The following is a 123,032-nucleotide window of genomic DNA, read 5'->3' as shown; positions in this document are numbered from 1 at the left end:
ATGGGTGATTGACAGGTGATTGACAGGTGATCAGTGGGTTATTACAGGGAAGGACAGATGTAAATAATGCCCTGGCGAATTGATAAGGGGGGGTCTGAGGGCAATCTGAGCGTGTAGGCGGGTGATTGGGTGCCCGCAAAGGGGCAGATTAGGGTCTGATCTGATGGGTAACAGTGACAGGTGGTGATAGGGGGTGATTGATGGGTGATTGATGGGTAATTAGTGGGTGTTTAGAGGAGAGAATAGATGTAAATGCTGCGCTTGGGTGGTGATCTGATGTCGGATCTGCGGGCGATCTATTGGTGTGGGTGGGTGATCAGATTGCCCGCAAGGGGCAGGTTAGGGGCTGATTGTTGGGTGGCAGTGACAGGGGGTGACAGGGGGTGATTGATGGGTGATAGGTGATTGGCAGGTGATTGACAGGTGATCAGTGGGTTATTACCGGGAAGAACAGATGTAATTAATGCACTGGTGAATTGATAAGGGGGGGTCAGAGGGCAATCTGAGCGTGTGGGCGGGTGATTGGGTGCTCGCAAGGGGCAGATTAGGGTCTGATCTGATAGGTAAAAGTGACAGGTGGTGATAGGAGGTGATTGATGGGTGATTGATAGGTAATTAGTGGGTGTTTAGAGGAGAGAATAGATGTAAACAATGGATTTGGGAGGTGATCTGATGTCGGATCTGCGGGCGATCTATTGGTGTGGGGGGGGGGTGATCAGATTGCCCGCAAGGGGCAGGTTAGGGGCTGATTGATGGGTGGCAGTGACAGAGGGTGATTGATAGGTGATTGACAGGTGATTGACAGGTGATTGACAGGTGATCAGGGGGGATAGATGCATACAGTACATGGGGGGGGGGTCTGGGTGGGGGGTCTGGGGAGAATCTAAGGGGTAGGGGGGGGGGATGAAAAAAAAAAAGCGTTGACAGATAGTGACAGGGAGTGATTGATGGGTGATTAGGGGGGTGATTGGGTGCAAACAGGGGTCTGGGGGGTGGGCGGGGGGGGTCTGATGGGTGCTGTGGGCGATCTGGGGCAGGGGGGGGGGGGGGAATCAGTGTGCTTGGTGCAGACTAGGGTGGCTGCAGCCTGCCCTGGTGGTCCCTCGGACACTGGGACCACCAGGGCAGGAGGCAGCCTGTATAACACACTTTGTAAACATTACAAAGTGTATTATACACTTTGTATGCGGCGATCGTCGGGTTAACATCCTGCCGGCGCTTCCGTGTGGCCAGCGGGATGTTGCGGCATGTGAGCGGCGCCAGGCGGGGGCAGAGGATCGCGTCACGGATGACGCGATCGCTCCGCCCATGCCCCTACAAGGACCGCCGCCATTTGTCTATACGGCGGTCCTTGCGGGGTGCACTTCCCGGCCGCCAATTGTATATACGGCGGTCGGGAAGTGGTTAAGGGCTGGTTCAGACGGACGTTTGTGCAGTGTCTACCGCCAGCATTCGGGGCTTGGCGTTAAACGCTCCCATTCAAGTGAATGGGAGCGTTTGTACCAAGCTTTTACGCGCGTTTACACGAACGCGGCGTTCAGGTCCCGATTTTCCCTGGCATTCAAGGAGCCCCTGGAAGCTACATGTAGCTTCCAGGGACGGTTAACCGCGACGGGTAATGTCCCCCTAGGGGAAGGAAAAACGCGGCCGCATGCGAACGCAACACGAACGCTGCTGAAAGCCTGAACGCATCACGAAAGCAACGCCAACGAACGCAACGCCTCCGAACGTCCGTCTGAACCAGCCCTTACACAACTATTACTAGTTATTTATCCCAAGGGCGCCTCCACCAGTGTTTTCAGTATAGTTAAAAATCATACTTGTAAAATATACCCAGCTAAAGGAGGCCAGTTTTTTTGTGCCCCCCATGTGCAGCTCTCTTTCCACATATTAGTGGCCACCTCTTATGTGTTCAACAACCGTCAATTCCATTTCATGTACAGCAGCCCCTAACTGTCTTACAGTTCTGTTGCTTGGCAACTTCCTTCTTCCATGCTTTGATCCCCACTTTCAGCCTCCCAATTTTAGTTGGAGACTCTTGTCGCATATGTGGCGTCCCCTCTACCTTATGCCATGAATTATGTGGTTGTGAAGCAGACTGTGAAGTTCATTGCCAAAGCTGAGATATCCAATAAAAGGTACAGTGCTGACTCTTCCATCTAAATCCCAGGTGACACGATTTACCAATCAACCAATTATTGTTCTGAGACAAGCTTATGCGCTTTGAGTCCTACAGGAGAAAAGCACTTTACAAATGTTATTTGTTGTTGTAAATCCTACCATTCCATCACAATAGCGTACTAAGCATAAATATCATGATATTGATACAGTTGCCTCGGGTTTACTGTAAGTTTTAGATAGATGCAAATAATCAAGCAACAGTCTATCACGCAACTGTTAAAAGAAAACTTAATATGAGACAAAAACTGCTTCTGGGCTGGTGCACGGTAAAGCCATTGAAGCTAAGCATTTTGAAATACGTAGTTAATCTTCTTCAAAGATATTCTTTAAATAGATAATGATTGAATAAGTTGCAGTAGCTGTGAATGTCAACACAAAGAATGCATATGCCTGTAAACAAAAATATATAAGGCGTCAACTGAGTTAAACATTTACAAGAAAATTATTTTTACAGCATTGCCAAGATCAAAAAGATTTATCTATGGGTATTAAAGGCCCTCTAGCATGAAAATCGGTAACATTTGAAATACATGTAAATATGCACATATAAGATGCACATTTCTCATTGAGTAAAATGCAATACAAAAAAAATGTTTTCCTCTGTTGCTGGTGCTTACACTAAGCAGTAACAGTCTGGTTTTGCACTAGTCTATCTCCTCATTGGGGTTCTCAGCATGTCCGTTATTCTTTACAAAAGGATCTGTACAAAGATACCAGCCAGCCTCCCTACTCATTTACACACTATTTTGCCAGTTGGACCAAGCAACTGCAACTCAGTAAGTGGTTTAGAAAATAAAGGAAACCATGGGAATCCCCCACGAGGAGATGGATTAGTCCAAAACCTGACAGATCTGTCAGATTTTAGCTATATTCTGTAAGTAACAGCGACATAGGAAAAAGAGAAATTTACAGTATATTTTATTCTGGACACTTTAAATGTATGAATTTTAAATTATACAGTTTTTCATGATAGTAGCCCTCTAAGAACATGCAATAGCTACAGGTGTATAACCCTACAAGTAGCAGCATATAATGATAAGTTATAAAAAATGCATACATAATATGTTGCATATACAGAAAATTTGAAATGTCTGTATGACACAGTTTATTAAGAAAACATTTACAGTTCTTTAGTTTCATCATGATTGCATTTAGTTGATTTGTCACATTCATTACAATTAATTGTAAACAGAAACCTTGATTATGAACGGCTATCTTCATAAATCGTCCCAATGAGTGTAATAAATTACCATACTGGAACATAATAAATAACTAAAAATAGATGTATAGATAAAAAAATAACTTTTATATACTTGATAAATACATTTATTCATCTACACTCACACTAAAAAAGTGAGTAAATTAATACAGTATTGCTAACCGGAAGGTTCATATATATACATATATATATATATGCCTGACACATACATGGAGTTTGTATATAATTTGATGCTTCAAGGGCTTTTTGCTGTTCTGGTTTCCTATCACAAGCCAAAAACATATTAGTAACTTAATTGGTTTCCCACAAACTATGGAAAGAGACATTCATTGCATAGAATTTCTCCTGCAGGAGGAGTTCCCTGAGAAGTGCTTAATCACGTGATCAGTTTACTCTTCTCTTGGTTGGTCATGATAATGTGATCCCATCTCATTATATTTCCTATGCATACTGATCATGACAAGCTAATTAGAGAAGTATAATTTGATCACCTGAAAATCAGTAACATGCTTCTCTTTGAAATCTCCTGACAGGATAAATTATCCTAGGGGAATTCATCATCAAATTGTGAACCCCACTGAGTATTAGTGAATAAGGATGATCAAAATACTTCTAGGTTGATACAGGATTATACAAACTGACAGTGAATAGCACATGTATACAATAAGTGAAATGTGGTATAGCAGACAAGAGTCTTAACCTCTTGCCGACCGCGTCACGCCGAAATTGCAGGAGATCGCACGCAGGCTGCGCGCGCATCTCCTGCTTGGGGGACGGAGCTCCGCCCCACCTTCAGTCTCCGAGCGGCAGCAGCGCTGTCCCCCTGGGGGACAAGAGAGCGATCGGCTCTCATAGGCAGAAGCCTATGACAGCCGATCGCCATAATTGGCTTGCTGTGGGGAGAGAGGGGAGATAATTAAAGAAACAGGTTTTTTTTTTAAATAAAAACAACAACAATAATATTTATTAAAAAAAATAAACATGGGGGAAGCGATCATACCCCACCAACAGAGAGCTCTGTTGGTGGGGAGAAAAGGGGCAGGGGGGGAATCACTTGTGTGCTGTGTTGTGCGGCCCTGCAGCTTAGCCTTAAAGCTGCAGTGGCCTATTTTACTAAAAATAGCCTGGTCACTAGGGAGGTTTAGCCCTGCGGTCCTCAAGAGGTTAATGAATCACAGCAATTTAATCAAACTGGAAGCAAATACCCATCAACCCCAAAGACAAACTGTGCTACAATGGAAACCAAGACACAAAACAGTTAAATTGTGCTTGTCTCCTGGCAGACTCAAAGCGCTGGAGCTGCAGCCACTTAAGGCACACTCCATGGGCAACCAGGAACATTACGTAGCGTTGCCCAAAGACTCCTTACAATTTTACATACTGGCTTAAGCCAGGTTTCAAACCCCTGACAAAGGGCTCAAATCCCTCAAGGCAATAGCCTTACCAGTAAGCAATACAGCTGACCTAGAACAGACGGTGGCACTGTTATAGCAGGGAAGCTGGTTGAACAAGATTGTCAGGGAAGCAGATGGCAAGATAAAATAATAGCCATCCTGACACAGGTCAAGTACTAATGCAGTACAGTACTAGTAATGGAATAGCTATCCTACAACAAGGCACTAGTGTTGCCTAATGGTGGCCATACATGGTACAATAAAAACGTTTGATTATCCCGTTTATTCGATCTAAATGATCGAATCGAATGAAAGTTGAAAAAAAAATTTTCGATCAAGAAATTCGAACGATTATCCAGTTTTTTCAGAAACATCAGATCGGACATGCTGGAAAAATCTTTAGATTCGATCTAATGGAATAATCAAACTAAATTATGTAATCGAAAAAAAAATAAAAAATTGTACCATGTATGGCCATCCTTATAAAGATGCAGTTGCTAATAAAGATGCAGTTGTGGGGAGCCACCTGCTGGTGGTTATTAGGAAAGCATGTTTACAGATTCCAAAACACAGAAGAACCAGAATAGGAAACAGAATACTGAAGGCTTCCTGAGGCACCTGCAGATGCACCTGCAACATATTTCAGAAGAATCAACATTTCTGATGATCTTTCCACTATGTTTGTTGAAAAGTTTAGACTGGTACACACATCCAATTCTGATTAGCCAGTTTTTCCACTTCCATTCAGTCTGAGAGCTTACATACACAATCTGTTCAATTCTGCTGCCCAACTCATGAGCCTCATCTCCCACTCCTCTGATGTTACCTCTCGCTGCTTATTCCTCCTCTGGCTGCCAATTATCCAAAGGATCCAGTTCAAACTCCTAACCTTCACATGCAAAGCTATACACAAGTTGTTACCTCCATACAATTCCCCATTCATTTCCAGATACAATCCCTCCCAGAATCTTCTCTCCTCCCATGAGATTATCTTGTCATCCAGTCTGGTCACCTCCTCTCATGCCCACATCCTGAACTTCTCATGAGTGTCACCCCTCCTTTGGAACTCTCTCCCACAGCTTGTCCATCATGCTCCACCAGGTAGAAAACTTATTTGCAACATTCATATAGTACACAAAGGCTAGCTTAAAGTAATCCAGAGTTGTGGAAAAAAAACAATGTGATACTCACCCACGGCTTCCCCCTGCTCCATAAACACAGTCCCACGCCGTCCTCCCACGTCTGCAGTTCAGCTGCGATCAGCCCCGGTAACTTGCTCAGTCGCATCAGTCTGGGTCTACTGCACATGTACAGGACTCGGCCCGGCTGAGCCTGTTACCGGGGCTGATCCCGGCTGAACGGCAGTCCACGGGAGGATGGTGTGGGGCTCAGATGTGTTTATGCAGCAGGAAGAAGCTGCGGGTGAGTATCAATTTTTTTTCCACGGCTCTGGTACACTTTAAAGCGGACCTGAACTCAGAACTTCACCTCTGCTCTAAAGGTTATTATGCTGTTGCTAGGGATGAGCGTAATGACCTAATTACGAATTTCCGAAATTTCGCGAAATTACTACAATTACGATTTTAGCAGTAATCGAAATTTCGTAATTTTCGCAAATTACGCAAATTTTCGTAATTACGATTACGAAATTTAGTATTTTAAAGTTTGCAAAGGTTTCTATCCCTCTAGATCCCTTCGTAATCGAAATTTCACTCCCGTAATGACGAATTTCGTGTCTCCAACCGAAATTTTACTGTTTCAGGTTTGTAAGGGTTTCTATCCCTCTAGATGCCTAAAATGAATAGCACAGCCAGCCAGCCAGCCAGCCAGCCAGCCAGCCAGCCCCTCCTCCTCCTCCTCCTCCTCCTCCTCCTCCTCCTCCTCCTCCTCCTCCTCCTCCTCCTCCTCCTCCTCCTCCTCCTCCTCCTCCTCCTCCTCCTCCTCCTCCTCCTCCTCCTCCTCCTCTCTCTCTCTCTCTCTCTCTCTCTCTCTCTCTCTCTCTCTCTCTCTCTCTCTCTCTCTCTCTCTCTCTCTCTCTCTCTCTCTCTCCAGAGATCTGTAGTACTTCAAAACCATACTCACATTCATGACATGTCCAGGGATCAAACCCAGGCCAACCACATGGAAGACAGCTATGCTCACCACCATACCACCAAACACACAGTAAATAGACTGCTAACCTAAATCTTACTTGTAGACAGTCATATGAGACACATGCTGGGTGCAGGGCTTTGTGATTGGACCATGCGATAGAGTGAGGTGCAAAAATGAAATCATGCCTAGCAGAGGATGGTTTCACAGTGCTAAATGCTAGGCTGGCTGTGGTGCAATTGGTTAGTGCGTCTGGCTGGTAACAGCAAGGTTACAGGTTCAATTCCATCCAGGCATGTCTTTTCCTTTTGCGTTCAACAGTTGTCCAAACAGAGCCAACAGAGCCCCAGATAGCCATGTAGAGTTAGGTCACAGCTAGCCTGGCTGTGGTGCAATTGGTTAGTGCATCTGGCTAGTAACAGCAAGGTTACAGGTTCAATTCCATCCAGGCATGTCTTTTCCTTTTGCGTTCAACAGTTGTCCAAACAGAGTCAACAGAGCCCCAGATAGCCATGTAGAGTTAGGTCACTGCTAGCCTGGCTGTGGTGCAATTGGTTAGTGCGTCTGGCTGGTAACAGCAAGGTTACAGGTTCGATTCCATCCAGGCATGTCTTTTCCTTTTGCGTTCAACAGTTGTCCAAACAGAGCCAACAGAGCCCCAGATAGCCATGTAGAGTTAGGTCACAGCTAGCCTGGCTGTGGTGCAATTGGTTAGTGTGTCTGGCTGGTAACAGCAAGGTTTGATTCCATCCAGGCATGTCTTTTCCTTTTGCGTGCGCGCGCTGCGCCATTGAACCCCATGGGGTATTTTGCGTGCGTAAAACTTTACGCATGCAAAACTTTGTGCTCGGTGTTTGGACAACTGTTGAACTCAAAAGGAAAAGACATGCCTGGATGGAATTGAACCTGTAACCTTGCTGTTACCAGCCAGACACACTAACCAATTGCACCACAGCCAGGCTAGCTGTGACCTAACTCTACATGGCTATCTGGGGCTCTGTTGGCTCTGTTTGGACAACTGTTGAACGCAAAAGGAAAAGACATGCCTGGATGGAATCGAACCTGTAACCTTGCTGTTACCAGCCAGACGCACTAACCAATTGCACCACAGCCAGCCTAGCATTTAGCATTGTGAAACCATCCTCTGCTAGGCATGATTTCATTTTTGCACCTCACTCTATCGCATGGTCCAATCACAAAGCCCTGCACCCAGCATGTGTCTCATATGACTGTCTACAAGTAAGATTTAGGTTAGCAGTCTATTTACTGTGTGTTTGGTGGTATGGTGGTGAGCATAGCTGTCTTCCATGTGGTTGGCCTGGGTTTGATCCCTGGACATGTCATGAATGTGAGTATGGTTTTGAAGTACTACAGATCTCTGGAGAGAGAGAGAGAGAGAGAGAGAGAGAGAGAGAGAGAGAGAGAGAGGGAGAGAGGGAGAGAGGGAGGGAGGGAGGGAGGGAGGGAGGGAGGAGGCTGGCTGGCTGTGCTATTCATTTTAGGCATCTAGAGGGATAGAAACCCTTACAAACCTGAAACAGTAAAATTTCGGTTGGAGACACGAAATTCGTCATTATGGGAGTGAAATTTCGATTACGAAATTGTAAATTACGATTTGAAAATTAATTACGAAATTACGAATTTGGGTCGTAATGTTAAATTTCGCATTCGTAATAAAAGCAGTTCGAAATTTCGAAAATTTCGGCTCATCTCTAGCTGTTGCGTATCTCTTAAAGAAAAACATTTCTTTGTTACAGCTGATACAAATCCTGCAATAAATCTGCAGTTTGTCTACTTCCTGCTTTCATGGAAGCAGACATTTTGTTAATATCCTATATTTACAATTGAAATCTCTGCTGTGGCAGTCAGCTGACACAACTGAGGGACCAAATTACAATTTGTGCTTAGTCACAGATAAGGGGAAATTAGACAGGCTAGACTCTATAAATACATAGTGTGCGCATTTCTCTATATTTTAATTCTGTCTTGTGCAAGAGTTCAGGTCCACTTTAAATAAAAGCTAAGCTATGTAGACATTTGCAAAATACAACCAGCAGATGGAGCCAAATGTTCACTTTTCTTTATAAAAGAAAAAAAAAAGCATTCAGACCTTTGCATAATACCTCTGAATGCATATTTTGAGATTGATGAGACGTGAACAAACTAGCCAGATTACTTTCTTCAGCACACATACATAAGCACATTTATCAAAGCGTTCCTCTGAATCACAAGTGTATTTACAACACAGATCAATTGTTGATATGGAATGAGTTTTCTCTGACTGTAATATGTGCAGAAGCTGGAAGCTGCATGTCCCTGCTGACCTGCAATATGCAGAGGTGAAAGGCTGGGTTCACACTGGCAGTAAAAACATTCAGTTTAGTGTAACGAAAAGGAAACAAATGAAACCTGTGCAAAGTAATAAGATCGAGTTACATCAGTTTGCTCAGGGTGGATCCATACGGTCCGTTTTCAGTGACTTCCCTGGCGGTATGATTATTTCCGGATTTTAGGGTCTTTGCAGCACGCTTCAGACCCTAAAATCAGGAAAAAATCATGCCGCCAGACTTCGTTGCAGCAGCCCCTTCTCTCACTCACCTCCCTGGGCTCCAGCGCTGCAATTTTACCTCCATCCGCCGAGTGGTGCTGTAACTCTGTAGTAAGATCACTGACGGCGATCTCACCAGAGTGATTCAGAGCTTCGGAGGACAAGAAGGAGAATGGCTACCGACGTATGGATCCCCCGGGAGGTGAGTAAAAACGCCTGCTGCGCTATACTCTGCATTCAGCTCCTGGCAGCTAGCTCGAGCGTAGCCAAGGAGGTTAAGCGGAACAAAACTTTGGGTCCTGCAGAACTTTTCCAGATGGGTCGCATGAATCTGTCGGCAACAGAGGCCGACAGAATCAATGCAAGCCTATGAGCACGGAGGTTGTTTATTTTCACTAAGCTACTTGTCGCGTAGGTTTTGTAAAATACACATTTGTCGCCAGCCATTTGGGGTCCTCCGTTGCTGCTGTGCATTACAGCTAAACAAGAGCATTAAATGTAAACGTGAAGCATACCTCTGCTTCACTATACCCGACACAATGTAAGCATAATGTGTGGCGCCGTTGTCCTGATCCATTGCGTTGCGGTCCTGCTGTCATAGGCACCCTCCATTTCTTTAGGTGAAGGGCGCATCCTGTGCGGGGAGGATGCAGCAATCACTGGACAGAGGCACAGTAAGTAACAGCACCTGGATCGGAGGGGATCGGGGGAGGGCACCTATGCTATGTCTAACATTGCTGCCTACATTGTGCTTGAGTCACTACACCTTGCTAATCTATACTGGAGGACACCTGTACCTTACAAAACCTCCTAAATAGCATGACCGATACGGTGTTGGGCATACCGCTTTCAGCAAAATTTTCTTGCCCAACACAATTTTCCACTGGATGACTTTCTTTACACAAAGGCAAGGATGGAAGAAAAGTCCTAATAATAATGCGCCTCAGTTTGAGTTTAGGAAATGGAACTGTGGAAGCCAGAAAAATAAGCCGATCTGTATGCTTCAGACCTAATTGGGTGGGATGGCAGGAAAACACCAACTTAGCGTCATGTGCTGGATGATCGCTTTTTTCCTTCACAGCCCAGCAGGCTTATCCAGCAAGTCAAACATTGGATTGCAAGAAACTTGGCTTGCAAGCACTTTGCAAGACAAGCCAAAACTTTTATGAAATTTTGATATGCAAGCAATAGCTTGATATACAAGCACAGTATGTATACGGGCAGGCATCACCTCATTAAACTGAGTTGATTGTACTTTTCTCTCTGACGCTGCAGGATTGTACTTATAGGGAACCGAGCACCATTTTTTTTTTAGCACCCAGGGCATCTAAATAGCACATTAAAAATGCATGCTAACAATTTGGCTCATTAATAAAAAAATCCCTTCCATTTTACTTCTTTCTACATTTAAAAGTTTAGCAGAGGCTTTTATTATGCTGCTTCTGCGGATGGAAGGGCCTGCCCTACTGCATTTGAGGCAGAAGATAACTAATGTAATTATTTTACTACACACATTAGCAGTGAGAACACAAAATCTTTCATCAGCCAGGGCGGAGGGGGGAAGGGGGGTTAGGATTAGTACACTGTGCTTCAAAGAGTTTAGAGAAGTCACAGGTGTGATGAACACTACGGAAAGCTGTGCATAATCGCCAACGATTTCTGTATTGTCGAGCAGAATGTCAGTTTTGTTTTGTCACTTGGTTTAACGAACAAGAAGTGCATTTTGTTTTCTCTCTTCTCTTAAGAGCTTTCCCCACCACCCACACTGAATGAAAGCAAACCCTTCACCCACCTTCCCCATATCCTGCATTAAGTCCAGAGAGGAATGTCACATGTGGCTAAACCTCCTGCTGAGACCATTTGCTGCCTACAGCTGACCTTCAAAAACCAGATAGAGCCAGCATAAGAGATTCCCTCCGAAATCTTAGAATCAAACAAAGAGAACTTAAATGTATTTGTAATTCAAAATAGGCTTGTCACAGAACGGCAAAAAAATACATTTTCTGATACCCATAAACCAGTTCTATCATCCACCCGAATTACAATTTTCTAACTATTGGGGGTCAGTGGGGAAACTGCTTTATTCAGCATGCGCAGACCAAATGCGATAGACTAGGCATGTGTACCCTCATTTGATACAGGGTCGCAGGCCGCTTATGAATATAGTGTCGGATTTGCGATACGCTAATCTGGGGCGGAGTCACGCAGATGATTAATAAATGTTACATTTTCTGCTCTGAGTCCTGGGGGCTGCGACCTTGCTGACCAGGAGGTAAGTCCGCCTTAACCACACCTAGTTTGGAGGTAATCCAGCCCCAATTCTAAGATTGTATAAATCTGGCGCCAGCATGTCCCGCCTTGTCTTTCACCATTTCATCTGCTAAAGAAGAGCTTCTAGCATGCATTTCTGCAGAAGGACCGAACGCATGCATTGTTCCAAGGACTCTAAGAGCTGGTCCACACTAGGTCCGGAAACGTATCCGTGGCTGCGTTTTTCAAACCTAATGAAAAACGGAGTCCCGGATACTAATGTTTAAAATAGCAGCCAGCCTCACCTAAGTAAAAAACGGATCCGTCTGCGTTTGCGGGGATCCGTTTTCAAAACCTGAACGGAAGGTCCGGACCTGCTGCATTTTCACGCAACGGATCAGGACCACGGATACACGCAGGGGTAGTGAAAGCAATGAGAAAACGCATCTCCAGCTCCACAGGCAAAAAACGGATGTGAAAACGGATAGCCTGAGCTTTATGATTGGCCCAAAAAATCCTCCCACTCCTTCCTAATGATAGAGACGTTTTCTGTCAGGGAAAAACCTTAACGGAAACTGATACAAAACTGATGCAAAACTGATGCACTTTCATCAGTTTGCAGTACGGTGGGTACTTCCTCTGATCCGGACTGCAGTGTCCGTCCTGCAACCGGGTCTAGTGTGGACCCAGCCTTACCATTAATGCCTAATTTAAACCAGACTCTTTTTCTTCATTCTCCAAATGGACTGCTCAGCCATAACTAAAGTAAGAACTTCCTAATTTTATCCCTTTTTTTTTTAGCTATGTGTCTATGTGTTACTCTGTATAAATGTGTGTAATGCATTTTTGTTATTAAACGTTTAAAAATTGTTTAGCGGTTATGACCTGTTGCTGAACAAACACAATCGTACTTACTCCTCCGAAAACGTTACCTTGTGTTCTAGAGTATCCTGTATTTATAACTCGTATGCTGGAATCGGGCACAGATAAACAGGTCTGGCGCCGATCCCTGCATACAGCTAAGGGTTAACTTAAATATAAAATATTTACAGTCCTGTGCTGTCTCACAGGTGGTGGCAAGCTTTTGAATTGTATGCGTGTGGTGGATCCTTTGGCGTCCGAACGCTCCCTCTGCTGGTCGGCTCATCAACTTGCGAAGTCGGTTATGCTTCGTGATGAGCAATATGAGGATTTCTGACTCCGATCGATTGACCCCGATCGCGGAACGGCCCTTGCGGTCTGTGACAACAGGTGCTGTCTTCATACCTGCCCCATGATAAATAAGGGCAGCTAGAATGGGAGGGGGGAATATGACAACTCCTGTAGCTATTAGAAACCAGGAGAAACTGCAGGAAAAAAAATGGTGTTTGGTTCACATTAATCCAAGTGTAGGGACTGTACAATGTCACATTTCTGTAAAATCCTCAAAAGAGGGTAAATGCAACTGTCATTAGATAAGTTCTTTGTTAATGAACAGATAGCAATGATTCTGTTAGTTAAAGCGAAAGCATGCCCGTTTCTACATGCCGGCAGGGTGGGACATCGCCCGGGTGCGAAAGCAGAGGGAGTTGCAGTGGCAGGAGGGTGTCTGAAGAGGTTATAACTCACCACTATGGGATCGACATGTGCCGCATCTCCTTCCTGGTCCTAGGTGTCCCATCTCACTGGTAACAACGCCCCCGTGATGAAGTCAAGACCGTAGGTAATTATACTTGCGCAGTTGTGCAACTTGCAGATGGATTGGAACAGGATCCAATGTTTCAAGTTGGGGAACGTCTATCCGTCTGCAACATTTCTTATTTCAAACAGCACCACAGAATATGCTGGAGCTTAAAAATCACTAATAATCTTAACAAGCCACTGAGTTATCTCAGAGACAGACCTACTTACTATCAGGTGTACAATGCATGGGCCAGCTCAATCTCTGTCCCAACCCCAAGTCTACTCTGGACCAGAGATTGACAATGGGAGCCACAACAGGTTTGCAACAAGAATGGTACTCACAGTGATGCTCATCTGAGCTAGGATATCCGAGTTACTCGGATATCCTAGCTCTTTTTTCACTATTCGAGCTCGAATACCGAGCTCGAATAGTATTAGCTATCCGGGCTGTGCTATCCGAGCGCACTCGGATAGCAAGCAGCTATCCGGAGATATTCTAGCTATCCGAGCTCGGATAGCGTCACAAGCTCGTATAGCGTCACGACAGACGTCACCTCAAGTCCTCACAAGCAAATCAGAGGGCTCCCAGCCCTCTGACTGCAGCCAATCACTGAGGGGGAGCCTGGCCAAGCCCCCCTCTATAAATAGCGGACACCATCTTGCCTCACTCGTCCTGCTTGCGACTTACTGACTGATAGTACTGAGAGACTGCTCCGGTGCTTTTTGTCTGTGTGCAAGTGCATTGCTATTGTTCTAAACCTAGCGATTTTACACTCCAACACTTGATATTCAACTGTATTGCTTTGCATTGTAGATAGATTGTATTTTAGGCAGTTTAGTTTGTGTGATTACTAGGGGGACTAGGGAGGGAGAGAGACTGTCACTGGTGCTGCTGCAGGCCTGCAAACAGCAGCTAGGCCCTGTGCCTAGGCAAGGCAGCCTGCCCTGCTCTGTGCTCTAGTCACCTTACCTGTGCTCTCACCAACTCTACTCCTGTACTACTACTACTACTTCTGTGTTAAATACATTTATACTATTTTGTAGTTAGCAAGGCCCAGCTTTACTGCAATACCTGTCCTGCTGTATCTGCTCTCTGTAATCTAGTCACACCTGTTCTATTATTTAGCTAGATTCTTCTATTGTTTAGTTAGTAGTACTGTAGTGTACTGTACTCTAGTCTGTGTATAGGTACCGTCCGTCACCGCGTTACCTAGGTTCTTTGTGTGCGCAGTGCACGTCTGCACTGTCCGCACCCTCTCGTTAGTGCTACACCCGTCCTATTGTTTATATTACTTGTATTGTGTATTCGCTGAATTGTACTGTACTGTAGTCTGTGTATAGGGACACCGTCAGTCAGCGTCAGCTAGGGTCTTTGTGTGCGCAGTGCGCACTCTCTCGTTAGCGCTACACTGGTCTCTGCTGTAGAGTACACCTGTCCGTCACCTCACACACCCACCACCACCAGTCCCACCCCATTAAAGTACCCCACTTGTCCCACCCGCCTTTACATACATAAGTTTTTTTTTTCATTTGTATAATATTAAAAATATACAATGTCTGGCACTGGCAGCCGCGGTTTGGGCAGGGGCAGCAAGGGCAGCAAGGGCATCGCCAAGAGAGGAGGTCGTGGGCGTGGCAGCCGCGCCACCACCACCATGCGCAGTTCTGCATCTGCACCAGTGGCTATTCCGCCATTAGCCACTGGCCGTGGACGCCTTGGCCACCCAACAGCTGGGAGTCACGCTGCAGAGACACAGCAGCAGCAGCGTGTGGCCCAGATGTTCCTCCCACCGCCAGGTCGTAGCCGTCCTATTGAGGAGAAGGACGCAGATGCTGTGGTGGAACTGATGGTGGATGAGCAGGTCACCATTAGCTCTGGAACTGAGTCCTCCACCCCCACTCCTGTTCGCAAGAGCAGCAGCAGCCGACCAGCACTGCCTGGGGAGCAGGAGGAGGAGGAGGAGTGCAGTTCTCCAGCCCAGCGGGCGACATCAGCACCCTGTCACTCAGCACCTTGTTATCCCCAAGCGCAGTGGGGTTATGGAATGCTGTTGCGGAAGAATTGGCGGAGGAAGGAATGCTCATGGGCACTTTGGGGGATGATGCTTTGGACAGTCAGACAGTGGTGACTGTCCATCCACCCATGCATGCAGAAGGGGAGTTTGGGGGATCCCAGCAGGACATGTTTGCAGAGGGGGAGGATGATGATGACAGGGTGAAGGACAAAGACTGGGTGCCAGGTCCTGGGAGTGGGGATGTCATCAGCTCTGAGGAGGAGGATGCGTCTGCGGGCCTTGCTAGAAGGATCAGCATCGCAGGCATGGGCAGGATCACAAGTGGGCGTGGTATGCAGGCCACACAGCGTGCTGATCAGGAGACGAGTTCTGCCAGTGCCACCACCAGCCGCACCAAGAACCCCCCCCCCAACCACCACAGGGAGACCAGCGGCAGCAGCACCTTCCAGCCGAAGGGGCAACTTCACCTCCCCAATATGGATTTTTTTCACCCTTCCATAGTTGGAGTGCAAGTATGCCACCTGCAACCAGTGGCGCAAGCAGCTCAGCAGAGGGAAGGAGCCCTCTGCGTTTGGCACCACCTCTCTGGTCAACACTTTCACGAGCATGAGGAGTTCGTGAAGTTGAAGAAAGCTGGCAGTGGCAGACCCGCCACCACTGCGAAGCCGTCGGCAGCAGCCACTCGCCCTCCTCCACCTCCTCCAGCAGCACCAGCAGGAGTGCGTCAGCAACGCACTGCTCCTCCTCCCTCTGCAACTCCTGGCGCCGACACTGAGGCCTGTTCTGGCAGCGAGTCCTCAGTGGCCTCCTCTGCTCCCTCCACTGCTTCCCGTGCCAGCAAAAGGCCTCGCCAGACCCTGCTCAGCGAAACCTTCCAGGGGGTGGTCAGGGTTCTGCCTCCCAGCAGCCGTCGCGTGCGTCGGCTGAACGGCTTGCTGGCACGGGCCATGTGCTTCCAACTCCTGCCTTATTCCCTTGTGCAGGAGGGGAGCGACATGCGTGCGCTCCTGATGTGTGCAGCCCCCGATTGGCCAATCCCCAGCCGACATTTTTTTGCACGCACGGCCATCCCTGCACTTCACCGCTCTGTGATGGCCAACGTCGGGAGAGGGCTGGAGCACGCGGTGGGTCAATGGGTCCACGTCACATTGGACTCGTGGAGCAGCCGGTTTGGGACAGGCCGCTATCTGTCCTTCACCACGCATTCGGTCAGCTTGGTGGAAGGGGGTGAGGAGGGGGGAGCAGCATCGGGCACTGTCAAAGCAGCAGCACCAACAACGCAGTGGGTGGTGCCACCATGCAGGGTCAGCGGAACAGCAGCATGTTCCTCTGATCCGCTTCCATCCTCCGGCACACCAGCCCAAACCCCCCGCCTCAGCAGCAGCGTGAAGCCCCGCCACTGCCAAGCGCTGCTGGAATTAGTCAGCCTGGGGAAGACCAAACTGACAGCGAACCACGTCCTGGCCAAACTCCGAGAGCAGGAGAGGAATTGGCTGACCCCCAGAGGCCTCAGAGTCGGAGAGGTGGTGTCCGACAATGGGGCAAACCTGGTTGCTGCCATCAGCAGGGGAGACCTGACCCACATCCCCTGCCTGGCGCACGTCCTAAACCTGGTAGTCCAAAAGTTCCTGCGGACCTACCAGGGGATGGATCGACTCCTTGAGGCAGCAAGGAAGGTCGTGCGTCATTATTGCAGCCGTAACGAGCCTAGAAGAGGTGCAGAAGGAGCTGCACCTGCCACAGCACCGGCTCATGATCGATGTTCCAACTCGCTGGAACTCCACCCTGGCGATGTTGGAGCGTCTGGTTGAACAGAGGCAGGCTGTCAGCCAGTACCTTGCACGTGCAACAGTTGCCTCCATCACTGCAACTGGGCGTGCCGCCACCAACCTCCCGTCCATCATCTCCACAGAGGACTGGGGGCACATGCAGCAGGTGTGCTCAGTCCTGGCACCCTTCCTGCAGGCCACCAACATGGTCAGCAGGGACCATGGAATGGTGTGCGAGTGGGTCCCCTTGGTGTGTGTGCTGGACAGGGCCCTGTATGCACTGGTGGAAGAGGAAGCGGCAGCCTTGGACCAGCAGGAGCTGCAGGAAGCTTCACAGGCCACTTCTGAGGAGGAGGAGGGCTTGGAGTTGGTGGAGGTCCCTGATCTTGCTGCTGATGAGGGGAAGCAGCAGAGCGCAGCTGGACTGGTGCGGAGGTGGAGAGAGGATGAGGTGGAGGAGGCAGAGGAGGACAGCAATGTCGGCTCTGGGGCTGCCGATGATGTGCCAACAGACGTGGCCAGACTTTTCGCAATGGCAGCGCACATGCTGAGGTGCCTGCGCAAGGACCCAAGGGTGATCCAGATGAAGCAGAGGGAGGACATCTGGATCTGCATGATGCTGGACCCATGTCTGAAGGGGAAGCTCAGCCAGTTCCTGCCTGCAGGAGGAGACCGTGCGCAACAAATGAGGGATTTGCAGCTGTCCCTTGTTGAGCGCTTGGAGGAAGCCTTCCCTCAGACATCCACCCCCACTGTCCAGCCAGCACAGAGGCAGCAGCAGGTGCCTGCATCCACCAGCAGCAAGCGCACGTGCACCACAGACCTGCTGTCTCTGACCCAAGAGCTCTACATGAGTGTAGAGCTGCCAAGGACTAGAGAGGAGGTGCCTGCAGCAGCATCCTTCTCCAGTCACAGGCAGCGCTTGACCCGCATGGTGGCTGACTACATGGGGTCCTTCAGCGGGCTTGACAGCGTGGCCCCTGTTGATCCCATGGAGTATTGGGTCAAGCACCTGCCGATCTGGAACGAGCTTGCGCAGTACGCCCTGGAAGTGCTCTCCTGCCCCCCTTCCAGCATACTGTCAGAGCGTTGCTTCAGTGCAGCCGGTGGAGTCGTCACTGAGAAGCGATCTCGTCTGTCTCACAAGTCTGTAGACAGACTGACGTTTCTCAAAATGAACCAGGATTGGGTGGAAGGCGAATTCCTGGCCCCTGTTTTCGTCGCGAGAGGGGGACATGAAGTGGCGCACACACACATTACACCTGCTGCTGCTGTTGTATTTCTTCCTGCTGTCTGTGTGTCTCCACTGCCAGGGAACACATTAAAAGGTGCTGCTGCCCATGCGCCACCAGCTATTACGCTCAACAATAGCTGCATTAATTTAAAAAAAAAATTGTAATTATTTTAGAGGTGTTCGGGTTGAAAACTGTGCTGTCCCAATTGTGTATTGGACACAATGTGGGCTTCACGACCACTGTCTGGAACCTCATGCTGTGTATTTACGGCCCTGGAACCACCGCTAGGAACCAGGGCCTACTATGTCTCGCTGCCTGCCCTCCTGCCTGCTGCCAGTCTGCCACACACTTATCCTCCTCACGCTGCCTGCTGTTATATTTCCTCCTGCTGTCTGTGTTTCCACTGCCAGGGAACACATTACAAGGTGCTGCTGCCCATGCGCCACCAGCTATTACGCTCAACAATAGCTGCATTAATTTGAAAAAAAAAAATTGTAATTATTTTAGGTGTCCGGGTTGAAAACTGTTCTGTCCCAATTGTGTATTGGACACAATGTGGGCTTCACGACCGCTGTCTGGAACCTCATGCTGTGTATTTACGGCCCTGGAACCACTGCTAGGAACCAGGGCCTACTATGTCTCGCTGCCTGCCCTCCTGCCTGTTGCCAGTCTGCCACACACTTATCCTCCTCACGCTGCCTGCTGTTATATTTCCTCCTGCTGTCTGTGTGTTTCCACTGCCAGGGAACACATTACAAGGTGCTGCTGCCCATGCGCCACCAGCTATTACGCTCAACAATAGCTGCATTAATTTGAAAAAATTTTTTTTAATTATTTTAGGTGTCCGGGTTGAAAACTGTTCTGTCCCAATTGTGTATTGGACACAATGTGGGCTTCACGACCGCTGTCTGGAACCTCATGCTGTGTATTTACGGCCCTGGAACCACCACTAGGAACCAGGGCCTATTATGTCAGTCACATCACACTGCCTGACACACACTCCTCCTCCTCCTGTAGCTGCATTGAGCTTCTGCTGTCTGTGCGCTGCTACCACTGCAAGGGAGAACAGAAGAAGAACTATTTTCTGCTGCCACCTGCCCACCCACTCTCCTACCGACAGCTATTACCACACTACAATAGCTGCAACAAGCCTGCAACTACTTCCTTCTCCTGCTGATGTCTGTGTTTTACCACCGCCAGGGTACACAGAAAAAGGCGCTGTGGCTTGCAATGTGCCACTACCTACCTATTATTCCATCAACACAAATATAACTATGGTGTTATCAAAATAAAATATTTCCACAAATGAAGTAAAAAAAAATATTACAAAAAGAAAGGAAAACCAAGACACATAATATAATGATAGAGAAGAAGATGAAGATTTAGAAGAAGAAGATATAGAAGAAGAAGATATAGAAGAAGATGAAGAAGATATAGAAGAAGAAGATATAGAAGAAGATGAAGATGAAATAGAAGAAGAAGATATAGAAGAAGAAGAAGAAGATATAGAAGAAGAAGAAGATATAGAAGAAGAAGAAGATATAGAAGAAGAAGATATAGAAGAAGAAGAAGAAGAAGATGATATAGAAGAAGAAGAAGATATAGAAGAAGAAGAAGAAGAAGATATAGAAGAAGAAGAAGATATAGAAGAAGAAGAAGAAGATATAGAAGAAGAAGAAGAAGATATAGAAGAAGAAGAAGATATAGAAGAAGAAGAAGATATAGAAGAAGAAGAAGATATAGAAGGAGATATAGAAGAAGAAGAAGATATAGAAGAAGATATAGAAGAAGAAGAAGATATAGAAGATATAGAAGAAGAAGATATAGAAGAAGAAGAAGATATAGAAGAAGAAGAAGATATAGAAGAAGAAGAAGATATAGAAGAAGAAGAAGAAGATATAGAAGAAGAAGATATAGAAGAAGAAGATATAGAAGAAGAAGAAGAAGATATAGAAGAAGAAGAAGATATAGAAGAAGAAGAAGAAGAAGATATAGAAGAAGAAGAAATAGAAGAAGAAGATGTAGAAGAAGAAGAGGAAGAAGATATAGAAGAAGAAGAAGAGGAAAAAGAAGATATAGAAGAAGAAGAAATAAAAGAAGAAGAAGAGGAAGAAGAAGATATAGAAGAAGAAGAAGATATAAAAGAAGAAGAAGAGGAAGAAGAAGAAGAAAAAGATATAGAAGAAGAAAAAGATAATTGAAGAAGATATAGAAGAAGAAGAAAAAGAAGAAGATATAGAAGAAGAAGATGAAGACGACGTAAATGAAGACTGTTACAACAACCATTTTGGACACACCTTCTCATGCAAACACTTTTCTTTTTTTTATATTTAAATTTTTATTGAGTTTTCTTTTCTTAACAGCAAGTGCATATGACATCTGACCATTAAGTCATCATGCATATTATTATAAAGGGTAGGAGTGTTATGTCATAAGGCACATGAAACAAACAGCATATAATATATCATAAGCCTAAACAGTACACAGTAAACGGTAAGCTGTAGGCATTTGATAGAAAACAATACAACAGTAAAACAATAGAACAATAAAACAATAAGCTGTAGCTATAAATGATATTCTAAAGCCTGAGGGCCTAGAGGGTTATATAGAAGACCGGGTAGGTGAATTGTATATAGACAGATAGTGGTGTACCAAGGGGTATCATAAGGTAAAACCATTGTGTAGTTGGATAAGATATATTGTGGGGGGAGGGAGGTTTAGGCAGGTATGTTAGGATTTATGACCAATTATTGGGCTCATATCACTGGGGGTGGCTTTTTTATTTTTGGGATGGCCGTTGGGGACAAGAGTTAGGCCATTCAATGTTTAGTAGGAATGGTGGGTCCTTGTTGTTGTTATTAAGTCTGGTGGAGCGTTCCATTCTGAGATTAAAATCTACTTGATTTCGTAGCTGATAGATAGTGGGAATTTCTTCTGAGTTCCAATTTATAGTGATGAGACTTCTGGCTACACATAGTATTTGAGAGACTAATAGTCTATATTTTAGGGGAAAGGACCTTAAGCCAATATGTAAGAGTGCTAATTGAGGCGTAATCACAATCGGGGATTGCACAATGTCACAAAGCTCCTTGGTGATTGAATCCCAGAAGGGTCGGATTTTAGGACATTCCCATAGTGTGTGTAGCAGTGTACCGGTGTTATGACAGTGCCTCCAACATTCTGGAGATATATTAGAGGAGAAATTTGCCATTCTCTTGGGGGTAAGATACCATTTTTGTAGGATTTTATGGAAAGATTCCCTATGATTAATACAGGAAGAGAATTGTGATATAGCTTTGGTAGAGGCAATTATATCTGAATGTTCTATGGGAGTTTGGAGATCATTTGACCAGGAGTTTATGTATTTGTGTTATTGTTTGTGACTGTTCCTCAAAAGTTCTTTATACCACATTGAAATACCTCCTTTAATTTCTATAGGTGAGGTTAGGTAGGAAGTGATGTGCTTAGATACTATAGGTAGAGTGCCTTTAGATTCTGTTAGGAAGTGTTTGATACGTAAGAAGGTAAAGACTTCTCTAGGTGGAAGTTGGGACCTGTTTCTTAATGTTGGAAAGTCAAGTAGGGTGAAGTCATCTTGTGAGAATAGATCCGCTATTAGGGAAATACCAGCCTCCATCCATCTTCTTATTCCTAAATTTGGTGTGAAGAGGGAGAGAGCTTCAATGGGTAATTTAAGTATGGACCTTTCTGGTTGAGGTGTAGAGAGTTTGATAAAGTGGGCCCACGCGTTAAAAGTAGCTTGGATAGGTGGATATGGTGATTTATTAATTTGGGCTTTTAGCAATTGGAGTGTTAGGAGATGTATAAGGTTACTAGGCGAGATGGCTCTTTCAATATTAACCCATTTTTTGGGGGATTCTTCTTTCCACCAGTCTTTAGAAGTTTCCAGGAGACAAGCGTAGTAGTAGGACTTTAGACACCTCATGCAAACACTTTTCATGAAGTTAATTTACTATTTTTGATACCTTTTTTTATAACTACTACATCACCACATAATCACTTGACGTTTTTCTTCATAAAAAAGGTGGTTTCATGCATCATTGACCTCCAATACAAGTTTTACAAGCTATTTAAGGCCAGCTCGAATATTTTACTCAAATACAGACTCGGATAGTGACGTCGGATATCCGAGGTCGAATCGGATATTCTATTAAATCGGATATTGAACTTCGAGTGAATTCGGATAGTTTACTATCCGAATTTGACCAAACTCGAATAGGATAATGAGGTATCCGAGCAACACTGGGTACTCACACTTATGTGATCCTGAGTGGCTAAGTTTTCCCAGGGAGCACAAAAGTATATGCGGCTTTTAACTGCTGTTTTCATTTATATTGACAAGTGAAGTTGTCCTTTCAGGTTAGCTCCTGAAGTGTGCTTATTCAACTGAAGAGTTTGATTCCCTGGGACTACTTTCACAGTTATTACCTACTGCTGCTTGAACCACTGTGAACATTCCTTCATTGCCACTGACAGGTCAGCTCCTGTGTGGCTATATTCTCAACAAAACCCATTGGCACAAGTAACAGCATACAGTTGGATTATTGTAACATCGTCTCTGTGCAACCACAACTAGATATGATTTGTGTATCGAGAAACAAGTCATGGGCATAGGAGTAACAATACAGACTGGCCTTTAACCACTTTGTCCTCCTTGATGTTGTTCTACGTCAAGGAGGACGTGCACTCCCGCGGCCGTGCACACGCGCCCCCGTCCGCGGATTCGTTAACCCAGGAATCAATGAATCGGGCCATGGTGCCCGATCACTGATTCCTCTCCCCCGCAGAAAAAGCGACTACTTCTCTTGGAAGCTTGGCTTTTTCTGACAATCACATGCGTGTGGCGTCTTGTGGCTTTCCCTTCGTTCTGCCCTACATGATAGGGCCTATTGATCTGCATCCCAGCCACATATTAGTTCCGTTTCTAACTACATCCCACCATGTACTGGCAACTTTCTACCGTTGCTACCCCTCCCACTATGTATGTCAAGTGGGGCAGACACAGGCAAAACAGCCAGATTCTACTACTACTAGAGAGAATGGAAGCCTTAGGGGGAAACTATATGAATCTACATAGGATTGTAAATGTAAATCCTTGCCCTTGCTATCTGCATTCCGTGTAGTTTGAACGAGACAAGGGGAAAACCAGAAGACATTGCATGCACGTGGATCTGCAGCTCAGGGGTAAAAGGGAGATAGGGTGGAGAGAGAAGAATGTGTGTCTAGGAGACTAGAGTTGTATTTTGTTACTTTGCAATTTCCTGATAGAAAAAAAACAACAAAAAATGCAAATTGTTCATGAAAGTAAATGTTTGAAATTTTTCGAAGGAAAAAATTGCAAAAAAACCCAAAGCAGTATTTTCAGGAGTACAGTTTGCATCCATTATTTTGTCTATGGATCCCTAAAAGGAAGGACTTCGCTCTAGAAGCAGACGGCCGCATAGTGCAGAGCTCAGTCTGCAACATCAGAAATATTAGCTAACAGATAAAAACAACCTACCGGTGATGAGATTACACACTGACTTCCAATACAGGCAATTCAGGATCAACCAACTACTTTTATTACATTATTTTTGTAAAATGATGAAAAACTTCTGGATTAGAGAGACTCATGAATCAGTTACACAAGTACTGCAGAGCTTGTTACTGAGGCTCCATTCTCATTTTATCTCCTGGTATCAATACAAAAAAGTACAAGGCTCCAGGGAGATTTCATACCTTTTACTTCAAAAAATAAAAACTACTTTTAAAGCTTTCTTCAACGAAAGCATAAAAAAGCAGCAGAGATGAATAATGAAAATGCACTGCATTATTGATTTGGCTACTATAAGATTTCACAAGCCAGCAGCTGTGCTTGCTTACATGTAGTTGGTCTGCACTTAACCCTGCCTGCAACCTTAGTTCCTGTCGTGCAACGCAAAACTCATCCACTAAACCATTTGTAAATTTAACTTCGCATACTAAACAATTGGAAAACTAGCACTGAAGTTCTCTGCATGTTACGACTAGTGATGTCGCGAACCTCAGATTTTCGGAAAGTTCGGTTCGCGAACCGCAAGAGACTTCAATGGGGAGGCGAACTGCAAAATTTAGAAAAATTTCTACTGGCTGGAAAAAATGATAGAAAACATGTTTCAAGGGTTCTAATACCTGGAGCTCCACCCTCCTCCCTATTCCCTCCTTCCTCCTACTGGAAGGAGGAGGGTCTCATCTGCCAGGGAATTATAGTATTTCAAAAGCCAGCTTACATACCATGGCTGGGAATTGAACCCAGGTCTCAGTGTATGGTAGGTAACTAACATATCCATTATACCACCACCAACAACTAGCTGAAACTAGCCTAGCATGTACCATTTATGCTCAATCCAAGAGAAAACAGCCACTAGGGCACGCTCTATAGGCAGTAGCAGCGTTAGGAAGACTTGCCTAAGGTATCCTACTGAATAGGTGCTGGCTTACTGAACAGACAGAGCCGAGATTCGAACCCTGGTCTCCTGTGTCAGAGGCAGAGCCCTTAACCATTACACCATCCAGCCACTGCTTAAGGATATGTAGCCTGGCATGGCTTTGCCTTTTGTGTTCAACAGTTGTCAAGAGAAAAATTAGACACGACAAATAACATTTATATCGCGCTTTTCTCCTGGCGGACTCAAAGCGCCAGAGTTGCAGCCACTAGAGCACGCTCTATAGGCAGTAGCAGTGTTAGGAAGACTTGCCTAAGGTCTCCTACTGAATAGGTGCTGGCTTACTAAACAGAAAAGCGTGATATGTTATTTGTCTTGTCTAATTTTTCTTTTGGATTGAGCATAAATGGTACATGCTAGGCTAGCTTCAGCTAGTAGTGTTGGTGGTATAATGGATATGTTAGTTACCTACCATACACTGAGACCTGGGTTCAATCCCCAGCCACGGTATGTAAGCTGGCTTTTGAAATACTGCAATTCCCTGGCAGATAAGACCCTCCTCCCTCCGGTAGGAGGGAATAGGTAGGAGCGTAGGAGGGTGGAGGGAGGTGGGAGGAGAAGCCTACAAGAGGCTAATTAAACTCTCCCTAGCAGAGTGTGTGTAGCAGCTGTCCCTTAACTAATTAGTATAGGCAGACGAGTGAGTCAAATGGCTCAAGGACCTTGCCTTGTATAAGGGGGGGTGGGGCTCCTCCAGTGAGTGCAGTCTGATTGGCAACAATGTGCCTGCTGACTGTGATGTAGAGGGTCAAAGTTTTGCTCAATAGAGCATTATGGGGCGAATCGAACTTCCGGGAAAGTTCGCCTGCGTTCGCCGAGAACCGTTCGCCGGCAAACCGTTCGGGACATCTCTAGTTACGACCACAGATTTCTTCTCCAGCTGCTGCAGCTGTTAACAATGAGTTCCTTGTGCTGGATATGGAAGGTGAATTTCAAGACTAAATTTGTGACCGCCATCCATAAGCATAGCAATACAACTAAAGTGATTGTTATGTTAATATTTCTAGAAAACTTTATCATCATAATAACCTTTTATTCAACTAAGGGTTTTGGCATCTATTCTGTCACACAGTTCAGATTTTAATTACTTAATGACATGCTGACTTATAAAATTGTCCTTTTAGAGTACAGATTCTCTTTAACGGCGGCAATCCAGAGCTGAGCTCGGGCTATGCTGCCGCTGAGGATTGCTCAGGCCCTGGTGGGTCGATTTGCATAATTTTTTTTTCAAACACGCAGCTAGCACTTTGCTAGCTGCGTGTTTGTTCTGATTGTCACCGCTCGCCGCCGATACCCGCCACGAAAGAGGGCCCCTCCCCGCAGACTCCTTGCACAGCCTGGCCAATCACGGCTAGGCTGCGCTATGGGGTGGATCGGTGATGACGTCATCGCGATCATTGCCATGGCGACGGGGGAAGCCCATACAGGAAATCCCGTTCAGAACGGGATTTCCTGTTGGGATTATGCGGCGGCGATCGGAGGGGCTGGGCGCCGCAAATAATCATAACGCCAGGGAGGTGAAGTGTCTGCTTGCACACTGACTGGTGTGGGTTAGTATAAAGACTAGTTTGAAGGAGGAAACCTTGTTGCTAGTGAACTAGCATAATGCAAAATACTGCAGCTATTTCATAATGGTGCACCATTTTAACATTAGTGTTCTTATCACTATCAGTTTTACAGGTTGCTGTGCATGTAATTTGTAGTGCATATGCTTAGTACTAGTAAATAATTGTGCAGGTGTGGAATCTTACCTAATAATAACCCTAGGTGCGCGTTCGTGCTAGCCCGAGTGCGCATGTGCCGAGCTTAAGCATGTGTGAATGGACATGGGCGCAGATGGGGGCGTGCGCAGACAGGTGCTGCTTGTAGTGCCCCGTTTAGAAACAGGTCTTATTGTCTAGTGAGATCCACAAGTACAACTTTATTGTTGTCATGTATGAAAAACATGACTAGAACTCCCATTCAATTTACACATGAGTCAGTAGACTGGATTGTTTTAAGATTTGTTTATTATCACTATTAGGTTTCTCAGCCAGGTGGCAATTGATGATCATATGGCTTAAACATCAATATATAAACAGATATTAGGAGAAATCTAAGGAAATGCAAGATGTCATAAAATAATGGTACATATATAACAGCATTATACAAAGCAATAGAAAAAAGTTCTCAATAAATAAACTGCATGACCTCTAAAGTGTAGTTTGCTTGAATCATAAAAATAGTCAAAGATATAGCATTTCAACTAAGTACATTGGAGTAATTTATAAAACTACAAAGGCAAGCCAGCTACTGGCTACTAAGCTTGTATGCCTGGGTTTGTTTGGCAAATCAGTTCACCTTTTCTGTACATTTTTACCACTGTCCACATTTTATAAAAGAGTGGTGATAACACTACCCATAATTTACTTAAAAGGACTCCGTGCAATGCAGCAACTATGGAAAGATGCATAGCATTTTGAAGCTCTTTTTCTCCTCTTTCCAATGATATACAAATCGCCACCCCACGCCTTTTAGTTTTCGTTATTTTCGCGATCGAAATCGTAGCCGCCATCTTGGATTTCTTATTCAGCATTGTATTATGCAGGACGACACTTTCCCCAGTGTCGGCAGCTCCATTCAGTGCAATGAAATGAAATACAAGGAACCCAGGGGGATATAATTACAAATATCATGCTGGTAGGTGTGAGGATAAAATTAATTAGTTGTGGGTATGCTTAAAGGCATTCCCACAGGCACTGCTCGGAGTCCCTTTAACATTTATCCATATCTTCCCAGCTGCAACTATTCAATTACATTCGCCGTTTATCAAAGTACAGAAATATGTCTGCTGGTTACATCCACTGTCCATGATGAGACAGTGTAGGGAAATTACCATCCAGTGGGTACACACAGTATATCTTTTAATGCACAGTAATTATAAAGCTTCAGTATAAGTTTAACCCAAGGTATAAAAATTCGTACCAGGAGCTTCTGTAGTGTGCTACATAAAGCAAACAACCTCAACACATTCTGTTGTGGAGAAAAACTTGCTGACTGCTGTAGCTCTGTGGAGAGTCACATGATCACATAGCCAGCAATTAGGAAACAAAAGGGAAAAGGGGCAGGATTTTTACATAAAAAAAGTTGATTTATTATATATTTTTGGAAAGTGCAAGTAAGAGCAGATTACTCGCCTAGAAATAGCTAGTGTCTGCAGGTTTTAAAGTACGAGCACATCAATATAGTAAGTATATTTTGTGTAGTGCAGACCTATATTAGTGAAGGAGGTGGCAGGCTTACTTTTTGAAGCTTAAAAGTGTAATGTTCCTGTCTTACAGGACAGGCACTGTGGCTATGCTGGCACACTATTCAACCATTCTAGTCTGGTTCCACAAGTAGTCAAATAGTCAGTGATATAGTGAAAACACAGGAAACCAAAAAATTGCAAAAAGTACATTTTCTTTTAATATTCCAAAAAAGTGCAGAATTTTGTATACAAAGACTTCAATCACGTAGAAAAGTGCATATAATTTGTAGAAAAAGGCAACAACATCGATTTGTTTCGGGTCAGCGACCCTTCTTCAGGCCTTTAAAGATACAGTGAACATCTACACAGTTATCAATACACAGTAGCATCTCATCTGGAAAATCACTAAGATAGGATAGATAGACCACCACATAGAGTATCAGGAAAGAAGCTGCATGGAAGCAGGACATCCAGACAGGGTGGTTGTCCTGCTTCCATGCGGCTTCTTTCCTGATCCTTTATGTGGTGGTCTATCCTGGCTTAGTGGTTGTCCAGATGAGATGCTAGTGTGTATTTAAAACTGAGCGGATGCTCGCTGTATGTTTAATGGCCTGAAGAAGGGGTCGCTGACCCGAAACAAATCGATGTTGCCTTTTTCTACAAATTATATGCACTTTTCTATGTGGTTGAAGTCTTTGTATACAAAATGCTGTACTTTTTTGGAATATTAAAAGAAAAAGTACTTTTTGCAATTTTTTGGTTTCCTGTGTTTTCACTATATCCCTGACTATTTGACTAGTTCATGAGGAGGTGTCTGTGGTGCACCTACAGGGATCTTTTTGCTGATTGTGTACTCTCCTAATACATAACTACTGGTTCCACAACTAGACAAATACAGATTCAGATATATGCAATTTATCACTGACCTATATGAATAAACGTTTGCCCTAATATGTGAATGTGCGCATTACTTTCTTTGTAATTCTTTGATTTTGTTTGCTTAAGGATGGAACAAAGTGACAAGTAAATTAAGGCACAGAGGAATTTGGCATCTAGTGAGCCAACACGGAAGCTAGGTATGGACACTAGAGGACACTCAGGCGAAGCAACAATTCAGGACCGTCTTGGTCGAGAATCTAGTGTTTGTTTCAGGTGCCTCCAAATGTCACATAAAGAGCAGCACGCTGGATGTATATACCAACACCCAACAGCATTGTTTTCTTTCAACATCCAGCCCACCAAAAGCTGCTCCATGGTTTGCTGCACTGTCCTCCCTCCTCCATAGAAACCAAAGGAGTCCCTCGGCTGTAGACGAGAACAGTGTCTGCACACCATTTGTACACTGTGCTGTCACCTGAGGGATCCAGCCCAATCCTGACAGAAGACACTCCTTAAAGAGGAACTCCAGTGAAAATAATGTAATAAAAAAAAAAAGTGCTTCATTTTTACAATAATTATGTATAAATGATTTAGTCTTTGTTTGCCCATAGTAAAATATTTTAAATCCCTCATTTATATTCTAACATTTATCACATGGTGACATTTTTACTGCTGGCAAGTGATGTAGCTGCTGCTTGTTGTTTTGGAGTTGGAAACAGCTGTCAACAGCCATTTCCCACAATGCAACAAGGTTCACAAACAGGAAACTGCCAAGAGTACGTACTCAGAATTTTTTGTGGGAGGGGTTTCACCACAATATCAGACATACAGCGCCCCCTGATGGTCTGTTTGTAAAAAGCAATAGATTTCTCATGTAAAAGGGGGTATCAGCTACTGATTGGGATAAAGTTCAATTCTTGGTCGGAGTTTCTCTTTAAGTGTGCGTCATTTTCTCTGCAAATCAATATTTAATAAACCTAATACACATTGTAATGGAAATTAGACAAATAGCTATATAGAATGCACATAGGTTTATCCCCTGATGACGGCAGCAGCCGAAACTAGTCGGGACAAGAGCGGGCAGCACGGAGCAGGGCTGAATACTGAGGGTCTCTAGTACCACTGAAAGTGGGAAGCGCTACATGCCCGGGGAGGGTCCTAAGTGGATTAGGGCCCTTTGAAAGTAAGTGTGTACCCCGTATTACCTGCACTGCCCTTTTTATCCAAAAATAAACGAACTTTATATTTTCCACTGAGAGCATTCCTGTCTGCTTTGTTTGCAATTTGAGTGCACACAGGTGGTGAAGTGGAAAAGACTTACATCAGAAGAAGAATATACCTGCGCTGTGGAACACTACTATATATAGAATGCACATGGCATTGTCCAGTGCGTTCTCTGAACTGGAACACACTGGAGATCATAAGTGATTCAGAAAACCTAATTTTTATTTATTAGAAACCATTACCTAGACTGGACCAAAGTGAGTGAAATAGTGGATGTGCGGGTGCAATCACTGGATACACACAAAGCAATGGTTCCAAACAGGCTGTATTCACATTAAAAGATGCTCTTACTGTAAGTGTGCATGTCACACAATCACGTATTCACTCATTTTTCAGCAATCCTCACTGTGTTTCATTATAATCTAGGTAAAAGCTGCAAATGTTTGCCACCTAAAAGATGTCAAATAAAAAAAAAAAAAAAGTTTGCCAGAGGACTTCTGATCTCAAACATTTTCCAGCTCAAGACCTACACCATATTAGGCCTACAGACTTATACAGCCATATGCAATTCACTTTTTCTCCTGAATTTTCTCCTAGGATGAAATTTTTCATCATCTATTTAGAATAACTTTTCAGCACACTGCAATTGAAAAAGTACCAAAAAGTATATCTCAAGTATTTTCTTGCTTGCTGGTGATTCAAAAAGCATTTTATTGACAAGTTTGAAAATATCACTAAGGCTTGATCCAAACTTGTCTGTTTTCTGCATCAGCTTTTCTGCCCGAGTTGTCTGACAATGCTGCATTGCTGTCAATTGTCTTTCTGCATGTGAAAAAAACGCATTCAAGTGTAAACAAGCCCATAGATGAACATTGGTTCTCAGTTTTCCTGTGCAGAAAATGCACAGGAAAACTGACGAGTGTGGACAGGCCCTTAGGAGAACACTCTAGAGAAAAAGTTAATTGCACTTGGGCCCTAGGGTCAGGTTTACTAAAAGTAACAAAAAACAAAAACAGTCACTGAACTCCATGATATTCAAATAAGTGCAGAAGTGGGGCACTTGTTTAATCACTTGCATCACTTTCATCACTATCCTGCCTAGGTGTGTCATTTTCTCCTCCTGCACCCTGTGTATGCTCTGCTGCTTCCTGAATGACTTTTTCTATACCACCATAGAGCTGCTCATGTTCAGATTTCCACTTCTGAAATGTAGCAGAGTCCAGATTTGCATGGTCGAGTATCTGATTCAGTGCTTCAAGCTCCTGTAGTTTTGCCTATAAGAAGAAACAGAAACAAATATAAAATTGACTGTATTGTAAAAAAAAAAAAAAAATCAAATACATGGGTAAAATGACACTGTCTTATGTTTTCCAGGTGTGGGAGTTCTCTCACTTCACTTAAGATTGTTACCAAACACACAACTATTTCCACGTTGATAGAAAAAAAAATTATAGAAAAGTGAAGATTTGCTAACATTCAGCTCGAACAAAAACACAGTAACACCTAGCCACATTTGGCAATTCAGTTTTCATTTGAAGATTTCCCACAGGATTCATGAATTTCTTTTTCAAAATTTTGACAACAAAAACTACTAAATCAATTCAATCGATCAATGCAGTATGTTGGATCTTTATTATATATGGAATGAAAAGCAAAATGAATTGTACAATTAAACACCAGAGACCGAATCTGACACAAAGTAAGACAAGGAGTAGTCACATGCAGCGTGTCAGAGTCTGGATCAGGTTACTGTAGTTATTTTTTCCCCGCCTCCACTGTCCGTGCACTCTGCAAAGGGACATGGGGAAGGAAGGGCAGCCACTAGACACCAGGAAACAGGGCTATGGGAAAGGGATCCACTAGACGCAATATAAAGTATATAAAGTACAATATTTACAAGTATTTAACTTCTCATGAGCAAGAACTTAATCCTATAGTATTTTTCTTCAAGAAAGTGATTCAGTAAGCAAATCATAGCTTTATGTCCCTGACAAGGCAAGCATACATCCAGAACTGCTGGTTTACATCACACCTATAGCCTATTCATTTTGGAGCCACATAACTTTCAGACAACCATTTCAGGAAGTTTAAGTTGTAGCATTAATTTCTCTTGGGTTTCAGATGCAGAACACAAAATGGAAGGTTAAAATTATTTTCTAACTTAGCCTAATTTAGGCAACTTTATACAAAAGAAGTAACCAGACTCTTTTCAGAAATAATTCCTAACTGGAGTGTAACATTTCACACAGCCAGGATGCCAGATCATAAAACGTATTCTCCGCAGAAATAGTCAAATGCTGTCCCCTTCTACAGCGCGTGTACAGCAGTCTCCAATTCCCCCAGCAAGCCATCCACTTTGCAAATCGCTTTAGCTGAGAGCATGCTTTTCCCACTTACCCTGCCCGCGGAGTAACGTCACTCACATGTTTCTCCATTGGCCCACCGTCCACCAGTACAAGAACAGAACATTAGACCAAGAACCATCCTTTTATCATGTAATGAATCGAGGTTAGAGAAATATGGAGGCTGCTGTATTTCCTTTTAAACAATGCACATTGCCTAACTGTCCTGCTTACCCTCTGCCACTAATACCTTTAGCCACAGACCCTGAACAAGCATGGAGATCAGTTGTTTTTTACTCAAGTCTGACTGGATTAGCTGCATGCTTGTTACAGGTGTGTGATTCAGACACTACTGACCAGAAAAATGAGCAGGACTGCCAGGCAACTGGTATTGTTTAAAAGGAAATAAACATCCTCCATCAGTCTCTGACCTCAGGTTCCTCTTAAGGGGCCAGAGACAGCAGGTTTGCAATTGGTTAAAGTAAATCTGTGAGAAACAACAAATGCAAAAGTTAGATACTTACCTCAGTTGAGGGAAGACTCTGGCGGATCCAAAGGCTTTTGCAATCCTTCTCCACCCCCCAACAGTTGCTCGCCAGCAATAGTGGGCCGCACCTGTGCAATAGCATAGAGCCACTCATGCATGGAGGAAAAACGCGTGCAGCCCTAAGGAGCCATTAGCCACAAACCCTCTGATGAAGGACTTTTGTCCGAAACGGCACTGTCAGAGAAATATGGACTGTACTTATGTGGTCACCCCATTATGAATGTCTGGCAGATTCTGTCATTACTGCTTATCAAGCTGTATGCTGTTTTGTTCTTCTGATGTAATGCACTTTATGCTCTATGCTGTATTGCTTGTATGCAACTGATATGTGACTCCTGCTGGGTGACTACTGTTTATCCCATTGTCTATTTGTATTTTGATACTACTACTTTTTATGTACATAGCTTTTTGAATGTTTTTGCAACTTACTTATGGTGTGCAGGTTCATTCTTTTATATGGATTATTTAGGGCCTTGAGCCCGGTTTACAGACCATGCACCCGTGATAGAATCATACTGTGATTGTATGTTTATGGGTGTGCAAGCCTTCCTTAATTAGAAGAAATTACATTTTGGAAAAAGTTGCAAATCACAATCAATTGCATTGTGGGGAAAAAGCTCTTACACTGCATGGCTGTAAGAGATGTAGTCTATTTTCACACAGGCAATCTGCGGTGCATCAAACAATACAAGCAAATGCAACTATACTGTAATGGAATGCTCACATCGGCGCATTAGCAATGCAGCTGAATCTGTTGGAATAACGTAAGGCATGCTGCACTGTGCCGGACAATGTGTGCATTTACAATTGCAACAAAACATTTTTTTCATGAACTGTATAATTCGCTGTTACGCGTGATGCGACTTTTGCCCTCTGTTGCAATACTGTTTTTAAAGGATACCCGAAGTGACATATGACATGATGAGATAGACATGTGTATGTACAGTGCCTAGCACACAAATAACAATGCTGTGTTCCTTTTTTTCTTTCTCTGTCTGAAAGAGTTACATATCAGGTATGTAAGTGGCTGACTCAGTCCTGACTCAGACAGGAAGTGACTACAGTGTGGCCCTCACTGATAAGAAATTCCAACTATAAAACACTTTCCTAGCAGAAAATGGCTTCTGAGAGCAAGAAAGAGATAAAAAGGGGAATTTCTTATCAGTGAGGGTCACATTGTAGTCACTTCCTGTCTGAGTCAGGACTGAGTCAGCCACTTACATACCTGATATTTAAAAGACACAGAAAGAAAAAAAGGAACACAGCATAGTTATGTGTGTGCTAGGCACTGTACATACACGTCTATCTCATCATGTCACATATCACTTCGGGTATCCTTTAAAGCCTAGGTTCTCAACGTGTGGTACGCGTACTCCAGGGGGTACTTCTGATGGTTCCAGGAGGTACTCAGGCTTGATATACTTAACCAAGAAAACAAATTTAGGGTTTTAGAAAATTATAACTCTTATTTAAACAACGCCGAATTAGTATTTCAGCTAATTAAAAGCAATAGTAAATGCATGGAAATTGTTTAGAACCAATTATCATATACTACAATTAAATATATATTTGTCAAGGGGTACTTGTGATAATGTTTACTATGCTAGAGGGGTACTTGGTGAATACAGAGTTTTAAAAGGGGTACATACCAATAAAATGTTGAGAAACCGTGCTTTAAAGGATATGCAACGTTTCAGTATGAAACTAGCCTTAAAGGGGTTCTTTCGCGAAAAAAGTAGGCAGTTAAAAAAATGTGACAGATGACAGGTTTTGAGCCAGTCCATCTTTTTAAGGGGTTGATTCTCAGGGCTTTCTTTGTTTTCAACAGCATTTCCTGAACAACAGTTTAACTGCCAAAATAGCAAGATACCAGCCGGCCTCCCTAATCACTTGCACACTATTATGTCAGTTAGATTTTGCAACTGTTGTTCAGGAAATGCTGTTGAAAACAAAGAAAGCCCTGAGAATTCCCCTTAAAAAGATGGACTGGCCCAAAACCTGTCATCTGTCACATTTTTTAACTGCCTACTTTTTTCGCGAAAGAACCCCTTTAAAGTTACCTACGGTAAATAAATACATAATGTTCTGAAACCAGATAAGAATACCAGTACATACTCACCTTCAATGTGCTTTGCAGAACACGGAGGGTGTGAGCCTTGTGATTTATCTCTGGATTTTTATTACGTCGAGCAAAGGATTTACGATATTCATCACGAGTCATTGCAGTCTTCTTTCCGATGAGCGACACTCCTCCTTGCTTCAGACAGCTCATCATTGCTTCAAGATCATCACGTCCTGAAATGACAGTGAAGTTTCTGCATCAGCCACTAGAGGTGGTCAATGAGCTGATAAAAATTCTGGTTTGGATGAAAATTTGATGCAGTTCCAAACTGTGAAAGTCAAATGCCCCTTCTACCTATTCTGGCCCAATTCTAAGGTGCATAGAATTTGTAACAAATCAGAAGCCATTGCATTTCATGTGACATGCAAGACCGTGAACTCCTCCTAACCCTGTCAGCAGAAATTTGGAGTATTAGTGTGTCCCAAATTCGAACACCACAAACAAGCAAGCTGAACAGAAAGTAAAATATAGTTCTGTTTCCTTAAAAGTAAATAGTAGACAAAACACTTTTATCTGGCAGAGAACCCTCTGCTGATAACATTTTAGTGCCCAAAGTTCAAAGAGTCATTGCTTTTTGTTTTGTTTTGCAGCTGAATGAAACAGCTTTTACACCAGACTGTTATGACTGCTCTTTAGAATTTTGTCTTATAAATGCAGCACTTCAACTGAAAATAGAAATATGAGGCTGTTTTATGTTACTATTCTTCTGTTTACCATTAGTAAAACAGACACAATTAGCTCATAATTAGATTTTCAGTTCTGGTTTGCTATACTTACTGAAAACAGATCACTGATCAATGCAATATGGTACACAGTTTAAACAAATACTTTCATGTATATGTAATCTTGATTACACAGCAAACAGGATCAACAATCTTCATAACACACCTTCAGCCGGGACAGTGCTAGAGCTTGGAATGCGTATACCTTCGGCACCCTTTTCCTTCGTGGAAACTGGACTAGTTGCAGTTGTGGTCTTTGTGGGCGATAGTACCACCAGTTTTTTGGCCTGAAACATTTATATAGAGTTATGGCAAGTATGGTAAGCAAACTAAGCCGAAAGAATGTACAGAGAATGACAGATTTTAATTGGGACTTCCACAAAATATATCCTGCGTATTCAGAGAAAGAAACCAGAGCCCTCCACACCAATGAACTTCTGTTTCCTGAAGCAACCTTGCATATAGCAGACCTTTGACCCTTTTCAGCATATATTTTCCCAGCAGAAACGAACTGACAGAACAAGAGTAAACAATCATACTTTATAAGCAATGCCTACAATACAAATCCATCACAATCAGATAAAAGTACAAGTTCAACTTTTACATTAGTAACATGAAGAAAGTGTACAGCACATTGCTGGTGCGTAAACACACACACACACACACACACACACACACACACACACACACACACACACACACACACACACACACACACACACACACACACACACACACACACACACACACACACACACTTACTGTTGCCTGCAGGGATTGGAACTTGATCCCTTGGATCACAGTTTGGGGTAAGTTCTTTACAAAAAGCATCACTAGCCCACCGGCTAGTGACACACTTTCTTGTTATGGAGGGGGGAGGAGTGTCGATGGCATGGTGTACCACAGAACTGCTTGGAGCAGACGGGGGCGCCAGTCAGATCGCTTGCCGATGCATCAGGGGAGGCTGGCGTATACACGCTATATTCTCTACAGTGGTGGTAATGACCTGCAGGCTCAGCCAAAAACCATCTAGCGTGTGTACAAGGCTTCTCTAAATGTACACAGGCTTGATGGTTTTTGGACGAATTAGCAAATCAGAGCCACCTCTGACAAGACTCTAGCATGTGTACAGCAGTGTATGCTCCCTCTTAATGCACCGACAAGAGGTCAAACCGACAGATCGTCTCAGCCGAGAGCATGTTAAGGGCTTTTTTGGAAGAGAAGTGGCTTCTTTGCTGCCCTTCTTGACACCAGGCCATCTTCCAAAAGTCTTTGCCTCACTGTGCATGCATATGCGCTCAAACCTGCCTGCTGCCATTCCTGAGCAACCTCTTCACTGGTTGCACTCCGATCCCGCAGCTGAATCCTCTTTAGGAGACGATCCTGGCGCTTGCTGGACTTTCTTGGACACCCTGAAGCCTTCTTAACAAGAATTGAACCTCTTTCCTTGAAGTTCTTGATGATCCTATAAATTGTTGATTTAGGTGCAATCTTAGTAGCCACAATATCCTTGCCTGTGAAGCCACTTTTAACCAACGCAATGATGGCAGCATTTGTTTCTTTGCTGGTCACCATGGTTAACAATGGAAGATCAATATTTTCAATCATCACCCTCTTTTTAACAGGTCAAGTCTGCCATTCTAACCCAATTAGCCTGACATAATGATCTCCAGCCTTGTGCTCGTCAACATTCTCACCTGAGTTAACAAGATGATTGCTGAAATGATCTGAGCAGGTCCTTTAATTACAGCAATGAAATGCAGTGGAAAGTTTTTTGGGGATTCAGTTAATTTTCATGGCAAAGAAGGACTATGCAATTCCTCTGAACACTCTTCATAACTTTCTGGAGTATTTGCAAATTGCAAACTTAAGCACCAACTTTTCTAATTTCCAATATTTTTTTGACAGTCTGAAAACTATTGGCCAGGACTGTAGAAGAGAGATCAAGAAACGATTGTTATTCGTCATGAAAAAAAGACAGCCGCAACTGCCATTATCTATAACCACACCCACTAAAAATGTGGTAGGCAAAATGTTTTTTTTTTCAATATAGATCTACCTATGCACAGAGGGAGATACTGGTTGCTTGGCAGTTAAAAACAGATGTTATTTCCCACAATTCAAAAAGGTTCACACAGTGTCCTGACATCACACTGTGGGAGGGGTTTCACCACAATATCAGTCATACAGACCCCCTGATGATCTATTTGAGAAAACGTAAAGATTTCTCATATGAAAAGGGGCATCAGCTACTGAATGGGATGAAATTCAGTCCTTGGTTACAGTTCCTCTTTAAGAGTGGCATTACTAGTGATTACAGATATTGCACGTTTGGCTTCACCAGCATATAAAAAGACTGTAGATCCCAGCTCCCTAAAACCAAGCTGTGAAAGGTGAGTACCAACCTCTGTTACTATGTGAAACATTTGGTTAGTACTTCTTATTTTATGGAAAAACCTAATACCTAACTATGTTAAACGACTTATGTTTCCAAGCATTCACCAAAACCCATTTTTAGAAAAATAGATGGTAAAGCAAATTAAAACTTACCGTATCTTGAGCTTTGTACTGGTCATCATCCTCTGCCTCAGTTTCACTGTAGCAATCTAAAGATAATGACAATACATATGTATATCAAACAGTAACGGAGTTCATTTGAAAACCATTTTAGTTTATGGTATTCATATTTGAATTCACAATTTTGATTATAATTCTTTCCACTACTGATAATTGGTGTTCCCAAAAGAAACTTGTTATAACAGAAATATAGTGCCTGCTATTAATTTTTTTGACTTGCGCACTTAGGCTAAGTGAGTCACTAATTTAATAATGGAGACATACAATGAGCAGGAATACTAGGAAACAACCTCTTGAAAATAAAAAAGTAAGCAGTAACAGTTAAGGCGCGTACACACGCCTAATTCCTGCAAACGACGGGTCGTCAGACCCGCCTGCGGGGCGGCCGTTCTGCTGACCGTTTGCCTGTGTGTACAGTCTGTTGGCAGGCTGAGAAGGTTGGTTTTGACCGCGGACCAGTCAAAACCAGACTTCAAGCAGAACGGCCACCCCGCAGGCGGGTCTGACGACCAGTCGTTTGCAGGAATCAGGCGTGCCTGTACAGGGTTGCTGTTATTACACACAAAAAAAAGAAAAAAAAAAACGTAACATGAAGTCAACAGTTCAAAAACATTTGTAGTGGTCTCTTGAAAAATGTCATAAGCAATGCTGAAATTAGCAGTATCCCTTGAAAGTATCACCACAATGTATGGTTATATGGTGACCCTTAAGGCTACTTTTACTGTGAGAGCTGCATTGCTTTTGCTGTAAAAACAGGAGCGCAACCCAAGGGGGGGAATAAATCGCATTGCGCATTATACGAGCATTGTGACGCGTACAATGAAGCATACAGTCAATGAATACAGTCACAGTGAACTGATAATAGGGATATTGGAACAGCATAATTTCCACCTGCCGATAAAGTACAAAATGTTCTGCTCCCTTATTGAATGGTGTGTATATACTATTTTTGTCATACGCTAATGGAATTATGGGAAAAAAGCCGATAACCTTTGACCTTATACCGATAATATTATAGCTGATAGTGTTGTGACCAAAGGACAGCTATAAAACGTTATCCCCTAGCATCTGAATAATTAAAATAGGTATTATAGATTCTGGTGCCAACGTGTGCAATCCAGCTGTGTAAAACATATTTTTCAGCATCTTGGGTTACTTTTGACACTGGATAGTCAACTATTTCCCTGACAAAATTCCCTGTATACACTATGGCTGGGACAGCTAAATCTGGAGTACAAAGCCTGAATGCCCAACACTAAATATTCTGGAATAGATGGAGATCAGACTCCTTTCCAGTGGTGAGGAAAATGAAAGGAGAGTATCTGTAAATCTTAAGAAAAGAGAAGGATGGTTGAGCGATAGCTAAAAAGAACAATGTATTCCAGAGTAATTTATTTTTGGACCAAAGGCACAATAATGTGACACCTGCAAAACTCAACAAAGCTTCTGATTAAAAGGGTTCTCCTATATCTTCAGTGCTTAAAATTCTCCTGTTTCCCCCCTATTGATTGTTGCCTTTTTTTACTGAGCTATATTCAAAAAGGTAATTATGTAGAGAAATTCACCAGAGATAAAAAAAAAAACAAAAAAAAACACACACACACACACACACACACACACACACACACAAATGTGTGGGCAATCAAAAAAGAATCCTTCCGATTTGTTCCAATCAGAGAATTTGGGTCAGACAACACGGACCCTATAGGGGTACACTTGTATGTAAACTAGAGATATTCAGGGTTTAACTAGATAAATTCTTGACTACCGCACCACATTTTGCTTCTGTGAAAGAAATTACATTCTTTCTCCGGTCTATATCACAATGCATAAAGCTTTTGCCCAGACAAACCCATCAACTTCAGCATCTACTATTGTCTTACATACCTTCTTCTTTTGCGGGAGTGGGGACTGATTGTGCTTTGTATTTCTGTAATATTTTAACCAGACAGGTCACCCACCTACGAAACAAGAAGAATCTTGCAGTTATATAATAAAAATAATTCAAATGTAAAATTTGGCACCATGAACCATCAAATAAACTCTCATTCACCAGAAGTGAAGGAAGTAAAATATGTACATGCACTTTGATTAACCCTAACCCTACCAAGTGGGAGCTGACTTGACCTCACACAGTATTTTGCAGGCACAGTATGAATTTCATATCTTTTGGAGCTGGTATTTTAGGAGTTTGTTATTTTCCCTGTAGTAGTTCTGAAAGATTTTTCATCACAGGTATTGAGTTTTGTGTTATTTAATGCAGCTTGTTCCCTTTTTGGATCTAAATAAAATTGAAAGAAACAAGTGAAATTTTAAAATATTTAAAGGGTACCTGAAATGATATGTGACATGATGAGGTAAACTTGTATGTGCATGTTTTTTTTTTCTCACTGTAAGGGTTAAGAATCCAGGGCACTAAATGACACTTTTTCCAGAGTCAGACTGCAGTCCAATTGCATATCTGTCACCAATAATTAATTAGAACTAATAAAACGTCTGTGTAGCAGCACAGTCTGGACAAAAAAAACTATATGTATATGCTAAATGCATCAGGCAGAAAAGCAGAATTGCAAGTACTGTTACAGCTCATTAGATGTGAAGGCTTTTCACGTTTCATGAACCAAGAAACATTGTACCAAGTACCACAACACTAAATTACACAATGGAAACAGTGCAATCCTATGTAACAAAATAACTGGCTTAGTGTTAAAACCATTGAAATAATGGGGTGGTGTGCCAATAGGCTGCAGTGCATAAAGCTCACCAAAAAACAGTTGCATCATTGTGGCCACAAAAAGAAAATTCTCCAGGTGTGCAGTGTCATTATTTGCAAAAAAAACGAAAAAAAAAACTATATGCCCTGCCCACCGAGGATATGAGACAACAGACTCATATTTAATTACAACAATCGCCAACGTTAATGACTGGCAATTTTCTTATTCATACAAATCAGTTTCCTCTGAATGTTTTGTTGAAAATCTTAAGAATATCATAACAACATAGATACAGTATATAAGTATCAAAAATACAGGTTGCTGATTACTCTTGAGAAATGGGACTGAATGGAGAAATTAGTACCTTAAGCTCATAAATTGCATAGTAAGTTCTTCAATAGCTTCTGAGCTTCTTGTACGGAAGATAATTCACAGGTCTTGTGTCACTCAAAGTAAGAAACAAGGCTATAACAAGCAAAACTTCTAAATCCTCCTACACAATCATGGTGACAGTCAGTACTGTGACAAACCAGTGTGATGTTAGTAAAAGCCAGGGGAGGCTGGAAATACCTTACGAACCTGGGTATATTACCTTTTAGCCCAGCTGCGAGAAGGGAACTTAATGGGGGGAGGGGGGGCAATGAAGGGTAGGGACAGGGCGTCTACGTGCACCCCTCAAATCCATATGTTTAAGGTCATAGGCCAACAGTTCATGCGTTTTTGGATACCTGTCACATCTTTTCAAAACTGTCCATTTTATCATCCATGATGGCTTTTAACTTATCTTAAAACATAGCATTGGCAATATTTGTTCTCACCAAGTCGAAACTGAGGATAGGAGATTTCTTTGCCAGGCTATTGCTAGTTTAACAGCAGTGAAGTCATGTATTGTACTATTCAAATCTGGGCTCTAAGTAATACATGATGTTCAGCAAGAGAAAGAAAAATCATCCAGCAAAGTACGTAATGTGACAAAGAAGCAAAAAAAAAAAACCAAAACCTTTTAATGAATTGTATGTGTGGTATGGATAATTAAAAGAACATTAGTAGCAAAGAAAAAAAGTCTCATTTTTATTTTTAGTTTTATAGCTTTTTTCTTATAACATTGTTTCATTCTCTAATATTTGCAGGTTACAAACTACACTCTGCATTTTACAGTATGAAACAGAGCAGAGATAATGACCCTTTGAACTTCCTTGTAGTAAATTCTTATCTGAAGTGGTCTTTCACTGTTTTTGTATAAGTGCTTCAAAAAATAGCACTGTAGCCAACCAAGTTGGGTCGAAGAGCTCAGAGAAGCTCTTTTGCATAGATAACAACTGACGTTTCTTAACCCTTCCTGTATTGGAAACAATAGGAGACTCATATCTTTGCTACCCATGTTCTATTTCTTAGCTGTACTACACATATAGTTCATTATATCATAAGTTTATTTTCACTTCAGATTTAAAGACACCACTGTAATGCTCAGTTAATAAGTTTATTGTAACAATAATTAGGCACTCCGTTAATGCACGTGAGGCCCCCTTTTCCGAGGGACAGTCCCTTTTTGAGAACTAAATCCTTCTGTTCCGCTTTCTTTCTAATTTTTACTGAAAATTTTGTTTTATATACTGTATATATTATTTCTATCATTTCAATTGATATAGTCCTCATTTTAAATTATAAAATGAAGGAGAAATAATGGTGATAGAGAAGACCAGTGCTGAATTTAAAAACTTTGACTTGTGACGAGGGGTGTGTCTTAAAGTGTCCCTCTTTCTTATCTCTAAAAGTTGGGAGGTATGCTGATGCTTGTAGGATAGCTTCCTTGTAAAGCTAGATTTATTTACTAGTATAATATTATATTCAGCAGTGTTGCACTGGGAGACATCTCAAGCTCACTCCAACCTGAATTATTGCAAATTCTTTCTGTTTTAAGAAAGCAAACTTTTGTTTTACTAGTATAACAAATGGACATGTAGGGTCAGACTGGTATGATCTGTCAGTATAATATGTTGGTTGGATGAAGGCTAAACAAAGATTATTAGGGATTCTCAGTTTGAAGACTGTTTTGATGCACTCACTTGTTCATTTCAGTCAGATTGTCTGCAGCAAAGACAAATGGCTTATATGTCTGATGAGTCAGCTGGAACTCACTGTAAAGACAAGAAGGGACTTGTAATAACACTGGCCATTACCTTACATCATCCACACACATCATCTCCTGTAGTTATACGGCTTCTTTTACTTACTATTTCTTTCTATGCTTTGTTTCCCTTGGGCTCTCCAGAGTATAAGCAGAAATATTTAATAGTCCTACAGCTTTTTCATCCTGAGTCGAGTTTATAGAAGGGAGACAAATACAAAATCAGCATTTAGAAAAAGGTCAATACTTAAACTTGCAGTACAGCATGGAAGGCCATTAGACCAAATCACTTCTCAGGTCTCAAACACTGCTGACTCCTTACCCATAATATCAGGCTATGCCTACTTCCAGGGGTGTAACTATAAGGGAGTACCCCTGTTAAAGCAGGGGGGATGAGAGCAGTGAGCCCCCCCCCCCCCCCCCCCGCCCAACTGCTAACCTTCCCTTCCACCAATAAAGGGTCCATCCTCCAGATCAGGTGTTTTTGGTTGCTACATTTGTTATAAATATGAACTTCAGAATGCCCTCAATGGCTTCACGATCCTTGCAAGATTGGCCCCCAAGCTGTGAGGGTCACGAGGGGAGGCAAGGAAAGGGGTGTTAACATTGAGAAGCCCCATCAAAGTTTTGCTGGGGGCCCCCATGATTCGTAGTTATGCTCCTGCACTGTTAATGCAAGTATGAAGATAAAACCTAACTTTATTCTTGTCCTGTATGTTTATCTCTCATTTAAAGGACAACTGTAGGGAGGCTGCCATGTTTTTTTTTCCTTATGTGCAATACCAGTTGCCTGGCTGTTCTGCTGATCCTCGGCCTCTAATACTAGCCCTAGACGCTGAACAAGCATGCAGCAGATCAGGTGTTTCCGACATTAAAGTTGGAACTGACAAGATTAGCTGCATGCTCATTTCTGGTGTTATTCAGACACAATAGATCAGCAGAGCTGCCAGGCAACTGTTATTGCTTAAGGGGGAATAAATATGGCAGCCTCTATATACCTCTCGCTACAGTTGTCCTTTAAAAGTGGATTTATACCTTTTCCACCCCTAGGCCAACTTTCTTTCTTGGCTACTTTTCCATGTGCATAAGCCCACTGCCTTTTCCATTGTTATCGACCCTCTTCCACATGTAACATCTGTGTACAGCAGCCCCTTGTTATTTAATACATCTTCCTTGAGTAACAACTCCCCCTCTTTCATTCGTTACTCCCCATTTTCTGCCCACTCTTCCACATGCACCAACCCTCTTCCATGTCCATTCACCCCCTTTCACTTTTGTGTCCTTTCTAGAAATCTGGCCTTAGTCACATTATGCAGGGAGTCTAGTTCTGCCAGCATCCAACCAAAGCTAACAAAATACTCATTTTAGGTTGCTTTACATCAAAACTATTATTCCTTAGGTAAGCAAATATAAAAATGCATTTGAAAGTCATAAAAAACAGGAAGTGTGTGTCATGAAGGATGATGAACTAGCAGTCTTTTCAATTTCAATAATCTTTTATTGTTGTATAAAAGAATATACAGAATCACAAAGATGATACATAGAACTTCCACCATATTGCCTGTGATTTGAGCCTGGTTCTCACCCAAAATACAATTTGTATAAACAAACCAGCAGTTTTCATTACATATCTGATGAGTTTTAAGGTGGCCACTAACGATACAATCTTTTTCATCCAATCTTATCATTTCTATGTAATATAAAGGTAACTGCCTAAATTATCCATTCAATATATTCACTCAGTTTACCCTTATACTACATAGATTTGGTAAAATTGGATGAAAAAGATTGTATCGTTAGTGGCCACCTTTATAGAGATCTATTAAACAGATGTTGATACCTGGCACATACTTTACAAAACTGGAATGTGCAGGACTAAGCAATAATAATGTGATATTTATAGCAGTGGTGTAACTATTAGACAACCACTGGGGAACTAGCTTAGCATACCCAGGTTAGATCTAGATTCAAGTAAAAAAAAATTGCTTATTGAAATTTAAATCTGGGCCCAAATTGAGAATATCTACATATCTAATGTATATGTTACTGATATTTCAAATACAATTCTTTTTATAAGCTACCGGTAATTGTATGTTAATTTTCCAAGCATTTACCACTGCAGAATAAGCAGAGCTCTTCAGCTTATCCCTGGTGCTTTGTGAGGGATGTGTGGTATGTAGTTAAAACAAAAATTCTGGTAAACCATAAAGCAGTATTCCTGGCTAAGTATTATTGTACCCTTCACGTGTGGACGCCATCTATGTTATGAAAACAGAAACTACATCAAAATTATTTCTGAGCAACCAAGTACAGTAGACAGGCTCGCACTACATATCAGCATTTCTGATAGTCTGGGGGCTGCAGTATTTTGAGAAGTTCCTAGAGCCTACTGCATACCGGCAGCTCAGTAGAGTGTTATGCTTGGAATACACGGGTCGTTTTTGCGGCAGATAGATGGTTAGATAGATAATTTCCGACATGTGTGATCTCCAGTTCGATTTTTTTGCTGCTCGATTCCCGATAGAGGTGAATGGAAAAAGATAAGAAAAACGAGCAGAAGATAAGAGAACCGAGTGGAGAATCAAGGGGCAAAATCGATCAAGTGGAGAATCGAGTGGAAAAAATGACCCGAGTATTCCCAGCATTAGAGTTATAATGTCACCATCTTTGCCCATCCTTTCTGAAAAGCCACTTTTAAGGTGCGTCCACACCTTTGACAGATGGCACCTGTCGGGGATCAGAACCTGATACCCTAAGTCGACATTGCTGGGCTGCACACGTGTGCCAGCTGTGTAGCTGACAACGCGCTGTGTTGCCATGCAAAAAGGGGGGGGCGGAGGGACCAGAAGCAGCACATGCATGACGTCACGCGGCAGGGGAATGGTGCGAACAATGGCATCAGCGGGGGATTGGTGAGCAGATCCGCTTGGTGGTTCACTTGCAGTTTGGGGGTCACCGGCTGCCGTACACACACCTGATTATTGACTGAGGCAGTCGTTATTGGCCGCCTCAGCCAACTTGAGTCAGGCAGAGAACACACTTATCTTTCAGTTTTCTGCGCATGTTTTTCTGTGTACTTTTTCTGTACACCAAGTGTGTTTCTATGCAGGAATCGCGCACGTTTTTTCACAGAAGCTTATGTAATGGATAGAGAAAACTGAAAAAATGTGCAGAGTCATCTTGCAGAATGTCAGTTTTTTTTCTGCGCACGAAAAACATATCCAGTGTGAACTAGCCCATTGATTAACATGAGTTCTCAGTTTTTCTGTGTAGAAAACGCACACGAAAACAGTCAAGTGTGTTTCCTGCCTTAGGCTTGTGTACGGCCCTCTTTTCCACAGGAGGCTAAACTGCTCATTTGGCATGACTGCCAGCCACAAGTGCCATTCGGCTGCAATTACATGGAGCCACATAGCAGCGTTTGGTAACACCGCATGTGTAAAATTTGACACACGGTGGAGTTACCCTGTGGCAAAAGAGCATCTCGTGTCATTTCTAAAACTCCATGGGGGGGGGGGGTTCACCTGTCTAATGTAATGCCTGTGCGAAACACCAGCAAGCGCCCAGCCAGTGAATAAGAGAAGCTTACAGGCAGTGAATTCACCACCTTCGGCTGCTTGTGCTGCTTGTGGAAGAGAGTTCGAAGGGAGGCTTTATTCATATGCGCTGCACCACAATGTTTCTAAGGCAGGTGAGTTTTCTAAGATTTTTAAATACAGTAGCTATCCAAATACAGCTTGATCACATCACATCATGTTGTGATTTGTGCACCCAGAGATGATCCTTACAAAAAATGCGTGGAATGCAAACGTACCTGAGGTCCATTATACCAGTACAATTTATCTTTCTTAAGAACACACCAGCAGTTTTTCCATCTCTGGGACATGAAACCAACATTTTCTTTTCTCTTCCACAACCATCCATCACAATCTGGACTTCCCAGCTCCCGACAAGACACTCGCCTGCGGCTCAACTTAGTTGCTAAAGCAAAACAATCATCTTATTACTGTACATATGAAGTTGTCAAAATAAGTACCAGTTGAACATACAATGAAAATAGTTGCCTAATATTGCTATAGTTACCCCCCCCCCCCCCCCAAAAAAAAAAAAATCTCTTATATGAATTTCAATCCCCTGAAAACTATTACACCAGAATGCCAATTAAATGCAAAACGCAAACACAGCTTTGCCACATTAGTCATCCTCATGTATTAGTCAATTCGCAAAATGATCAGGCCACCTCCACCATACTACAACTCGCTGTTCTTTCCTCCCTCTGTAACTTAGCAAGATACTTCCTCCTCATAAAATAGATAAGAGAACCAGGAACTCACCATCACACAATTAAATTATAGAAACTAAATATTAGGATTCCATTATATCAACTGCATGCGGTATGATCTCTCATTCATCACATGATACAGTCACCACCCAAAACAGAAGTGTATTTAAAGTAAAGATGTGATGTTTATATCTTGTAATTAATATATTAATTCTACTGAGCTCAAGGGATAATTATTTTTCAGTTGCTACAGCAACATACACACTAGTACATAGCACACCTGAACTGAGAGGGATATGGTGGCTGCCATATTTAGTTTCTTTTAAACAATACCAATTGCCTGGCAGTCCTGCTGATCTCTTTGGCTGCAGTAGTATCTGGATTACATACCTAAAACAAACATTCCGCTAATACAGTCAGCTTTTAGTCAGAAACATCTGATCTGCATGCTTGTCCAGGGTTTATGGCTAAAAGTAATAAAGGCAGGGGATCAGCAGCGCAGCTGGGCAACTTGCATTGTTTAAAAGGAAAAAAATATGGCAGCCTCCATATCCCTGCAATGCACAAAGGTATACACTCCTCTGGTACTTGACATCCCTGTTCTAAGCTGCTGATCCACACTCTGTTCCCAGAGAGTGTCCGCCAAAAACTCAGGTGGTGGGAGGTGGTGTATGAATATCAAACTGCTGCAAGGCCTTTCATTGCATTTCCCACAGAAGCTTAAAGTATCGCAAAATGAAGAGGAGACTAGCAACAACATAGGGCAACTGTGTACACTTTAGACTTCTGGCCATTACGATTTTTTCAACCAAGGAAAAACTTAAAGCACAGAGAGGGATATAGAGGCTGAAGTACACAAAAGGTTCTGGCACTCCCCTTACTCTACCTCTAATCTATGTCAAAATATAAGGGAAGACGCCGAGAGCCCAGTATAGTGTAGTATGTACTGTAAATTGGGTATGAAAGGTAAGTATAGGTAGGTTATACTCACAAACAAGGGTTACCGTCCAGGTAACCACTATGAAGGCAGGTGAGGAGATTAGACCTGTCCCCACTCAGGATTAAGAAGTCGCTCTCTGTAGATCGGGAAAAAAGAAGAATTCCCCTCCACCAGGGGTGGAAACAACTGCAAAAGTAGTACAGAGGCGCCAACAGGGTAAAAACAATATTTCTTTAAAATGGATAAAATGAAGTAGGTAGCGGTGGACTTACCCCTCCAAAACAGACACAAAAATTGCTGTTTTAAGCAAAAATCAGTTTATTTACATACTCCGAACAAGGTGCAACGCGTTTCGCGGGTATATCCCACTTCCTCAGGCAATAAATAGGAGTATATCACTGTTGACAGAAGACAGTATGCTAAGTACTCATACAGACAGCCAAAAAAAATATTATACAAAAATTAATTTAAAAATGTTTTTATATATAGAATATTTTCATAAAATGGCTAAAATGGGCTTTGAATTAAATATATCTGTGTATATGCGTGCTCATATTTTTGTCTCTACTACATATTAACACAGGGGTATATAGCGTATTCCAAGTATAATAGGTTGTGGGGAAAGAAACTGGGGGGGGCGGGGTTGTGTTTTTTTCTCTCAGGGGAGGAAGGGAAAGCGATCAATGTGTGGACTAGTAAGAGAAGCAATCTTATATGCATATGGGTCTTACATGTGCAAACATAGGGACTGGTGAGGTGTGTGGATAAAGAGTATTCTTACATACAACAAATTAAAATTAAGTGCTTAAAAAGAAATCAAAAGACTCACCCAATGCGGTCCGGTACATAGCCTGGCGCCTCTGTACCGAGCAATGTTGGAATGAGGCCTCTTATACTGTGTTAATCCCCTATTAGGGTGTAATTAGCCAATGGGAGGGAGAGTGTGGGTGTGCATCATCAGTGTGGGCCGTCGCTCTGTGTATGACATCACTCACATGTCTAATGCAGTCCTCATAATAAGAGCTGATGAGGGCAGGATTTTCGTGTCTGATGTTGTGGTGGCTGGATGGTGCACTGGTCAAGGGTTCCGCCTCTGACACAGGAGACCCGAGTTCAAATCCCGGCTCTGCCTGCTCAGCAAGCCGGGCAAAATCTCACATATAAAATTTTTATAACCTGCCAGCATGTTGAGAAGGGGATTTTATGCCTATTTTGGGGGATACCTTATTTTGAGTATAAAAAATATAAAGGTTATACAGCAAAAATCAACATAAAAGTAGATATAACATTAAAAATCAATGTGGTGATAAAAATTATGAATAGTACATTAAAAATCAATGTGTTGATAAAAATAATTAATAGTACATGAGTAATAAACAAGATAGAAATGATGAATAGTGTAAAACATCTAACATAAGACCATAAGACCAATAAAATTAGTATATTCAATAGTAATTATAAAAATAACTCAAACATTGTACAAACTGGCAAATGAATGATTTATACACTGCGAAGGATTGTTCGGTATGGACCCATATATACAGTTTTAGACTGGGTGGTTTAAAAAGTCTAAAACTCAAATGGTCTAAAAAGGTCTAAAAGTTGGATGGGTCTAAAACAGAAAAAAAGTGAAAAACATGGCAAGGAATGGGTATAAAACCAGAATTATATATAAAAGACACATTAAATATAAACCACACCACAAATATATATAAATAAATAAAAAACAAACAAACAAACTATATCTATATAAAAAATAAAAGAGAGGACCATAAAAAAGGAAAAAGCGGAGTAATAAAGTGCATTAATATAGTTTTTCTAGCTGCTCGTTGAGGCCGCTAGGTGTGAGGGTATTTAGTAACTGGATGCAGTACATTTCACGTTTTTTCAAATTGTCGAAGGCATCTGGGAGTGCATGGTTAATGGTTTCGATAAGGGTGAAACAGAACAAATCTGGGTTGCTATTGTGCACGGTGGTGAAGTGTCTCGACAGGCTGTGTAATGGGAAGTTGTTGAGAATGTTTCTTTTGTGCTGACCAACCCTACTCCGCACCTTTTGTTTTTTAATTTGTTGTATGTAAGAATACTCTTTATCCACACACCTCACCAGTCCCTATGTTTGCACATGTAAGACCCATATGCATATAAGATTGCTTCTCTTACTAGTCCACACATTGATCGCTTTCCCTTCCTCCCCTGAGAGAAAAAAACACAACCCCCCCCCCCCCCCCCCCCCCAGTTTCTTTCCCCACAACCTATTATACTTGGAATACGCTATATACCCCTGTGTTAATATGTAGTAGAGACAAAAATATGAGCACGCATATACACAGATATATTTAATTCAAAGCCCATTTTAGCCATTTTATTAAAATATTCTATATATAAAAACATTTTTAAATTAATTTTTGTATAATATTTTTTTTGGCTGTCTGTATGAGTACTTAGCATACTGTCTTCTGTCAACAGTGATATACTCCTATTTATTGCCTGAGGAAGTGGGATATACCCGCGAAACGCGTTGCACCTTGTTCGGAGTATGTAAATAAACTGATTTTTGCTTAAAACAGCAATTTTTGTGTCTGTTTTGGAGGGGTAAGTCCACCGCTACCTACTTCATTTTATCCATTTTAAAGAAATATTGTTTTTACCCTGTTGGCGCCTCTGTACTACTTTTACCTCTAATCTATGTTTCCAGATACCCCTGGCCAGCACCTGCCAATGCATACTGTCTCCACCGGAAACACTGTCCTGCCAAGATCGGGCTCTAACCACTCCCTGTGATTTGTACCTCTAGACATCACAGACAGTCCAGTGTTCCCAAATGCACTGGACCCCTCCTTGGGTTATGCCAATTGTGAGGCAGCTCCAGCTGTGTGTAATCCCCGCCGCGTGCAGCTCTGTCCCAGCTCCACTCTCCTCACTACTTCCTGCGGTCACCTGACTCTACAGCCTCTGGTACAGAAGCCTGTGATGGACAAAATAGGAGAGAGAGTGGTGCACACTGTGTAAAACTTTTATGAAAAGATGTATACACCCCTGCTACAATTGCACTTACAAAGTTGTTCAGCCTGTAAGCAGTGTACCATAGGGTGACTCGTTAAGATAAAAACTCCTTTCAGGTGCATATAAAAAGTGTATACATGACCGGATTTGAGGCAAGGCCACAAAGGCAATGGCCTAAGGGACCAGGAAGCAAGGGCTGAGTAGTGGGCTGGCACACTAAGCCAGTTAAACTGCCAAACATGTAAACTGCAGCAGGCACAAACCCAGTCTGCAGCCACCCTGCTTCCAGGGACGAGCAGTGGAGCACTGGTCCTATGCTCCTCCGTCTCAAGCACAGCATAGAATGGGTTGGGGGGGGGGGTGAGTACAGGACCAGGGGAGTACACAGGATGTGGGGAGCACAAGACAAGAGCACAGGACCAGGGGAACAAAACAGGACGGGCAGCACACAGGACAGGTGATGCAAAGGATGGGGTGGTTTGGGAGTCCTTGGTGACAGTGGGCCTTGGGCGGTAAAATGTCCAAATCCAGCCCTAAGTGCATACAGTGTCCGAATAATCAATTACAATAAAACTGGTGTCACAGGTTTCAAAATGCATACTGTTGCTGCAAATAAACAAATGATAAAAACTTTGGCAGCTTTTATCAATGTTTGTTAATTTTTAATTTGTTGCAACAATATGCATTTAAACCACTGGCACCAGTTGATTATTATTTGGGGTGTAAAGACCGTTAATAAACGTTCTACACAGAGCGCACCGCTTGCTCTCCTCTTTTGTCCATCAAGGCTTCCATACCAGAGCCTGTGGGGTCAGGTGACTGTAACAAGGAGGTTGTAGTGAGGAGAGTGAAGCTGGGGCAGAGCTGCATACGATGGGGATTACGAACAGCTGGAGCTGCCACACAAACTCAAGGTAGGAAACGTCCAGCGCACTTAGGAACACCAGACTGCTGCTGTGTTGCCCGAAAAAACAAACCATAGGGGGTGGTAAGAGCCCGATCTGTGCAGGACAGTGTTTATAGTGGAGACCATGTGCATTGGCAGGGTCTGGCTGGGGTATCTAGAAACTTAGAGGGAGGGTAAGGGGAGTGCCAGAACCTTTTGCATATCTTAGCCTCTATATCCCTCTCTGTGCTTTAAAGAGAAACCGAGGTAGGTTCTAAGAATCCAATTAGCATACAGAGGCTGGTTCTGCATACAATGACCAGCTTCTGTTGCTATACTGTTTCCCCCCAGCCCCCCTCTGCGCTCTGCTGTCCCCCATAAATCAATCGCCGTGTTGGCGACACGCAGCGTGTCGCCAGCCAGCTGTTTACATGTGAAACGTCAGTCTCTGCCGCTCCCCCGCCTCCTCCATAGCGCCGGTCCCCGCCCGCGTCCCTTCCCTCCAATCAGTGGGGAGGGAAGGGAGGTGGGCGGGGACCGGCGCTATGCAGGAGGTGGGGGAACGGCAAACTGACACATCACATGTAAACAGCTGTCGCAAGCACGGCGATTGTTTTATGGGGCATAGCAGAGCGCAGGGGGGAGACTGGGTGAAACAGTATAGCAACAGAGGCAGGGTATTATATGCAGACCCAGTCTCTGTATGCTAATTGGATTCTTAGAACCTATCTCGGGTTCTCTTTAAGATTTTGCTTGGTTGAAAAAATCATTATGGCCAGAAGTCTTAAGTGTAAACAGTTGCCCTATGTTGTTGCTAATCTCCTCCTCATTTTGGGCCAGTGTACCACAAATTCTTCTGCTGTTTTACAAAGAATTTTCTACCTTTTTGAAGAAGAAAAATAATTTTTTGTGAATATAATAAAGTGTGAAACTAAAATTTTGGAAACAGATCGCTATTTTGTGGCTTCACTTGATTTAAATCGATCCTCCTATAAAGAAACCTGGTACTATTTGAGCATAGTGGTGTGCTTAAGTGTGGATCGTTACACTAACAAGAGTTCCTTTTTTGTTACCTGGGACTCATTCCCAACCATATTGAAACACCAAAAACCTCTAGCAGATCTGCAAAACGCTAGAGGTTTTTGAAGCCGATTTCAGAGCGATTCTAGTCATGTTTAGAGAGGTTTACTAAACATGCCTAGCGTTTTTTGGAGTGTTTTTGTGTAGCAGATTTCAAATATTGTTACAGTACAGCTGTTACTGAACAGCTTCTGTAAGAAAACCGCCTGGAAAACCGCTCTCATCTAGCGTTTTTCAGAGCAGTTTTCCACTTTCCTATACTTTAACATTGAGGCAGAAACGCCTCAGAAATCTAAAAAATGCTGCAGCCCCCGAGTTTGCGTTTGTGGAAAAAAATGAACCTCTCTAGTGTGCACCATCCCACTTTCATTAGCCAAACAGTTTTCCCCCTGCACGCGTTTTAAAAAAACACTTCAGAACCACTCCGGTGTGCACCAGCCCTTAGTAATCATTTTAGTTTCTGTGGGAAATGCAATGGAAGGTCTTGCAGCAGTTTGATATTCACACACCTCCTCCCACCATAGGGTAGAACATGCTGCTCTTATGGGAGCCAAGTAGCAAGTCCATAAATTGCTCAAACCAAACCTGCCATATAATGCCTAACAATCTTTAAAGTGCCAATAGTCCATAAGGTCCAAATAACTAAATACGCACAGATAGTTTGGTTCAGATTTAAGGCTAGATTCAGATTCTAAGGTTATAAGGCTAGTGTGGACCATGTTGCATTTTAAAGATTGAGCTTCACTGTTCAAGAAAAACAAATGCAGCACATAGCACTGTGGTAGCCTCTGAGAAGTTCTAATGCTCATCTGAGTCAATGGATTGGCATCTACACAAGGGGACCCAAGTACATTAGAAATTAGGTCTGTACTTTATTTTCTCAAAAGTGAAAATACGCTTACAAACATTTCATTTACAGGTAACATCGTACAGCAAGGCTGTCCAACTGGCGCCCCGGATGTTGCCCCCAGGCCAAACTCATTATCCTGGACTATTTTTTGTGTCAGGCCCCCTCCTCTGCTAGGCCTACCTTTTGTTTGTGCTAGGCTCCACCCCCAACCGCTGTTCTCCAAAGACAGGACATTGATGCTCTGCCCCCTCTAGCCAAAAAATTTGGTGCTGGACACACACCTGCCCATGAAGTTGGACAGCACTGCTGTACAAAATTAAAACACTTAGAGGAAAAACTTTATAAGAACTTATAAAATTCAAAAAAAATACTTCAGCAAGCAAAAAAGGATGTCACAAGGAATATGAATTGTCATAGTTACCTTGTTTTTTTCGGGGAACTGTTCCGAATACCTGAAATACAGTTGTCATAAACAGAAAAAGATTTGTAAAAACATTCCATGCCATTACATTTTACAAGTGGTAAAGCTGATGAAAATAGAATAGGCACAAAAATACTTGATATGACGTGAACAGTTCTATAACCATACTGGAAATGAAAAATACCAACTTTTTTCAGATACTAAAAAGGGCTTTTTTTACTTTTTAAATCTTACTGGTACTATTTTCATCCCTTGCCATAACAGAGCTGGCTAATCACGTATATTGGGTATTGTTAGTTTCAGATTTACAAATATTGCAGCTACTCAAATTCATAAGTTCTGTACATATAGCATAAAACACAAGAGTCACATATATGGATAAATGAAGGGGCTCTCTTGGTGTTCACACCTCACCCTGAGACAATGGAGAACACTGGTGAATTTTGCATTTTTTTTAAGAAATGCCCCAACTATCAGAGAGTCTGCATTTAGGGCCTGGGCACGCTGTCACATTTCTGGAATTATTTCAGTAACATGTCAGTGTGCGATGCACAAGGACGTCAGACAGTGCATTATAAAAAGAAATACAAACTGGCCAAGTGATCAAAAGGTGCACAATCAGAGGTGCACTACAGTGAGGACTACAAGTTTACATTTTCAGTAGTTCCATAGATTGTAGCACATGGAAAGTCAAAGATGAGTACTTCAACCACACATAGGTGCATTCCATCCTGAAGCTCTTGGCAACAATATTGATTTGTGTTTAGACATGTAAAATTGATTTTGCCTCAGATTTAAGCATCTGCAGGAAAAGCAGTAATTTGGCTCACCCTGCGCCCAGCTCACCGGCGGCAGGACAATATGTACGTTATAGGGCCTTGGTGAAAAATAGGGCCATGGTGAAGAGTATCAGACTGCTTACTGGGGGCTACATTGCAAGTCTCACTTGCTCAGCACATTACGCTCCAGCATTGCTGCATTTCTACAAAGGTGCTCTTGAGAATGTGACCCACCTGGCCCTTATTCACATAAAGGCAGACAGAATAGGCAGAACCTGGGGTACTGCATTCATGACAGCAGCCTGCAGCTTTGTGAACCTGCACCAGCAGATGAGTAAGATTTACAGTGTTTCCACCAGTAAGTAATCTCAGGTGGTTTCAAACCTGCCAGTAGTGAAAGGAGCTTCTATGCTTCCAGCAGCTACAGGGATATAAATTTACTAGGATGTGCCAGTCTATAGAACATTATCCTAAAAGTTTTGGTGGTAGCAAAGGTGGTTTTTGGCAAATGTTAGTTGGGCCTTATTTAGCAGTGGTCTTTGCCTTGCAACTCTTATGGATACCATATCTGACTTATCTTTCTAATTGTGGAATCATAAATGACGGTATTAGATGTGCTGAGAGATTGCAGGATCAGGTAAGAGCATTTGGTTTAATTTGGATGTACAGATGATTTTTGATCAGCTTTATCATCAAATCCCTGATAGATGGTATATTATCTGGAGGTTTTGACACTACGTATGTCGGTGATGTACTGTATATGGTTTACTGCCTCTCCTCTCTCTCATCCAATTGTGTGTGGACTATTGACATATATGTGATATGTGGAGCTGCTTATCCTTCTATGCTTTTTAAATGTTTTTAATTGTTAGTATAACTCTTTTTGGAATGTGTTCCCTAATAAAATTGATTATTTGACACATTGGAGGCTTTAGTGGAATATTGTTGCATTATTGCCTATATGGATACTTTTTCTTTCATTCACGGAATGTATTATCACACGCTCTGTGTTTACTGCTTTAAACGTTATGTACCCCTTTATGATAGTAGGAGCTTTTATCGTTTTCCAAACCCGGTAATTTCTTCTCAGCACCGGGACTTATCGTGCTCACAGGCTTCTCCTGAGGGTCTACTGAAAACAAAAGTAAATATAAGATTAGAGTCGCACAATTTCCTGCAATTTAATCACTATGACAGTTTAAACACATGCAAGCGTAGCTACCGACTACTGAAAAACAATAGCCTGTGATTGCATGTAATTATTATAAATTAGATCCAGCAACTGTTGTCTGAAAAAAAAGAGTACTGTAGACTTCTTCCAGGCTAAGCTTTTGGACTACAAACTATAACTTGCAAAGCTTCTGAGACAACATGACTCCGGATCCCTCTCTCCCCTCTCTAGCTACCTGGATAGCCTTATGTTCACATGCACAGCTTGCACAAAAAGATGAGCCTGTGGGGGTGCATATGCCGGCTACAAGAAATGGATGCGCATCCTATGAGCCCCATGATCACAGCAGGGAGTTGATCGAATTCCTGACCCCAGGGATAATTTTATTCAGCAATTCCATTTCTGCTAGAATGAGGCAACTCCAAAGATACACCCCACCTCCCCATCATAACAAAAAGAAGCCACTCACAAACCTCCAAACTCAGCAGCCCAGAATTTCTTTAACCACTTGAGGACCGCAGTGTTAAACACCCCTAAAGACCAGGCCATTTTTCTGGAAATAGGCCACTGCAGCTCTAAGGCCTCGCTGCAGGGCCGCACAACAAGTTATTCCCCCCCCCCTTTTCTCCCCAGCAACTCTCTGTTGGTGGGGTCTGATCGCTGCCCCAGTGTTTGTTTTTTACACACACACACACATATACATATATATATATATATATATATATACATACATACATACATATATATATATATATATATATATATATATATATTTTTGTATAAATATTTGTTAACCACTTCCACACCATGAAATTGTGTGCTGATCTGTGCTGCGTGGGCTCTCCAGCCCACAGCACAGATCAGCTAGCAGCCAGGGCGATCAGACTTCTCCCCTTTTTTCCCCACTAGGGGGATGTCCTGCTGGGGGGGGTCTGATCGCCGCCGGCTGCTTGCGCTTGCGGGGGGGGGCTCTTCAAAGCCCCCCTCCGCAGCGCTTCCTGGCCTCCTTCCCCTTCCCTCCCTCTCCCTCCCCCTGCGAGCGGCGCAGGACGGATTTCCGTCCTGCGCCTGATGGGATAGGCTTTAGCCTATCAGATGCCGGCGATCCCCGGCCAATCAGAGGCCGGGGATCGCCGATCTCCTCTACGGCGCTGCTGCGCAGCAGCGCCGTATGCATGTAAACACCGGGGAAGATCTTCCCCATGTGTTTACATTTACCCTGCGAGCCGCCGATCGGCTCGCAGGGTGTTCACGGAGACACCCTCCGTGAACTGACATGGAACGTTTCCATGGTATACACTTCAGGATTCAGGGGCGTATATATACGCACCGAGAATCCGGAAGTGGTTAATTTTTTTAAATAAATGTAACTATTTGTTTATTTTTTCCCTAACTCCCTCCCTCACCTCCAGTCAGCCAATGACGGCAATCGGCTGTCATAGGCTTCAGCCTATGAGAGCTGATCGCTCTCCTGTGTCCCAGGGGGACAGCCGTGTCACACGGCTGTCCCCAGTACAGCGTTGCCTTAGATCACAGCGCTGTACAGGTATACTAGACGGAGGTTTCGCCGTCTAACAGTCTCCGAGTGGCGAGAGGCGCTGGGAGACTGAAGGCGGATCAGAGCTCCGCCTTCCTAGCGGAGATACGAGCACAATCTCCTGCTAGCCCCATAGTAAGCCCTTCACGCCAGTCAGCGTGACGCGGTCGGCAAGTAATTACTGCACCACATGCGCGAGTCCTTTCCAGTGCACAACTCACCTCCCAACACTCACAAAGCAGCCAAGCAGAAAGCAGCCAAGATGCTAAACTAACAATAACTGAAGTAAAGGAGAGAGTCAATGATATACAGTATATACACTGTTGAAAGAAAAGTTCACAGGACTGCTAGCAGTGGTAAAACCACATACAAAGCACCTCACATGCCTGGTTAACCTGTGTTGAAGTTTAGCAATCAGAAAATAAAAGATGGTGTACAAGACAACACACAGTCCAAATAAAGGGGCAGAATAAAAGTATGAATAAATTCAATGGGGCAGGATAAATGTTTAAATAAATTCAATTACAAACTGGAGAATTTTGCAAATAAAACAAAGGGTCAATCTGCAAATAATATTGCTCACCTTTCAGACCTTTCTTTTGTCCAGAATCTACAGGATCTGTTTTATTTAACAGATTACTGTCAGAAATTGCGGGCCTCAAAACTGAAGAAGGCAAAGAGAGGCTACAAAAAGTACAAAAGTACAATAAACAGACATAAACCACAAAGAAAACTACAAATGAAGCAGGTATGAGACATCCTTATTGTACCTGTTCACTGGGGGTGAGGTAGAATCTGACCCACTTCTTGGACGTGAGGTAAACTAAGAAAGAAGAAGATGAATTAGTAATTTTGCACTGTTTACCTATGTGATATCCTGTTACTGTCAAGAACCTTAGGGCTTGCATAGCCACACATCCTTTAGATATACATAAGAAACTTTCAAGAATGATTTGTGGGCTTTTGGTATTGAAGAACTACATTAAAGTGTAACTGAGGCCTGGAACCCACTACAAATCGCTAGCGCAATCGGTAGCGTTTTTTAATGTTCTGTGTTAATTAGCGTTTTGTCTAAGCGATTTCATGAGCGTTTTCTGGCGATTTTGGTGGCGATTTTAAAAAGTGTAAGCTTTTTGCCAGGGATTGTGATAGCAATTTGCGATTTGAATTCTGATTGGTCCTTTCGGTTTATTTTAATTTTTTTTACAGTGTGCAGTCATTTAAAATCGCACACAAATCGCTCTGTGTAGCGATTCATGAGCTTCAATACTTTACATTAAAGCGTAAACACTGCCAAAATGCTGCATGTTCTGTGATTGTGATTTTGCTAATCACAATCGCTACTGTGGAACTTGTTACATTTACATTGGTAGAGCGTTTAGGAAAATCGCTAGCGATTTAAAGCGCTCTAGTGGGTTCCAGGCCTCAAAACAGACTAACGTAAAAAAAAAAAAAAAAAAAAAACCACTAGGGGATACTTACCTCGGGAGGGGGAAGCCTCAGGGTCCCAATGAGGCCTCACTCTCCCGGTAGCTTCAGGGAATCCATCGCTGGCTCCCCCAAATCTTCACCCGACAAGCCTGACAAGGCTTGATATATCTACCTCTCCGGGATCCAGCGCAGGCGCAGTAGCGTCTCTTAATTCGGGCTAGGCAGAAATAGCTGAGGCTGATCGTATCCATTGTACTGCACCTGTGCAGTACAGCAGATCAATCGTGTTCGGCTATTTCCGCCTTAACCCGAAACTAGAGCGGTAGGTAAATATTTACCTCGCCGCACTTTGGGGGGCCCGGGCACTTGAATGCAGCGATGGAAAAGGACGGCGGAAGCCTCATTAGGATCCAGAGGCTTCCCCCTCCTGAGGTAAGTATCCCCAGAGGGATTTTTTTTTTTCATTACAGGTTTTCTTTAACCACTTGCCGGCCGCGCACTCATACCGCGCGTCGGCAAAGTGGCAGCTGCAGGACCAGCGACGCAGTTCTGCGTCGTCGGCTGCAGGCTAATTAATCAGGAAGCAGCCGCTCGCGCGAGCGGCTGCTTCCTGTCAATTCACGGCGGGGGGCTCCGTGAATAGCCTGCGGGCCACCGATCGCGACTCGCAGGCTAAATGTAAACACAAGCAGAAATAATCCGCTTTGTTTACATTCGTACAACGCTGCTAACCTTCATATACCAGTTGGCATGTGTCAATTTCCAGCCAGCTATTTCCTCCACTCTCCTCCCTTCTGAATAGGCTTAGTAGCTGTGAGAGTGTACACTTATACACCTGCCCTGAGCATTTTTATCTTTTATAAGAAGGGAAAAAAAAGGATCCAGGAGGGGGGCTCCAGAGGAGTATGTTAATAACATTGCGAGCTGTCTAGGGCCCTGCTATATGAGTCATAAGTGCAGGGGCATAACTACACTTAATAGCCCCCCCCCCCCGCAATAATGATAACATGGGGCCCCCTAGGTCCCCGAACCCCATGCGGGTCACGTGATCGGGAGCCACGAATGCAGCGGAGAGTTTTCTGCTGTAAAGCAGCTTCTGGAAGCAGGAACAAATTGCACATATGCTCCTGCACTTTTGAGTGAATATGGAGGGTTTTTTTGCTAACTGGCTGTACTTGTGGTTAGTGAAAGGGAGGTGGTGGGGCCCCCAAATCCTCTGGGCCCTCCTGCGAAGGGGGGTTGCAGGGGTGATTGCTATGCCCATGCAAATGTGTCTCTCCCTGGAATCTGGAATATATAATACTTTCACAATTGGAAGCAGTGCTCCATGATACAAAGTTAAGGAGTTCCTGATCTACTAATCATTGTTATTTCTTCATTGGCTTTAGTAATCTTCCTATGTGGGCAGACCCCATTTCCCTGTGACATCACATCCCCCAGTTTAGATCAGTCATGTTTTACAAATGAATTAGAAGTATAGGCAGAATAGGGCAGTTGTTTAGCATGTATTTAAATTTTGTATAGCAGCCTTTCACGACGTGAATCTGATCTGACACATCAGCTGGAGTATCTGCCTGCATGTTAAGCCACATGCGCTGAAGTGTGCAACTCCAAGCACTGCGTCCATTCAGCGGGCGGGCCAGGCGGCAGGTCGTTGTGTGGTTGCGCTACTGTACTTGGACTCCCTGTGGTGGAAAACTTCTTGATGCAAGCTGCAAGTTGGGTGAGACACAGCGGGGCATCTTGTATGTGCAACACTTTTGCTACTTGAGTACAGTTATATGAACTGTGCTGATAACACATTAGTGGAAACACTCTTAAGGCCCATTCACACTAGAAGCGCTTTTTCTGAGCGTTTTGCAATTGATTATTGTTTTTAAAAAATGCTCCCAGTCACTTTCATTAAAATCACAGCGATTTCACGATCGCGTACACAAAAATGACTGCGCTTTTTATTAAAGTGAATGGGATTGATTTTAAAAAACACGAATCAATCGCAAAACGCTCAGAAAAGTGATTCTAGTGTGAATGGGCCCTTACAGTGGAAACAATTGGATGTACGCTAAGTTGTGTGATGTACAGCGGGGCATCCTTGTGTGTAAGAATATTGTTACAGGAGCGTAGCTACATGAGATGAACTCTGTTGATACCTGCCATACTAGCCTCATTAGCCATTATGTCTGACGTGTCATGTAAGAAAACTTGGAGAAAATTACTGTTATCTGTTGTGGCTTACTGCAATATTGACTCATATCTACGTCATATACTGATTGAAGGTCTCGTCTGACACGAGGTGGACTATTGTTTATTAGATGGATGCCACCAAAGGATTTATCCTGAATTGCTACTAACATCATACTTATTGTCCAGTCGTCTGATGGCCATTTCAGTGTGTGAGTGTATGATTGTGTGATTGCCTTATACATCAGCTGATGCCATACTAACACGGCCGTGTTATCACTTTTTTAAGGGGTTGATAAGAGGGGTTTTCTATGGCTGCATTTTCTGGAATGTTTTGAATAAAGCGGTTTGTACTTTGAAGACACTCTGGAATTCTTGCTTTGTCTAACAGAGAGTGATGGCACTGCATACTCCGTCAGAACAAGACAACGGGAATGTGATAGGTCATTTCTGTACAAGTCTAAGGTTGGCTGAATTGAAGTCAGAGAAGACAGCACTTTCTTGAAAGACAAGAAATTTATACTGGCATATAAACCAGAAGGGAGACTTATTAACCTCTTCACAGCTATGGTGAGGTTGTTGTCTTATGCTACAAACTGTATTTAAAATAATTATAGAGACACATTTTGGTGAATACCTATTTTCTAAACACATTTTATTGCAAACGGTAGGCTACACTATCTGTTCAGCAATGTCTTTGACAAAAAGTAATTTCCACGTTAAACACTAAATTATGAAACAAAGTGGTAGTGGTTTTGTTGAAGATAGTGAAGGGACTGCTTTCAGATTTTACTTATTGCGGTTTATGTTATGTTGTGTTTTCCCATCACTTCCTACCCTAGTTACCACCAGTGATTTCTGTAACCTGGACTTATTTGTCCCTTAGATTGTAAGCCTCTGGCAGGGTCCTCCCTTCCCTAGTGTAATCTACAGGATTGTGTGCTCCTTTCCTATGGCAGCCTGTACTTGTATTACTGGGCCTACCTAACCAGCCCATAATCGCATGATTGTGTATCTTGTACAATTTGCCTTATATAACTTTGTTCTATGTTGTATAACCTTGTTATGTCTGTCATCCTTGTATACATTTATTGTCCAGCGCTGTGTAATATGTTGACGCTTTATAAACACAATAAATAATAATTTGTTTCCTTTCCCTGGACTGTATTTTCCATATGATGGATAATTAATTTGGACTGGACACAATCTCTGGATTCCTAGTAAACTCTTCATTGTAGATAACGGATGCACTTCAGACAGCTATAAAAACCTGAAACAAAAACTAACCATTCTTAACCATACTGTAAAGTAAACAAAAAGGCTTAATTTGAGTTGCTATTTTATATACATGCTACACTATTATTGCAATAAGCATGCAAATCGTTACGTCATCTATAAATCATATTATGACATGGTGATTGAAGAACTAACCCTTAGGCCCTGTGGATCCAACTCTATAGCAATTGGAGTGAGTGTTTTCGCAAATATTGTTGAGAACATCTCAGGGGAAGTCTCTGGCTCAGATGAAGGAACAGATACTGAAGGGAAAATGACTGATGCATGAGGTTTATAATATGCTGTCCCTGGGCAGTTCCAAGTATTATGTCCCTGCGGTGAAAGCCCACTTGGAGGATCTTCCTTCGCTTCTGAAAGGTTTTCCTTGGTAGAAGAAGCTGTTTCCAAGCTTTCTGAATATCTGCCACTTAATTTTGCACTGAATACTTTGTTCTCTATCAGGGGAGTAGGAACACTTTGTGCTGTCAGGAGGGGTTTCTGTTTTTTTGACTGGTTTAGAACACTATTTGCTTTCAGTAAAAATGAAAATCCAGGTTCTGTAGGAGAAACAGGGACGTTACTTGCAGATGGAGATGGTGGAGCGCTGTCAGTCAATGATGTAGACTTGTCAAGTGACTTTTTCTTATTTTGAGAGGAAGGTAATTTTGAAAGAGGGACAGAGACTTTTTTTAAAACAAGAGTCACAAAATTTAGCTTTTCCTGGAGTTTGTGCACAAGATTTGTGTGTGTCCAGCCAACCTGGGAAAATGAATGAATAAAAAAGAGAGAATAAATCACAAAACATTTTCAACAAAATCTTTACAATTACCTAAATAAGGATGGTCAATGAAATGCTAATAATACCAAGTTGATGCAAAGGTTGGTCTAATTTTATTCAACTTTCGGCAGCTTGGAATTTGACCTATTAAAACAACCAGCTGCTGCATTTTATTGGTCAATTTCCAAGCTGCATAAATTGCACAAAATAAGATAAAAGTTGCATCAACTCAGAACCTTTCTAATCTCATTCATCGCCCCAATATAAAAAAAATATCCTACAGAAAACATGCAAAGAAAACCAGCCACAGGTCAAACACACACTTGTGTATACACAATTATACAGTGGGATGCGAAAGTTTGGGCAACCTTGTTAATCGTAATAATTTTCCTCTATAAATTGTTAGTTGTTACGATAAAAAATGTCAGTTAAATGTATCATATAGGAGACACACACAGTGATATTGGGGAAGTGAAATGAAGTTTATTGTATTTACAGAAAGTGCGCAAAGATTGTTTAAAACATTTTTTTTTATTGATTCCAAAACCATTAGAACTAATTATTAGAACTCAAATTGCCTTGGTAAGCTCAATGACCCCTGGCCTGCATACACAGGTGAATCCAAGTATGAGGAAGAGTATTTAACAGGGTCAATTGTAAGTTTCCCTCCTTTTTTAATTTTCTCTGAAGAGTAGCAACATGGGGGTCTCAAAACAACTCTCAAATGACCTGAAGACAAAGATTGTTCACCATCATGGTTTAGGGAAAGGCTACAGAAAGCTGTCTCAGAGATTTCAGCTCTCTGTTTCCACAGTTAGGAACATATTGAGGAAATGGAAGACCACAGGCTCAGTTCAAGTTAAGGCTCGAAGTAGCAGACCAAGAAAAATCTCGGATAGACAGAAGCGACGAATGGTGTGAACAGTCAGTCGACCCGCAGACCAGCACCAAAGACCTTCAACATCATCTTGCTGCAGATAGAGTCACTGTGCATCATTCAACCATTTGACATACTTTACACGAGGAGATGCTGTATGCAAGAGTGATGAAGAGGAAGCCTTTACTCCACCCACAGCACAAACAGAGCCGCTTGAGGTATGCTAAAGCATGTTTGGACAAGCCAGCTTCATTTTGGAATAAGGTGCTGTGGACTGATGAAACTAAAATTGAGTTATTTGGGCATAACAAGGGGTGTTATGCATGGAGCAAAAAGAACACAGCATTCCAAGAAAAACACCTGCTACCTACAGGAAAATATGGTGGTGGTTCCATCATGCTGTGGGGCTGTGTGGCCATTGCAGGCACTGGGAATCTTGTCAAAGTTGAGGGACGCATGGATTGCTCTCAATATCAGCAGATTCTGGAGACCAATGTCCAGGAATCAGTGACAAAGCTGAAGCTGCGCCAGGGCTGGCTCTTTCAACAAGACAACGACCCTAAACACTGCTCAAAATCCATTAAGGCATACATGCAGAGGAACAAGTACAACGTTCTGGAATGGCCATCTCAGTCCCCAGACCTGAATATAATTGAAAATCTGTGGTGTGAGTTAAAGAAAGCTGTCCATGCTCGGAAGCCATCAAACCTGAATGGACTAGAGATGTTTTGTAAAGAGGAATGATCCAAAATACCTTAAACCAGAATCCAGACTCTCATTGGAACGTACAGGAAGCGTTTAGAGGCTGTAATTTCTGCAAAAGGAGGATCTACTAAATATAGATTTAATTTCTTTTTTGTGGTGCCCAAATTTATGCACCTGCCTAATTTTGTTTAAACAATTATTGCACACCTTCTGTAAATCCAATAAACTTCATTTCACTTCTCAAATATCATTGTGAGTGTCTCCTTTATGATATATTTAATTGACATTTTTATCGTAACAACCAACGATTTATACAGGAAAATCATGACAATTAACAAGGTTGCCCAAACTTTGGCATCCCACTGTATATGAAGTATAAGGTGGACTTTCAGTATTGGGAAAACTCCACAGTTTCCAGGTGTTATAGAGGTTGATGGGTGCTATGCTGCAAGGCAATACCACACTGCACTTACCAACATAACCTGAATAAGATGGTAGAGAGACCCCCCTACCCTATACAAGAGAAAGAGAGGTGCTTCAAATAATTGTCTTCTTGTGTAAGAAACAGTTAGTTCAAAAGAAATGTACGTAGCCAACATCATTTTACATCAAACTGGCCTTACAAGCAAGGAAATTGCTGCCAAGAATATTGCACCGGAAACAACCATTTACTGTATCATTCTAAACTTTGAGGTCAGCAATTTACGTGCAGTAAAAAAGGCTTCACTATGTCCAAGAGTGCTCAGCAAACGCCAAGGATTTCTCCTTTTCAGGAGACAGCTACATATTTGGGTTGTATTTGCTGCAGGTGGATGTCAGTACATCTGTACTAACAGTGAAGAGAAGTCTTCTGTCCAGAGAGGCATACAAAAAAGCAAAAATAATTTCAGAAACCGCATAATTTTCTACATTGCCCAGTGTGCTCCTACCCTGAAGAAAGTAATGAGATTCTTGCAACGAGAGAATCTTTTTTACTCATGTTGCCTGGTCCCATAAAAGTCTTCAGTCATGTGTTGCATCGTATGGTACTTAGAACTGTAATCCTGGCTGATTGTAAAATGGGGCTTATTTTCAGGGTAGGTCATCTATTAAAATCGTATTAATCATGTTAGTGCTTATATTATGGGTAGGTCTTTTTTTCGGGGAAACATGGTATATTCTTGCAATGTGTGAAAAGAAGGACCTTCCCAAGAAGACTTTGCATTGGCAAATTTGCAAGGAACAATGGAAAGCCTCTGCATGAAATTCAAATCACTTTGTGCTAGGAATGGACTATGATTCTGCAAAAAATATTAGCACAGAGGAGGATAAAAAGATAAAATTGTGGACAACAGTTGAGGAGTACAACCGTGCATTTTAAGAAAATAATTTTAGAAAGTGTTCAATCTCATATTTTGCAGGTGTGGGTTTTTTCCCCCATTATTCAATTATTGGTCAGCAAGTAAGAGATCATGCAATGATCCCTTTTATTTATTCACATAGGTGGGGAAGGCTATGTGATTACTGCCTTATTACAGAGGTTATCACAATAAGCCCCACACGTTAATGAACTCAGCCTCCTTTCTGAGGGACACGGGAGTGTAGAAGAGCACTTTTTTTTCCCAAATGTTGTACTTTATGAGGTGGTGAGGATTTGTTATCTTCCCTGACAATGCACCCTTCACCCCAATGTGGAAAGCTCTGCAGTATGGTATTGGCCCAGGACTATGCACTTAAGGCATACATGTCAAACTCCGGCCCGCGGGCCAAATCTGGCCCTCAGAGCCATTAAATTTGGCACTCAAATAGTTTCTCCACTTTATATTATGTTTGGCCCACTCTAGACCACCAAGGGAACAATATTGGAGGGGAAGCCCTAGATCGCCAGGGAAGCCATATAGGGGAGGGAGGTGGAAAGCACTAAACAACTGTATAGGTGAGGGTGGGGGCTACTAGACACCAGGGAATTGTATAGGGGAGGGTGGGGGCCTCTAGAAACCTGGGAACTGTATAGGGATTGGAGGGGGGCCATTAGACACCTGGGAACTTTATAAAGGAAGGGAGGTGGCCAGTAGACATTGAGGTTAGCTCGTGACTAGGTCCCAGTGTACAATTTCGACCCACTTTGCATTTGAGATTGACACCCCTGACTTAGGGGCACCTCCCTTTTGGAATCCAAATCTGCATGGCTGAATTAGAAGTTATTGAATCTTTGTGCAGGGTCTACACAGTAGATATAAAAAAATATATATATATATGAGGTACAGTTAGTAACAAAACTATGTTAAAGAGAAACTCCAACCTAGAATTGAACTTTATCCCAATCAGTAGCTAATACCCAGTTTTACATGAGAAAAATAATGCTTTTCACAAACGGACCATCAGGGGGAGCTGTATGATTGATTTTGTGCTGAAACCCCTCCCACAAGAAGCTCTGAGTACCTGGTACTCTGGGCAAACTGCCACAATGTAACAATGTTCACGGACAGGAATTAGCTGATACAGCTGTCTCTAACAGCCAAAACAGCTAGGAGCAGCTACATAACCTGCCCACAGTAAAAATGTCACCATGTAATAAATGTCAGAATGTAAATCGGGGAGAGGAAAGATTTTACAATGAGCAAACACTGACTAAATCATTAATACATAATTATGGTAAAAAATGAAGCACTTTTTTTACTACATTATTTTCACTGGAGTTCCTCTTTAAGTGCTGCAGCAGCTGTCAGCACTATATAAATTGTTGTAAACATTTTTACTATGACAAATTCATTAAGAAAAGCAGCATGGCTTGCAATTTGCTGCCAATCACTGCAACTATCACATGGGGCATAAAACCTAGTAAACAATGGCAAGGTCAATTAACCAATCCCTGATAAGCACCCACAGTGAAAATGTTTGATTCTCCACAAACAATAGATGTATAATTGAGATTTTTCCAGAGCCATACTAAATGAGACCTATTCAGTTTACATGTATATCTGAAAAAGAAAATAAACAACGCTTGTTCTGCAAATAAAGTATTTTTGACTGGTGCACTTTCTAGAATATTCGAACCATATGGCTCAGTGCAAATCCGTGAGAATGAAAGATGCTCTTATTAACATACCACAACTTGGTCATTCACTTTGACAATCTCATCTCCAGGAAGAATTCCTTCACAAAGGCTGGCTGGAGACTAAATAAAGGAAGAAAGCTGGTAAGCTAAGAACAACAAGTATGCACACATTATGCAGTAAAACAAAAGAGTATACAGGGAGTGCAGAATTATTAGGCAAATGAGTATTTTGACCACATCATCCTCTTTATGCATGTTGTCTTACTCCAAGCTGTATAGGCTCGAAAGCCTACTACCAATTAAGCATATTAGGTGATGTGCATCTCTGTAATGAGAAGGGGTGTGGTCTAATGACATCAACACCCTATATCAGGTGTGCATAATTATTAGGCAACTTCCTTTCCTTTGGCAAAATGGGTCAAAAGAAGCACTTGACAGGCTCAGAAAAGTCAAAAATAGTGAGATATCTTGCAGAGGGATGCAGCATTCTTAAAATTGCAAAGCTGCTGAAGCGTGATCATCGAACAATCAAGCGTTTCATTCAAAATAGTCAACAGGGTCGCAAGAAGCGTGTGGAAAAACCAAGGCGCAAAATAACTGCCCATGAACTGAGAAAAGTCAAACGTGCACCTGCCAAGCTTGCCACCAGTTTGGCCATATTTCGGAGCTGCAACATCACTGGAGTGCCCAAAAGCACAAGGTGTGCAATATTTAGAGACATGGCCAAGGTGAGAAAGGCTGAAAGACGACCACCACTGAACATGACACACAAGCTGAAACGTCAAGACTGGGCCAAGAAATATCTCAAGACTGATTTTTCTAAGGTTTTATGGACTGATGAAATGAGAGTGAGTCTTGATGGGCCAGATGGATGGGCCCGTGGCTGGATTGGTAAAGGGCAGAGAGCTCCAGTCCGACTCAGACACCAGCAAGGTGGAGGTGGAGTAATGGTTTGGGCTGGTATCATCAAAGATGAGCTTGTGGGGCCTTTTCGGGTTGAGGATGGAGTCAAGCTCAACTCCCAATCCTACTGCTAGTTTCTGGAAGATACATTCTTCAAGCAGTGGTACAGGAAGAAGTCTGCATCCTTCAAGAAAAACATAATTTTCATACAGGACAATGCTCCATCACACGCGTCCAAGTACTCCACAGTGTGGCTGGCAAGAAAGGGTATAAAAGAAGAAAAACTAATGACGTGGCCTCCTTGTTCACCTGATCTGAACCCCATTGAGAACCTGTGGTCCATCATAAAATGTGAGATTTAGAAGGAGGGAAAACAGTACACCTCTCTGAACAGTGTCTGGGAGGCTGTGGTTTGTGCTGCACGCAATGTTGATGGTGAACAGATCAAAACACTGACAGAATCCATGGATGGCAGGCTTTTGAGTGTCCTTGCAAAGAAAGGTGGCTATATTGGTCACTGATTTGTTTTTGAATGTCAAAAATGTATATTTGTGAATGTTGAGATGTTATATTGGTTTCATTGGTAAAAATAAATAATTGAAATGGGTATATATTTGTTATTTGTTAAGTTGCCTAATAATTATGCACAGTAATAGTCACCTGCACACACAGATATCCCCCTAAAATAGCTAAAACTAAAAACAAACTAAAAACTACTTTCAAAAATATTCAGCTTTTATATTAATGAGTTTTTTGGGTTCATTGAGAACATGGTTGTTCTTCAATAATAAAATTATTTCTCAAAAATACAACTTGCCTAATAATTCTGCACTCCCTGTAGAGTACAACTGCCAAAAAAAGGATAAATAATACACTGAAATAATTTATAGGATGTAAGAGTTGCAAAAAACCCCCACAAAAAGCAGTGTATAGACCATAAACTAAAGCAAGGTACACAAAATAGTGAATTATTAGCAATACTTATTAATGATTTTTTTTTTTAAATGTTAACTGATCAACACTGACCTCGTCTACCGTCCGGCAAACAAAATGTTGTCCTGAAGAAGTGGACTTAATCTCAAGGCCCTATGATAGGCAAATGAATTAGGATGAAGTTAATATACCATGCCATAATTGAAAACCTTTTTTTCTCAGGAAGCAAACGTCCCTGCTATAGACAACAATGGTAAGTGAGAACAACAAGTAATGTGTAAAACATGCACATTCCATTTCCTCACATAGCTTAAATATTTTGGTAGTTTCTGTTCCAGGCATTTTACTGTCCTCCTACACAAAGGCTCCTTTTCCACTAGGTGCGGTGCCGTCCCTTCTGATGAACCGCACATAGGCTGTGACAAGCAAGGTAACATGAAAGTCAACCGTTCACGTTAGTTAAGGTGGCCACACATCTAGCGATTTGGCTGTACAATTGACCATGCGGAGGCCACGGACAGGTAATGTATATCTTTCAGTGGCCGGGGGGGAAGGGGGACATTAAAAATTGGGCAGACAGCATCGGGACAGCGAGGCGGTCGGATGCGGCGTCACAAGGCCGATTCCTGATCAATTTCAGCATGAGCATCAGCCTGTGGTGTATGGGCAGCCAACATATCTCTCCCTAATCAGATTTGATTAGAGAGAGATTTGTCTCTTGGTTGAATCTGCCTATCATCACTAGGTGTATGGCTACCTTTAGAGAAACACATCAATTGCTTTATTTTTTCCCAATGAAGTTCACCAAAACTAAAACAATTAAAGTATTTTAATGAGGCATTACAGTACTCAAATTCGAAAACTGGTCACATTTCCAGTCCTAAAAGCTGAAAAGTAAATTCTCACCAAGCTGTGTGAAGGATCTGGATATAGCTGCACTGACTCCAGAGTTGCTGTCTGGCTGAGGAGACTCTCAGGGCTGTAATTCAGAACACTCTTACATATGCCACAGATATTCTCACACTGCAAAGAGAGCACGGTTTAAGTGTCAAGCTAACCAAGGAAAATTAGACTAGAGTCCAGAGAGAGAATAAAAATAAAGTGAAACAGAAAGATGCTAACAAAAATAAGTATGTTAAAAACACTAGAGAGATGTAAGGCATTAACAAGATACAAAAATAATATATACTGTATGTATACCCACTGATCAGCCTAGTAGGCCCCCTTTGTGCCACCATTACAGCTCTGTCCCACTGAGACCTGGCCTCCACAAGTGGCATCTGGCACCAAAACATTAACAGCAGATCCTTCCAATACTCTGCCATCGTGAAATGCAGAACAGGTGTACATAAATGGTCTGCAACAATCTTAGGTGGTAAGTGTCAAATTAAATGCAAGCATAACCTTTCAGACATCTCCAATAGAGTAGATATTAGATTCCATAAAAACTTCGAGCTGGATACACTTTACTGAGCACTGGCTATATATTATATTATATATATATATACATACATAAAAACACACACACACACACACACACACACACACACACACGTGATCTTGTTAACTTATTGGCAGGAACTGCAGCCAGATGACTAAGCACAGATTCATCACAGTGCCTTACGCAATAGATAGAATATTAAGAGACTGTCACTACCTCCTGAAAGCATTCATTACAGAATAAGGCCAATAACAATCAAACTGAACACAACGTTTACATGAAAAGGTAGGGGCTTGGTTTGCAGGACGGTGGAATCAATCTCCTCATAAAGTGTCAAGGAAAGTTTGCCCTATTCTGCACTTTGTTACAATCTGATTGTTTGGTAGAAATGGTAGAATATGGGTTTCTTGCAAGGATGGTGAACGAGTGGGGAACATCTGATTTTTTACGTTGCAGGCTCAGAAACATGAGCACATACCTAGCTTACTTTACAAATCTCCACAGAGTGATGGTACATGAGGGACTCAGCAAATGAGGCTTGTACCTGTAACGTAGCTATGCAGGTGCAGGTTTACCAATGTAGCTGCTAATAACAATGACCCACTAACATACGCCATACTATAATATATTCACTACAGCAATTAAACACAGAAATGATACTCACAACAGTTAAAATCCTGGCCTCTACCTGGGGATCTGACCAGTCCTGAAATAAATAAAAGAACTGTAAATAAAATGAGAGCGCTAAATGGTTCTCACATCCCACCTGATAAGGAGCATAATTTAAAGTAAGCATTACTATTACTGTAGCAAAGTTAATTATACATATTTGGAGTTGTCCAAGCAATCACGGATACCAATAACAGTACTAAGTATCCAGACTTGAAAACATCCATTCCAGACTTAAATCCTTACTGTGTCTAGTAAACTGCGGTTCAGCAAAAAACGATTTTGTCACCCATTATTAACCAGTCACTAAAACAAATGGTTTAAATCTCCTGTATGGATTTTAAAGCCAGAATTACTAAAGGTGTAAGTTACAATGGGATTACAGCATCATGAAGAGAAAAAATATAGCAGTCTTCAGCTTACACCACCTCATAGAAAGGTACACTGGGCAAAATAAATACCGGTACTTGGTATCAGAGAAAAACAGATGTCCAGTCTGCAGTCCATAGAAAACATCCTGGCAATCATTTCCAAGAGTATGTTTTGTCTCCCTTCAAAGACACGTACTGGGAAATTGTCCTTTGCTTCTAGTAAGTGTGTGCTGTTGCCCTGGCCTCTGCAATATTTTTGCCCAAGTTGTCATGTGAAACTGGAGCCACAGTTATAAAAATAACCTGCTTACTCACAACACAAAATAAAACATGCATGTAAACACACATGGATATTCAGAGACTCAGGCCCATATGCAATTCACTTTTTCACCTGAGTTTTCACCTAGGAGATAATTTTTCACCTTCTATTTAAAATAACTTTTAAAACACTTTTCAACTAAAAAGTACCAAAAAGTAAATGAAAAAGTACTTAAAAATAATTTTGAGTATTTTCTTGCTTTCTGGTGGCTTAAAATGCATTTTATCGACAAGTTTAAAAATATCACCTAGGAGATAACTCAGGTGAAAAAGTGAATAGCATATGGGCCTCAGGGCCATATGCAATTCACTTTTTCACCTGTCTTTTCTCCTAGGTGATATTTTTAAATGTGTCAATAAAATGCCTTTTAAGCTCCCAGAAGGCAAAAAAATGATTAAAATAATTTTGATAGTACTTTTACACCAACTTTTTGGTACTTTTTTAGTTGAAAAGTACTGGAAAGTTATTTAAAATCAAAGATGAAAAATTATCTGCTAGGTTAAAACTTAGGTGAAAAAGAGAATTGCATATGGGCCTCAGTCTGTTAGGATAGATAGATTAAATAAAGTGTTCTCCCCGGATTTTTTTCCATCCGGGTGGCATAAAAAAGTAGCCGTGTGGAGCGCAACCGGGAAATGCAGCACAACTCTGCTTACAGCATAGGAGGAAAATTAGGAAGCGAGCCGATGACAGCCAGGTGCTCCCCAAAATTGCCCTGGTTGAGCACCTGGCTAAAAAAGCCTGGGGAGAACACTGAGATAGAGATAATATGGCTAAAAAATAATATTTCAAAAATAGTGTGTCGCAACAAAACTGGTTTCTCATATGCAAAGTGCAGCAAGCTCTGCTTCTCTTCTGCACTCTCCAGAATTACACCGGTTGTACATATTGACACTAAACGTCTATCAACAAATCACTTGTCTTCATTATGGGTGACAGTACATCACCAAGCCCCATACAAGCAGTTTGTAATGTACTAAGTTTGTGTTAAAGCGGATGAAAAACGAACTATAACAAGCAACTTGTCTATATAACTTACGGTATCTAAAGTTTAGATAGTTTACACAGCAAATCTAGCTGCAAACAGATTTAATAGAATATTATTATTTCTTCCTGTGATACAATGACAGCAGCCATGCTATTTGTAAACATTACACAGAGGCAGGCTTATCTGCATCTTGAGCAAAAAAAAACCTAACCCCCCCTCCGCCTCTGAAATCTCTGACTAGGAATACCTCCCCCTCCTCCTGCCCAGAATGAGCTCCCATGAGCCCTTGCTACTGTCTGAAAATGCCTTGGCTCGCTGAAAACCTGTGGGCGTGGCTTGTTTAGTTTATAGGGAATTAGAGTATTAATGAAAAACAAAAAAGTATTTGGCTTGAGGAATGCCCTATAAACAATAGGAAAGGAACACAATTATGCAATGAGTAAAAGTTCATCTCGGATCCACTTTAAGAAAATGCTTTAGTTAACTCAAATTTGTATGCAATCGCTTTGTTCACCCCACTGAATTAAAGCTGAAAGTGTGTGTGTGGATATTTGAGATGTTACCCACCATAAGGGCTACTTGGCCAACGCAGTCATTAATGAAGGAGTACTCCTACCCTATGGCTGGGTGTCAATACCCCGGTGTCACCATTGACTTTCATTATGTGCGTTTTATATGCGTTTTGGAAAAATATGCAACAAAACAAGTGTTTAACCACTTAAGCCCGAAAGGGTTGTTTAATTTTTGCATCTGAGCAACTTTCACCTCTCATTCATCTGCCAATAACTTTATCACTACTCATCACAATTAACTGGTCTATATCTTGTTTTTTCCGCCACCAATTAGGCTTTCTTTGGGTGATGCATTTTGCTAAGAATTATTTTATTCTAAATTCATATTAACATGAATATTAAGAAAGAAATGAAAAAAAATAATTATTTCTCAGTTTTTGGCCATTATAATTTAAAATTAATACATGCTATTAAAACAGATCCGAGATGAAAAACTAACTATAACAAGTAACTTGTCTATATATCTTATCTAAAGTTTAGATAGTTTACACAGCAAATCTAGCTGCAAACCGCTTCAGTAGGATGTGGTTATTTCTTCCTGTGATACAATGAGGGCAGCTATGCTGTTTGTATACATTACACACAGGCAAAGCTGATAGCATCTCCAGCTCTCTGCCTGTGACAAATTTACTCTGCTCTCCTCCCCCCTGCCTCTGAAATCTCTTGCTAGTAACCTCCTCCTCCTGCCCAGACTGATCTCCCATAAGCCCTTGCTACAGTGCCAAGGCTCTCTGAAAAAGCTGTGGGCGAGGCTTGTATAGTTTATAGGGAATTAGAGTATTAAAACAAAAACAAAAAAGTAGTAAACTGGCTTTGAGAAAGGCGTCCAAGACCGCTGAAACGCGTAAGCCTATCCTTTTTTACGCTCACGATAGAAGTTGCCACAGGAGGAGTGCTTTATTCTCCTGGGAAGAAGCATAAGTGGAACTGCATAATAGCGGTAACTTGGCAACGGACACGCGAGACACAGGTGACGTCACCAGGAAGTGAACAAGCCGATACCCGGAAGCACTACATTCTACTACGGTGGTGCGGGGAAGCTGATATGAGTCATCGAGCTGACAGCCGGAGCTCTGACTCTTAACCCGGAGTGAATTTGCCACCCTATGGAACACGGACAACAGGGAGCGTGAGTAACACTACAGACGACACGCATACGCAATATCAGATCTCGGAGGTAACCCAATACCATAATTGAAGTACTATTGACTCATATAGAAGAACTGTATATAACCAGTATTAGTAACCATATGAAGAACTACAAACTTGTACGGATCATATACGCATAAAAAAACTTTGCAGTGAACGCGCAGTATACAGAGGATAAAACCACTGAGGGGCTTTTTGATCCTGAATCAACTAAGCATAACCTAATTGGAACTATACTCTTGTAGGAGCCAAATATAGATTATCATCTTATACCTACTGTTTGTTATTGTCCCTTTACAGAGGCAATTTTATATATATATATATATATATATATACAAATCCATAAAGTAAAAAAAAAAAAAAAAAAAAAAAACACCCAACCTTTTTTATAAGCACACATTGGGCAGTCTATGCATGCTTGAGGGTCATGCATGATTGACTTATACTGATTTTTATTGTGAAGCATTTATATGAATTTGAAAGAATTTGGAAATGCTAATGAGCTGGTACTGATTGTCATAACGAATGATTTCTAACTTTTGTCGTGGATATTTTTATATAGGAGGAAATAAAATTATATATGGTTTCACGCACAATTGGCATCATTAAATCACTATTAGTATTATTATTATATAGCAATATACTTGCCCAGCGCAACCTGAGTTTTGCTTTCAGGTTTCATAATTTGTGTGGGAGAGTGGGTACCCACACTTCATTGGTTAGCTGCGGGCAAATCACAAGTAACAAGGGGTTCCCAAAATAAGCGCCCTCCACCTTTTGAGCGAAAAACAAAAAAGTATTTGGCTTGAGGAATGCCCTATAAACAATAGGAAAATAACACAATTATGCAATCAGTAAAAGTTCATCTCGGATCCACTTTAATAACCATGTATTTTATTTGCCCATTTGTCCCGCTTATTACACCATTTAAATTATGTTCCTATCACAATGTATGGCGCCGATATTTTATTTGGTAATAGAGGTGCATTTTTTCAATTTGCGTCCATCACTATTTACAAGCCCATAATTTTAAAAATTATATTAATATAATCCTTTGACATGCATATTTCAAAAGTTCAGACCCTTAGGTAATTATTTACATTGTTTTTTGTTTTGTTTTTATTGTAATTTTTTTTTTTTTTGTATTAAAAGTTGTATGTGGGTAATTTTTGGTGTGGGAGGTAAACAGCTAATTTAAAATGTAAAATAATGTATTAGTTTGATAAAAAATGGATGTGTGTGTAGTTTTACTATTTGGCCACAAGATAGCCACAGTGAAAAAGTCCTGGAAGCGTGATTATACGCTTCCAGCAAGAAGAATGAAGACGGGACTTTTTGTAACTCAGAAAAACCGCATCCTCTGATTAGAGGCTGTCTGTTTTTCTGCAGTGGGCTTCGATTAATGAAATGGGATCTATAATCCCATTCATTGATCGCTGGGCTAACGGCCGGCGGCGGGAGCACGCGCGGCCCGCAGGAGTGCACGCAGCCCAACTGGACGAGAATGTTCGTCCAGTTGAGCTTAAGTGGTTAAAAAAAACTCACATTGCAGAACGCAAACAGATGTTTTTTTTACATTGACATGCATTAGGTACTGTTAAAGGGATACTTAAGTCAAAAATTAAAAATGATTTTTACTCACCTGGGGCATCACTCAGCTCCCTGAAGCTGTATGGTGCCCTCGCAGCCTTGCTCCGTTCCTCCTGTCCCCGCCGGCGGCTACTTCCGGGTTCGGCGACACCCGCCGACAGGCTGAGAACGCGAGTGATTCTCCGCATTCCCAGCCGCTAGATCACCCTCTATTCTGCTATAGCGTATAACATATATACGCTATAGCAGTATAGAGGGTGATATAGCGGCTGGGAACGTGGAGAATCACTTGCGCTCACAGCCTGTCGATGGCTGTCGCCGAACCCGGATGTAGCCGCCGGCGGGGACAGGAGGAACGGAGCGAGGCTGCGAGGGCACCATACAGCTTCAGGGGGCTGAGGGATGCCCCAGGTGAGTAAAAATCATTTTTTTTTTCTTTAAAAGGGACACTTAAGTAAAAAAAAAAAAAAAAATGAGTTTTACTCACCTGGGGCTTCCAATAGCCCCCTGCAGCTGTCCGGTGCCCTCGCCGTCTCCCTCCGATCCACCTGGCCCCGCCGGCAGCCACTTCCTGTTTCGGTGACAGGAGCTGACAGGCTGGGGACGTGAGTGATTCTTCGCGTTCCTGGCCACAATAGCGCCATCTATGCTGCTATAGCATATATCATATACCATATAGCAGCATAGAGGGTGCTAATGTGTCTGGGAATGCGAAGAATCACTCGCGTCCCCAGCCTGTCATCTCCTGTCACCGAAACAGGAAGTGGCTGCCGGCAGGGCCAGGAGGATCGGAGGGAGACGGCGAGGGCACCGGAAAGCTGCAGGGGGCTATTGGAAGCCCTAGGTGAGTAAAACTCATTTTTTTGTTTGACTTAAGTGTCCCTTTAAGTATCCCTTTAACACAGGGCATTTAGAGTGTCTGGGTGTCTCATAAGTTTGCCACCTTTATGCTGTGGGGTGTTCCCCTGGGGATACTGAGCGGGTGATGATGGGGTTACTTTTGTATTGTTTTATTAGAGGGGGGGGGAGTGAGGGGGGCGCCCACGTTTTTCTGATTATCATTCTTTTTCATATATACTACTGCATGTTTCTAATTTTTTTCTGACAGGTCCTCTTGGAAGGGCTTTTGTCCACTCTTGCTTTGAGGTTTCTGTAAAATAGGAACATTTCCATCAAGTTTAGATGTTGTAAATACTTTAAAGGGAACTAAGCACCCTTTCTTTCCCTGGAATTTCTCCTGGCTTGTAATAGCTATTAGGAGCTGCCATGTTTCCTTCTCCCCTTCTGGCCTTCCAAATTCACAGAAGTCACAGAAGCTATCTTCACACATACCCTCTAGATAAGTCCTTTGAAGAAGTTGTACTAATTAGCCACCGCCTCTGTTGATGAAAAGGTATTGTTTACTTCTTGCTAATGAGTAAAACAATTACTTATGGACGGGCAGGCCTGCTGAAGTAGGCTAATAAAACCTGTGCTAAAAACTTTAAATGTAAAAATAAAAGGATAAAATGGAAGCTTTTTTTTCTTTTCTTTTTAATAACGAGACATATTATTGGCATGCATTTTAATTTGCTTTTAATTGAAATGCCCTAGGTGCTAAAAATGGTGCTTGGTTCACTTTAACTGCAATATATCTTATGCATACCAAGTTTTGTATAACTTTTGCAAAATTATTGTTGAATAAAGAGGTACTCAGAACCTGCAGGGGAGTAGATTTCAGCATTTAACTATACCTATCCAGGCTCAGCTGTACAAATACTATTTGAAACACAGCACCCAAATGGCTTTTGTGTGACTTTAGGATTCGGCAGCGAAATAACCCATTTTTAGTCACTTGACTTGAAACAGCTGAGCTGAAGATGGTAACATTACGACCTGCTGGAAGAGCTCCTGCTGCTACTTGGATTGCACCATCATATTGTTTTGACAGATAACATTTCTAGAAGACCGCAGCCCTGGAAAGCAGTGCTGGGGAAAATGGCTGGTGTATGGTTTCCTCAACAGGTTCTTTGAAATTGGTTTGTTTGATAACAGCTAAAAGTAAGCTCTGCCAACCAGCTCCTACACAGGTCTAGGGGAACGTCTGTGCCTAAAGGGGCCCATACACCTAACGATTTTCCTGACAGAACGATGGATTTCCGTCCGAAATCCATCGTTCCCGTCGATCCATCCGTGCGGAAGATTTTTCTCGGGATGGGAGTGCGTCGATAGTGGCGTTCGAATGCCCGACGACCGACGCAATACAGCGGAGATACATTACCTGCTCCGCCGGCGCGAGTCCCCGCTGTCACCACCCAGCTCCCGGCTGGCATCTTCTCCCATCACCTTCCGCATCACGGCATCAGTGTATAACTTCCTGTGTCACTGCAGTGACAGCGGAAGTACAAATAGAGGGCTCTCTATTTGAACTTCCGCTGTCACTGGAGTGACAGAAAGTTATACGCGGATGCCGATGGGAGAAGATGCCAGCCGGGAGCCGATGCGAAGAAGATGCCGGGACCAGGCGGAGAAGAAGACAGCGAACTTTCCAATGATATATAAACCGCCGCCCTACGCCTTTTAGTTTTCGCTATTTTCGCGATTGAAATTGCCACGGCCGCGATTTCAATCACAAAAATAGAGAAAACTAAAAGGCGTAGGACGACGATTTAGGTGTCGCCAGAAAGAGGGGAGAGAGAGCTTTAAAATGATATACATCTTTCCATAGTTAGATGCTCTCTTTCTCCTCTTTCTCTCTCTCCAAAGCTCTCTTTCTCCTCTTTATGGCGACACCTAAATCCGCGCCCTACGCCTTTTAGTTTTCTCTATTTTCGAGATTGAAATCGCGGCCGCGGCAATTTCAATCGCGAAAATAGCGAAAACTAAAAGGCGTAGGGCGGCGGTTTATATATCATTGGAAAGAGGAGAAAGAGAGCTTTAAAATGATATGCATCTTTCCATAGTTTCTGCACTGCTCGGAGTTACTTTAAAGGACACCTGAAGTGAGAGGGATATGGAGGCTGCCATACTTATTTGCTTTTAAACAATACAATACAAATACAAGTATATATTATTTATAAGGTTCTGTTTATTGGACCTAGTGTATAACAAATCCCATATTGTAACATATTGTAAAAAAAAAAAAAAAAAAAAAAAAAAGAAATTACCGTAAACTGGAAAAAAAAGAATAGGCGCGCTGTATCACAAAAGATAAATGTGCATGTTTGAGTGTGCCACAGTCCTGCAGTGAGGGCCTGTTTCCACTATCGCAAATCTGAATGCGTTTTTGGCACGCAGATTCGCACAACCAACACAACTTAATTAGCCTGTTTCCAGGGCCTGTCCTAGACTTTTTGCCAAGCCATGGGTGGGGGGCCGGCGAGCTGGAGGGGGCTGGGTGGGGGTCGGACCCCCCCTCCCTCTCCTGGGTCCCCCGATCTGCACTCCCCCTCCAGCTTTTAAAGTTAAGCAGCAGCCGCTACTAGTAAGAGGCAGCAGGCGGGGGACGACTCACCTCTTCCGCGTTCCAGCGTGCGTTCCACTGTCATCACTTCCTGCAATACCGCCCACCGTATTGTAAGTTGACGGCATTGCAGGAAGTGACAACAGTGGAATGCACGCTGGAACGCGGAAGAGGTGAGTCATCCCCGCCTGCTGCCGCTTACTAGTAGCGGCTGCTTAACTTTAAAAGCTGGAGGGGGAGCGCAGATTGGGGGACCCAGGCGAGGGAGGGGGGGGTCTGACCCCCCACCCTGCCGCTGTGCCCAATACCCCCTTCCTGCCCGCTACCTCCTCCAGCTACCTCCTCCAGCTCGGCGGCTCCCCACACCCACGGACAAGCGGGTGCCGCCCCCCCAGAAGTGCCGCCTGAGGAATTTGTTTCACCCCGCCTCATGTGCGGACCGGCCCTGCCTGTTTCCACTTGTCAGGAAAACAGAGCGTTTTTCTGTGCAGGAAAAATGTGCACAGCAGAGCCATCAGAACTCGCACACCGCAAGGCGGGCCCTTACAGATGCAGGAAGCTGTGTGAGCATGTGTGCAATGTTGTGCGTTTGAGTGCACTTACAGACCTAGACAGGTGTTGAAGCAGAAGATACTGAAAGCTCTTACCAGCTCCAGTTCATGCTCAATGCTCTAATAGTCCAAATGTTCATTCGTGTGGTGACCTGGCTTGCCTTGACCTCAACTACTCTTCTGCTCTCGTTACCGACTTTGACCGGTTACAAAACAATGCTTGTCTGCTACCAATAATGACATTAGTTTATTATACAACTCTTGCATGCCATCAGTACTGACTCTGACCTGTCTGTGAACCTGAAGATAGTTTAAAAAAGCTACAGCTAAGTTTCACGTGCTTCCTCGCTCACGTCACTGTTCTGCGCATTCATAAGTTAGCCATCCATCTAGCGATGTTGGACAGATTCAACCAAGAGACAAACATCTCTAATCAAATCTGATGAGAGATATCTATCGGCTGCCCATACACTGCAGGCCGATCCCGATTTTTAGCATGAAATCTGTCGGTAATAAGCCAGGCACGCCGCGTCCACCGCCTTGACGACCGAACGCCGCCCCCCTAATGTGGAATGTGCCCGCCGTGCACTATACATTACTCCTCTGTGGCCACCACTATCCTCCGCTGGTTCCAGTCTCACTCCATTGTCCATATACAAGCCCCACGTGCTTTCCAGTGTAAGTGTATTAGTGTGTGACATTAGACACGCATCCCCATTACTCCAACAGCCACATGGGGAGCGCATATGGATGAAAAAGTGCGTGTGAAGCCAGCGGAGGATAAGCGTCTGCTACGGACAAGTAATGTATAGTGCACTGGGAACCAGGGAGGGACAGAGCCGGAAGTATCGTTGCGTTCGTCGGTTGTCACGATATCGCTCGCCATTACCGCCGTGCCCCCAATCGAATAAGTCGGCCCTACATCTTGCAGCATGTCCAACCAATTAATGCGACCGATTTCGGCCTAAAATTGGTCGCAATGTCGGTTGGGCACGCACCGACTTTAATCCGATTACAATTAGAATAATTGAATTGGATGGTGGATCGGCCGCCAAGTCGCATGATGTATGGTCACCTTTTATCTAGGCAACCCAACCACTGCTTCAAGCAGTAAAGAACCAGAACCTATTTAAAATGGCCTAGTCTGTACATTCCTAACTTCTGAAAGCAACAGCAAATTAAGCTTGTACCATAGATCCTCCAGGTACTTCCATTAGTTCTGCCTAGTAGGGATTACTGGTAAGAAATGTCCAAACGAACATCACTGCATAGAGGTGCACCTGCACAATACAGTACACAAGAAAAAAACAGGACTGCAAGCAATGCAGCTTGCGCATGATTCCCTTAAAGCCATAAAGTCTCAAGCACTGCAACAAAGGGCAAGTGCACAAGGACACACAGAACTTAGCAACTTGTATGTATGTCCCCATTTTGATTTGATAAGTAAGATACAATACAGGAAACTTTAATGCTCATTCGAAAGACACATACCTTATGCAGCATCTCTGCCAGCTCTACACACAAAGAAATTACATCTCTACAGGCAGAATAGTCATTCAGACGTGTGAACAGATACCTGTAAGTGCAAGCGTTAATTTACAAATGTACCAAGTATACACGTCATCCAACTATATTTAGGAACAATACATTCGGGTACTAGAAGGATGCCAATATTTACATTTACAAATACACTGGAGGTACTTTTTAATAGTGATTTTATATTTAAACTACATGTATTATACACCTATATCAGAATTTCAAGCTCAGGTGATATAGATGCAATTCACCTTTTCTCCTGAGTTTTCTCCTAAGTTATATTTTCAAATTTGTCAATAAAATGCATGTTAAAATCACCAGCAAGCAAGTAAATAATAAAAATAATTTTGATAGTACTTTTTCACCTACTTTTTGGTACTTTTTCAATTGTACAGTGCAGAAAATATATTATAAATAAAAGATGAACAATGATCTCCTAGGAAAAAACTCAGGAACAAAAGTTAATTACATATTGGCCGGTGTGTCTCTATAATTGAGATCATTTTTGAATTACATCAATCTACAACTATAAGCAAATATGCAAAGGTCAAATTGAGATGCAGGCTGGTCCTGCCGTGTTTTTAAATGGTGTTATCGGTTTGGAATTACCGTATATACTCACACATAAGCTGACCCGTGTATAAGCAGAAATACCCACTTTTCCCTCAGAAACCAGGAAAAAGTGATTGACTCGTGTATAAGCCCCCTCCAGTATATCCTCCTTCACAGTAGCCATTTTGTTGTCCCTGCCGGTGACATTTGTGAACTGTTGCATGGACTTCCTCTGTTCACCAGCAGATGTCCCCTCTCACATCAAGAACATTTTGCAATCCTCCTGAAGTTCCCTCTGCCCACCAGCAGAGGTCTCTGTACTGTGGAACTGTGTCTCTGCAGCCTTGGAGGCTGTCACATGACCATCCTGCACAGAATATAAGGCCAGCTCTAGCAGTACAAGGTTGCTAGTTCATTGATGTGGATAGCCCTAGAGCCTGTGTTCTAGTAATTCTTGTTGCTTGCCTCTAGTTGTTTGATTTCTGTTCCTGTAACCTGTATCTGATTCTCGTTTGCCCGATTCTTTCGTGTATGACATTTGCATTGCCTGACTATTTGTTTATTGTTCTGCTGTTTGACTTCCTGGTATATAATCTCTGCCTGTACGACTACCCACTTGCCTGCTGTATTGTATCCAGAACTTGATTGTATATTATCCTGTGTATATGAATATATGTATATTAGTTAGCATAGTTAGACAGGGTGGGGGGGGGGGGGGTTGGGGTGTGTGTGTGTGTGTGTGTGTGTGTGTGTGTGTGTGTATTTTTTGTTTTTCTTTGGTTTATTGTATGTCTGATCATAAGACATTCACCTGCAATCGTATTGCCAGTTGTGTATTGCTACTTGTACAGTTACTTGAATACGTTTGTATTTATGTTCATGCACCGATTGCATTTTCTCTTGTACATATCCTGCACTTTCGTAAATAAACCTTTACTTTATATCACCTTTATCCCGTGGTCTGGTCTTCAGTATTTCCACAACAGTGACATTCTGCATTCAGTGCAAATTTGCATGCACTGCACGTTACACTCCCTCCCCATAGCCAGAGGGCCCCAAGGATGATACAGCTGTGTCTCAAGACGCCACTAGATGGCGTCATAGATATGAGACACAGCGATTGCCACACAGGAAGAATCCCCGATCATTGCACCGCTGACACATTGCTTGCACGCTCCACTCCACAAGCCAGGGGACACAAGTAGTCTTGAGCAGCGCACTCTGCACACCATGTTGCAGGGTATGGGGGTAACTGACACAGCAGGGAGCTAGCTGGCAAAAGCAGGATCACTAGTGCAAGATCCTTGCGCTCCTCTGCTAGTAACAAAACCTGCTCCACCATCTGTTCTGCTTGACTGACTCAGGCTTATACGCAAGTATATAAGGTACTCAAACTATATTTGATAAATGCAAAAGGTTTCTTTTTTGACTATTATTATACAAGGGTAATTCTTTTTCTTAGATATGGTGTTTACTGGAAAGAAATGCAGGATAAATACACACACATTTCAGCAAACAAATAGAATGTGAAGCTACCTGTTAAGCCAGGAGAAGAGACCCCGTGCTGCAGACACAATGTCTATGATGCTGGCAAGCTGTCTAAGAGTGGGAGACAGGCCAGAGGTTTGGGAGGCTGGAGCTTTCTTCAAAGTTATAATGTGAGAACGCAACATCTGAGCAACTCGATGCAGCTTGTCAGTGAGGGAGAACAGGCTTTCTCTATGCAGATCATAGTGCTAGGAGAAAACAAAAATAATAAAGTAGTACAAAAAACAATGCAGCCATTTTCTAGGCAACTATCAAGCATTAAAATGTATAATGTGTATCGCGACTCCGCACGGTCAGTCACTGTTCTATTCCCATTGTTCTGAATAACCATATAATTACAGTTTTATGTTCATGGTCAAAAATATCTATATATGGCAGCACCTTTTAGGTTTATAGGATAGCGGCTATCCTCCTCTTCAAAGCGGGGTAACGCCCGCGGAGCAGGTGGGACCTATTTTGAGGGGATCCTCCGTCTGACCTAGCCAATTCCCTGCACCTTACTACCCGGCTAAGTATCTCCTTTGTTTTGCACTCGATTATTGCACCGTCTACACGGGCTGCTCCTGACTTCTCTCACTAGACTTACTACTGTGTGAATGACAGTTTTGATAGCACTGTTTGCACTTTAATATTTATTTTTATTTATATAAACCCTTTTGCACATCCATGGTTTTGGAGCACATAATGTATTGTTTATTAATGTTTTCACATGCATTTTCATGTTTAAATGAGGGATTTATCAATTAGTACTTGCTATTTACAGTCACTTTACAGCTCTCTTGCATAGATATACATACTGAACCCGGGTTCACCCGTGATGGGGCTCATTATCGGAGCCCCTCACGGGATATATTATTACCTAGGATAAAGGTTGTATTACTAATGATCATTATATCTTGAGGGTTACATGATCATATTATTACACTCTGGCTAGGTCATTATTGATATCAGTGTGTCGGTGTGGTTTTTTTTAGATGATTTTAAACTGTTTGTGCTGTGTTGGAATGTCAGATATCTATGAAATAAAGTCATGATTTTTCTAAATTGATATTTTTGTCTTGAGTGGTGCTTTTGTAAGGGGTTTCTGTCCTCTCTCCTTTTTTTGCATTATATTTATTACCCCAGCACACTCACCAGTGCAGGTGTTGCGGACAAATATTGTGACACTTCTGTAACCTACTGGTATCTCTCTAGTAAAAATGATAACAATGTTCTGTATGCAGAATATCCATGTGGGACATAATTGTAACATTTCTGAGCTACCCATAATTTGCTCGAACCTTTCCACACAAAAACAAAACCCTATTTTGATTTGGCAGCCCTGGCTTCAGAATCATGGTATTTAGTTTGTCCTGACATTTGCAGCAAAACACATCCTTAATGTTGGCTAATCGTAACAACATGAGGAAAAACTACACAGATAATACACTGTAATGCAAATATTCATAAAAGAAGTAGGTTCTTTACCAGGGCGCAGAGCTGCTCCACAGCTTCCAGTATGATCTCTTGATGCCCAATGCTCTTTACTCCAAAAGCTTCAAGTTGCTGGGGAGAGAGGTCCAACAGGGCCTGTCCACTTATATCCCATTCTTGAAATGGGTAATGTTGAACTGAAGGCTCCAGACCTAAACCCCAAATTATAAATATATACAGTATGTATTATGTTTTCAAACACACACAAGCAACCCAATTACCCAACTTTCAGCAGCTGGATAGTGCACTGATTAAGGGTACCACCTTGGGCAAGACTCTCTACTGCTACAAATGCCTACCAGGGTGACTTAATGAGCATGCTATAAGTAGCTGAAGCTCTCCTTAGCTACCCAAGCTTAGTGCGGCATAACACTTTTGTAATGCAGCTTCCCACACTGCAATGCACCACATATGCGTCATTCACAGTGCGGCGAGTGCACTGCGGTGTAACGGCATCCGGCATGATTATGCACCAAACACAGTGCCTTACCACAAAAAGTGAGCATTAACAGTTCTAGTGAAGCATACATTTTATTAGCTGTGTGCTTCACTGTATGAGATGAAACACTCAGATACCATGGAGTGCCGATTTCCCTGCCTGTTGGATTCCTGCTGTCACAGGCAACACAATGGCCACTGTGAACGTAGACTAAAAAGTACTGTCTATTATCAGTCCAGGCTGCCAGGCTCTGCATGGCATGCAAACAGAACAGAGAGCAGCTAGGCACTGTTCTATCACAAACATGTCTCATTGCCTGTTTATCAATGTTCAGACACAGCCATATAACGTGCAGAAACATAAAATAAATCTAAACATTTGTGGAAAACACTATTCCTCTTGAAGTAGCATAGCCTATTAAGCCCCTTAAAGAGACACTGAAGCAAAAAAAATATATATGATATAATGAATTGGTTGTGTACTATGAATAATTACTAGAAGATTAGCAGCAAAGAAAATATTCTCATATTTTTATTTTCAGGTATATAGTGTTTTTTCTAACATTGCATCATTCTATAATATGTGCAGATTACACAACACTCAGCATTCAAAATGATTCTTTCAGAGCAGTCTGTGAACTAATGACCTCTCCTCTGCCAGAGGAAAAGTAAATAATTAACTAACAGTTGAGATAATAAAAAAGTCAGAAAACAGCCCTCTCCACCACTTTGAAAGTAGAGATAAGGGCTCTTTTCCACTATGAAATGCGTTTCAATTTCCACCATGCGATTGAGCTACTATACTCATTATAGTCCAGCTCAATCGCATACAAAACGCGGCAGGACGACAACTGCGCATTTACCAAAATCGCATCGCAATCGGATCGCACTAATGGAAATTGCTGCTGCAGTTTCCATTAGTTTAATGTACCTTGCAATTTGCAGTCAGAAGCAAATCGCAAATCGCAGGCTAGTGGAAAAAGGCCCTAATGGCTTTTTTGTATAGAGATAACAACTGGAGTTTCTTAACTCTTCCTGTACTGGAAACAATTAGACTGCTGTATCTGATCTTAATGTTTTATTTCTCAGCTGTACTACACATTCAAATCATAATATCATAGTTTTTTTTTCGCTTCAGTGTCTCTTTAAGGAGTAAGGCCTGGAACCCACTAGCAGTGCTTTTATGGGTGTGATCCCACTTCAGCGATGTGATTTTATAAAAATCCCCCATAGCATTACATTAGCAAGAGCTTTTCAAATCACAAGCGCTTAGAAAAGCACTGCTAGTGGGTTCCAGGCCTTAGTGGTAAATGGACTGCAGATAAACTACACAGACTCTGCAGAATAAGGGCTGGTTCACACTGCAAGAGCTTTTTTTTAGCGCTAGTGATTTGAAAAGCTCTTCCTAATGCAATGCTAGCACTTAGAAAAACCTCTTGCAGTGTGAACCAGCCCCAAAACTGGTGGAGCAGTGTTCTCTATAGAGTACTCTGTTCTGGTTGTATTAGGGCTCGTTTCCACTAGTGCAGTGCGATTCCCCCTGCAGCTGTCTGGTGCCCACGCAGTCTCCATCAGATCCTTCCGGCCCCGCCGGCAGCCACTTCCGGTTTCGGCGACAGGAGCTGACAGGCAGGGAACGCGAGTGATTCTTTGCTTTCCCGGCCACAATAGAGCTATCTATGCTGCTATATGATATATACTCTATGCTACAGCAGCATAGAGGGCGCTATTGTGGCCGGGAACGCGAAGAATCACTTGCGTTCCCTGCCTGTCGGCTCCTGTCGCCGAAACCGGAAGTGGCTGCCAGCGGGGACAGGAGGATCAGAGAGAGTCTGCATGGGCACAATACAGCTGCAGGGGGCTGCTGGAAGCCCCAGGTGAGTAAAACTCATTTTTTTGGGATTACTTAAGTGTCCCTTTAAGTTAATACCACACAGATAATTAAATGTTCCCATGTTTTTATTGAACACACCATGTAAACATTCATAGTGCAGGAGGAAAAAGTATGTGAACCCTTGGATTTAATAACTGGTTGGACTTCCTTTGGCAACAATAACCTCAACCAAACGTTTCCTGTAGTTGTAGATCAGACGTACACAACGGTCAGGGGTAATTCTTGATCATCCCTTTTTACAGAACTGTTTCAGTTCGGCAATATTCTAGGGATGTCTGGTGATCTATTTGGCTACAGCAGTGTCTGAATAACGCCAGAAACAAGCATGTGGCTAATCTTGTCAGATTTGAAAATAATGTCAGAAACACCTGATCTGTATATGCTTGTTCAGGGTCAGAAGAAGCTAGACGTATTAGAGGCAGAGGATCAGCAGGATAACCAGGCAACTGGTATTGCTTAAAAGGAAATAAATATGGCAGCCTCCATATGCCCTTCATTACAGTTGTCCTTTAGGCCACTCTGTTGTCGATTTACTTCTATTTTATAGGTCGCTGTCCTGTTGCAACACCCATCTTCTGCTGAGCTTCAGCTGGTGGACAAATGCTTTTTATTGCCCAGTTATCTTAAAGAAGATCTGTGGTGAATTTACAGCACATTAAAATAAACATATTACTGTTTCCCCCTCTTCATTTCTCCTATTTTCGCCGCTCCCTGCTGCCAATAAATAACTTAATAAAATATAATTTTTAAACCTTTGGGCAAGATGGCTGCAAGGTAAAGTTCTTCCAGGTCAGTACACAGTCTCCCTGTTCTGCTGTGCACAAGAGATGAGCTGTGTTACTTAAAGAGGAGCTGTTAGGTATAGGGTCTCAGAGAAAATAAACACATATATCAGTAGCTAAAGATTGGCTGTACTTACATTACATATGCATTTCACTGTCCACGTTTGGATTTCACAGAATTTGTATATAGTATATGCAGAGATAGATGCTCCTGACAGCTCATGGCAGGCTCCATGTTTGTGAAGCCAAATGTGTCGTCATGTCCTGCCTGCTTCTGATCACAGATAAGCTCGTTCTTGAACAACACGGTGTGCAGTGAATATTAATGAGCCATGTGGCTAGGAACAATAGCTGACTCCTGCAGTGTACTTTGCCCCGAGATTTATCAGTGTTTCACGCTGGACTGATTAGAAGCTCCTGTACCGTCTCATTAGCAGCCGAGGGGAGGGCCCCAGAATGCTTTGCAGTTTAGCTGCGGCTTGCGTCTTTATGGGTCTATAACAGACTTTAAGATAAGCACACATCAAAGGTAACTGAAATGTTTATCTTCACTAATGGCTTTTGAGCTTCCTTCTAAACTGTTTAACACAGGAGAATAGAGGTTTAAATTAGCTTCTGCAGCCTGACAGTTACTCTTTAACTAAACACAGTTAAAGTAACTGAGGCAGTAAAGGGATTCCGTAGGGGTTTCCTGTGGATAAAAACCGCCACTTACCTGGGGCTTCTATCAGCCCCCTGCAGCTGCTATGTCCCACGTTGTCCACCTCCGATGCGCCGTTCCCAGCCACCGGCCCTGGTCTAGGTCAGCACGCAGTCCAACTGCGGCTACGCGGCCGTGCTTGCTCTTGCCCGCGTCATCAGAAGCTTACTGCGCAGGCGCAGTACAAGAAACCTTCGTACTGCGTCTGCGCAGTAAGCTTCTGATGACACAAGCGGCAGCGCGCATTATTCGGCTATGACACAGATGAATAATGCCCAGTGCCGGCGGCGGGGGAACGTGTGATCGGAGGAGGCTGGCGTGGGACATAACAGCTACAGGGGGCTGATAGAAGCCCCAGGTAAGTGGCGGTTTTTATCCACAGGGAGCCCCTACAGAAACCCTTTAAAAGACTTTATTTGCAGAGTATACCTTTAAAGCGGAATATAACCCAGCATTTCAACTTTGCTCTAAAACATTATTTACAGCATATTATATGCAACCAGCATTTTTTTTTTTACTAGACCAGCATTGGAAGGGTTACACACAGAGCTTTAAAGTTCCATGCAGAGAAATGCAGACGCAGCCGAAGTTTAGATAGATACATTTAAGTAAACACAATGTAGCAAGTGGTGAATTTGACACACTCAGGAGCTCCTGCACAGTCAGAGTGTGTGTCACATTCCTCACTTGTTACATTGTGTTTACTTACATGTATCTATTTAAACTTCGGCTGCGTCTGCATTTCTCTCCACGGAACTTTAAAGCTCTGTGTGTAACCCTTCCAATGCTGGTCTAGTAAAAAAAAAGGCTGGTTGCATATAATATGCTGTAAATAATGTTTTAGAGCAAAGTTGAAATGCTGGGTTATATTCCGCTTGACTCTGTTAAAAAAAATTTCATCCTTAATTCCTCTATCCTATAAGTTCCTACGCCTGTTCTAATGTGGTCTGGCTTACTGCAGCCTTTCCTACTTGCCCAGTGACTGTATTATCTCTGTTATATGATCTAATCTTCTCTCCTCTGTGGGCTCTGTCCAGCTGAGGCACTCAGACTGGAATGTGCAGGGCTGCTTGTGATTGGATAGAAGCTATACACACCCCCTCCAGGCCCCCTGCAGGCTCTGTATGACTCACACACTCTGCTTATGTGAGCCTATCACATGCTGGTTAGTTTGTTTGTAAACACTGCCTAAAACTGGCAATTACAAGCCAGGTTTGCAGCAGAGAGTGGCAGAAACAGCACAGAGGGGCCCAGGAGAACATAATGAATAGAATGGTATGCTTTTTGTTGTAAGAATTTTAGCGTACAGATTCTCTTTAAGGAGCATTTCTAGAAGCACTGAAGAACAGTGTGATTCGGATGGTACAAGGCTACGATGTACAGACAGGGAGGCAGTCTTGTTCTGTAAACATCGAGTGTTTTCATATTTCCTAAAGGTAAACAATGTTCTTTGTAGATTAAGAGTCAGGTCCCTGGAACATGGAATTTTCCAGGCCATGTGCAGTAAAGACTGTGCTTGTCATGATATCACGCGGTTTTATCAGCCAATAGCAGGCGATGAGGTATTGATCCATCCCTGCTCAGATGATGTCACATTTAACTCTTTAGAGTTAGTATAAGAAGAGCTAACGAGCTCCCGGGGGGCTACTGCTGCTTCTGACTTCGGGCTGATGACTTCCACCCTTTACTCTTTTTGTAATGCCTTGTCATCTTATCTAACTGTATGCTGTATATAGGCCTAAGTGCAACGTAGTATAGATGTAACATAAGAGAAAGCCTGGTTGCCATTCAAAAGGAATGGACCAAGAGCCTGTAACGCAAAGAGGACTTACTACAGACCAATTGCTTCACTGAGGTGTAACGAACATGTAGAGATAAGCATTTGTATATCTGTTTACTGAATAAACTCCTGAAACTTTGACGACGTCTAAGAAGTTCTATCTCCTATGCTGTTGCTGTGATGAGAGTCGAGTTATCACACTTCCTGTGATATGGTGCCGAATGAAGGTGTAGTGTTGTTGCCCATAGCAACCAACAAAGATTTATTACAAGCTGAGCTGAAGCCACAAGAGGCAGATCTCCCTCCTCCTGCTGTCTGGAGCTTGCAGAAAGGTCAGGGATGACTCATATGATGATGTGCAGCGGGGGGACAGTTGCTAGACTGTCTTGTCTCTTCCTGCAGCACACTATTTGTCTAACTAGACAAATGATTAACAGGAGCAGGAGAGAAGACAGCAAAGCTGTTTCTACATGAGACATGGAAAAAAAGATTAGTACTGATGAAAGGAACATATCTCTTCATTTAAACTGCATTTTGAAACAGGGCCACAGAACCCCTTTAACCTTCCCGGCGTTCTATTGAGATCGCCAGGGCGGCTGCGGGAGGGTTTTTTTTTAATTAAAAAAAAAACTATTTCATGCAGCCAACTGAAAGTTGGCTGCATGAAAGCCCACTAGAGGGCGCTCCGGAGGCGTTCTTCCGATCGCCTCCGGCGCCCAGAATAAACAAGGAAGGCCGCAATGAGCGGCCTTCCTTGTTTTGCTTAGATCGTCGCAATAGCGACGAGCGGAGTGACGTCATGGACGTCAGCCGACGTCCTGACGTCAGCCGCCTCCGATCCAGCCCTTAGCGCTGGCCGGAACTTTTTGTTCCGGCTACGCTGGGCTCAGGCGGCTGGGGGGACCCTCTTTCGCCGCTGCTCGCGGCGGATCGCCGCAGAGCGGCGGCGATCAGGCAGCACACGCGGCTGGCAAAGTGCCGGCTGCGTGTGCTGCTTTTTATTTGAAGAGAATCGGCCCAGCAGGGCCTGAGCGGCAGCCTCCGGCGGTGATGGACGAGCTGAGCTCGTCCATACCGCTCAGGAGGCTAAACATTAAGATCAAAGCTGTTTCGCCACATCCCCGCGGCAGAATGAGGCGTTTATCCCCCTGAAATTCCCTGGTGCAAAATTCTGCGATCACAGAATTTTGCTTCCTGGAAAAGGCAGAGGTGTTGCGTAGTAGCTCCGCCTCTGCTCCAGTCAATCTCTGCCTTTCCCCTCCCCCTCTGTCTTCTTTCACTGAGAGGGGCGATGAGAGGTGGAGATTGACTGGACTGGAGGCAGAGCTACTGCGCACAGCTCTGCCTCCCCCGTGCAGCAAAATCTACGACCTGGAAAGTCGTGGAATTGTGCCCCGGGATTTCAGGTGGAAAAGTACGTAATTCTGCCGCGGGGATGCAGTGAAGATAACTGGGCAATAAAAAGAGACATAAAATGTGGTATGTGTATTACATCTGGTATCTGTATTACAACTTTCATGTATCACGTGAAGTTTTGCATCTGTGAACCACTATGTATTAACAAATAAAGCATCTGCAGCAGTGCCAGCTTTTCCCTTTCCTTGTTTCACACTGACTGTCTACTGGCTAGAGCATGCTGATGAAGTTTGTCAGGAAGCGTGCACACTGGAGTCCACTAGTGCAGTTTACCATATGTATGTGTTCACACTGTAGTGCCAACCTACTGCAACCTCTTTGGGCATCTCCACAGAATATTTCGCCAGTACTGCTGTGGAACATCCAGGTGTTCTTTTGCAAACTTTAAATGTGCAGCAATGGTTTTTTTTGGACAGCAGTGGCTTCCTCTGTGGTATCCTCCCATGAAGTCCATTCTCTTTTAGTGTTTTATGTATCGTATATTCACTAACATGGATGTTAGCATATGCCACAGACGTTTATAAGTCTTTAGCTGACACTCTAGGATTCTTCTTCACCTCATTAAGTATTCTATGCTGTGCTCTTGGAGTCAACTTTACCGGGCGGCCACTCTTGGGGAGACTAGCAGCAGTGCTGAACTTTCTCCATATGTAGACAAGTTGTCTTACTGTGGATTGATTAACTGCAAGTCTTTTGGAGATACTTTTAAAACCCTTTCTAGCTTTATGCAGTGAACAATTCTTAATTGTAGGTCTTCTGAGAGCGCTTTTGTGAGAGGCATCATTCACATCAGGCAATGCTAGTTTGTGAAAAGCAAACACAAAACTGGTGTGTGTTTTTTTTTTGTTTGTTTTTTTTTATAGGGCAGGGCAGCTGTAACCAACACCTCCAATTTCATCTCACTGATTAAACTCCAGCTGGCTGACACCTCACTCCAATTAGCTCTTGAAGAGATGTCATTAGTCTAGCGGATCACATACTTTTTCCACCTGCACTGTGAATGTTCATGGTGTGTTCAATAAAAACATTTAATTATGTATTATTATTGTATTATTATGTATTCGTAAACTGTGATTGTCTATTGTTGTGACTTAGTTGAAGATCAGATCACATTTTATTACCAATTTGTGCAGAAATCCATATAATTCCAAAGGGTTCACATACTTTTTCTTGCTACTATAGTTTAGCCTGTCTAATTCCCCCTCATTTGTGTATAATCACAAGTTGTAATTTGATCTCTTCCAGTGACACCTGACTGCCACGACAGATAAGCTCATTTGAAAGCAGAGGATGTTAACAATATGGGCTTGATTCACTAAGGCAAATAACATGCCTTATAAAAGTTAGCACGCCTTATTAACATTAACACACCTTATCAGAGTAGCATAGCGAACTTATGCCTGCTAATTGACAATGACGAGAGCTCCACTTATCCTGCCCTGAGCCCCTGCTATGCTACTCTGATAAGGCGTGTTAACTTTGATAAGACGTGATAACTTTGATAAGACGTGATAACTTTGATAAGACGTGATAACTTTGATAAGACGTGCTACTTGTCTTAGTGAGTCAAGCCCTATGTCTGCTTCCATGAAAGCAGGAAATCAAAACAGTGCAGATTTATTGCAGGATTTGTATCAGCTGTAACAAATAAGTGTTTTTTCTTTAAAGCGGATCAGAGATGAAAAACTAACTATAACAAGTAACTTGTCTATATAGCTTATCTAAAGTTTAGATAGTTTACACAGCAAATCTAGCTGCAAACAGCTTTAATAGAATATGATTATTTCTTCCTGTGATACAATGACAGCAGCCATGTTGTTTGTAAACATTACACAGAGGCAGACTGATCTGCATCTTGAGCACTAAGCCTGTGAAAAAAAAAACCTAATCCCCCCTCCTCCCCTCTCTGCCTCTGAAATCTCTGGCTAGTAATACCTCCCCCTCCTCCTGCCCAGAATGAGCTCCCATGAGCCCTTGCTACTGTCTGAAAATGCATTGGCTCTCTGCAAACCTGTGGGCGTGGCTTGTTTAGTTTATAGGGAATTAGAGTATTAAAACAAAAACAAAAAAGTATTTGGCTTGAGGAATGCTCTATAAACAATAGGAAAGGAACACAATTATGCAATGAGTTAGGCTACTTACACAGCAAGACGTTGTGTTTTAGGGGACGTTATGGTCGCATAACGTACCCCTAAAACAACGTATGGTGGAGTTGAAGTTGGACGTCAGATTGAGCTGCGTTATGCAGCTCTCAAAGCAGCCGCTCCAGGTTAGTGATAGGAAGTCCGGATCTTTTTAAGGATTCAGATCATTTGAATCGGATCATTGAAAAGATCCGGATCTTTGAACCAAATAATTTGAATCATTTTACTAGGGAAGCAGACTGGGTGAAATGACTAGCAGGACAGGACTTTCCCTGCACTATACATTCTGCATGTTTCTGTTTCTTCGAGACAGACATTCACTGTGAACCGAATCTTTCATTGTGATGATCCGGATGATTCGACTCACAAAAAAGATCCGGATCACATGAACCATGTTCATGATCCGGACAACACTACAGTCCTACCACAAGTCTCTGCAGTGCAGTGAAAATTAGCCATGTGGCTGGAGGAGGAGGAGGAGGAGGAGAGAGCTCCTCCTCCAACATTACTGAGCATGTGCAAGCAGTCTAACGCTGCTTAGCCCAGTATACTAGGTAACGCAACGTGGGCACTGTGAACAGCACAATTGATTTTACAGTGCTGTGAGTTAGGCTGCGTTACCGGCTGCTGTAATGTGGGACTTTAAACGTCCCACTGTGAAACCAGCCTAAAAGTTCATCTCAGACCCACTTTAAATGCTATTTAAATGCTATTATGCTGTTGCATATCTTTAGAGCAGAGAGGAAGTTCTGAGTTCAGGTTCGCTTAAAGTGAAAAGCAACAGTAATTTTTTTAACAAACTTATGTTACAAAACATCAAATGTAGCACTGATAGATATATATATATATTTTTTTAAGAAAATGTAAAAATGTAAAAAACAGAACATAAAGGAACAATCCGTGACAGTGTAAACACAAATTTTATACTGGTAACTGAAGATTCAAAAACGGGCAAGTTGAAATTTATACCACAACTCTACTGACAAGATACTTTTCCATTCATGCCATGACACCCCTCCCTTTCCATCTATTACTTAGGTCACTAGGAAAGTGAGTCTGAACTGCTTCTGTGCCAGTTTTGCTCAGCGTGCAGTGCCTGGGAGGAAATTGAGGTTGATTCACTACCGTGTTTCACCTAAAGTAAGACATCCCCTGAGAATAAGCCTTAGCAGGAATTCCTAGCATGCTTGAAATATAAGCCGTCCCTCAAATGTAAGCCCTACCTGGCAGCACCCCACATAACAAAAGCAAGTCACACTCAATACAAAGCCTGGATATAGACTCTTACCCACATGAACAGCAGAATCAGTTTCTTGTAAGTGAGAGCCAATGGGCTTGATTCAGTAAACAGTGCTAACCCAGTTAGCACGCCTAAAGACTTTGGGCGTGATAACTAGGGTGCTAACTGGGTCAGCACCGTTTACTAAATTTACATCGCGCGCAAAGTCCCACACTGAAAACTTTGCGTGCCCACAGCGCGGTGTGCGCGAAATGTCGCATCGCGGTACCACGAAAACGGTGAGTTGATGCGCCTATAAGGTCGCATTGCGTGCGACTTTAACGTCACATAGTGCGACATTAAGGTCGCACCCAATGCGACCTTATAGGCGCATCGGGTGCGCTGTTTTTGCGGTGCGCGCGCAAAGTTTTGCGTCCGGGACTGTGCGCGCGATGTGAATTTAGTAAAGGGTGCTAACCCAGTTAGCACCCTAGTTATCACGCCTAAAGTCTTTAGATGTGAATTTATCATGCCTAAACTATCTTTAGGCATGATATAGGGCTTTTCACAGGCGTGCTAACACTTAGCACGGTTTACTGAATCGAGCCCAATATCTGCAAACCACAGGCTCTGTGTATGCAGGAGCAGTGCTTTTCAGCGCTGCTAGATTTGGGCGCAGCCGGCGCCACCATAGACTATAATGGGAATCACATCTACAGCGGCGCTCAGCGAGTAACGTCCGTGCCGTCAGAAGACTGAGCCGAAGTTGCTTAAAAAAAACACAATAATTCGGCCTCCAGCAATCGCAAGCCGAATTATTTCATTCCCCCACTATCCATGGCGGCCTGGAGAGGGAATAGTAATTAACACGGCCCGGACTTGTGCAGAAGTAGGATCAGCCATATACCGGGTGTATCCTGCGCCCAAGTCTACCGGCGCCGATTTTAAATGTATGCGTGTATGCGGCTTGTGTTTCAGCATGGCATGCAGTATATACATTTTGTATAAGAAAACTACCAGTGTTTCCCCAAAAATAAGACAGCCCTGAAAATAAGCCCTAGCACATCTTTTGGAGCAAAAATTAATATAAGACAGTGTCTTATTTTCGGGGAAACACAGTAACATTATTGCGCTCGTCACAGCAAAATAATTTTAGTGCGCGTACACTATGCATGGTCCCTGGAGCCATTGTCATAAAATTGGTGTGTGCTGAACATCCACACTAGGCTAGCCTAGGACTGCATTATTATGCACCGGACCCTAATCAGTGGCTTCAGTATACAGTAAAAGAAAGTACAGTATAAGGATTTATCTTTTTTTCCATCTCATGAATTTTAAAAGCTGCATGTCTTAAACATTTCAGACGTTCCATAGATAGGAGCAAGTGTAAGAATGGGAAGCAAAGGTTATAGTGAGATGAGCTCCTGAAATTCACTACTGGTCAAAATACATCCATCACATCAAAAGGCCAAAAGAGAGGCTTGACAGCACAAACCACAAGAATTCCTCCTGACACTCAATTTTTGTTCAAGTATTAAAGGGACTCTGAGCAGTGCAGAAACTATGGAAAGATGCATATCATTTTAAAGCTCTCTTTCTCCTCTTTCCAATGATATATAAACCGTGCCCTACGGCTTTTAGTTTTCGCTATTTTCGCGATTGAAATTGCCACTGCCACGATTTCGATCGCGAAAAGAGAAAACTAAAAGGCGTAGGGCGACGATTTAGGTGTCGTCAGAAAGAGGAGAAAGAGAGCTTTAAAATGATATCCATCTTTCCATAGTTATATTGCATTACACAGTCACAGGGCAACTTTTTCCTAAAGTCAGCAGCTCCATTCTGCTGAATGCAGCTGCTGACTTTGAGAAAAAGTCGCCCTGTGTAATACAATGTAACTATGGAAAGATGGATATCATTTTAAAGCAGTAGGATCAGCCATACTATGCCAGGGTAAAAAAAACACATATACAAGTCGATAAATACTTGATCTACTTACATAACACATGTATTATACTGTCCACGTTTTGATTTCAGTGAATGTTATATGGTAAATGACGATAATTCTGTTCCTGGTGGGGGCCAGGTCTTTTGTCCACAGTTAAGGCTAACTCGTGTGCCCTCTTGGAATACAGAAGCTGCCATCTTCATTTCCTTACTGCGCCCAGACTGGTGCTGCTGCTCTCTAAGGCTGCTCCAGACATTACATCTCATTTCTGCTACTTTAAAGGAAAGGTTCAGGGAGGGTGGGTAAAAAATCAAAATCAATTTCCACTTACCTGGGGCTTCGTCCAGCCCGTGGCAGGCAGGAGGTGCCCTCGCCGCCGCTCCGCAGGCTCCCGGTGGTCTCCAGTAGTTCTGCGCCTGCGCAGTAGAGCCCGGAGGACGTCCGATGACGTCAGAGCGCCGGCGTGGGACGCAGAAGTTCCGGGCCTTGGAGCGCAGAAGAGCCCGACCTGGCAGCCGGCCTGGCCAGGTCGGGCGCGCCACCGGAGACCACCGGGAGCCTGCGGAGCGGCGGCGAGGGCACCTCCTGCCTGCCACGGGCTGGAGGAAGCCCCAGGTAAGTGGAAATTGATTTTGATTTTTTACCCACCCTCCCTGAACCTTCCCTTTAAACCTCTTAATGGAAAGACTGGACCGAAATTTCAATGGATTCTAATGTAGCACTTCTCCAGCAACACCTATAACCTTTCAGAACACCTGGATTACTTGAGATGGCAAAGCTTTAAGCTGGATTGGATCTTCCTTGGTATCACACACGGCTGAACACTGCACACCCTCCTTGGAATTGACCTGAGACCTTAAAGACTAGCTGCCTCTTTGTGCCCGCCCTCTCCCATCCTGTGAGCAACTTTCATCGATCATCTACAGCATCTATGCTCAATAGACTATATTTTTCTACTTATATTATATATTATATCTTCAAATTCCTAAACAAAGGACTGTGTTTTCAAATCCATGCTGTCCATCCATACATCTCTGTGTAAGGACAATTCAGTCTATACAGGCCCTCTGATCTCTGCAGGATACCAGCCACAGCTGAGAAAGTTCACACCTTGACTCTAAATCAGGCCTTTCTCAGCAGGAGCCCTGAGCTGTCTCTTGTCCATCCTAATGTGTAAACATCAATATTCAGCACAGACACTTCTCGCTGTATACCAACCAAGAAATATTTATCCAATTGACAAATCGACAATAATTCTACTTAAGTCTGTTGGAATCTTCAGAAAGACAAAGAGAGGATCGAGAGGACGTGGGAAAAGACGTTCTTCACTGCAGAACCAAAATAACTCTGTGACAAAATCTACAGAGTACACCCAGCCAACAACCCTAATAGCTCCAGCACAATCCAGCAGAGATGACAGCCACACATCTGGAGACTGTTCTGTCCTGGAGTCCTCAATCTCAGACCCTAGCTCCCAGGGTAGCCCCATCAAGGCTGTCCTCTGTAACGTCAGATCGATAATCAACAAAACAGCAATCATACATGATCTAAGAGTCTTCTGATCTGGCCTGCCTGACTGAAACCTGGCTTTCTGAACCAGTTGGCCCCACCCTGGAGGTCGCCGTGCCAAAAAACTATTCCGTGATATACTGCAACAGGAAAGAATGCAGGGGAGGAGGGGTTGCACTTTGCTTTAGATCAGCTTTGAAAATCAGACCACTTATTGTAGATCCTACCAACTCGTTTGAATGCCTGGGGGTGCAACTTTCAGCTGAGAAAAACATTAACATATTGCTGATCTACCGCCCACCAGAAAAATACTCAGACTTCATTCAGGAACTTGTAGACCTATGCAACCTAACACTGGAACACCCCAGATGGATTGTTCTTGGAGATTTCAATACATGGGTGGATGACACATCTTCACAATTTGGAATAGAGCTACCTCGTGCCTTACATGAACTGGGCTTCCTCCAATCAATCAGTTCTGCTACTCACAGGAAAGGTCACACTCTGGACCTTATATTCCATACTGGGCTGTCAATAGCCAATGTGGAAATTAATCCTGTTGCCTGGTCAGACCATCACACTATCCACTTCTCCCTCTCAATACCAGCTGTCAAAAACCAGGTCAAGAATCAAATAAAATATCGCCGCTTAAAAGTGCTAACACTTCAACATATCCGAGATAACCTTAGCTTTGATGAATTGACTGACTCCAGCTTGGACCCTGATACTCTGGTGTTTAAATACAACAAATGTGTGTCCTCCACCTTTGAGACCATTGCTCCTCTGCGCACCAAATATCTTACTCCACAGCATCATGCAGTGGTTTGATAACGCTATAAAAGAGCTTAAAAGACAAGGCCGAAAACTTGAGAGACTGTGGCGCAAATCTCAGTCCCAGAAGACAAACATGCCTTAATCCTCCACTTGAAGAGCTACCAAAAGGTAATCACGGGAAAAAAAAAATCATCCTTTCTATCACAAGAGATTGCAAATGCAGTTAACAAACCAGCCCAACTGTTCCGCACAGTGGAAAAACTCTGCAACCCGGCATGTCAAAAACTTAATATCGAGTCTTCAAAGGACCTCTGTGACCAATTTGCCCATTTCTTCACAGACAAAGTCTCCGCTATAAGGTCCGCCATCCAACTTACAGCATCTGAGCCTAATATAGCGCCGAAGACCATTAGCAGAGACAATGGAACACCTTGGTCAAACTTCAAAGAAATTGATGAAGAAGTCACATCAAGCATCCTCCTTCACGTCCGCCTAACTACCTGTGACCTGGATCCTGGCCCAACACAGTTCATGCTGAACTGCCCCGACCTGTTCGTACCGGTATTCCTCAAAATTGTTAACTGTTCCTTACAATCAGGGATATTTCCTGCTTTACTGAAGGAAGCAATCATCAGGCCTCTCCTCAAAAAACCCTCCCTGGACCCAGATGCAATGACCAGCTACAGACCTGTCTCTAACCTCCCCTTTCTGGGCAAGCTAATTGAAAAAGCTGTTTACCTCCAGCTAGAAGCCAAAAATCCTACAAAACAACAGTTATGACCCATTCCAGTCTGGCTTCAGGAAACACCACAGCACTGAAACTTCCCTCATCCAAATATGCAACCACCTGCTCATGGCAAGAGACGGAGGAGAGTGCTCGATCCTCATACTGCTAGACCTTTCTGCAGCCTTTGATACAGTTGACCATGACATCTTGATAAACAGGCTACATGAATACTGCGGCATTGATGGCATAGTTCTTCAGTGGTTCCAATCCTTCTTGAGTGGCAGAACCCACAAAGTGTCTATGGGGCCCTTCCTGTCCACGCCTGTATCACTTAAGTATGGGGTGCCCCAGGGCTCAATCCTCTCTCCCCTTCTTTTCACGATTTACATGTTACCGCTGGGAAAACTAATTCAAAAACATGGCCTGACCTACCACTGCTATGCAGACGACACCCAACTATATCTTTCCTTCAAGCCTGGTGTGACAGACCCAACTCTAACTATAAACGCCTGCTTACGTGAACTACAGAAATGGATGAATGACAACTGGCTGAAACTAAATGCAGACAAAACTGAAGTCCTTCTGATTGGAGGGCAGAGCATGATAACAAAACAACTTAACTTGCAGTCTTCACCACTGAGAACAGGAGGCACGGATCTACCCAGCTCTGATCATGTGCGTAGCCTGGGAGTTCTAATTGATGGGGATTTAAACTTCAGAACTCAAATCTCTGCTGTGGTGAAATCATCCTATTTTCACCTGAAGAACATTGCAAAAACCAAGCACCTCATACCCCCAGAAGATCTGCCAACCTTAGTCCACGCCTTCATCACATCCCGACTGGATTACTGCAATGCTCTCTACACTGGCCTTCCAAAAAAGGTCTTGTACCACCTACAGCTGATACAGAATACTGCTGCCAGACTGCTAACCAACCAACCCCGTCACTGCCACATAACGCCAGTCCTGCACTCCCTTCACTGGCTACCTATAGAATGGAGGATCCTATTCAAGATCGGCCTACTGACATTTAAATCCCTGAATAATCTAGGCCCTGGATACATGAAAGATATGTTGCAGCTGCGTAGCAATCCCCGCATTCTCAGATCAACAGGTTCTAATAATCTAGTCATACCCAGAGTCCACTTGGAAACTTTTGGTTCCAGAGCCTTCTGTTATGCTGCCCCTACGTTTTGGAACTCCTTACCTCAACAGATCAGGACAGCTTCATCCCTGGACGTGTTTAAATCCAGACGACTGAAAACCCACCTGTTCAGTTTGGCATTTGCAGAAATATAACTTTTGTTGTGTGAATACTTTATCCTACTAATTACTGAATCTGAGAGAGCCTAAGCGCTTTGAGTCCTATGGAAGAAAAGCGCTATAGAAATGTTATTGTATTGTATTTCTGCCCTTTACTTTTTTTCTTGTCTCCTCCAATCGCTGGGTCACCTCAGCCTTGCTTGTAAACACAAGTGAGTAGGGGATCAGGTTTCAGATAAGCAGCAGGCAGGGAAATAAAGGGAAGAGGAGGAATATATAATAGATAAAAAGAACCCCCAGCATGCAAATCTTTGGCACCGACTACTAAAGAGCCAGTGCTCTTAAGGTATATGATAACTCGAAGTCATAACAGCAGAATTAGTTTTGAAAGTTTTAAATGCAGGCTTAGCATCTTTATCACTTAATACACTCAGACCAGTTGCTGTTGAAATTTTTGTTTTATGGTGACAATACCGCTTTAAGGCTCTCTTTCTCCTTTTTCTGACGACACCTAAATCGTCACCCTACACCTTTAGATTTCTCTATTTTCGCAATCAAAATCGTGGCCGCGGCAATTTCAATCGCGAAAATAGCGAAAACTAAAAGGCGTAGGGCGGCGGTTTATATATCATTGGAAAGAGGAGAAAGAGAGCATTAAAATGATATGCATCTTTCCATAGTTTCTGCACTGCTCGGAGTCCCTTTAAAAGGCTTACTCTAAGGTTTAGTGCACATCTGGGGCTATCCTACCTGCTTCTCTGCTGCCTCGAGCAGCTCTAAATACCAAAAGTGATTGGCAACGGTTTGGCCGCATGCTAAACAACCAGTTGGACCAGTTGGGAGGCATCAGAGAGCACCTGTACAAACTTTGTGAAATTGCCCAAAACAATCCCAATCGATTGTTTAACCACATAAGGACCGGGCTATTTTGGAAGGATCTGTGCTGGGTGGGCTATTCAGCCCACAGCACAGATCCTGTTGCAGACAGGGCGATCAGACTTCCCCCCTTTTTCCCCACTAGAGGGATGTCCTGCAGGGGGAGTCTGATCGCCGCCAGCTGCCTGCGTGTTGCGGGGGGGGGGGCGGCTCCTCAAAGCCCCCCTTCGCAGCGATTCCCAGCCTCGCTCCCTTTCCGGGCGGCCGTATGGATGTAAACAGCGGGGATTTCTTCCCCGCGTGTTTACAATTAGCCTGCGAGCCGCAATCGGCGGCTCACAGGTCGTTCACGGATACACCCTCCGTGAACGGACATGGAAAGGCCGTTTCCATGCAATTCCACTTACGACCAGCCGCCGCCTATCGGCATTAGGCGGTCGTTAATGATCTGAGTTGCAAGTGTGTACGAACCCTCAGGGCCCATTTTCACAGCAGTGGTGCAGAGTGATGCACTTTGAGCATTACAGCTATGAGCTACAGGAGTACAAAGTGGCTTGGTCAGAATCAATACGGCCAGCTGGTTGTATCAAACTGGACACGTTTTCTCAATGGCACCATGGTAACGAGGTGTCCAGACAGTGGCAGAGGAGCGCCCATTATGCTCACCATTCCTTTCCAAGGAGCACCCTTGGGTGCTAGCATGGTTTAGGTGACCCAGTAGAAAAACTCATAGGGAAATTTCACTAACGTGATTGGGTGGACAGCACCATTTCGGACTTCTAGGTTTCGGATATGATGTAGTAAAAATACGCCCACACTATCATTCCAATTAGAATATTTCAAATTGTAGAGAGTGCTGTGATTGGAGAACGGTTCCCTATGAGGTTTCCTTCTGGGTCACCTAACCCATACTAGGTGAATTTGGAAGGTTGGAGGAACCCAATTGGAGTGATAAATAAGTCTTCAAATTAAAGAAGATAAAGAGTAAGAGTAGGTTTGTCTTAATAAAATAAAATTTACTAAAATAGGATAAAATATAATTTCATTTATTAATTGCGAACAGCACTATGACAACGCGTTACTCGGCGTAAGCCGCTTTCTCAGGTCAAATGAGTGCCAGCTGTATAGCTGTCGAAGGTCCGGAGGCGCCTATATACCCAGTATATAGGTAGGGTATATGAATGAAATTATATTTTATCCTATTTGATTAAGTAAATTTTATTTTATTAAGAGAAACCTACTCTTACTTTTTATCTTCTTTAATTTGAAGACTTATTTATCACTCCAATTGGGCGCCTCCAACCTTCCAAATTCACCTATTATATCCTACTCAGTAGGATCTTTTTCGTTCTCTCACTTCAGGAGAGTCGAAAAAATATATTTTTTCATTTTGGAGTTGCGACCGAGGATCTACAAGAAAAGGCAGAGTGGAGACGGTACTTCTCCACTTGCACATACGAGTGGTTGCCTCTTTGGAGCAACCCACCTTTGTGAGTATAATTGAAATAAAAGTGAAATTTATACCACAACTCTACTGACAAAATACTTTTCCATTCATGCCATGACACCCCTCCCTTTCCATGTATTACTTAGGTCACTAGGAAAGTAAGTCTGAACTGCTTCTGTGCCAGTTTTGCTCAGTGTGCATTGCCTGGGAGGAAATTGAGGTTGATTCACTACCGTGTTTCACCTAAAGTAAGACATCCCCTGAGAATAAGCCTTAGCAGGAATTCCTAGCATGCTTGAAATATAAGCCGTCTCTCAAATGTAAGCCCTACCTGGCAGCAGCCCACATAACAAAAGCAAGTCACACAATACATAAAAACTTATAGGGAAATTTCACTACTTCTAGGTTTCGGATATGATGTAGTAAAAATACGCCCACACTATTATTCCAATTAGAATACTTCAAGTTGTAGAGTGTGCTGTGATTTACTCTGTCTCAACCAAGAAGGTATTACACCAGATCGGGCTCCCGGTGGCCGGGTGTTTGTTTGCTTGTTTCTTGCCAGTTCCGAATTCTAACCAATACTAGCTCTATTTCCCTCTTTGCGCTCTGGTTCAGTAGCATGAAGGCCTGTTCACATATACCTAGTTGAGGGTAGATGCTATAGCACAAACAACAACACAGTGCATTCTTCTGAACTGTCCTCAACGGTACTGCCCCAATCATATCAGCATACTGGAAATACTGGCATATTGAGTTCTAAAGGTTAAGAGTTCTTTTACACTATATCAGTTGCTGTCAGCTATAACTGAAAGGACTACTGATGTGCAAGGCACTGTCCATGTTTCCCTATGGCCTCTTTCCACTCCACCCTGAAAAACTGAAGCTTTTTCATAATGCACTGCTATGGAAAGTTAAAACACAACGTATTGCAATGCATTAAAACGCATTACGTGTAAAAGGATCCTTAGGCCCTGTTCACAGTGATCAGTTGTGTTGCAGAATAATTCTGCATGTCAACTCACCGTCCATACAATTCTATGGGCCTGTTCACAGTAAAGGATTGCATTATTCTAACTCACTGCATGCAGGCTTTGTATTAAAGGAGAACTGTAGAGAGAGGTGTATGGAGGCTGCCATATTTATTTCCATTTAACCACTTCCCGACGCCTAACGCACAGGGGCGGCCGGGAAGTGGAGCCCGCAAGGACCAGCTCACCCACAGAGGCGGCGGTCCTTTTAGGGGCATGGGCGGAGCGATCGCGTCATCCGTGACGCGATCCTCCGCCGGCGCCTGACTCTGTTCACCCGCCGCAACATCCCGCCGGCCATACGGAAGCGCCGGCGGGATGTTAACCCCGCGATCGCCGCATATAAAGTGTATAATACACTTTGTAATGTTTACAAAGTGTATTATACAGGCTGCCTCCTGCCCTGGTGGTCCCAATGTCCGAGGGACCACCAGGGCAGGCTGCAGCCACCCTATGTCGCACCCAAGCACACTGATTTCTCCCCCCCCCCCCCTGCCCCAGATCGCCCACAGCACCCCTCAGACCCCCCCTGCCCAACCCCAGACCCCTGTTTGCACCCAATCACCCATCAATCACTCCCTGTCACTATCTGTCAACGCTATTTTTTTTTATCCCCCCCCTGATCACCCCCCCCCCACCCCTCAGATTCTCCCCAGACCCCCCCCCCCCCCCCCAGTGTACTGTATGCATCTATCCCCCTGATCACCTGTCAATCACCCGTCAATCACACATCAATCACCCCCTGTCACTGCCACCCATCAATCAGCCCCTAACCTGCCCCTTGCGGGCAATCTGATCACCCACCCACACCAATAGATCGCCCGCAGATCCGACGTCAGATCACCTCCCAAGTGCAGTGTTTACATCTGTTCTCTACCCTAAACACCCACTAATTACCCATCAATCACCCCCTATCACCACCTGTCACTGTTACCCATCAGATCAGACCCTAATCTGCCCCTTGCGGGCACCCAATCACCCGCCTACACACTCAGATTGCCCTCAGACCCCCCCTTATCAATTCGTCAGTGCATTAGTTACATCTGTTCTTCCCTGTAATAACCCACTGATCACCTGTCAATCACCTGGCAATCACCTGGCAATCACCCATCAATCACCCCCTGTCACTGCCACCCATCAATCACCCCCAGGCACTGCCACCCATCAATCAGCCCCTAACCTGCCCCTTGCGGGCAATCTGATCACCCACCCACACCAATAGATCGCCCGCAGATCCGACGTCAGATCACCTCCCAAGTGCATTGTTTACATCTGTTCTCTCCTCCAAACACCCACTAATTACCCATCAATCACCCCCTGTCACTGCTATCCATCAGATTAGACCCCTATCTGCCCCTAGGGCACTCAATCACCCGCCCACACCCTCAGAACGCCCTCAGACCACAGCCCTGATCACCTCGCCAGTGCATTGCTTGCATCTATTTCCCCCTCTAATCACACCTTGAGACACCCATCAATCACCTCCTGTCACCCCCTAGCACACCTACCCATCAGATCAGGCCCTAATTTGCCCCGTGTGGGCTCCTGATCACTCGGCCAAACCCTCAGATCCCGCTCAGACCCCCTTCCGATCACCTCCCCAGTGCATTGATTGCATCTATTTTCCCCTCTAACCACCCCCTGAGACACCCATCAATCACCTCCTGTCACCACCCTAGCACTCCTATCCATCAGATCAGGCCCAATACCTGTCATCTAAAAGGCCACCCTGCTTATGACCGGTTCCACAAAATTCACCCCCTCATACACCACCTGTCATCAAAATTTGCAGTTGCTTATACCCCTGAACAGTCATTTTGAGACATTTGGTTTCCAGACTACTCACGGTTTTGGGCCCGTAAAATGCCAGGGCGGTATAGGAACCCTACAAGTGACCCCAGTTTAGAAAAAAAGACACCCCAATGTATTCTGTTAGGTGTATGGCGAGTTCATAGAAGATTTTATTTTTTGTCAAAAGTTAGCGGAAATTGATTTTTTTTTTTTTTTTTTTCACAAAGTGTCATTTTTCACTAGTGACAAAAAATAAAATCTTCTATGAACTCGCCATACACCTAACGGAATACCTTGGGGTGTCTTCTTTCTAAAATGGGGTCACTTGTGGGGTTCCTATACTGCCCTGGCATTTTAGGGGCCCTAAACCGTGAGGAGTAGTCTAGAAAACAAATGCCTCAAAATGACCTGTGAATAGGACGTTGGGCCCCTTAGCGCACCTAGGCTGCAAAAAAAGTGTCACACATGTGGTATCGCCGTACTCAGGAGTAGTATAATGTGTTTTGGGGTGTATTTTCACACATACCCATGCTGGGTGGGAGAAATACCTCTGTAAATGGACAATTGTGTGTAAAAAAAATCAAACAATTGTCATTTACAGAGATATTTCTCCCACCCAGCATGGGTATGTGTAAAAATACACCCCAAAACACATTATACTACTTCTCCTGAGTACGGCGGTACCACATGTGTGGCACTTTTTTACACCCTAAGTACGCTAAGGGGGCCAAAGTCCAATGAGTACCTTTAAGATTTCACAGGTCATTTTGCGACATTTGGTTTCAAGACTACGCGTCACGGTTTAGGGCCCCTAAAATGCCAGGACAGTATAGGAACCCCACAAATGACCCCATTCTAGAAAGAAGACACCCAAAGGTATTCCCTTAGGAGTATGGTGAGTTCATAGAAGATTTTATTTTTTGTCACAAGTTAGCGGAAAATGACACTTTGTGAAAAAAAAAAAACAATTAAAATCAATTTCCGCTAACTTGTGACAAAAAAATAAAAACTTCTATGAACTCACCATACTCCTAACGGAATACCTTGGGGTGTCTTCTTTCTAAAATGGGGTCATTAGTGGGGTACCTATACTGCCCTGGCATTTTAGGGGCCCTAAACCGTGAGGAGTAATGTTGAAACAAAAATGACCTGTGAAATCCTAAAGGTACTCATTGGACTTTGGGCCCCTTAGCGCAGTTAGGCTGCAAAAAAGTGCCACACGTGGTATCGCCGTACTCGGGAGAAGTAGTATAATGTGTTTTGGGGTGTATTTTTACACATACCCATGCTGGGTGGGAGAAATACCTCTGTAAATGGACAATTGTGTGTAAAAAAAAATCAAACAATTGTCATTTACAGAAATATTTCTCCCACCCAGCATGGGTATGTGTAAAAATACACCCCAAAACACATTGTACTACTTCTCCCGAGTATGGCGATACCACATGTGTGGCACTTTTTTGCACCCTAACTGCGCTAAGGGGCCCAAAGTCCAATGAGTACCTTTAGGATTTCACAGGTCATTTTGAGAAATTTTGTTTCAAGACTACTCCTCACGGTTTAGGGCCCCTAAAATGCCAGGACAGTATAGGAACCCCACAAATGACTCCATTTTAGAAAGAAGACACCCCAAGGTATTCTGTTAGTAGTACAGTGAGTTCATAGAAGATTTTATTTTTTGTCACAACGCTGGCTGTAAACACTCTGCAAGCGTCCGTCTGAACCAGCCCTTAGGGTGCAAAAAAGTGCCACACATGTGGTATCGCCGTACTCAGGAGAAGTAGTATAATGTGTTTTGGGGTGTATTTTTACACATACCCATGCTGAGTGGGAGAAAGATCTCTGTAAATGGACAATTAAAAAAATTAAAAAAATTGTCATTTACAGAGATATTTCTCCCACCCAGCATGGGTATGTGTAAAAATACACCCCAAAACACATTATACTACTTCTCCTGAGTACGGCAATACCACATGTGTGGCACTTTTTTGCAGCCTAACTGCGCTAAGGGGCCCAAAGTCCAATGAGCACCTTTAGGCTTTACAGGGGTGCTTACAAATTAGCACCCCCCCAAAATGCAAGGACAGTAAACACACCCCACAAATGACCCCATTTTGGAAAGTAGACACTTCAAGGTATTCAGAAAGGGGCATGGTGAGTCCATGGCAGATTTCATTTTTTTTCGTCGCAAGTTAGAAGAAATGGAAACTTTTTTTTTTTTTGTTACAAAGGCCTCGATTCATAAAAGTGCTGTGGGGAAGGTAACGTCGAGCGGGGAAACACCGCTGTCGGTATTTCCGCCTTCAGGGTGGTAATTCATAAAAATTTTGCTAGATGTGACAGGCGTGCGGAGATATTCCGCTGTAGGCAGGCGTTAGGCTGTCGGGAGACATGCGGAAACAGGGGAAGCAGGCGGAGTCCCTCCGTGCGGTGTTCTCTCTGCAGCTGCTTGGGAGGTCTGTCCCATTCACTGCAATGTATTCCGCACGCTTCTCGCCACATCAGAGGTAGCGGTAATACCCGTCCGCATACCGCTACCTCTAATCTTTATGAATTGACTACTTGTTACTTTTGCTATGATAATCACCGCGCAAGGCGGTGATTGATCACTCTGCTCACGAATGTCGGCTTTTCATGCGGAAAAAGCCTTTATGAATACAGATTTTGCTGTGTGGTCGGTAAAGTGAGCAGTTTTCAGCATTTCCGAATGCGGAAATGCTTTATGAATCGAGGCCAAAGTGTAATTTCCGCTTACTTGTGACAAAAATTAATATCTTCTATGAACTCACTATGCCTCTCAGTGAATACTTTGGGATGTCTTCTTTCCAAAATGGGGTCATTTGGGGGGTATTCATACTATCCTGGAATTCTAGCCCCTCATGAAACATGTCAGGTGGTCAGAAAAGTCAGAGATGCTTGAAAATGGGAAAATTCACTTTTTTGCACCATAGTTTGTAAACGCTATAACTTTTACCCAAACCAATAAATATACACTGAATGGGGTTTATTTTATCAAAAACATGTTTGTCCACATTTTTCGCGCTGCATGTATACAGAAATTTTACTTTATTTGAAAAATGTCAGCACAGAAAGTAAAAAAAATCATTTTTTGCCAAAATTCATGTCTTTTTTTGATGAATATAATTAAAGGTAAAACTCACAGCAGCAATCAAATAGCACCAAAAGAAAGCTTTATTAGTGACAAGAAAAGGAGGTAAAATTCATTTAGGTGGTAGGTTGTATGAGCGAGCAATAAACCGTGAAAACTGCAGTGGTCTGAATGGAAAAAAAGTGCCTGGTCCTTAAAGCAGATCCGAGATGAAAAACTAAATATAACAAGTGACTTGTCTATATATCTTATCTAAAGTTTAGATATTTTACACAGCAAATCTATCTTCAAACAGCTTCAACAGTATATTAATATTTTTTCCTGTGATATAATAGGAGCAGACATGTTTTCTGCTTGTCACTATTACACAATTACACACACAGGCAAGCTTATCTGTATCTAGACATGCTAATCTGCATATTCTGTGAAAACTCCACTCTTATCTCCTCCATTACACAGGCAACTGATCTGTATCTGCACTGCAGCTCACAGATTGTGAAAACTGCCTCTGAAATCTATAGCTAGTAAGGGCCGGTTCACACGGACGCTTGGCGGCGTCTACCGTCAAGCGTTCGGGACCCATCGGCTAAACTCTCCCATTCAAGTGAATAGGAGCGTTTAGCATTGCGCGGTTACCGTCGATTACCGTCGATTGCATAAACGCGGCGTTCTGATCCCGATTTAACGCATCGTTTCGGCCGTCCCTAGAAGCCGCATGCAACGTCCAGGGACGGCTAGCCGGCGCGGCTTCATGTCCCCCTGCGGGGACGAGAAACGTCGATCGCGACGATCTCTGTACCGCCGCCACCGAACGGGACGTCACAGGACGACGCGACTTCCTGGCCGCCCCAACGCCGCCTGCCGTCCATGTGAACCGGCCCTAACACCTTTTTCACCTGACCAGACTGAAATCCCACAATCCCTTGCAAGCGCCAAGGCACTCTGGAGAAGCTATGGGTGTGGCTTGTTTAGTTTATAGGAAGTTAGGGTATTAAAACAAAACAAAAACGTATTTGGCTTGAGGAATGCCCTATAAACAATAGGAAAGGAACACAATTATGCAATGAGTAAAAGTTCATCTCGGATCCACTTTAAGGGGGGTAAAGCCCACGGTCCTCAAGTGGTTAAGCAATACCAGTTACCTGGCTATGCTGCTGATCCTCTGCCTCTAATACTTTCAGCCATAGACCCTGAACATGCATGCAGCAGATCAGGTTTTTCTGACAATTTTGACAGGTATGACAAGAGTAGCTGCATGCTTGTTTCTGGTGTGATTCAACCACTACTTCAGCCAAATAGATCAGCAGGGCTGCCAGGCAACTGGTATTGCTTAAAAGGAAATAAATATGGCAGCCTCCATTTACCTCTGACTACAGTTCTCCTTTAACGTCTATGCCCAGCAGGACTGGTACTAGACTGTTAGCCACCTGAGGCCATGAGGATGCCCCCCCCCCTTAGGTAGCATTGCCACCAGTAATAGGTAGCCTGGAGTGGGTAGCAGCAGTGGGGCGGCATTGCAGGAAGTGGCACAAGCAGCAGTGGAACGCAATGCTGGAGCACAAGAAGGAAGGTGAGTCATCGCCTCCCCGGCCCGCTCAATTACTTAAATGCTGGGTAAATAGTTGGAGGGGGAGCCCGAGGTGAAGGGGGGCGAAGTCTGACCCCCCTCCCCACTGCTCCCCCTTCCTGGCTGCTACCTCCTCCAGCTCGATGCAACAACAAGTAGGGCAGCGTGCCTCCCCCCCACACTTCTGCGGCTCCGCCACCTGAGGCACCTGCCTCATGGGTGGCCCGGGGCTGATGTCCAGTCTCCATTGCAGTTCACAGTCATTATAACACATGCGTTATGCAACTGGCCACTGTGAACCTAGCCTGAAGGTCCTATCACAGTGCATCAGTTGCATTGCAAAATAATTCTGTACGTAAAAATTGCTGTACTACCAAACTTGCGGTCCATTCAGCAGAGTGTGTGGATCGGATCCATTTGAACAAATATGAACGGATCCATAGGTTTACATTGGATCAGTTCTCATCCATTACAATCGGTTCAGTTGCGATCTCCTTTTATTGCCTGTGTGAACCAGGCCTAATGCAGCTTGCTGCTGTGCAATGCACCTAAGCAACGTGAGCAGTGCAATGCAGTATAACAGCGTGCAGCATCGTAAAGCACTGCATATAATCAAAACTTTAGCCAAAGCATTTTTTTTTTCAAACAGCATAAAGAACCGAGACCTGTGCCAGGTTGTTATTACTGTCTGTGTCTTCCACACAATAGCTTTCCCCTACATTTTCTGTGCCCATGATGACATCAGAACAGTTAGCAATACAGTATTACACAATGGACACCAGCTCTGTACACAACTGACAATTGATTTCCTCTGACTTCCTGTTTGTGTTCATGGGGCAGGAAGTCGAGAAAAAAAAGTCTTCTTTAGATGGGTCACTGACAACAATAAAAACACCATTCATTTTCAGTAGTAATCATGAATATTGGCCTGAATGCTTTCACTCGGAAACCCCACCCTAGTGTACACAGCAGTACTGTAATTCGCAAAGCTGCCTTTTAACACTTTGTTTTCGCGATCAGAGCACCAAACCCCTGCAAGTTGCCAGTCTCACCCTGTAAGTATGTGCTGACTGTCTCCGGGCTCCAAGAAGATATAGGCTCCATTACTGCACTTCCTGGCGGGGCACCTTGTGACGTCACTCAGGTAAGATTCTTCATGTTCTTCTGGTGGCGGGAGTGTCTGAATCAGTGCAGCAGAGGAGGAGAGTGCTTCCTCCGCCCCCTGGTGTTCACTGTTTATCGTACCAGCAAGCCCAAGTTCCACCTTGTATACAGATCATTTAATAGATAGAGAAATCCGAGCTGTGTGTAGTCTCAGTTTGAGCTTCTCTAGTCTCTGGTAATCACAATGTAACTGGACTACTTTTGTGCTGTATGGAGAGCTAGCTTTAGTTTCACTTTGAACTTTTCAAAGCTAAGCAGTTTAGATTAGAAAATCCTTATGTATGCTTGCGATGCATGTACTATACATGCATAGTGGAGAGAAGGGAATGTACACTGCACTGCACTGGTTGCAGGAAGCTGGATGATCTGGCTGGGATTTCCTTCTGCTGCTGTGACCCTGCATGCTACTTAGCTTCTGACACCCCTCCTCCACTCCACTTCTGACACCCCTCCTCCACTCCACTCTACAGCATTAGGTGGCCCCTTTTTCCCCTCCCCGTCTATAGAGGCACTACAGCTCCCAGCAAGTCTCCCCCTCTCCTATAGAAGAACTAAAGTGGCCAGCATGCCCTTGTAATCCACAGAGGCACTACTGTTCCCAGCATGTCCATCCCTCTATAGAGGCTCCACAGCCACAATATGCCCCTTTCCCTCAATAGAGGCACCACAGTTCCCAGCAAGCCCCTCCATATAGGCACCATGGATTTCCAAAGAGGCACCACAAGTCCCAGCATACCCCTCTTCCATATAATATTGGGTTGTTCTCCAGAGCCAGCTGCTGGGCCCCCCTTGGTCTTCCCAAATTGAATAGTGGTCCCCTGGATCTTCTAAGGAGTATTTATAGCAGAGCGAACTCACCTGCCCAGCTGACGTGCTCACCTGTGTGCTAACGCCTCCATCCTCGCAGTCGCATCATCTCCGTCACGGATTCGAGACTCCGTGACCCAGCAGTACATGAGTATGTACATGTCGCTAGGTCATGTAGATAAGGCACCTGCTAGGATGAAGCACACAGATGGAGGGAGGGAGCCAGCTGGATAGGAGAGTGCGCTACACTGCAAATACTCTACAGGGAACCACTATTCACATTGAGGCTGGCTTCAGACTGCATATTGGAGGCAGTGGTGGCGGATTACTGCGTTAATACATGGTAATCCCTGTCCGGGAGCTGGCCAAACAGGAAGTGATACCCGCTTGCACTCCCGTCTTGTTTTTGGAACACAATCGCACCGCCGCTGGCATTATTTTTAAAAATTGATGCGTAACCATAGACTTACATGACTTCCAGGCCGCCACAGATTGTTGCAAGCGGACGCAGGAGCCCCACAGTAACTTAAGTGATGTAACGTAAGTATTTACTAGAGTTAATGGGGTACTTCTGGCGCACCACACTGCACTGCAGGCAATGTGATTTAACCCCCCTAGACTGACATTGCCCTGCGGTAGCAGTGCGGTAAAATGCCACAATACAACGCCCCAGTGTGAAAGGGGCCTGAAGGAAGCCTGGGGGGCCCTGCAGCTGGCTCTGGGAGACAATATATATGGAGGTGGAGGGGCATGCCCTGGTGCTGCTATGGAAGGGGAGGAGTATGATGGTAGCTGTGGTGCCTCTATGGAGTGGGAGGGGCATGCTGGGAGCTCTGTTGTCTCTATAGAGGGGGAGGGGCATGCTGGCAGCTGTAGTGCCTCTATAGAGGACGTGGGAGGCATGCTGGGAGCTGTTTGTAGTTTATTGGGTCCGTCTCTGGTCGAATATGTTCTTTCAGTGCACTAGCATGACCGTGGGCGAGTGTATCTTTACTGGGCATGCGCAAGTAACGTCCACACATGCCCAGTAAAGTGAGGTGCTTTTGCATGAAGGAAAAGAGCCATGCACAGGTGCCTTAGTTCTACTGGGCAAGCGCGGAGCTCACTTGTGCATGCCCAGTACAAACACGCTTGCCCAAGATTCAAGCTTTTGCACTGAAGAAACCTATTTGACCATTTCACTGGGCATGTGGGGATGTTACTTGTGCAGGTCCAGTACAGATATTATCACCAACAGCCATGCTTGCTTAATGCAGAAACCTATTCGACAAGAGAGGGACCCAGCACTTACTTCAGGCTCCTTGCAGCCCCCTGGCGTTATCCTGTTCCAATGTCCTTCTGAGTCCCTCCAGCCAGCAGCTGTGACCCCTGCAAAGCTGGTCGGCCGCTGCCAGACGGTGGCTACTGTGCATGCACGGCCCTGAGCCACGTGCTTCCACGCCTATGAGCGATCTGTGACCCAGCCAACCCAGACGAGACTGCTGGGGGGCCTTTAGCTAGTAAAGGAGGGGGTCGGAGGAGAACGGGGGAAGAGGTGGGCATCAGGATAGCTTCCCGTACATGCCTGTTCCCCCCATTTCTCCTACTCACTTCAGCTCTGGTATCCTTTAATGTAACTGCAAAGTGTATTGTTGCTTTAAACTACCATTGATGCATTCTTTCTTGTGTGTATTTGGGCGGGGGCTTCCGTAACTGGGCCTCTAGGTTGTGTTTTCCCCTCAGTCCAAATGGTCCCAGTCCTCTTGGTTCCAGAGGTCTTTTAGTCTACTGGAAATTGTCACACATTTTTGTTTCCGCAATTATAAAGAGGAGCTAGTATGGTTGAGGTGAGCCCAGTCCACAGGGTACAGTTCTACAGTTACAGCGGCATCTACAACTTGAAGCATTCTAATTGGCCGTATAGTGTGGGCATATCATTACTACAACCTATCCGAAACCTAGCAGTTCGAGATGGCGCTGTCCACCCAATCATGTTAGTCGAATTTCCCTTTGGACTTTTTCATGACTCATCTCAACCTTACTAATGCCTAAAAGAAGGTACATGCACACATTAGATAGAAGTTGGCCCATAACTACTGCTTTGGACAACAATCGTTCACCTTTATAATGTGTGTATAGCATATGGCCGGCATCACTCAAGGTTCCAACATGTTGGATTGGATCCTTAATGACATCGGAGCATGCCCAATTGCAGTGTTATTTTCGCTCCCCTGCCAGCTCTCTCGTGTGCTGATCGTTGTCCCTTTGCCATTCTTAATAGCTACAGAAGGCATCACTAGCATCTGTACACCATCAGTCCCCTATTTGTCACCAAGGGATTGATTCCTGATGGGAGACAATAATCCTGGTATACACATACAATTTTGATTGCCCAATTTCACCACTTCCGTGTTGTGTGAGGATCAACAGATTTTGAATACTATGAACAGATGCGTAGTTAAGCTCTTATGCTAGGAATACACGGTAAGATCCGGCGGCTCGATTAGCCGGCGGATTGACTCCCGCCGCGTCCCCGCGGCCACCCGGATCGATTCCCGCTTGTCCCCACGGGCGCTTTTTTATCTTCCGCTCAATTTCCGCTATTGTCCGCCTGCGGGTATCGAGCGAGGAATCGATCCATGCGGTGATCGGACACGTCGGATATTATCAATCGAGCCATCAGGCTCGATTGATAAGCCTGCGTGACTGCCGTGTATGCCCAGCATAACAGAAGAATCTAACAGAAAATTGTATGGTGTAGTCCCAGCATCAGGGCCCGTTTCCACTACACGCAGTGTGATCACCGTACCACAAGCAAACTGCGGTCGCAATGCGGTGTGGCTAAATTTATGGAAAGCATGCTGCAGTTTTCTGCAGTTCGCTTCCGGGTCCCATAGGGGGTGTATTGAGCCGCATCACGGCGCGACCGTAAGTGTGTGCGGTGCAGTGCGATGATTGCACAGCAGCATTTCGACCAGTGAAAACAGGCCCTTATACTACATACTACTATGTACCGCATCTGAGAACATTTTAGCAGACATTTCATGCAATTTCTCATTGACTTGTATGTGATTGTGGCTACTGAAGTCCGCATTATAGCGCATCTCACAGCACATGCTGTGCATCAGAAAATGAGTGTGCAAAATCACGTTCGTGCACACCTCGTTTACTGGGGACGGGCCCTTAAGCCTCATACATGCTCAAGTTGAATTTAACAGGAGTCCAGGGGTGAAAGAATGAGGGGTGGTGCACAAGCAAGCAGCAATGCAATGTGATTATTTGTCGCTGTCAAAAATCCAGCAGGACAAACTGCTAAACAACAGCTGACACCTCAGAGAACAATTGTCTTGGCTAAGAATTTTTGTAGTATGTTTAATAACCGTAAAGTGTACCTGTAGGGAAAAAAGTTCCCTTACAGTGTAGTAGTCACCTCTGGATCCTGGAGAGGCTTCCCCCATCCTCCTCCACCAGCCTGAGACCCCCGAAAAATCCACTTGTCAACAGCTGGCGCATACGCTGTAGCACAGACTTACTTAGGCTCTGGCAGAAAAAGCCAAGCCTGGTCAGGTTCATGATACTGCGCATGCATGAGCAATCTGCACAGTAGTATGGACCCAATGAGCTCAGCAGGAGCACAAGCAGGTCTGTGCTACTGCACAGGTGCAGTGTGGCTACACTTTGGAGCTCCCATCGCTGGATCAGCCTGGCTGAGTAGAATGGGGGAAGCCTTTTGAGGATCCAGAGGTTTCTCCCTCCTGAGTTAGTATTCAGATATACCTGTAGCATACCTCACAAGTCGACCTGAGACGAGAAGCATCTCAGGTTCCATTCTTACCTGAGGCTTTCTTAAGCCCCATTAGGACTGCTCGCCCCTCGCTGTCTCCCTGGGTGACTCCTGTCACCCACAATTGTCCCTGAAAGCCTGGCCGAGTTATGCTCCATCGCGCATGCGTGGCCAGGCGCGCTCCCGTACCTGGGAGCAACCAGTGCCTGCACAGAAGTACTTCTCTCCCAGGGACAGAAGCATGCCAGGCCGCGTATGCGCGATAGAGCACAACTCGGCCAGGCTTTCAGGGACAATTGTGGGTGACAGGAGTGACCCAGGGAGGCAGCGAGGGACGAGCAGTCCTAACGGGGCTTAAAGAGATTCAGAGCTGGATTAAATAAACGTTTTACACATACCTTGGGCATCCTCCAGCCTCATACGCTCCGATTGCATCTGCGCCGCCATCCTCCTCTGTCCGCGGCTTCGGTACAGGGTCCCCGCACTTTTGTCAGTCGGAGCCAGTCTACGCAGGAGAAGTGCACCCTCTACGTATCTCTCCAGCGTCCAGAGACCTCGCTTCTAAGGTATGTTTATGTGAACTTTTTTGCAAAACACTTTGAGATGAAGATTATAACATATGCCTGTGCTTTGGCAATATGGGAGATCTAATTAGGCATAACTAATTAATGCCCTTACAAAGATGAGAAAAGCAGCAAGCATAGACAGAACTCTTCTGGCATTCCGTAGCAGGAACAGCTGCATAAACAATCACTGGTCATAAACCGAAATGGCTAATCCAAAACTACTGAGCCATGATCCTCTGGGAGTTTTAGTAGATTTTTTGATGTTAAGTAAAAAAAGACGTTTGCCTTCTTAAAACAAAAGGTATTTGCAATTATTCAGATTGGAATGAGCATCACTGCTGAATATGCAAATCATCCTTTGTTTTCCCTGTAAGCTAAGTACACCTCCAGATCCGCTGGAATGCAATGACGTGCCAGCTTATTAATTGTACAGAGCCACAAGCATCCAACATGCATACAGACTGCTTCGGATTGGTTGATCCTCTTCACTCTGTATGCATGTTGGATTGTGGCTCTGTACAATGAACAAGCTGACACATCATTGCATTCCAACTGTTCTGGATGTGTGTTTAGTTTATATCAGTGATGGCTAACCTTGGCACTCCAGCTGTGCTGGAACTACAAGTCCCATGAGGCATTGCAATACTCTGACATCTCTAAGCATAACTCAGGGAGGCAGAGGCATGATGGGTTTTGTAGTTTAGTCACAGCTGGAGTGCCAAGGTTAGACATCACTGGCTTACATGGATAACAAAGGGGTGGTTTTCATATTCAGCAGTGATACATTGTAGAAAAATAGTAGACAGCAGGGGAGGCATCAATCCTTGCAATTTAAGTTTTATTCAGGGATCAGCATACAGGACATACCAAGCACGTATGGGTGCACAGACACCGGCCTTACAGCCGTTTTGTGGAAATACTGCTTCTTCAGAGACAAAAGGTGTACCCCTATGGGATCCTTGGTCTCTGAAGAAGCAGTATTTCCGTGAAGCAGCTGTAAGGCCGGTGTCTGTGCACCCATACAGGGCAGCCATCAGGGGGGGACAACTGACACTGCAGTGAGGTGCCCAGGGTTTCTGAGGACCCTGGGCCCCCAAAGCAATGGAAGGGCCGCATGTGCTGGCTGCGGGTCTGTGGCTCGCTAACCAGCACACTGCACTCCAGAGAGAAGAGTGACATCAGCGCTTGAATGTGGGGAGCAGATGAGTGAGCCCGCTACAGCGGACTTTCTATACTGGGGCACCACCTATATCTGGCTACAGGCTACCTATACTGGGCCACCACCTATACCTGGCTACCTATACTGGGGCTGGAACCACCTATTCCTAGCTACCTATACTGGGGCACCACCTATATCTGACTACCTTCACTGAGGGCACCACCTGTACCTGGCTACCTATACTGGGGCACCACCTATACTTAGCTACTTATACTGGGATGCCTATAGCTTGCTACCTATACTGGGGGGTACCTGTACCTGGCTAACCTATACTGGTGCAGCACCCATACCAGGCTACCTATACTGAGGGCAACTATACCAGGCTACCTATACCGAGGCACCATCTATAGTTGAATACCTATACTGGAGCACCTGTATCTCGCTGGCCTATCCTGGGGCACCAGCTATACCAGGCTACCTATACTGAGGGCATCTACACCAGGCCTCCTATCCTGGGGCCCAACCTATAACTGGCTACTTATACTGGGGGAACCAATACCTGGCTATCTATACTGGGGGCACCTATACCTGGGTAGGGCAGGGGGATGAGCTGAGACAGATTATCTATGATCACATCTGATATATGTTATCGCATAGTGCCCATCTTTGGAAATAAAAGCTCACTTGCAGTGCCAATCCTCTCCTCCTCTTCTTTGTCTTATCCAGTGCACCTATATGGATCTGAGCATACTGATGTGGCGTCCAAGGTTGGGAAGCATGTGTATCCTGCTTGGCTCCCTCATTACCAATTGTCTCATGCAGTAGTGCCAACTGTCTTTTCCCTTTATACAAGTATTTTATAATTTGTTACTGACATTTCCATCACTGGTTTGGTGGTTGGTTCATGGAGTAGCATCACCTTTAACTTGTTATTGTCACAGACCTGAATGGAGAAACAGGGTTTGACCACAGTTTGCAGTATACAGACACTGGAACCAGGGGATAAGGTGCAAAAATAAAGATTGATTGAAAATGCATGCAAATATCATGCAAACCTATGCACAGCACAAAATATATACAACAACCTGGGAAAGCAGTGGTAAATATATATAACACCCTGACTATCTAACTAGCTAAATATATACACAATCACAGTAACACAGGGAGCAGGCAAAGACAGTTCAACCATTTAATGACAACCTAACGTACTAAAACGTCATGCTTTACCCTATTAACAGCAACATGACGTTTTAATACGTCGTTCCCGCCGCCGCTATCGCCGTGTGTGCGCCGCTACCGCCGCCGATTCCGCCGGGATCCCGTGCTGAGTGATTGGGGAAGAGGACTGAACGGTCCTCTACCCAATCGCAGTGCCTGGAGTGAATGGACGTGACCGCGAACAGCGGCTACGTCCATTCACAAAAACAGGAAATTGTTACTGTTCAATAAAGTGTGAAAAAAAAAAAAAGTGATCACTTCCTATAATGAAGTGTTGTGGCCAAAAAGTATATTACACATACAAAATACATACATACACAATTACATACACATCATTAATAAAATTACACTTACAACCCTCCCACCCAAAAAAAAAAACACTTGTAAAAAAAAATTCAGCTTAAAATAAATAAATAAATAGTTTCCTTATGGACTCAGCTTTTTTTAATCTATATTTTATGGGGGAAAATTAATTTTAATTTATTACATTGGGGCTGGTAATTATGGCCAGAACAAAAAAAAACAAAACAGAAAAATAACACCTATATTTCAAAATAATATATTGTCGCCATACATTGTGATAGGGACATAATTTAAATGGTTTAATAATCGGGACAACTGGGCAAATAATATGTGTTTGTTTTATCCACAGGAGAATGTTTAATTTTAAAACTATAATGGCTAAAACCTGAGAAATAATGATTTTTTTCTTTTTTTTTGTTTTTTTCTCATTAAAACGCATTTAGAATAAAAATATTCTTAGCAAAATGTACTACTCACAGAAAGCCTAATTGGTGGCGAAAAAAACGAGGTATAGATCATTTTCTTGTGATAAGTAGTAATAAAGTTATTAGGGAATAAAAGGGAGGAGCACTGACAAGTGAAAATTGCTCTGGTCCGTTAGAGCATGGGTCCCCAACCTGGGGGCCGTGGCCCCCTGGGGGTCCTTGGGCAGATTTCTGGGGGGCCGCAGCTTCTCCCTCTCCCCCTGCGGCCTCCGCTCCTGTTACCTTATGAGCGGGCGGCCGCTTCCTTCCTTATATTCCTTCAGTCGCGGCTCTCCTCTTCGCAGCATGTCGTATTACAGCAGCACTTCCTGCACGGATGCTGTAAGGAGCCAAGGGAGGCAGGACAGCGGTTCCCATAGTAACGGTGATGCGTATCGCCGCTACAGGAAGCCATTACCCCACCTCCTTCCCTCCTTACAGCAACCGCGCAGGAAGCGCTGCTGTAATACGACATGCTGCGAAGAGGAGAGCCGCGGCTGAAGTAATATAAGGAAGGAAGCGGACGCCCGCTCATAAGGTAACAGGAGCGGCGGCCGCGGGGGGGAGAGG

General features: G+C 43.5%; 1 protein-coding gene across 3 annotated transcripts; it reads right to left on the bottom strand.

The window, feature by feature from the left end:
* Positions 1-28,842: 28,842 nt before the first annotated feature.
* Positions 28,843-119,228, bottom strand: CNKSR1 (connector enhancer of kinase suppressor of Ras 1). 3 transcript variants are annotated; one of them, XM_068269212.1, is made up of 21 exons: positions 119,151-119,228; positions 86,601-86,758; positions 85,122-85,321; positions 82,989-83,073; positions 72,511-72,552; positions 71,312-71,428; positions 70,499-70,558; positions 68,621-68,689; positions 63,329-63,931; positions 59,056-59,108; positions 58,869-58,969; positions 56,612-56,709; positions 54,799-54,829; positions 47,148-47,314; positions 43,440-43,519; positions 43,272-43,343; positions 40,379-40,452; positions 38,465-38,520; positions 36,081-36,201; positions 35,190-35,365; positions 28,843-31,455 (listed from the first exon to the last, which is right to left on the bottom strand). In XM_068269212.1, exons 1-21 carry the CDS (start codon positions 119,197-119,199, stop codon positions 31,246-31,248), a joined length of 2,622 nt encoding a protein of 873 aa, XP_068125313.1. In that variant the 5' UTR covers positions 119,200-119,228; the 3' UTR covers positions 28,843-31,245. The 3 variants fall into 3 exon arrangements, with proteins under 3 accessions (XP_068125313.1, XP_068125312.1, XP_068125314.1); XM_068269211.1 differs by lacking the exon at positions 119,151-119,228 and adding an exon at positions 114,071-114,179; XM_068269213.1 differs by lacking the exon at positions 119,151-119,228 and adding an exon at positions 114,071-114,179 and having other exon boundaries at positions 56,612-56,706.
* Between the last annotated feature and the right edge of the window lie 3,804 nt (positions 119,229-123,032).

This window comes from Hyperolius riggenbachi, chromosome 2, assembly GCF_040937935.1.
Source record: "Hyperolius riggenbachi isolate aHypRig1 chromosome 2, aHypRig1.pri, whole genome shotgun sequence".
NCBI lineage: Eukaryota > Metazoa > Chordata > Amphibia > Anura > Hyperoliidae > Hyperolius > Hyperolius riggenbachi.
Note: the sequence above shows the minus strand (reverse complement) of the source record. Positions and strands in the feature narration are given on the sequence as shown.

Coding starts and splice junctions, on each gene's coding strand:
- CNKSR1 (XM_068269211.1), bottom strand. CDS start 114,122: ATGGAGCCTATATCTTCTTGGAGCCCGGAGACAGTCAGCACATACTTA. Junction 85,322..86,600: donor TGGAGCAGCTCTGCGCCCTG/GTAAAGAACCTA, acceptor GTTTTCTCCTAG/CACTATGATCTGCATAGAGA. Junction 83,074..85,121: donor CTCTTCTCCTGGCTTAACAG/GTAGCTTCACAT, acceptor TTGCACTTACAG/GTATCTGTTCACACGTCTGA.